Source organism: Alnus glutinosa, chromosome 10 (genome assembly GCF_958979055.1).
Source record: "Alnus glutinosa chromosome 10, dhAlnGlut1.1, whole genome shotgun sequence".
NCBI classification, from domain to species: domain Eukaryota; kingdom Viridiplantae; phylum Streptophyta; class Magnoliopsida; order Fagales; family Betulaceae; genus Alnus; species Alnus glutinosa.
The window spans coordinates 22530869-22674252 of NC_084895.1; the positions used below are offsets into that span (position 1 = coordinate 22530869).

General features: G+C 35.5%; 13 protein-coding genes, 1 long non-coding RNA gene, 1 other non-coding gene and 1 pseudogene across 24 annotated transcripts; 8 read left to right on the forward strand and 8 right to left on the reverse strand.

Annotated features, from left to right (window-relative positions):
- Positions 1-695: 695 nt before the first annotated feature.
- LOC133879538 (eukaryotic translation initiation factor 4G-like) lies at positions 696-21842 on the reverse strand. 2 transcript variants are annotated; one of them, XM_062318136.1, is made up of 9 exons: positions 21276-21842; positions 16639-16682; positions 14852-15848; positions 7952-8146; positions 7343-7867; positions 4821-5015; positions 3825-4736; positions 1331-1525; positions 696-1246 (listed from the first exon to the last, which is right to left on the reverse strand). In XM_062318136.1, the coding sequence occupies exons 2-9, from the start codon at positions 16658-16660 to the stop codon at positions 916-918; spliced, it is 3372 nt and encodes a 1123-aa protein (XP_062174120.1). In that variant the 5' UTR covers positions 16661-16682; positions 21276-21842; the 3' UTR covers positions 696-915. The 2 variants fall into 2 exon arrangements, with proteins under 2 accessions (XP_062174120.1, XP_062174119.1); XM_062318135.1 differs by lacking the exon at positions 21276-21842 and adding an exon at positions 16868-16994.
- On the forward strand, positions 17051-18868 carry LOC133879539 (uncharacterized). The gene is made up of 3 exons (XR_009902112.1): positions 17051-17191; positions 17507-18066; positions 18444-18868. It is a non-coding gene; the product is annotated as an uncharacterized LOC133879539 (long non-coding RNA).
- Positions 21843-30224: 8382 nt separating the features above from the next.
- Positions 30225-30297, forward strand: TRNAA-AGC (transfer RNA alanine (anticodon AGC)). Its single transcript has one exon. It is a non-coding gene; the product is annotated as a tRNA-Ala (tRNA).
- Positions 30298-32509: 2212 nt separating this feature from the next.
- LOC133879533 (eukaryotic translation initiation factor 4G) lies at positions 32510-42202 on the reverse strand. 2 transcript variants are annotated; one of them, XM_062318127.1, is made up of 10 exons: positions 41971-42202; positions 41659-41879; positions 41327-41475; positions 40964-41113; positions 40743-40816; positions 40558-40614; positions 38833-40263; positions 35531-38733; positions 33047-33241; positions 32510-32962 (listed from the first exon to the last, which is right to left on the reverse strand). In XM_062318127.1, exons 2-10 carry the CDS (start codon positions 41820-41822, stop codon positions 32632-32634), a joined length of 5754 nt encoding a protein of 1917 aa, XP_062174111.1. In that variant the 5' UTR covers positions 41823-41879; positions 41971-42202; the 3' UTR covers positions 32510-32631. The 2 variants fall into 2 exon arrangements, with proteins under 2 accessions (XP_062174111.1, XP_062174110.1); XM_062318126.1 differs by having other exon boundaries at positions 41989-42201.
- Positions 42203-56732: 14530 nt separating this feature from the next.
- Positions 56733-62451, forward strand: LOC133879599 (probable serine/threonine-protein kinase PBL19). 3 transcript variants are annotated; one of them, XM_062318226.1, is made up of 5 exons: positions 56733-57005; positions 57744-58162; positions 59606-59866; positions 60936-61058; positions 61708-62451. In XM_062318226.1, exons 2-5 carry the CDS (start codon positions 57812-57814, stop codon positions 62254-62256), a joined length of 1284 nt encoding a protein of 427 aa, XP_062174210.1. In that variant the 5' UTR covers positions 56733-57005; positions 57744-57811; the 3' UTR covers positions 62257-62451. The 3 variants fall into 3 exon arrangements, with proteins under 3 accessions (XP_062174210.1, XP_062174208.1, XP_062174209.1); XM_062318224.1 differs by having other exon boundaries at positions 56734-57005; positions 57727-58162; XM_062318225.1 differs by having other exon boundaries at positions 56734-57005; positions 57733-58162.
- A 93-nt stretch (positions 62452-62544) lies between these two features.
- Positions 62545-67337, reverse strand: LOC133879598 (pentatricopeptide repeat-containing protein At1g12620-like). Of its 5 annotated transcripts, none has more exons than XM_062318222.1 (3): positions 63936-67337; positions 63788-63855; positions 62545-63168 (listed from the first exon to the last, which is right to left on the reverse strand). In XM_062318222.1, the coding sequence occupies exon 1, from the start codon at positions 67238-67240 to the stop codon at positions 64607-64609; it is 2634 nt and encodes an 877-aa protein (XP_062174206.1). In that variant the 5' UTR covers positions 67241-67337; the 3' UTR covers positions 62545-63168; positions 63788-63855; positions 63936-64606. The 5 variants fall into 5 exon arrangements, with proteins under 5 accessions (XP_062174206.1, XP_062174205.1, XP_062174204.1 ...); XM_062318221.1 differs by having other exon boundaries at positions 62545-63211; XM_062318220.1 differs by having other exon boundaries at positions 62545-63211; positions 63688-63855.
- A 6236-nt stretch (positions 67338-73573) lies between these two features.
- Positions 73574-74847, reverse strand: LOC133879845 (FCS-Like Zinc finger 3). Its single transcript, XM_062318614.1, has 2 exons — positions 74561-74847; positions 73574-74030 (listed from the first exon to the last, which is right to left on the reverse strand). The coding sequence occupies exons 1-2, from the start codon at positions 74830-74832 to the stop codon at positions 73823-73825; spliced, it is 480 nt and encodes a 159-aa protein (XP_062174598.1). The 5' UTR covers positions 74833-74847; the 3' UTR covers positions 73574-73822.
- Positions 74848-80987: 6140 nt separating this feature from the next.
- LOC133880151 (ATP synthase subunit delta', mitochondrial-like) lies at positions 80988-86855 on the reverse strand. The gene is made up of 2 exons (XM_062319041.1): positions 86486-86855; positions 80988-81524 (listed from the first exon to the last, which is right to left on the reverse strand). The coding sequence occupies exons 1-2, from the start codon at positions 86750-86752 to the stop codon at positions 81180-81182; spliced, it is 612 nt and encodes a 203-aa protein (XP_062175025.1). The 5' UTR covers positions 86753-86855; the 3' UTR covers positions 80988-81179.
- Positions 86856-88600: 1745 nt separating this feature from the next.
- On the forward strand, positions 88601-91147 carry LOC133878816 (small ribosomal subunit protein uS17-like). The gene is made up of 6 exons (XM_062317360.1): positions 88601-88733; positions 89013-89053; positions 89174-89274; positions 90270-90414; positions 90628-90717; positions 90856-91147. The coding sequence occupies exons 1-6, from the start codon at positions 88722-88724 to the stop codon at positions 90947-90949; spliced, it is 483 nt and encodes a 160-aa protein (XP_062173344.1). The 5' UTR covers positions 88601-88721; the 3' UTR covers positions 90950-91147.
- A 5090-nt stretch (positions 91148-96237) lies between these two features.
- LOC133880016 (E3 ubiquitin-protein ligase ATL4) lies at positions 96238-98186 on the forward strand. Of its 2 annotated transcripts, XM_062318871.1 has the most exons (2): positions 96238-97735; positions 97859-98186. In XM_062318871.1, the coding sequence occupies exons 1-2, from the start codon at positions 96725-96727 to the stop codon at positions 97862-97864; spliced, it is 1017 nt and encodes a 338-aa protein (XP_062174855.1). In that variant the 5' UTR covers positions 96238-96724; the 3' UTR covers positions 97865-98186. The 2 variants fall into 2 exon arrangements, with proteins under 2 accessions (XP_062174855.1, XP_062174854.1); XM_062318870.1 differs by having other exon boundaries at positions 96240-98186.
- Positions 98187-101584: 3398 nt separating this feature from the next.
- LOC133880329 (uncharacterized) lies at positions 101585-104742 on the reverse strand. The gene is made up of 2 exons (XM_062319282.1): positions 104476-104742; positions 101585-102282 (listed from the first exon to the last, which is right to left on the reverse strand). The coding sequence occupies exons 1-2, from the start codon at positions 104555-104557 to the stop codon at positions 101699-101701; spliced, it is 666 nt and encodes a 221-aa protein (XP_062175266.1). The 5' UTR covers positions 104558-104742; the 3' UTR covers positions 101585-101698.
- A 3420-nt stretch (positions 104743-108162) lies between these two features.
- On the forward strand, positions 108163-112954 carry LOC133879783 (10 kDa chaperonin 1, chloroplastic-like). The gene is made up of 7 exons (XM_062318555.1): positions 108163-108320; positions 108436-108494; positions 108691-108741; positions 110073-110138; positions 110246-110293; positions 110657-110686; positions 112682-112954. The coding sequence occupies exons 1-7, from the start codon at positions 108239-108241 to the stop codon at positions 112748-112750; spliced, it is 405 nt and encodes a 134-aa protein (XP_062174539.1). The 5' UTR covers positions 108163-108238; the 3' UTR covers positions 112751-112954.
- Positions 112955-114126: 1172 nt separating this feature from the next.
- LOC133878819 (protein TRIGALACTOSYLDIACYLGLYCEROL 4, chloroplastic) lies at positions 114127-120706 on the reverse strand. Its single transcript, XM_062317362.1, has 5 exons — positions 120371-120706; positions 117628-117877; positions 116606-116987; positions 115133-115446; positions 114127-114722 (listed from the first exon to the last, which is right to left on the reverse strand). The coding sequence occupies exons 1-5, from the start codon at positions 120640-120642 to the stop codon at positions 114525-114527; spliced, it is 1416 nt and encodes a 471-aa protein (XP_062173346.1). The 5' UTR covers positions 120643-120706; the 3' UTR covers positions 114127-114524.
- Positions 120707-125139: 4433 nt separating this feature from the next.
- On the forward strand, positions 125140-126730 carry LOC133879211 (putative invertase inhibitor; annotated as a pseudogene).
- Positions 126731-128778: 2048 nt separating this feature from the next.
- LOC133880253 (putative invertase inhibitor) lies at positions 128779-129670 on the forward strand. The gene has a single exon (XM_062319171.1). The coding sequence runs from the start codon at positions 128807-128809 to the stop codon at positions 129383-129385; it is 579 nt and encodes a 192-aa protein (XP_062175155.1). The 5' UTR covers positions 128779-128806; the 3' UTR covers positions 129386-129670.
- Positions 129671-137284: 7614 nt separating this feature from the next.
- Positions 137285-140846, reverse strand: LOC133878878 (acyl carrier protein 1, mitochondrial). The gene is made up of 2 exons (XM_062317433.1): positions 140587-140846; positions 137285-137686 (listed from the first exon to the last, which is right to left on the reverse strand). Exons 1-2 carry the CDS (start codon positions 140791-140793, stop codon positions 137510-137512), a joined length of 384 nt encoding a protein of 127 aa, XP_062173417.1. The 5' UTR covers positions 140794-140846; the 3' UTR covers positions 137285-137509.
- Between the last annotated feature and the right edge of the window lie 2538 nt (positions 140847-143384).

The following is a 143384-nucleotide window of genomic DNA, read 5'->3' on the forward strand; positions in this document are numbered from 1 at the left end:
CTAGGATTATCATTCATGAATTCAAGCATTGAAATCAGTAGAGAAGTAGTTCTCCTTTTGTTACCTAGTGTTCTCTATCAGCAAAAGGAGCAGAAAAGGAAGGTTGCAGCTGATGCACAATTTCCAATGTCTTTCACTTATGAAAGTAAACTGCAATCTGTAGAAATCAAGGTCCATAAATGGCTTCATTGAAATGTCATTTAATTGCCTTTTCAATAGAAATCATTGAATGGCTCATGCTCGATGCCCCCAACAGCAACCTAATTTTTTGATGTCTCTTGTTATGATTCTCTTTTTGGAGGCCATTAGGAAGAAGAAGAAACCAAGTGAATACAGTATTAGGATAGCATTATATTAACTTGTACAAGGTTTGCTTAAAGATTTCCACCACCAACATTTCAGAGGCAGTGGCCAGACGGAAATGACCTCCATCGAGAAAGTGTTGGTGGTCATTCCAGCTTTCTGACGGTAGCGGAGGCTGAAAGCAAAAAGCCCCCATGGAAATGACATGAATTGTTAATAACATGTATATGTTCAGGTCGGGTTTGGAAGAGCTCTCAGATTTCAATCAGACTTACTGTCATCCCTAGCATGACAAATGAAGACAAGCATAATATAGGTAACATCATGCATAAAATAATGATATGACACTGAACTCAAATCTCATTCACCCAAGAAAACCAAGAAAATATAGGTTGGAGACCGAAAATTTCTGATGCTCAATTGAACCTTTCATAATTGCAGTTAACATTTGAAGAATAATATTTAAGACAAGGAGAAGGAAAAGCCAATATATAAATCCCCACCCACCCACAGAAAAATAATTCATTGCAAATTAATAAGTAGCCTAAAAGCACTAGCGAGTAATTTCTTTTCTTTCCTGCCTAACAAGATACAATGAGCACCAATACCCCTCTAAATAAATTTTTCTAATTTTCTTGATCTGTTAGGATCTAGAGGCCTAAAATCCTCCAAACGCAAATTGGAGCTTCTACGGATTTCACTCAAGACAGAATCACCTTTCTCTGATTTTATCATCTCCAAAATGCTTCCAAGAACATCTCCTGCAAGCCCCAAGTCTCGGAGACGACCTGCCTCCTCTCCTCCTTCACGTATTAACATCCCAATCTCTCTCAAAGGGATCACATTTTCTGTAACGACTTTGGCAAATATGCGACCAAGAAACTCCGGAGCTCTTGGGGCATCATTTACAGCATCCTCCAACGTAGTCAGAACAGATTCAAATCTGGCGAGACGGAGGAAAGCAGCAGAATGTAAATTTTAGCGTGCCAATACAACAATGGATAATATATTGTTAAATGTCTTTTACCCTTTGATGAGCTGGGCTTGACTCAAGACACCATCCTGAGACTTCGTAAGATTAACCAGAAGCTTCGCAAAAACATCCCGTTCCATGTCCTTCCTCTCAAAAGAGTCTGTGACCCATAGTGATACCATCAATGGATGGAAGCTTGGGGAATTCAAATCTTTAATGCACAATTCCACTTCTTTCTCATCTCTGGCACTGAAAATTAAATAACTTCCATTCAGTATGTTGATAAAAAAGTATGGAATCTATATTATTATTGACAGCCATATATCACAACCATCCCAACAACAAAAACTACACGTACCCAAGTCGATACCTAGAAACAAATATACAGACGAATTCAAGTCTATTCCTCAGCCAATAAATCAACACAATCAGAGTTCAATTGGATCAGGCAAGCACCTTAGGAACCATGGGCAAGGCCAGTTTACTAACTCACCGGCCTTCTGAGCTGTGCCTTGGATGAGGTGCAAGAGCTAATTCCCCACATCATTATCTCACATTACAGTTTAAATGACAAGAGTCCTATTATACAGCCAACATAAAGAGAGTTCTCAAAAATAACCTGAAAACGCCTAGCATCATGTTGGTTGGTTGTTGCCTAAGCATTATTAAATACACCCCCTCCTGAAAGACAGTTTATGCTGTTCACTCTTGTATATCAAATGTCTTCCTTGAAAGTAAAAAATGACCTTCACCTTTTGCCAACAACCTAATTCTTGAACAACTACTATTCATTATTTATTCATTCTTCCTAATTTGAACACAAACTATATATATATCAAATGCTTCAAAAATGACACACCGAAGGATTGAAAAAAGAGACAACACCATAATTTATGAATTAAGCACATTTGGTTTCTTCACGAGTATCTAAATCATTTCAAAAAAATCCAACAAGATGAAAAAGCTTCACCACAATACTATCAGAATAAAACCTTCATTGAGTCACTGAACTATGGCCACCACTAATTAAAGGGTGAAAATACTAAACACAATAATAGAAAAATATAGATTCATAAACAGGTTGATTCCCAAAACTTAAAGCATACCTAAAAAAATCAAATTCGGCTGTTCAAATTAGAGTTCTGCTGTAGCACTAATTAATTCGCCATTTCCTATCCACCCAAACTATTGGGATAAGTGATGATTTAATATGATATCAGAGCAAAGTTCTCAATTCTAACACTAATTCTACAATTTACCCCAATTTCAATTAAATATTTCACGTGTTGGGCCTTACTTGTTGATGAGTTTAAACCCACACGTAAAAGAGAATGTTATAGAATATTAATTAAATAATTAATGTAATCATTTTCTATCAGCTTAAACTTTTGAGACAATTAGTGATTTAACAAGTTTCACCAAATTCCCTCCACCCAAAGACACTGAAAGAAACTAAGGCCAGGTTCATTAAAAATTTGGTTTTTGTCTTTTATTTTCTATTCTCCAGAAAAATACATTAACAAACAATTCCAAACACAAAACACTTCCAAAAACACAAAAACAGTTTTAACTGTCATGTCAGCATACTTAAACCAAAAACATAAAATAGCCCCAAAATACATTGTCAAACATAACTTGAAAGTTACTTTCCCCTAAAAGCAGGCTAAGAGTTATCTCATTCTTCTAAAACTAATTAACAAAAAAATGGCGGTGAAACAAGCAGCAAAGTATGAATTCCACATTACAATTCACAGGGGAAGTAAATTATCCTAAATCATAGATTTCATAAGGCCCGTGTTCTGATTGAGTATTACATCCCATAATTTGATATGAAGCCGGAAAAAAACAACCCTCTTAAAATAACTAGTAGTACAAGTCAGCACAATTAGTTATTTCCACGTCTAAATAATCCAATGAAATGCACTATGTTCCAAAAACAATAAAACGGAAGACCGAAAAATGAGAAGCACACCTACAACTTCTTACAAAGCTATTATTCTGTTATTCCACACTCCTGAGGTCCAAATCTGACTAGCATGCACCAATACAGTACTAGATAAAGAAGCCATAAACACACTCGCCACCACCTTCATAGACAAATGTCTCAAAAAAAAAAAAAAACCTGGGCATAATTTAACATTTTAGCCCATCTTTGTCTAATTCCATTCCAAGAAATTGAATATTCAAAGCAAAGAAGCAAAAAGACAAAGATAGTCTTCTCGAGTATTTTATTAGACAACATGCATCAACATTAGGGACATCAGTTGCAAAGTCTAATAAGCAGATTACATGGTACTTGAATCAAGCAATCGAAGATTATGGAAGTTGAAAATCACAAATCAAATTTTATCGAAGAATCACTGCTCAGCATTACTTTCCATTTTGAGCTAATATATGCTTAAGTTCCCTCTTCGGATACTTCAGACTAGATAAATACATAAGAGGTTTTAATGCAAGCACCCATACACTAGCATGTAGATGATGCAAAATTTTCAAAACTTTAAAAATGACAAAAATAACAGGATGAAGAAACAAGACAAGATGATACCTGTAGAATTCTTTAATTGCTGACATGGACATAGCCTGAAGGCGTTCTTCAGGCAACACCTTTTCCGAAGGAATATTTAGAGGAAAAGCTGTTCCCTGTCCTTGTGCGGGCAATGAAGTTGCAAGAGATCTATCATAACTTCGATCTGGATTCTTTAAGTCTCTATTACCCAAAGTCACATTTCGCTCTTGAGGACTTAATTGCTCATAAGCAGCTGGAGCAGCAAATCTATCCAGAATATATCTTGGGATGAGATCCTCCCTTGCGCCATGAGTTGTCCTCTCTGATACAGTACCATAACCATTCAAACCAGCTGCTGTTCTTCTGAAGTCTGCAGCCAAGGAAGGTATATCAGCCACAGGAGCACTTGACATTGCCGGTGGTCTTCTAATTGACATACCTCTCCCAAGGCCACCTTGAGGTCCCAAAGCCATAGAATCATCACCAATAGATCTTTGCGGCAAGGGACCTGACAAGGTCCTGGACTCATAAGACAGTCTTTCCTCCGTCCGAACATCCTGAGCGCCGTGACCACGAACCTGAGTAGGCAGTCCACGGTAACCACCTATATGAGCATTTGGGGAAGACAACACCGTTGACCCTCTTGATCTGTTAGGATCTAGAGGCCTAAAATCCTCCAAACGCAAATTGGAGCCTGTAAGGACTTCACTCAAGACAGAATCACCTTTCTCTGATTTTATCATCTCCAAAATGCTTCCAAGAACATCTCCTGCAAGCCCCAAGTCTCGAAGACGACCTGACTCCTCTCCTCCTTCACGTATTAACATCCCAATCTCACTCAGAGGGATCACATTTTCTGTAACGACTTTGGCAAATATACGACCAAGGAACTCCGGAGCTCTTCGGGCATCATTTACAGCATCCTCCAACATAGTCAGAACATATTCAAACCTGGCCAGATGGAGGAAAGTAGCAGAATGTAAATTATAGTGTGCCAATACAACGATGGATAATATATTGTTAAATGTCTTTTACCCTTTGATGAGCTGGGCTTGACTCAAGACACCATCCTGAGACTTCGTAAGATTGACCAAAAGCTTCGCCAAAATATCCCGTTCCATGTCCTTCCGCTCAAAAGAGTCTATGACCCATAGGGATACCATCAATGGATGGAAGCTTGGGGAATTCAAATCTTTAATGCACAATTCCACTTCTTTCTCATCTCTGGCACTGAAAATTAAATAACTTCCATTCAGTATGTTGATAAACAAGTATGGAATCTATATTATTATTGACAGCCATATATCACAACCACCCCAACAGCTAAAACTACACGTACCCAAGTCGACACCAAGAAACAAATACACAGACGAATTCAAGTCTATTCCTCAGCCAATAAATCAACACAATCAGAGTTCAATTGGATCAGGCAAGCAACTTAGGAACCATGGACAAGGCCAGTTTACTGACACACTGGCCTTCTGAGCTGCTGTGCCTTGGCTGAGGTGCAAGAGGTACTACCCCATATCATTATCTCACATTACAGTTTTTTAAATGACAAGAGTCCTATTATACAACCAACAGAAAGAGAGTTCTCAAAATTAACTTGAAAAAGCCTAACATCATGTTGGTTGGTTGTTGCCTAAGCATTATTAAATATACCCCTTCATGAAAGACAGTTTATGCTGTTCACTCTTGTATATCAAATGTCTTCCTTGAAAGTAATAAATGACCTTCACCTTTTGCCAACAACCTAATTCTTGAACAACTACTATTCATTATTTATTTATTCATTCTTTCTTATCTGACCGCAAACTATATATATGTATATCAAATGCTTCAAAAATGACACACCGAAGGAATGAAAAAAGAGACAACACCATAGATATTATGAATTAAACACATTGGGTTTCTTCACGACTATCTAAATAATTTCAAAATAATCCAACAAGATGAAAAAGCTTTACCACACTACTATCTGAATAAAACCTTCATCGAGTCACTGAACTATGGCCGCCACTAATTAAAGGGTGAAAATACTAAACACAATAATAGAAAAATATAGACTCATAACCCGGTTGATTTCCAAAACTTAAAGCATACCTAAAAAAATCCAATTCGGCTCGTTCAAATTGGAGTTCTGCTGTAGCACTAATTAATTCACCATTTCTTATCCACCCAAACTATTGGGATAAATGATGATTTAATATGGTATCAAAGCAAAGTTCCAAAGTCCAACCCTAAATCTATAGTTTACCTTAATTTCAATCAAATATTTCACGTGTTAGACCTCGCTTGTTGAGCAATTTAAACCCACACGTAAGTGATAGTGTTATAGAATATTAATTAAATAATTAAAGTTGTCATTTTCTATCAGCTTAAGCTTTTGATACAATTAGTGATTTAACAAGTTTCACCAAATTCCCTCCACCCAGAGACATTGAAAGAAACTAATGCCATGTTTGTTAAAAATTTAATTTTTTGTCTTTTCTATTCTATTCTCAAGAAAAATACATTTACAAACAATTCAAACCACAAAAACACTTCTAAAATCACAAAAACAGTTTTAACTTTTATGTCATGTCATAACACTTAAACCAAAAACAAAAAATACCCCCAAAACACATTGTCTAACATAACTTGAGAGTTACTTTCCCCTGAAAGCAGGCTAAGAGTTCTCTCATTCTTCTAAAACTAATTAACAAAAAAATGCTGGTGAAACAAGCAGCAAAGTAAGAATTCCACATTACAATTCACAGGGGAAGTAAATTATCCTAAATCATAGATTTCATAAGGCCCGTGTTCTGATTGAGTATTACATCCCATAATTTGATATGAAGCCGGAAAAAAACCCTCTTAAAATAACTAGTAGTACAAGTCAGCACAGTTAGTTATTTCCACGTCTAAATAATCCAATGAAATGCACTATGTTCCAAAAACAATAAAACAGAAGACCGAAGACCGAAAAATGAGAAGCACACCTACAACTTCTTACAAAGCTATTATTCTGTTATTCCACACTCCTGAGGTCCAAATCTGACTAGCATGCACCAATACAGTACTAGATAAAGAAGCCATAACCACACTCGCCACCACCTTCATAGACAAATGTCTCAAAAAAAAAAAAAAACCTGGGCATAATTTAACATTTTAGCCCATCTTTGTCTAATTCCATTCCAAGAAATTGAATATTCAAAGCAAAGAAGCAAAAAGACAAAGATAGTCTTCTCGAGTATTTTATTAGACAACATGCATCAACATTAGGGACATCAGTTGCAAAGTCTAATAAGCAGATTACTTGGTACTTGAATCAAGCAATCGAAGATTATGGAAGTTGAAAATCACACATCAAATTTTATCGAAGAATCACTGCTCAGCATACTTACCATTTTGAGCTAATATATGCTTAAGTTCCCTCTTTGGATACTTCAGTACTAGATAAATACATAAGAGGTTTTAACGCAAGCACCCACACAATAGCATGTAGATGATACAAAATTTTCTAAACTTTAAAAATGACAAAAATAACAGGATGAATAAACAAGACAAGATGATACCTATAGAATTCTTTAATTGCTGCCATGGACATAGCCCGAAGGCGTTCTTCAGGCAACACCTTTTCCGAAGTAATATTTAGAGGAAAAGCTGTTCCCTGTCCTCGTGCAGGCGATGAAGTTGCAAGAGATCTATCATAACTTTGATCTGGATTCTTTAAGTCTCTGTTACCCAAAGTCACATTTCGCTCTTGAGGACTTAATTGATCATAAGCAGCTGGAGCAGCAAATCTATCTAGAGGCCTAAAATCCTCCAAACGCAAATTGGAGCTTGTAAGGATTTCACTCAAGACATAATCACCTTTCTCTGATTTTATCATCTCCAAAATGCTTCCAAGAACATCTCCTGCAAGCCCCAAGTCTCGAAGACGACCTGACTCCTCTCCTCCTTCACGTATTAACATCCCAATCTCACTCAGAGGGATTACATTTTCTGTGACGACTTTGGCAAATATACGACCAAGAAACTCCGGAGCTCTTGGGGCATCATTTACAGCATCCTCCAACGTAGTCAGAACAGATTCAAACCTGGCCAGATGGAGGAAAGCAGCAGAATGTAAATTATAGTGTGCCAATACAACAATGGATAATATATTGTTAAATGTCTTTTACCCTTTGATGAGCTGGGCTTGACTCAAGACACCATCCTGAGACTTCGTAAGATTGACCAAAAGCATCGCCAAAACATCCCGTTCCATGTCCTTCCTCTCAAAAGAGTCTGTGACCCATAGGGATACCATCAATGGATGGAAGCTTGGGGAATTCAAATCTTTAATGCACAACTCCACTTCTTTCTCATCTCTGGCACTGAAAATTAAATAACTTCCATTCAGTATGTTGAAACAAGTATGGAATCTATATTATTATTGACAGCCATATATCACAACCATCCCAACAGCAAAAACTACACGTACCCAAGTCGACACCTAGAAACAAATACACAGACGAATTCAAGTCTATTCCTCAGCCAATAAATCAACACAATCACAGTTCAATTGGATCAGGGAAGCAATTTAGGAACCATGGGCAAGGCCAGTTTACTGACACACCGGCCGTCTGAGCTGCTGTGCCTTGGCTGAGGTACAAAAGGTACTACCCCAAATCATTATCTCACATTACAGTTTAATTGACAAGAGTCCTATTATACAACCAACAGAAAGAGAGTTCTCAAAATTAACCTGAAAAAGCCTAGCATCATGTTGGTTGGTTGTTGCCCAAGCATTATTAAATATACCCCTTCATGAAAGACAGTTTATGCTGTTCACTCTTGTATATCAAATGTCTTCCTTGAAAGTAATAAATGACCTTCACCTTTTGCCAACAACCTAATTCTTAAACAACTACTATTCATTATTTATTCATTCTTTCTTATGACCACAAACTATATATATATCAAATGCTTCAAAAATGACACACCGAAGGAATGAAAAAAGGGACAACACCATAGATATTATGAATTAAACACATTGGGTTTCTTCACAACTATCTAAATAATTTCAAAATAATCCAACAAGATGAAAAAGCTTTACCACACTACTATCTGAATAAAACCTTCATCGAGTCACTGAACTATGGCCGCCACTAATTAAAGGGTGAAAATACTAAACACAATAATAGAAAAATATAGACTCATAACCAGGTTGATTCCCTAAACTTAAAGCATACCTAAAAAAAATCCAATTTGGCTCGTTCAAATTGGAGTTCTGCTGTAGCACTAATTAATTCACCCTTTCCTATCCACCCAAACTATTAGGATAAGTGATGATTTAATATGGTATCAAAGCAAAGTTCCAAAGTCTAACCCTAATTCTACAGTTTACCTTAATTTCAATTAAATATTTCACGTGTTAGGGCTCGCTTGTTGAGCAGTTTAAACCCACACGTAAGTGATAGTGTTATAGAATATTAATTAAATAATTAAAGTTGTCATTTTCTATCAGCTTAAGCTTTTGATACAATTAGTGATTTAACAAGTTTCACCAAATTCCCTCCACCCAAAGACACTGGAAGAAACTAATGCCATGTTTGTTAAAAATTTAGTTTTTTGTCTTTTCTTTTCTATTCTCAAGAAAAATACATTTACAAACAATTCAAAACACAAAACACTTCTTAAAACACAAAAACAGTTTTAACTTTTATGTCATGTCAGAACACTTAAATCAAAAACAGAAAATAACCCCAAAACACATTGTCAAACATAACTTGAGAGTTACTTTCCCCTAAAAGCAGGCTAAGAGTTCTCTCATTCTTCTAAAACTAATTAACAAAAAAATGCTGGTGAAACAAGCAGCAAAGTATGAATTCCACATTACAATTCACATGGGAAGTAAATTATCTTAAATCATAGATTTCATCCCATAATTTGATATGAAGCCGGAAAAAAAAACCCTCTTAAAATAACTAGTAGTACAATTCAGCACAATTAGTTATTTCCACGTCTAAATAATCCAATGAAATGCACTATGTTCCAAAAACAATAAAACAGAAGACCGAAGACCGAAAAATGAGAAGCACACCTACAACTTCTAACAAAGCTATTATTCGGTTATTCCACATTCTTGAGGTCCAAATCTGACCAGCATGCACCAATACAGTACAAGATGAAGAAGCCATAAACACACTCACCACCACCTTCATAGACAAATGTCTCAAAACAAATAACCTGGGCATAATTTAACATGTTAGCCCGTCTTTGTCTAATTCCACTCCAAGAAATTGAATTTTTTCTTTGATAAGTAAGAAAATTTTGAAAAGCGCAAAGTGCGATCAAGTACACATGTAGTATACAATAACGGCAACTAAGAAGAAGAAGAAAACAGTACAAGGAAATCATTAAAACTAATCACTAAAAGGACAAGGAACGCAGCCGTCCAAGAGTACAAAAAATAAAAGAAAAAAGAAATGAGCTCCTCAATGGTTCTTTTTTTGACCTCGAATTTTCTATCGTTGCGTTCCCTCCACAAGCACCATAAGAGGCAACAAGGAACCATTTTCTACACAACCGCACTCCGAGAGCAACCACCGTCCATCAGCAAGGGAATAGATCAACCACCCAACAAGGCATAACCCAAGACAGATTGAAGCGATTAAAGATGGCATTTCATATAACGCAAGCGACCTCACAATGGAGAAGAAGATGATCCACAGACTCCCCATTCTTTTTGTACATACAACATCTATCAATCACAAAAACATGCCTCTTTCTGAGATTGTTCAAAGTAAGGATCTTCCCTAGCGCTGCCGCCCAAGCGAAAAATGCCACTTTCAAGGGAACCTTGGTCCGCCAAATACTTTTCCAGAGGAATTGAATTCTCTCCTTGTTAGCAAGAGTCTTATAGAAAGATCTAACATTAAACTTCCCTTTGTGAGAAGGAGACCACCACAACTTGTCTTCCCCATCACGATCTATTCTGATGAATACAATAAGGTAAAGAAAGAAGCCAAGATGTCCACCTCCCAATCATGGGCCGCTTGAATGAGTCTAACATCCCACTGAAAAGATCCGCTCTCTAGAATCAAATGAGCTGCAACAAGTGTATTCTTGTCACAAGCTATGTCATACAAACCTGGGAAAGCTTCTTTGAGCGACATCTCTCCGCACCACACATCATCCCAAAATCTAATCCTGAATCCATTTCTCAAAATAAGTCTAGTAAGGGTACTAAATAAACTCCACGCCTTCCTAATGTTCTTCCAAAGCCCCACTTCGTGAGACCCATGGGGGTCTAAGGAACACCAACCAGCCCAAGGAGAACCGTATTTTGCATCCACAACTAATCTCCACAAAGCCTCTCTCTCATGCTCATAACGCCACAACCACTTCCCTAACAAAGCCTTATTGAAGATCCTCAAATTCCAGATACCCAAACGACCTTCTGAAATAGGGGAACAAACCGTGGACCAGCTAACCAAGTGATATTTGAATTTTTCACCTAAACCTCCCCACAAGAAATCTCAATGAAGCTTCTCTATACGACTAGCAACACTGGATGGAATAGGGAACAGAGAAAGGAAGTACGTGGTAAGATTAGATAAAGTACTCTTTATAAGGGTAACTCTACCACCCTTTGACAGATACATCCGCTGCCAACTAGCTAGCCGTCTTTCAATCTTACCAACTACATCATCCCAAATGGACTTAGCCTTAAAAGGGGCCCCCAACGGAAGACCAAGATACTTTAAAGGTAGAGAGGAAACACCACAACCCAAGATGCCAGCCAATTCATCCATATTATCCACATCACCCACAAGAACCAGAGCTGACTTGGCCAAATTGAGCTTTAAACTTGAAACAGCTTCAAAAGACAAAAATAAAACCCGAAGAAAACGAAGATGATCAATATTCGCCCCGCAAAAGACTAAAGTATCGTCTGCGAACAATATATGAGAAATATTAAACACCCCGTTGTTACCAAAACCCACTGAGAAACTTGAAGAAAGCCCCTGTGAATAGAAACAGTGAACAACTTACTTAGGGCCTCCATCACAATGACAAACAAGAGAGGCGGCAGAGGATCACTCTGTCTAAGTCCACATGAGCTGCTGAAAAAACCAGAAGGGGTGCCATTCACCAAGATAGAGAAGCGTGCCGAGGAAATACAATGCGCTATCCATGAACACCATCTCTCTCCAAAACCACATCCTCTCATCGTATACTGTAGGAAGTTCCAATTGACATGATCATAAGCCTTCTAAATATCCAACTTGCATAGCACCCTGGTTCACCTGATTTAATACGACTATCCAAACACTCATTAGCAATAAGAACCGAATCAAGAATTTGCCCACCTTTCACAAAAGCATTTTGAGGTTTCGAGATTATCTTTTCCACAACCTTTCTAAGTCTATTTGCAAGAACTTTTGCAATGATCTTGTAAACCACACTTACAAGACTAATAGGCTGAAAATCTTTAAGATCCATAGCCCCAAACTTCTTCAGAATTAGGGCAAGAAAAGTGGCGTTAATGCTTTTGACAAACTTGATATGAGTGTGAAAGTCCTGGAATACCCCCATGAGATCTGTCTTAATCACATCCCAACAATCTTGGAAGAACGCTATAGTGAACCCATCAAGACCTGGAGCCTTATCACGATTCATGCCTTTAACCACCTCTAAGACATCCTTTTCCTCAAAAGGAAGTTCCAAGGATGAGGCCTCAACTGTATCCAAAGTGTCAAAAGCAAGGTTGTCCAACCTAGGCCTCCAAGTGTAAGGTTTTGTAAAAATGGACTCATAAAAATGAGTAACATGATCCCTAATGACCTGCTAATCGAAAGAAATAGAGCCATTGGCTGAGAGAGACTCTATGGCATTGGACCTCCTATTCGAGTTAGCTATCCGATGAAAAAATTGAGTGCATTTATCACACTCTTTAAGCCAAAGAACCCTAAACTTCTGTCTCCAACTAATCTCCTCCTACAGAATAGAGTTCTACAAATCTTTGATGACCTCGCATTTCCTTATCTTTTCTTCGGGAGCTAAACCATGTTGTTCCTCCAACCTATCAAGAGCACATAAATCTTCCATAAGCATATTTTTGTGAACCTCTACATTGCCAAACTCCTTTTCATTCCATCTCTTAAGATCAATCTTTAAAGCCTTAAGCTTCTGAGAGAAGATGAAACTAGGAGAGCCTTGAAAATGGTAAGACGTCCACTAAAGTCGCACCCTTTCCACAAACCCTTCAGCCTTCAACCACATATTCTCAAACTTGAACGGTCTGGGACCCCAATGAATGCCTCCACAATCAAGAAGAATCGGAAAATGATCAGAACACAATCTAGGAAGCCTTTTCTGCAAAGTACCTGGAAACTTGACTTCTCAATCAAGAGATACAAGAAATCTATCAAGGCGAGACCAAGAGGGATTCTCCTGATTATTAGACCGCATGAATGACCCTTCTGCAAGTGGAAGATCCATAAGACCCTGCGCAGAAATAAAGTTCGAAAACTCCATCATGGCGGCGTTCAGGCAAACATCTCTCGATCTTTCGACAGGAAAGCGAGTGACATTGAAGTCGCCCCCAATACACCAAGGCAACTCCCACCAAGAAGAAAGGCCAGCCAACTCATCCCAGAAAGAACTTCTGAGGGCGTCAATGTTAGGACCATAGATCCCAGCAAAGGCCCAAGAAAAGTCATCATCAACACTTCTAAAGAAGAAGGCAAGAACTAACTCACCCACGAACACGTCTATCTTCTCTACAATCCTTTTATCCCACATAATCAACATACCACCAGAGGCACCACAAGAGGCTAAGTAACACCAATCAACAAAGGGACAACCCCAAAGACTTCTCACTAAGTTGTTAGAAATAAAATCCAATTTAGTTTCTTGCAAACAAATAATATCTGCCTTCCATTGCCTCAATAAGTTTCTGACTCTTAATTACTTATCACCCTCGTTTAACCCTCTAACATTCCAAGAAAGGATTTTGGGCTTTATAATAAATTGTCATGCACCCTCCCTTTGCGCCTACCACTAGAAGAGCTTCCACTATGAGCATCATAATTAATAGAACAGAATAACCTGTATAGTTCCCTCGTACCTTTGATACCCAATTTCGAACTAAAACCCGCTTCCTTTTTAACATGACTGGCGATCATATCCTCATACAAGGTCAAAATTTGACCTTCGGAGCCATCACACGTAATTCCCAACGGATGACGGTACTCTAGAGCCATCTTCAACAGCAACTCCAGAGACCCCTTGCCAGAAAATCCCCTGACCTTGTCACTTGGACAGCAGGACAGAGGAGAAGGCTCTACCTCAGGGATCAAATCTAGTTCCAACCCATTCCTAAACCCCAAACCAGAAATAAGGGTGTGGAAAATTGGATCAGACACCAATGAAGAGACAAATGGAGGAGGATCCGACACTACCAAAGAGCCCGAAGCACCCAAACCAGCCCAAACAACCAAAGCTTCTTCTGAGACCGTCGGAAATTCGGCCAAAACAACCAAGTCTGTGAGTGTGGCCTCCGGACCAGGGCCTGAAAACTCTAACCCAAAACTCAGTTCCGATTGGGAGACACTGCTGGCCATAGCAGGGGCTTCAAGGGAGGAAAACGACCCACCGGCAGCCTCTGGAATCACCAGAAGCGAACCCATCATCCACTCCAAGAAATTGAATATTCAAAGCAAAGAAGCAAAAAGACAAAGATAGTCTTCTCAAGTATTTTATTTGACAACATGCATCAACATTAGGGACATTAGTTGCAAAGTCTAATAAGCAGACTACTTGGTACTTGAATCAAACAATCTAAGCTTATGGAAGTTGAAAATCACACATCAAATTTTATCGAAGATTCACTGCTCAGCATTACTTTCCATTTTGAGCTAATATATGCTTAAGTTCCCTCTTTGGATACGTCAGTACTAGATAAATACATAAGAGGTTTTAATGCAAGCACCCATACACTAGCATGAAGATGATGCAAAATTTTCTAAACTAAACTTTAAAAATGACAAAAATAACAAGATGAATAATGCATGCACAAGACAAGATGATACCTGTAGAATTCTTTAATTGCTGCCATGGACATATGCCGAAGGCGTTCTTCAGGCAACACCTTTTCGGAAAGAATATTTTGAGGAAAAGCTGTCCCCTGTCCTCGTGCAGGCGATGAAGTTGCAAGAGATCTATCATAGCTTCTTGCTGGCTGGCTTATGCTTGAAGCATGACCCAACCCGCTAACTAGTGCCTGTTGTTCTTGAGCAGCATCTCTGTGCACTTCCACAATCTTTTTCGGCCCTTCAACTTTTCTCCTCTGCTGCCATTTATTCATTCTCAAATCAATTGCATCCTTCAACATGAACCTGACCCTAGAAGATAAATACATATTATTGGATAATGTCTTCATTTTATCAAAATATGCATCCATATGCTCCTTAGCTTTTTGATGGTCGATCATCTCCCCAATAGTACTCATCAATTTGCACAAAGCTTCAAGATCTTCTTCATCAGGATCCTGATACTGACCCAGTAATTTCTGTAAGCATGCGTGCATTATTCGCTCAGTCAACATTTTCTTCTTGTACAACTCCCCAATTACTCTAATGTTACCCAACCTTCGTCTTCTAGCCTTAACTCTCTTCTCTTCTCTTTCCTCTGCAGACTGTTTGATCTGACCCTCTTCATCAGCTTTATTAGCTTCTTCTTCTTGCTCTCTTTCCCCCCTCTCAAATTCCTCCTGGCACTTGTTCAGAAGCACTCTCTTAAAAGTTATCTTTTGATTGTCTTCATTGAAATCAGGCAACTCAATAGCCAGATGACAAGAGAAAGTTACATACATCTCACAGTAAGTAGGCTCCATTAAAGCTCTGTCAAATATCTGTGAGACAACACCAGTTAGAGTGGCAGCATTGTTAATGTTAACTACTTTCCCTTGCTCAAAAAGTTTCTCAAAGTTCGTTGGAGTAAGTTTGTTTAAAATAGCTCTTATTTGCCTTTGCTTTGCCTGTTCCTCATATTTCTTCTCAGCTTTGTGCATCATCAGTTTCTGATTACCTGTAATTGGATATTAAGCATGTCTAAGCAACGTTTACTATCCTTATTAAAAGATGGGTTTCATCAATCCACAAAATTCACAGATTGGAGTAGTATTCAAACTTAAAATGATCAATCCTAGAACAGTAAATCAAGTATAGCAACATTTATGATGACTCTTTCTCTACAATTTGAGTTTTCTGATACACAAGCCGGGTAGCTAAAACCACCATATATTGAAATTATTAGTCACTTCTCAAAATGGTTTGATATGCAGAAGACCTGTATCAAGGTCTAGTAAGAATAAATACTTAAGTGGCAATATGAGATCAAATACATGGTTCTCTAGTTTTGAAACGATCAAATTTATAAGATGCTCCTTAACTTTAAATTGTGGGGAGTACACTCTTCCAATAATCTTTAGAAAACATTACATAAAACATATCTAGTGTCAAAAATATGAGATTGTTTTCTATATCATATATATAAGATGTCAGGTTGAGGACCCAGAGTTATGATACTAAAAGATAGCCTGCAGTAAAATAGTAGCTTATCCAAAGTAAAGAACTCCAAAGGAAGGCAGAGAAGCTTTCTTTGGTCCTTATAATCCAAGAAAACAAGAGGGGGAGTACTTGCTCCATACACGCATATTTAGATTCCAAAAGGCATAAGAGGTAAAAAACAAACAACACTAAGATTGCTGTAATCAGTATGTAATTGATTCAACTATGAAATTCCCATCATTGAAATTTGATCATTAATTAATATAGCTAAATTTAAACGAGAGAGAGAGAGAGAGAGAGAGAGAGACCTGGCAATGCCATGGTGTACATGTTTACTGGTATAACTTGGGCCCTGCGAAGATAACCATTAAGAATCTAAGATTACATGAGAGAATGAGAGAGGCTTTAATCTAAGATAACACCAACTAAAAGTTTCTGTTCTTCCTTTTTCTTTTTCTTTTCTCTTCTTTCCTTAAAGCACATGGCATACTTCGTACAATAAAGGTTGGCAACAGTACAATAATTGCCAAGTGCTACCTTTACTTTATTTACTTTCGAAGTGCTACCAATTCCTCCAATTTCCCCTCTCCCCTCTCCCACCAAGCAGCGCCGGCCAACACCATCCAGTGCCGCCGCCGCCTCCGCCATCCGGCCGATCTCTCTCAACCTCACGCGGTTTGGTCGCCTCTGCCCACCGAACGACGCCCACCACCACGACACCACCGGCCGTTCTCCATCGACGTTCGCTCACAACCACCGCACGCTGTCGAGTGGGATAGTTGCTGAGGAACAACAACCTCAACGTAAGAAAATACCCGGTCTCCTACCTCACCTATATTTGCACGGGTATTAAGACCTCCGGTAAATGAGAGCTCTTTCCTTTTGATTTGTTTTTTTCTTTCTCCTCCTTTCCGTTTGATTGAATTCCGTACAATGATTGTTGCTTTGGATTTGTGGGTCTCTTTCTGGGAGATGTGATCCACGTTGTGTAGCCTATATGTTTGATGATTTTCCGCTGGGTTTTTTTTTCTTATCATTTAGGCCTGCTGTGTTTGGAATTGAATGGCGATGGCCAGGTTGCGTCTTTAGGAACCATGTGATTCAAATGACAAAATCGATGAAAAAAAAAAGTCTTTATCTTTTTTCTCATTCAGCTTCCTTTCTCTCTTGTTGCAGACCCAAATCTAGGAAGCTTGTCGTTTCGGCGAGGTAGCCAGTGGGTGTATTGACAGAGGGAGCGTTTTAACTTCAAGTTGGTTGTTTGAGTGGAATATGCTGTGTGGTGTTTCAGATTTTCGACTATTTGGGTTCTTTTTATTCTATTTTGGGCAGGATTTTGGAGTTTTGTTTATGGGTCCTTTTTATTTTTTATTTTTTTGTTTCCTTCCTATAAATTAAAGATGGATTTTTACTTTGTTCATAGCAACTAAAGACGTGTGGTTTCTCTGCATATGTCTGTCAAATGATTCAACCTCTATAATGGCCAATGGTTTTCCCTACTTTTCATATTTGGTTGATTTGTTCTATTTTGATATTGGTTTGAGGACTTTCAGTCTGACATATATGAGAACATGTGAATACAATCGTGCTAATTCATTTGCATATTCAGAATCTCAGATTTCCCAGAAACTATAAATGCAGTAGTAGTTTTCGTTCTCATTCTCCCCTTCAATTTCCCTCTTTCCTCTCATTCAGCAGGCAGCCCAGGCTGGGAGGAAAACCCAACACTCTGAAAGGTACCAAAGCTTTCAACTTTCAACTTTCAAGAGAGCTGTACAAAATATTGTATTTTTCTACTTTCTTATCTAACATCTCTACTTTGATTTTTCCTGTCACCAAATGTCTCCAATATTTAGAACGATTTCTGTAATATGTATTCTATTGATTGTAATATGCTAGTTAACAGCAAAAATACAAGAAATATATGCACATTTAAAAGAACAAGTTTACTGCCATAATCTTTACAACTGACTAAGTAACACTTGTCTAAAAAACATTGACAAGTAATATAAGCTGATTTGTCCTAAATGTTTTTTATTGGACAAGGATTGTTCTATAGATTTCGTTTGCATAAAGAATTAAGGGTAGTAAAACTATCTATATTTGTTTGCAGTGAGAGGCATGCTTATTTAATCAGATTGGTTAGATATGGAGGTTCGGAAGCGATTGAAGAAGAAATACATGTGCCTACAAGATGAAAAAGAAAGACTACATGCTGCAATTACGAAGAGCGACTCAATGAAAAAAGAGAATAGCAAGTGCAAGGAAACACATGGATATGGAAGTTGCTCAATGTCGAATGCAATTGGCGGTTGAAAAAGAAAAGTACCAATCGATGGAAAAACAATATCAAATTGCTTTAGCCTTTGCATTGGGTTTTTTTTTTTTAGCATTATATGTTACAATTCTTTTTAGTTGTATGGGCAGCCATATATTTTTGGGAAAATTATTTTAGTCGATTTTTGTGGTATAAATATTATCTTAAAGATCCTTTGGTATTATTTTGAATAAAATGGTCCCTAACTCGTCCACCCTCCATTAATTTTGATAGATATCTTGCTATATAGGCTAATTGTTGGGTTAACTTAAGAGGTTGAGAATTGAAACTCTCGTTGTTTAGAGCTGACAGGCTTAATTATAAAGTATTTTTTTAAAAAGAAAAAAGAAAATAAGATATTCTCATGTGCTTTCTACGACCATGGTTTAGCCTTGCACCTTAAAGAATAACAGAAATTTATTCCATGCCCTTGTCTGTACCGAACCTATGGAATGATGCCAAGAGAATGGAATTTTTGTTCAACACTCGAGCTGCATATGCAATGCTTTGGGATGCATGGTTTGACCAAGGCAATTTAGACTAATTTATGAATTTTCTACAGATACAATTTTTACTGCTACACAAGCAAGCTCTGTTTTTCAAGATAATGAGAGAAATCATGTCAACAACTTGAAGAGAAGTTGCATATAATGGAATTCAAATTGGGCATCAAAGAAAAAAATCCAATTAGAGTGACAATTTACACATCAAAATGGAATATATCTGTTTCCTATTTACACATTAAAATGGAATGTATGAGTTTACCACATATTCCAACTCAATGACACAAAATATACAAAACCAACAACATTGCAATATTGTATGCATAATTCAACAAGCAAGATTCGCTTTCGTCCCTCTTCCAACGTACAATACCAACTTCAAGCAAGAATATGACCCGAAATAACATGCAAGGACACTTTAGGCAATAGTAATAATGGAATATCAACTTTGCAAGTAATACATAAAAACCTAAAACTAACCGAAAGTAATAATTTTATCAGCAATATCAAAAGTATAATATCACTGAGTAAGAATCTGTTCTAGTGCTATCATTTAATATATCTGAAATTGCATTAGCAATATCCAGTTCATAAAATCAAAACAAAGACATATCATTGAGATCAAAAAAATGACAAATTGTAGGTTAAAGTGAGGCTAGTGAGCAATATAAAATCCAACCATAAAGACATGGTTTTTTTACTATTCTGTGCACTAAAAGAAAAAGGGTGCACAACAGGTAGGTTGACTCATAAATCTTCCTTATGTTCCCTTTGAACGACCGATTCAACATGGAAGTGAAATCTCTAGACATAAAAGACAACAAAACATGCCCCTGATTCTTCAATCATCACCACACAAACACAGTCACTTATTTTAGGCTATATATAACATGCTAATCGTCTTAACCGAGTAGAGCTCATGCCTAGTAATTCAAAGCCATTCTGAACATATCAAGAGCACTCTTCATCCAAATAATGTTACCCTCTTTTTGGTGTCCCCAAATTTCATCCATCCATTTGAGAAATGCACCCATTAAAAAGCAATCTAAACACATGTAGCATGTCAAAAATGCACTGGCAACATATAATAGCACAAACACCCCTCCCAACATATATATAATTGAAGCACTTCATACGTCACATATATCAAATCAACCCCACCAGCACGCACACTTCACATATATGGTACACTTTATAAGAAAATAGCATCATTATCAAATTTGACCTAATCTAAATGAGAGTTATCTTGACGCTCTTTTTTTTTTGGATGAATAATTTTTATTGACACAAACAAAGAATACAAAGAAACAACAAACCACTATACAATCAAGAACAACAAAACACGAAAACAAAGAAACAACAAATCTATACAACATCAACTCATTTCAACAACTAAAGCCCCAACAAAATTAAACCTCTGTCAACCATCTGAGGCAGAGTAAGAGCCAACACCAGCAATAGCATTGCAAAATCTCATCTACAAGCCACAGAAGCAAGAGGCAAGATTCTGCACTGCATTTTTACTTGTCCCTGCAAGTTTAACACCTATTAGCACTTACACAAATGACTAACAGCAGTGTCATTCTTATGTTCACATCAAAGTTGGCTCCTAAGAACACAATTTCGAGTCGAGCTCGGGCTTGCTAAGAACACAATTTCGAGTCAAGCCAGGTACTTGAATGGCTCGAGTCGACTCGAGCTTGAGCTACACTCAAAATTTCTGGAATGTTTGATCCAAGCCCGAGCTCAAGCTCTAGCTCATTTAAGAAGCCTTTCGAGCCCTAATTAGGCAGCTCGACCTAATTAGGGCTCGTTTAGTGTGATTTTAAATTGTTATAAAAAAATTAAAAAACACATAAACTTGATTCTAAATATATCAATTATCAAAAAAGTAATTTCAGACATTCACAAGCAAATTTGAAAAGAAAAAAAAAAGGATCAAATTTACATAAATGACTCAAATACAACATAAAACAATGTAATCTCAAAATTTAGATAGAAAAAGAAAAAGAAAAAAGCATCCACCCAGATTTAGATACAGTCAAATGAGGCCACGAAGACCAGCAAATCCCACAAGTTGATCCAAAATCAGAACACCAAATACGCTAAAAATACAAAAGAGTACCTTGTCCTTGGGCCTCAACGGATGTGATTTCCTGCCATTCACCTTGCCCTGCTGCTGATCGGTGGAAGTCTCTTGTTTCTTCGCTGCGATTATTTTCGTTTGTGGTTTGGTGGTCTCTTTACAAAACTTTACCATAAACAAAAAGTAGCAGTAGATTGCATAAATCTTTGAGAGAGAGGCCTGCTGGAGCAAATGATGATACCGAAACCGTGAATCATTGACAAGGTTTTGTCAATAGGAGACAGAGAGAGGAGCGCCTGGAGCGGAAGCTAAGAGAAGACTAAGAAGTAAAATGAGAGCATCCCTAACGAGCTCTCTAAATTTTCTCCAAATTTTAGCTAAACAATCTACTTTTGTTATTTTATCTATCACTTTTAAAAAGCTTCTTACTTCAAACTCTTTAAATATTTCTCTATTTTAATCAGATATTATTTTTTATTGCGTTTGGAGATTGTACTGATTGTCAGATCTTAGCTCCTGCACGGCATTTGGGTTCTGCAAAAAAGCGGCGAGGAGTGCAGCCGCCTCCTCCGGCGCCTTGAGCCTCCCCACCACCTCCGCCTTCCTCTCCACCATATCTATGCATATTGAAATCACACCCACAAACGAAAACCTATAAGAACCGCATGCCCATATATACATACAGACGGATACAAATAAGTATTAAAGAGAAAGACAGGAAGAGTGTAACAAGTATTCCAACGGCAGTGTGACGTGGAGGGTGTGGGATGTAAAATTGAATTCTGTTAGTTGGGTTTTGAGTCCCAAATTTCGTTAGGCATTTAGGCTTTTTGGACGGGTTTGGAGCTGCTCCTTTCTATCTGCGTTTCATCCCTTGTTTGATGCGTTTTATTTGTCAAGTGCCGTAGGCCATTATATAAGGCCAGCTTAGAATCATTTTAGGTTAGCTTCTGAATTGTGAAGATTGTTCTTGGAGGCTGGCAACCTCGAATTGTGTCATTTCTATGTTTTCCTTTCATCCTTATCAATATTATTACTGCAAATTCTCTCCAATTTCTCTCTAACTCTCCATTAAACTCCCTAAAAATCCAAAAACAATAATCTATGTAACAATTGGCATCAGAGCCTTAGATCCATGGCTTTTTTTTCTATCAAGCAGTGAGCAACAACTCAATGATTTCATGGCAAAATTTAAGCAATTCCAGAATGAAATCCTTAGGAAGTTTGACATTAGAACAACTACAATTCTATCAAAAATTCAGGAGAGGCAAGATCTTGGAATTGCATTCGCAAACATAGGCGGTGCCTCTATCCCTCCTAACATTTTGCCACATGCTAAAACTTACGCATGCTATGCATTCACTAAGTGCAACGATCTACATTACATACAGATTCTTCGACTAACCATTTCTTTGTTTCTCATCCATCTTACATTTATTTTGGATTATATTTTGGCAAGTCTTATTAGGTGTAAACCAAAGAGGGTAAAAATCAAACCTTGATACTGCAAGAATCAGAAGTATCTAAAACCACCCTTTACACAAAGATACAAGCATTTCTACTAACTAGTTTTTCTATTAAACTCACAAGTGGAAATCCCTAAACAAGTTCCATTGGGTGGTTTGTTTATATTTTCCAAGGGAGCGCCTCTTCCTCTCTACTCTAGCGTCGGCGCGCGAGAGCGCGTCTAGCTAGGGGTCGTTTCTCTTCCGATTCCTCTCGCCTTCTCTCTCTTTGCTAGCAGCTTTCTTGCATTTTTGGGGTCCGAGTTTCAGTTTGCAGGCTTTATAGGGTGTGTTTCTCGTAGGGAAATCAGTCGGTGCTACTCTGGTTGGGTGTATCTCTGTCTCAGCGATGTGAACATTCAGGTTTGGACATCTATTTTATGGGGGTGTAGCGAGATGGAGAAGAAATTTTCTGTGGAGGCGAAGTCTTTTGCAATCGTCGTTTTGGATGGAGCGTCGGTACTGAGGGTGGTGGAGAAGAGAAATAAATTTTTGGGTGAGGTCGTACTGAGTTCTTAGTGCTCTAATTGGTTAACGTCGACGTTGGAGGTGCTGATGGGTATTTCGAAAGATCAAGAATTTGTCAAGTCGAGAAGGTTCGAAAATTCTGATTGCTCGGTGGGGTGGGAACAGAACTAGGCGTTTCTTAGAGGCGACAATATTTGGTTTGGGCGGTCGGAAAGGTTTCATTATCATCCCTGAGGGCCGAGGAGGGTGGGGATGGCAGAAATTCTCCGGCGAGTTGTGTAAGGCTGTCGATTTCCTCTCTACTACGGTGGGTAACGGGCAAGGCTCCTCGTCTTCGTCGACCAAGAAGGATGCGAAGGTGCTAGGGCCGAGCTTGGGCTTGGCCTCAAAGTGGACGGGGCCATCCTTTGCGGAGGAGTTGTGCTCGGTTCCGACCTCTGCTGTGAATAAGTTGTCCTTGGTGGGGGAACTTCGTTCCGGGTTAAGGGCTTCGTCAAAGGAGCCGGGTGCTCTTGATCCCCTCCCAAAGCCGACTCATGTTGAGCAAGTCTTGAGCTTAGTGGTGGGTTGCCCACATGATCTGGTGGTTAAAGACCGGTTTCTTGATTTGCTGGGCAAGAACCCTCCCCCACGTTCAAATCCGAATTTTGAACGTTCTATGATGTGCACGTGGAGCAAGCTGGTCAACGGTTTGAAAGTGGTCTTGGGCCGGAATATTAGGAATTGTTTGGGCCGGCTTGTCGGGTCTGGCCCAATTCAGTCTTTTTCCAAAACTGAGATACCATATGTGATGCAAATTAAAACTCAGGTATCAAAAAATAAAGTTGCAAAAACTCAAGTACCAATAAGGTATTAAACCAAAAATCTATAGTCGCTTTTAAAAGTTGGGCCTATTTTGAGTGTTGGGCCTTGTTTTTTCGACTCACTTTATACCTTTTTTTTGCCCTTTTTTTGTGGTTTGGCCTTAAAATGTGCACTCTTTAACACTTATCAGGCCCACTAAGCTCATGCAATTTCTAGGCTCTTTTTTTTTTAATTCAAAAAGCTCATGTTACAAAAGAGCCTATGAAATAAAGTAATCCATAAATAAAAACCCAATAATGTAATAAAATCTAAAATAGCCGAAGGACCAAAATAATAATAGCCTGTATCCAGAAATTCAGAAAATTGCAAAAATGACCCTAAGAGAACAAATAATATAACTAAAGCTGACTAAATATCTCTGACTTCAATAGTTTGCCAGGAAGATTATAAATATCTTTACAACCAAAAGATGTTCATAGATAAGTATCTTACTTGAGTATATAAATGAAAATTCACAATCCAAGACAATTATTCCAGAGTCCATACATCCACATTCAACATATTAATGAAAATTCAATCAATCAAGCCCAACACAAACATAAACCTATCCACTTTCACTTCCATTTCTACTAAAGTGGATTCAAAGAAAGAAAGTCTACTAGAGAAATTCAACCAAACAACAATAAAGCAACTTTTAAAAAAAAAAAAAAAAATCACAAAATGATAACCCAACGTGTAATACTTGCTTTAGAACAAACCTAACACCAATCTCATTTGGTCTTCTAGCAAAATCCTGCAAAGATAACAACAAGAAAGCTCATAAACTTAACATAATAATATCAAGGCACGAGCATGTGCAAAACACAAATATGCCTGATACAATTGTATGGTAATTAAAATATCATGACCATTCAAAAAATGATAACCTTTATTACTAACAATCTAGGCAAAAGATGATTTAGTCCTTGAATTTGAAGGTTGAATGTGAGTCCCATTTACAAAGAAGTTTTAGTTAAATGAATTAATAAATAATGAAAAGTAAAATGAATTTATAAATAACTAATTTATAAACATTTACCTTACTCATCATAACTTTCCACAAACTCCTCTAGCTCCCGAAAGTTGATTGGGCGGTTCCTTAACCAGTTTTGTGTGCAAATCAAGGCTTCAACAGTAAGTGGAGACAATGAACTCATAAAGGGATCCAATATCCGTCCTCCAGTGCTAAAGGCAGACTCAGAAGTACCAGTGGAAATAGGGATGGCCAATACATCACGGGCTATCTCTGCGAGAATAGGATATTTGGGTGCATTAACCTTCCACCAAGCTAAAATATCAAAATCTTTTGTTGTTGCTACATATCCATCCAACAAATACCGATCCACCTCCGACCTACACTCTAAATCATTCTCTTCGACAAGGTGTTGGTAGAAAATCTTCATATATTGTGCCTCGCAATCTTCTAATTCATTACCAACAACATTCAAAGTAGCATGTGAACTTCCTACATCCGCATCAAAGTTAGACGACTCCCCCCCATGAAACTTACTATATTGCTCGATCAAATGATTCATGAGGTCTCTCACATTTGTCTCTATTTGATCTGCCCACACAGGCTCATTGCATTTTCTCAAAGAAAATACCAACCCCTTTATCTTGAACCTCGGGTCAAGAACAAAAGCAACATACAACATTAAGTTGATCTTATCCATAGTCCCCCAATACTTTTCACACTTGCTTTTCATATTAAAACTCACAGAACTCATGATAGGATCAGAACTAAGACACCCATCATTCAAAGTACGTTGAATAATACAAAGTTGCATCAAATATGAATTGGAGGTGGCATAAGTTGAACCAGAAAACTTCAATGTGGCATCATAAAAAGTTTTCAAAAACTTCACAAATGCCCTAGTATTTTCCCAGTCAATAATTCTAGGAACAACAAACTGATTATTCTCATCCTCACCCAGTAAGTCAAAGGCTTTTTGGTACTTCTCAGCGATGCTCAACATTAAGTATGTAGAATACCATCTAGTTGGAACATCTAAACACATCATCTTCGTGCATTGAATATTTTTACACTTTATACAATCTTTAAACTTTGACATCCTCGCCGGTGAAGACCTCACATATCTCACTGCATTCCTTATATTAGAAATACAGTCACTTAAATCTTTCAAGCCATCATTTACAATAAGATTTAAAATATGAGCAGCACACCGCATATAAAGAAATTCGCCTCCCAAAACAGTAGAACTCTTGTCTTTCATCCTCTTTTTCATATAATCAATCCCCACGTCATTGGTTGAGGCATCATCAACTGTAATAGTGAAAACATTATCAATCCCCCACTCTATCAATGTACTCTCCAACATTCTTCCAATAGTTTCATCACTATGATTGGAAATTAGGCCAAATTTGAGTATTTTCTTATGCATTATCCAATCACAATCTATGAAGTGAGCGGTAACACACATGTATTTCAAATTTTGAAGGGATGTCCATGTATTAATAGTGATGCAAACCCTTTGACCACTCAAAAAAGCCTTCAACCTAAGCTTCTCTTGCTCATATACTTTCATGCAATCTTTTTGCAAAGTAATACGACATGGTATTTTGAACCTAGGTTCAATGCCATTAATCAATTTTGTAAACCCTTCACTCTCCACATGCCTAAAAGGCAACTCACTTTTAATGAAATACTGAATAATCAAATTCCTTACATTGTCCGGGTCATACCTTATGAATCCCGTTTGGTTGCTACTAGTGTCTTCTACCATTTTCTCAAGTGACATTTGCAACAAAGATTGGCTTTTGGGTAGTTTCGATTTTTTAAGTTGAGAGTTTTGGACATTAGAGGTAAGGTTTACACAATACGTACGTCCAGTAGATGCATCGCTTTTTTCAGACATGGTTTTGTATGCTGGAGGAACCACTGAAAGAAAAGTTTATCCATCAAAAATCATTACTTATCCAATCATTGTTTAAAAGTTTATCCATAGCATATATAATACATGAACAAGAACTAGCTGTCATGAGCATAACCTAAAATTTAAGTTCCTTTCCCTTTTGAACATTTTCTAAGCATCCATATCGATCACAATGACTAATTAAAACATCTTAGAACTCCAATCCAGCATTGTTGTAACATACCCAGTTAATGAATAGGAATTTAAAAGTTTATCCATAGCATATATAATACATGAACAAGGACTGGCTGTCATGAGCATAAGCAGCAGCATCTTTATGAAGTCACAATAAGAGGAAAGAATGAAATATAAAAATAAAAACTCTATCCTCTCATGCCCCCCAAATAATGAAATATAAAAATTTAAGTTCCTTTCCCCTTTGAACATTTTGTAAGCATCCATATCGATCACAATGTCTAATTAAAACAACATATTAGAACTCCAATCTAGCATTGATGTAACGTATCCAGTTATTGAAAAGGAAACCTCACTAATCATAGGGGAAATAACATAGATCTAGGAAATGCATGCACAAATTTTATACCCATTCTTGTACATCAACAATACATAAATTTAACAACCTCATAACAACTAGTTGGTTTGCCAATTAATAAGAATCCAATTATGAGTATGCAGACAAACACCAACTTTATGTTATGAAAACCTCAGATGTTATAAGAACGAGCTCCTACCTACACAAACACAAGTAACGCCAAAGAACCCTTCAGGACAACAACAACAACAAAAAAGAAAAAAGAAAAAAGAGGGCCTTTGAGATTCTTGCTCTACTAAGATACATATAATGGCAACTTTAAGTTTTGGCACACACTGTTTACTGTAGTACTTTAGGAAATGAACCATAAAATAGTCATTTTCCATAGTCTCTCATTTCTCAGTATCTCAGATCACAATAAAAAGCACTATAGATAAACAGAGATAGCACACAAAGAATCTCAACAAACCCAAGATTCATATGAACTTTTAGTAGATTTTCAACTATCAATCAATCCTAATCAAGTCAGAAACCAGTGCTTAAGAAAATTTCATAAGAAAAATCAAAGCAAACCCAGAAAATTTTCACTGCCAAATAAGGCTTCTACGACCTTTGTTGCAAGGTTGAAAGAGAGAGGTTAGGAGAAATATGAGAAATCACACTTACAGAAGGGGGCGTATGGTACTGGTTGTGGATGTTGGCGTCGCCCGATTTGGAAGTAGATGTTTGCGGCGGCGTACGATGGTTGTGGGCGAGGGAGGCGTCGCACGATTTGGGAGAGTTCTTGACGTAACAAAATGAGGGGAAGATACGTATACTATTCACATTTCCCGATTTGGGGGAGAGGTTTTGGCGGAACAAAATGGCGGGAAGATGTTTTAGGACATCGCCTTTTTTTTTTTTGAAGCTGACTTGTATTAAGCAGAAGAAGATGTTTTAGGACATTGCCTGTTGGTTTATATACTTTTTTCTTTTTCTTTTTTTTCTTTTTTTAAATAGTTGACATTATAAACCATTTAATATATATATATATATATATATATATCATGTTATCCGATGTAATAAATATGAGTGTGAAGAGTAATATTTTTCTTTTAAAATTTTGTTTTTAAGTTGAGCAATGATGCATATATATTATACTCTCATTTCACTATACTAATATGACAATGTTATCAACTAATTAAAAAATCATGACCTAAGGGGCACTTTCTTATCAACCTAGTAAAGCAAGAGTGTAGTCTATCATTTCTCTTCTTAAGCTTTGTTGTTTTTCTTTTTTCTTTCAAATGCATACTACCACATCAACCCAATCTAACAGGTGAGTTACCACTTACCAGTGTGTCAAATGGTATTGAGAAAGCTAAAAATTATATTTTTATTTTATTTTATATTTTATAGCAAACATAAAAAATTTCAAAGAAAAGAAAAAGGAATTAACAAAAGGGGGACAAAGGGGTTTGAGCTCGAAAGGAGGCGATAGGAGAAATTGTCCACGAAGAACATTGTCATGTTCATCGTAATGCGTGATAGTTCAGTACCCTTTTGTGAAGTTATTCCTAACTAATTTATAAACATTTACCTTACTCATCATAACTTTCCACAAACTCTTTTAACTTCCAAAAGTTGATTGGGCAGTTCCTCAGCCAGTTTTGCGTGTAAATCAAGGCTTTAACAGTAAGTGGAGACAATGAACTCATAAAAGAATTCAATATACGTCATCAAGTACTAAAGGTGGACTCAAAAGCAACAGTGAAAATAGGGATGGCCAATACATCATGGGCTATCTCTACAAGAATAGAATATTTGGGCGCATTAACCTTCCACCAAGCTAAAACATCAAAATCTTTTGTTGTTGTTACATACAAATCCAACAAATACCTATCCACCTCAAACCTATACTTCAAATCATTCTCTTCGACAAGGTGCTGATAGAAAATCTTCATATATTGCGCCTCGCTATATTCCCATTCATTACCAACAACATTCAAAGCAGAATGTGAACATCCTACGTCCGCATCAAAGTTAGACGATTCACCCCCATGAAACTTACTATATTGCTCAATTAAACGATTCACGAGGTCTCTTACATTTGTCTCTATTTGATCCGCCCACACAAGCTCATTGCATTTTCTCAAAAAAAAAAATACCAACCCCTATATCTTCCACCTCGGGTCAAAAACAAAAGCAACATACAACATTAAGTTGATCTTATCCATAGTTCTCAAATACTAATTAAACTAATCAGCTCTTGTTTTAGGAGGAAAAACAAAAAAAAAAATCAAGAGCTGAGAGACACTACCACATCAGCTTAGTAAAATAAGGGTGTAGTCTATCATTTATCTTCTTAAGCTTCATTGTTTTTCTTTTCTTTTCTTTTTGAAAAAAAAAAAAAAGAAAGAAAAAGGCTAACATGGCTGAGCTAAATGCATCCTACCACATCAACCCGATTGAACAGGAAAGTTAAAAATTATATTTTTATCTTATAATTATCTCATAATATTAATATGATTGTATGAATCAATCTTTAAATTTTTTTTAATAATAAAAACTGATTTAAGAATTGGCTGTTTCAGCCTCACATGCATAGCAAACATAACAAAATTTCAGAGAAGAAAAGAAAAAGGAATCGACAAAGGGGGGGGTTTGAGCCCAGAAGCAGCACTCGTCCACCAAGACACCATTGTTATGCTCACCGTAAAGCACGTATGTCTATCTATTAATATTTGTACGCACAGTATTGTACAATGGGGATGTAGCTCAGATGGTAGAGCGCTCGCTTAGCATGCGAGAGGTACGGGGATCGATACCCCGCATCTCCATTTTAGCATATATTTGTCTCTATATTTTTTTAACTATTGTTTAAGAATTAAATAGTTCAGATATTACCATTTACCACAGCAGTTTTTTTACTATTTTTGTAACCTTTTTTTTTTTCTTTATTTATTATGTCTCACTTAGCTGTAAATACTGAGATAGCAAAATTTCAACTAGTTTTCATGTGTTATATGAGTTCATAAATTTGCTTGCTCTTTAGGTTTTGTTTTGAGGAAATATTTTTGTAATGGGTATTTTGGAAATTTTAACAGTATTTAACGAAAAATTCTAACGGATGGTTAAAATTAAAAAAAAAATTAAAAGATGAATACTTTAAATTGACACTTTTTAAAGTTTGGGTACCTTTTTACAAAAATGGTGAAAGATTGTTACAAGTGAAGTTTTCCCTGAATTTAATCATTTAATTTATATTCTAACATTCCCCCTTACGTGTGGGTTTAAACTCTCTTTTAATAAGTGAGACCTAATTTCTGAAATATTTAATTGAAATGGGAGGTGAAATAATATTGGAGACATGATTCGAACTCGTGACATTTGGCTCTGATACTATCTTAAATCATCACTTAGAGAAAGAGATAAGTATAATCATTTAATTTACTTATAGTCTGTTTGGGTGTTGAATTTTTTGAATAAGAATAATATTCTGAATTTGTTTATGGATTTCGATGTAATGAAAATGTGTTTGGATGTTGAATAGAATTCAGATTCTTTTTGAATTTGTGTTTGAATATTGAATTTTTTAGATTGGAAAAAAGTGTTTTTTAATGGTAGGAAATGATTGGATCGTCTAAAAAGTTGTGTATTGATTAGTGTTAAATTTATTAAAAAATAAATAAATAAACTTATTTTTTTAAAAAAACAAAAAAGGAAGGGGTGGCCCCCAATGATGGTGGCCACGCGCCACCCCCAATGGCTACCACACCACAGTGGCCCTGGACCTTCTAGGGGTGGCGATGGCCACCCCTGGCCACCTCTGGGGGGGTGGCCATTAAGCCACCCCTAGAAGGCCCGGGGGTGGCGCAGTCCAGGGGTGGCTGTGCTCCACCCCCGACCACTAGGGGTGGCCCAACCACCCCTACCCATTTTTCTTTTTTCTTTCTTTTTTTTTTTTAAAAAAAAAAATAAATTTATTTATTTTTTAATAAATTAATGACAAATAATCATGGCATTTGAATATTTAAATTCGAGTTTTATTCAGGTTGGATGTGGGTTTTTGGGTTTTTGAATAAAACTTGATTGGGATATTGAATAAAATTCGAACCAAACAGTCCATAATATATTCTAACAATAATACCGGTGTTTGTCTGTAGTTGTAACAAACGAGTGTAACATCCGGACCAAATATGATTGCATGCCCTTTTCTAGGATTATCATTCATGAATTCAAGCATTGAAATCAGTAGAGAAGTAGAGTTCTCCTTCTGTTACCTTGTGTTCTCTATCAGCAAAAGGAGCAGAAAAGGAAGGCTGCAGCTGATGTACAATTTCCAATGTCTTTCACTTATGAAAGTAAACTGCAATCTGTAAATGGTTTTATTTCAGGTATTCCAGCAAGTAGAAATCAAGGTCCATAAATGGCTTCATTGAAATATCATTTAATTGCCTTTTCAATAGAAATCATTGAATGGCTCATGCTCGATGCCCCCAACAGCAACCTAATTTTTTCATGTCTCTTGTTATTGTTCTCTTTTTGGAGGCTATTAGGCAGAAGAAGAAACCAACTGAATACAGTATTAGGATGGCATTATATTATTAACTTGTAAAAGGTTTGCTTAAAGATTTCCAACTTCTACCATATTCCACCACCAACATTTTCAGAGGCAGTTGCCAGACGGAAATGACCTCCGTCGAGAAAGTGTTGGTGGTCATTCCAGCTTTCCGACAGTAGCGGAGGCTGAAAGCAAAAAGCCCCCATGGAAATGACATGAATTGTAAATGACATGTATATGTTCAGGTCGGGTTTGGAAGAGCTCTCAGACCTACTGTCATCCCTAGCATGACAATGAAGACAAGCTTAATATAGGTAACATCATGCATAAAATAATGATACGACACTGAACTCACATCTCATTCACCCAACAAAAACCAAGAAAATATAGGTTGGAGACCTAAAATTTCTGATGCTCAATTGAACCTTTCATAATTGCAGTTAACATTTGAAGAATAATATTAAGACAAGGAGAAGGAAAACCCAATATATAAATCCCCACCCACCCACAGAAAAATAATTCATTGCAAATTAATAAGTAGCCTAAAAGCACTAGCGAGTAATTTCTTTTCTTTCCTGCCTAACAAGATACAATGAGCACCAATACCCCTCTAAATAAATTTTTCTAATTTTCTTGATCTGTTAGGATCTAGAGGCCTAAAATCCTCCAAACGCAATTTGGAGCTTGTACGGATTTCACTCAAGACAGAATCACCTTTCACTGATTTTATCATCTCCAAAATGCTTCCAAGAACATCTCCTGCAAGCCCCAATTCTCGAAGACGACCTGCCTCCTCTCCTCCTTCACGTATTAACATCCCAATCTCTCTCAAAGGGATCACATCTTCTGTAACGACTTCGGCAAATATGCGACCAAGAAACTCCGGAGCTCTTGGGGCATCATTTACAGCATCCTCCAACGTAGTCAGAACAGATTCAAACCTGGCCAGACGGAGGAAAGCAGCAGAAGGTAAATTTTAGTGTGCCAATAAAACAATGGATTATATATTATTAAATGTCTTTTACCCTTTGATGAGCTGGGCTTGACTCAAGACACCATCCTGAGACTTCGTAAGACTAACCAGAAGCTTCGCCAAAACATCCCGTTCCAAGTCCTTCCTCTCAAAAGAGTCTGTGACCCATAGTGATACCATCAATGGATGGAAGCTTGGGGAATTCAAATCTTTAATGCACAATTCCACTTCTTTCTCATCTCTGGCACTGAAAATTAAATAACTTCCATTCAGTATGTTGATAAACAAGTATGGAATCTATATTATTATTATTGACAGCCATATATCACAACCATCCCAACAGCAAAAACTACACGTACCCAAGTCAACACCTAGAAACACATACACAAACGAATTCAAGTCTATTCCTCAGCCAATAAATCAACACAATCACAGTTCAATTGGATCAGGCAAGCACCTTAGGAACCATGGGCAAGGCCAGTTTACTAACTCACCGGCCTTCTGAGCTGTGCCTTGGATGAGGTGCAAGAGCTAATACCCCACATCATTATCTCACATTACAGTTTAAATGACAAGAGTCCTATTATACAACCAACAGAAAGAGAGTTCTCAAAAATAACCTGAAAAAGCCTAGCATCATGTTGGTTGGTTGTTGCCTAAGCATTATTAAATACACCCCTTCATGAAAGACAGTTTATGCTGTTCACTCTTGTATATCAAATGTCTTCCTTGAAAGTAATAAATGACCTTCACCTTTTGCCAACAACCTAATTCTTGAACAACTACTATTCATTATTTATTCATTCTTCCTAATTTGATCGCAAACTAGATATATATCAAATGCTTCAAAAATGACACACCGAAGGATTGAAAAAAGAGACAACACCATAATTTATGAATTAAGCACATTGGGTTTCTTCACGAGTATCCAAATCATTTCAAAAAAATCCAACAACATGAAAAAGCTTTACAACACTACTATCAGAATAAAACCTTCGAGTCACTGAACTATGGCCACCAGTAATTAAAGAGTGAAAATACTAAACACAATAATTGAAAAATATAGACTCATAAACAGGACGATTCCCAAAACTTAAAGCATACCTAAAAAAATCGAATTCGGCTGTTCAAATTGGAGTTCTGCTAGAGCACTAATTAATTTGCCATTTCCTATCCACCCAAACTATTAGGATAAGTGATGATTTAATATGGTATTAGAGCAGAGTTCCCAAGTCTAACTCTAATTTTACAATTTACCCCAATTTCAATTAAATATTTCACGCGTTGGGCCTTGCTTGTTGAGGAGTTTAAACCCACACGTAAGAGAGAGTGTTATAGAATATTAATTAAATAATTAAAGTTATCATTTTCTATCAGCTTAAACTTTTGAGACAATTAATGATTTAACAAGTTTCACCAAATTCCCTCAACCAAAAGACACTGAAAGAAACTAAGGCCATGTTTGTTAAAAATTTGGTTTTTGTCTTTTATTTTCTATTCTCAAGAAAAATACATTAACAAACAATTCAAAACACAGAAATAGTTTTAACTTTTATGTCATGTCAGAACACTTAAACCAAAAACAAAAAATACCCCCAAAACACATTGTCAAACATAACTTGAACGTTACTTTCCCCTAAAAGCAGGCTAAGAGTTCTCTCATTCTTCTAAAACTAATTAACAAAAAAATGTTGGCGAAACAAGCAGCAAAGTATGAATTCCACATTACAATTCACAGGGGAAGTAAATTATCCTAAATCATAGATTTCATAAGGCCCGTGTTCTGATTGAGTATTACATCCCATAATTTGATATGAAGCCGGAAAAAAACAACCCTCTTAAAATAACTAGTAGTACAAGTCAGCACAATTAGTTATTTCCACGTCTAAATAATCCAATGAAATGCACTGTTCCAAAAACAATAAAACGGAAGACCAAAAAATGAGAAGCACACCTACAACTTCTAACAAAGCTATTATTCTGTTATTCCACACTCCTGAGGTCCAAATCTGACTAGCATGCACCAACACAGTACTAGATAAAAAAAAGAAGCCATAAACACACTCGCCACCACCTTCAACGACAAATGTCTCAAAACAAATAACCTGGGCATAATTTAACATTTTAGCCCATCTTTGTCTAATTCCACTCCAAGAAATTGAATATTCAAAGCAAAGAAGCAAAAAGACAAAGATAGTCTTCTCGAGTATTTTATTTGACAACATGCATCAACATTAGGGACATCAGTTGCAAAGTCTAATAAGCAGACTACTTGGTACTTGAATCAAGCATAAGATTATGGAAGTTGAAAATCACACATCAAATTTTATCAAAGATTCACTGCTCAGCATTACTTTCCATTTTGAGCTCATATATGCTTAAGTTCCCTCTTTGGATATGTCAGTACTAGATAAATACATAACAGGTTTTAATGCAAGCACCCATACACTAGCATGTAGATGATGCAAAATTTTCTAAACTTTAAAAATGACAAGAATAACAGGATGAATAACGCATGCACAAGACAAGATGATACCTGTAGAATTCTTTAATTGCTGCCATGGACATAGCCCGAAGGCGTTCTTCAGGCAACACCTTTTCCAAAGGAATATTTTGAGGAAAAGCTGTTCCCTGTCCTCGTGAAGGCGATGAAGTTGCAAGAGATCTATCATAACTTCGATCTGGATTCTTCAAGTCTCTGTTACCCAAAGTCACATTTCGCTCTTGAGGACTTAACTGATCATAAGCAGCTGGAGCTGCAAATCTATCCGAAATATTTCTTGGGATGAAATCCTCCCTTGCGCCATGAGTTGTCCTCTCTGATACAGTACCATAACCATTCAAACCAGTTGCTGTTCTTCTGGAGTCTGCAGCCACAGCAGGTATATCAGGCACAGGAGCACTTGAAATTGCCGGTGGTCCTCTAATTGACATTCCTCTCCCAAGGCTACCTTGAGGCCCCAGAGTAATAGAATCATCACCCATAGGTCTTTGCGGCAAGGGAACTGACAAGGTCCTCGACTCATAAGACGGTCTTTCCTCCGTCCGAACATCCTGAGCGCCATAACCACGAACCTGAGTAGGCGGTCCACGATAACCACTTGTATGAGCATTTGGGGAAGACAACATCGTTGACCCTCTTGGACCAAAATCCATCGGTGCCCTTCTTGTTGACTGGCTTATGCTCGAAGTACGACCCATCCTGCTAACTTGCGCCCGTTCTTGAGCAGCATCTCTGTGCACTTCATCAATCCTTCTTGGCCCTTCAACTTTCCTCCTCTGCTGCCATTTATTCTTTCTCAAATCAATTGCATCCTTCAACATGAACCTGACCCTAGAAGATAAATTCATATTATTGGATAATGCCTTCATTCTATCAAAATATGCATCTATATGCTCCTTAGCTTTTTGATGGTCGATCATCTCCCCAATGGTACTCATCAATTTGCACAAAGCTTCAAGATCTTCTTCATCAGGATCCTGATACTGACCCAGCAATTTCTGTAAGCATGCGTGCATTATTCGCTCAGTCAACATTTTCTTCTTGTACAACTCCCCAATTAATCTAATGTTACCCAACATTCTTCTTCTAGCCTTAACTCTCTTCTCTTCTCTTTGCTCTGCAGACTGTTTGATCTCACCCTCTTCCTCGGCTTTATTAGCTTCTTCTTGCTCTCTTTCCCCCCTCTCAAATTCCTCCTGACACTTGTTCAGAAGAACTCTCTTGAAAGTTACCTTTTCATTAGCTTCATTGAAATCAGGCAACTCCCCAGCCAGATGACTACAGAAATCAGCATACATCTCACAGAAAGTAGGCTCCATTAAAGCTTTATCAAAGATCTGTGAGATGACACCAGTTAGTGTGGCAGCATTGTCAATGTTAACTGCTTTCACTTGCTCAAAAAGTTTCTCAAAGTTCTGTGGAGTAAGCTTATTTAGAATGGCTTTCAATTGCCTTTGCTTTGCCTGTTCCTCATCTGTCACTTTACCCACTTCATATTTCTTCTCAGCTTTGTGCATCACCAGTAATGGAGTCTGAGGAGAAGGAATTAAACCCTTCTGACTATTGGTACCACGCAGCCACCTTTCAGAATCAGGGCTATTTCTAGCCATTCCTCCCTGAGAACTCATGGATGGTCCCACCAGGATTCCTCCAGGATATTGCATGGGTGGTTGTCCACGTGGGTTCCTGAGAACACCATAATTACCTCCTGGGCCAGGTCGAAAACCTGCTGCATTACCTCCATAAACAAGATCCGGCCGTGGATCCCTCCCCGAACTGAAATTACCAGATAGTTTACTCCACCTGTCTTCTTCTACCACACCACTACCACGACGTTCAATTCGAGATCCCCCACTTGGCCTGTCTATTATTCTCCCAGGACTAGGGTATGAATCACGTTCAACATGATGAGAGATATTGAAATTAGCACTCATCAAGGTCTCTGTTTCAGATGTAACCTCAAAACCTTTTGGAAGGACGAGATATTGCTCCGCGAATTTCAAGAGGAAATCTCTGGAATATTTTTTGGCTGTAACTACTTCTTCATCTTCGTCATGATTATCCAGTCTCCCAATAACCTGTTGTCCATTATCTGAAACTTCTAATTTTGGTGTAGATATGTCAGCTGCATCTTCCCAATCATCAAGCTCAGCTTTGCTTGTCCCACCCATTTCACTTGCTATAGAATCTACTTCGACAGCATCAGCAGGTGCCTGCTTCACATCCACAATATTAGAAGTGCTCTCAGTACTTTCCATAGACACAGCAGTTTCTTTCTTTTCATCCGGGCCCTTATATGCATTATAAAGATCAGAAGTAGTCCCAGCAGCATCGGCTTTCTGAAGTATTTCTTTCATCTTCTTCTTTCCTCCTTTAGCACTGTTCTTTGCCTTACTCAGATCAAGGCTTGGCTTATCCTTGGAAACTGATGCTGCAAATGAGACCAAACCACCGCCAAAATTCTCTGCAATTTCCCCTTCATGTTTTGAAGTTGCTTCCAGAAGATCAGGGGTCAGAATAGCAGGCTGCTGATCTGATATACAAGACATTGTAACAACTTCTTTACTGCCTATGCTATCACTCCTTGAAAGAACATCCAAAGTTGAGGCCTTCTCACCATTAGAACTTCCAGCATCTGAGAAATCAGTTGTCCCATCCATCTCTGCATGACATTCCACAGGTTCAGCGAGCCCTCTCTGTGAAGTCCCCAAAGTTGGGACCTCATCACTTGTAGTTATTGCCTTCAGATCAGAATCCTGTCCAGATTGTTTGCCCTCAGTATCTTTAATAAGTTCCGAGGATTTTAACGAAACAGGCTCCAATGATATCTCACAACTCTGAACATCTTGTTTGAACTCGAATTCTGGCAATCTGCTTTCTCCTTGTTCATCCTTTAACACAGTTTCATGTAGTAATTCTTCATTCTGCAAAGATGATTCATCTAGATTACCATGGTGAGCAGTCTCAAAGGTATCAACAATGATTCTGGAACCAGAAATTTCAGATGAGACACTGGTGGAGCCTTCTCCAACACTTTCAACCTTTAATTCAGAAGCATCAGTAGCACCACCAACCGTTAACAGTGATGGCCGGGATAATGAAACACTTTCACTAGACGTAGGTGTAGCAAGAGCTGGTTTAGCTTCTACAGCTCCAGAAAGTCCACTGTTAGAAGATATAACATGCTCTAGATCCCGAGAATGCAAATTTGAGGATGAAGTAGATTGGCTGCTAACCTGTAGAAAGGTGTAAATTTTTGCATAAAGATTAACGAAAAAAGGGCTTAACTAAATTGGAAAATAATTAAAGGAAAGGGTCATACAGCATAAAAGTACCTGACGCTGTGATTGGACGTATCCTTTCTTGCCTGTCTTCTTTTGATGATCTTTGATAGAGTTTGATCTACCAAGTGTTTCCCTTCTTCTGCCCTCATTATTAGGCACAACTACTGTAGATTCCTCGAATGGAGAAACCAAAGCAGAAGATAATGGATTGGAAACCAGGCCCTCAGAAGAAATAACAGCAGACACTGCTGACAGGTTAGTTGCCACCGGCAACGACTTGGACACCAATGATTCAGTGTCATGTTTAGACTGCTGCAAAGAGCTTTCTGAACAAATCTCAGAATCCCTTTCAGGATGTGATGAGCTAGCTTCACCAGATGGTCTCACATGTTTAGGAGATTCACCCTTTTCAGCACCATGTGAGCTATTTGGCCGCATCGAGTCTGCAACCTTTTCTCCAATAGAACCAGCACTTGGCTTAACTGTAACTGGAATCGTTGTTGACGGAGCAGAGGAGATTATAGTATGTAGATCACGGGAATGTTCCAAGTTTGGTAGATCTGCCACACCATGCATTTGGCTCCCAGTCTTATTAACAGGTAGGGAACTAAGTGCAGGATTCATGAACGTCATGTTTTGGGGACTCTGTCCAACTTGATAATTAAATCTTGGCGCTTGGGAACTGGGTGCCATCTGGCTACTTGTTAATGGAACAGAACTCTGAGGTGGATAGTACATAGGACTGGCATTGAAAGAATTGGGAGTATAAAAGCTCATAGTATGAGAAGGTGCATATGATGGAATAGGCTGGGATTGAGGAGGCACATTAGGGTGAGACCGTGGACCAGATGACCCACCATCTGAATAAGAATCTGCCCGTTTATCAAGCCTCAATTCTTCATGTGTGTCTGGATGAGTAATCTTGACAGTAGTTTTACGCGGAACACCAAATTTTCCTCCCTGCTGCTGGGAGTACTGTGGGGACATGGTGATTCCCATACTGCTTAACTGAGGGGGCAACTGAGGACCCATTTGAGTGGTGAAACTCAAGCCCTGGCTTTGATGAATAATTCCTTGAGTCTGCATAGGATGGGGTTGGAGACCTTGAACAAACACAGGCGGTTGCACTTGGGGAGGATTTCCCATCGCTAAAGGCATATGCAACGGCATTTGAAGCGAAGCGGCAGCTGTCATACCCTGAGATTGAAGCTGCTGGTTCGGGCCACCATATTGCACAGAAACCTGTGACTGGTGAAACGGCATTGGCATGGACATCCCAGTCATAGGAAGACCAGGAGGCTTCTGTTGTTGGCTTGCTGGTGGTGCAGGTGAGACTTGTGCATCCTTTTTGGCTTTGGACACTGGATATGCCTCCCCAGTATTAGGTTGATTAACAGCACCTGCATCCTTCCTAGGTAACTGCTGCTTGGGTGCAGAAGGAGTTGGCAGTGGAGCGGCAGATCTAAAAGAATCGTGGCGTGCCTGCAGATTAAAAATCACAAAAAGATTTCTTAAATTATTAAATATAAATGCCAAGCGTGATAAATTTCCAACATCCCAAACTGAGTACTTGAATTATCCTAACACCATATGCCCAAGCACAAAGGAAATGGTACACCAAAATTAAACCAAGTTTGAATAGTACATCGTGCAAAGTTCCATTCTACTTGAAACAATAGACGAAAAGGAAGGGAGGACAGAGGATGCTACCATCAAGTCTCAGACTTTTAATAGACAAGCAGACCAGAAGATGACTCAAAAAAAATAAGTACAAACCTGGTCCCGTTTCTGCTCATCCAAATTTGGCGGGGCTGAGCTAGTTCGAGCAGGAACCTACAAACATGAAAATCAACACAATCATTTGAATCTATTAAATAAGGTTAAGAAAAATGTCTAGCACCATTCTATAGAGAAAAAAACTAAACAAATTGCATTTAGTGGATGTGAGAGCATAAGCATACCTGCATCCCATTCATGAAACCAGGACTTATGGACCCAAACTGGAAGGAGAATGCCTTAGACGCATCTCCAGGGGCTGATCCATAGAAACCATTAAAAGCATATCATTAGTTATATTATTCTACTACTGCAAGTCAATGTCAAGATAAATAGTCTCCCACATTATAACAAAATTCTTATAATTCATACATAGTGGAACTATATCCAAAGCTTCTAGTCATACCCTTTATAGGTGTTCTGGAAGCTGTCGAGTCAGAGCTCATGGAGGCAGGTTGAGAAGTTGGAACCTTCGGAACAGTTCGGTTGCTTCTCTGAGGAGCCGACAACTCAGCTGGCTTGGCAGCTGGGCTTGTAACCGGCATATCAGATGCTCCTACCACACACCATTAAAAAAATAAAAATAAAAAACCATGTGAAAAAACAAACAAAAAATGAAAAAACTCCATCCCAATCAAACAGGCAGTATCCATCAACGCTTCCTTGAATTTCAATAAAAACCCATCAACATTCTCCAACAAAATTCACAAAGCAATAAACCATAACTCTAAAAGACAATTTTTTTTCTCTTTTAGAAAAACAATCTTACCATGAAATTGAGGCTGCACATGGGAACCATTCTGTACAGCAGCACTACGCGGCGTCGACACATTACTAGACTCCAACGAAGAGGAATTCACAGTGGGCACGCTTGCCCTAGACTGCCCTCCTTGTGCATTATTGTTATTCCTCTTCAAACTGAAACACCCAAAAACACCCAAATCACAAACCAGCAAAACAAACAAAAAAACCAAACCTTGAATCAAAAAAAACCAAACCTTAATTCCCTCATCCACCACAAAACAACCATCAAAACCCTAACTTCTAACAAACCCTCAAAATCCAAAAAGATTGGAAATCCGAAACCCTAGAAATCCTTACTTGCGGCCGGAGGATAACACGTATGACGGAGAAGGGGCGGGCCCGCCGCCCTTAACGTAAGCACCTGAGGAGCCCCGCTGCTGATTGGAGCTCGCGGATCGCCTATCGGATTTCCGGAACTGTGTCGTATCGTTCTTGTCCGACCTTGATTGATTGTAGGACATATATCCTAGCCCTTAGATTCCCTTGCCTTGGCTTTCTCTTTCCCTTACCAACTTTCTCTGCAGCCAAACAAGATCCAACCACATCAAAACCCCCCACAACAAACCAAACCAAAACACAATCTACACACGCACACGCACACACACATACAGAGAGAGAGTGAAGCACCTGCGGAGTGAGAGTGTAGCGTAAGTTAGGGTTTATTGGACGCTCATCATAGACGGTGACAAACAAAAACAGAGAGAAAGAGAAAAAGAGAAAGAGAGATGAGGAGTAAAGAGGGGAATAGAGAGAAAATAAGGGAAATTGGTGAGGGTGATTTCGTAAAAATAAAGAAATAACGAAAATTAAATGGAATTTTGTTTTTACACAGAGAGAGAGAGAGAGAAAGAGAGAGAGTTTTGTGGGGGTGTGGTAACAAACTGGCCAGGTTTTCTAGGAGATCACAGAGCTCTTCTCGCTCTTTCATATATGCCTTTGGATTTTTTCTTTTTCCTTTTCCTTTTTCTTTTTCCTTTTCTTTTTCTTTTTCTCAAGGTAGGATTATTCTTAACAGTAACATTTGTGTAATGTAAATTGAGTAATGATTCAATGCCACCCAAAAATATAATTTTTTACCATTTTGCCTATGTGGCAAGGTGGTTCCCCACTACTTTCTGAATTTTTTTATTTTTTAAAAATAAATTAAGGTGGTGAAAAGTTGTATATTTAGGTGGTAGTGAATCATTACTCATGTAAATGATGGTTTTTTACTATAAGAGTTTGATTTGAATAGGAGAGTTAAATCACCCACTTGGCTTAGATGCTGTGAACGGTTGAGATTTAATTTTATTGTCTCTCTTTTTTATGAAAGCTTAAAATTAGATCTTAGCATACCATATATGTTGTACTTTTTTTACCGCACCTAGGCCAAATCCTCAAATCACATGTTTTTATTATGGAAATAAAAACATGCATTAAATAGAATAGGGTTAATAACTTTTTTAATATTTGTAGTGATGCTCAAATGGACCTTTCGGTTTTAAAAAGTATCACAGGTGGTACATGTATGCATTCAACGAATATAATAGCATTTTCGTTTATGTTTCGTCCAATATGATCCGTCTTGGATCAAATGACCAAATGAAGATGACAGAAAGTAAAAACTACCTCTATCCATTTAAAGGTGGCTCGACCACTCCCATTTGGAGAATGGGTGGTTTCGATCGCCCCTTATAACCAATTTATGAGTGGCTTGCGCCCACCCTCGAAAGGGACACCCCACCGCTAAGCCCTAATAGTGAGGTGTCATATTTTAAAAGGCATTGACGTGAATTACTGTTAATTTTATATATAGAACTACCGCCTATGTTTATATATAAAAAAAAAAAAAAAAAAATAGATACCATCGGTAATACTTGTTAAAACCAATGTGATCGAATGATAATAGATCTTACCACGGGTGCCAAAAACACATTTAACCCAACAAGAATAAGATAAAACCATAATTATGGTTAGGCAAAGGTCAAGGTACAAATCGAAAGAGGAAAATAAGAATTACATTCGCATAGCACATGGACCAAATTCCAAGGATGGCACACTTGGTTATCATCCAACCAAAAGAATAGCTTTTAAAAAGTTAGTTTGTCCACCTTGATAAGCAATTAAAGTTGTACGGGCAGTTACATCCATAAAGTTCTAATACTATTTTTATTTTTATTTTTCCTTTTTCTAGGTGTTTTTAATACTTATTAATATTTAGGGTTCGTTTGGATTTGTAATTTAAAAAAATGCGATTTGAAAAAATGTTGTTAAGCATTTGACAAAATCGCAATTCGGCCTTTAAAATCGCAAGTTAGTCTTTAAGATTTTACGTCTAAAAAAATACCACATTGTCTGCGATTTGAAAATTTAGTTTTCTACATTTTCAAATTACAAATTTTTTAAAACTCAATTCCCAAACGATTTATTTTTTGTGCTTTGGTTTTAAATCGTATTTTTTATATACGAAATTGCAATCCCAAACGCACCTTATTATAAACTGATTTCTCTTACCATAAAGCAACTTCAAAGAATAAAGTTTTCTTCGTAATTAAGTTGGAAGACAATTATTTTAACTCAATCTATTAAATACATATATCAGTTTAATATACTGAATTTAAAGAATTTCTTTAACCTAATTTGAAATAAAATAAAATAAACTTTGGATTTGTTTGGTAAAATTTTTATAAGATGTTTTTTGCTTTTTGATTATGATCTGCGAAATAAAGTTGAAAGATGTTTTGAGAATTTTGTGTGTAAAGTTATTTATTAATGCTTTTATTTATTTATTTATAAATAGCAAAAAGATGTCCTTAAAGTATTGTCAAAGGAACCATTTTTCTTTATGGAAAACACGTGTCGCTATTACAAAGTTTACAACTTATATTAGGTTGAAATTCTTTTTTGGGTTATTAATATGAAATGAGAGAGAGTTCTTATCATGGAAGCAAACGAAAATTGTCTTGTGTTACAATTACAAAAAAAAAAAAAAAAAAAAAAAAAAAAAAAAGGTGAAAAAAGAAGAAGCACTCATTATTATTTATTACCTGTGATTCCACTTTTATCAAGCTCATTAATATTTAATTTTAGATTAACATAAAATAATCCAATTAAACTAGCTACCTGTATTCTCATGTTGTTTTTATTTTTAAGTAAAATGATTAAGTCCACTATAGATGCTCATAATTTAATCATAATTCTCTTCATTTTATCATTAGAATAGAGGAGTGAGAGTCAAACCAGTATTAAATTATGGAGACGATTCCGTGGCGTGGCTTTGTTTGTTTACTTTATTTAGGTAGAAATAAGTCTAAAGTTCATATCACAATAATAATAATAATAATAAATAAATAAATAAAGCATATATAGAATAAAATAAAATAAAACCTTGGCCTAAAGTTTAGGCAAAAGTCAAGCCTACCTTTACAAAAAGAAGTAGAAGAACTGCTTTCTTCGCCACAAGGAGAGTGATTTTATGTGTTTTTAAATAAAATTGTAAAAAAGCTTTTTGTTCGAGGGTCCGCCCTTTTTTTTTTCTTTTTCTTTTTCTATAAAAGATTTGTAATTTAAAAATGTAAAAAAATTTACGGTTTTAAATTGCAAGTAAGGGGTGCGTTTTTAAAGAATAAATTGTGATTTTGAATGTAGAATCTCAACTTTACCAAACGTTTAACTATATACGTTTTTTAATCGGATGTTTTAAAATGCTATATTTTGAATTACATGTTTTGAAATCGCAAAACGAAACATACTCTATGTATGCTTGGTAACGTTTTTTAGATTTTTAAAATTTTGATTTGAGGTAAAAAAAAAAAAAAAAAAAAAAAAAAAAAAAAAAAAAAAAAAAAAAAAAAAAAAATTGATATGCGATAAAGGTGGAGACTGTATTTTGATGGGACTGTTTTGTGTTTTGAATTGTTCGTTAATGATTTCGAGATACAAACAAAAAAAAAAAAGATTTCAAATTCATTACAAAAAAATTAGTAAAATAACACTTCCTTTCATAAGATGCATTTTAGAATTTGGGATCGACTATAATAGCAACTCGTATATCTTGTCATAGTGTTTTTGATATTTTATTGTATTTAGAGAAATTGGTTTCTCATTAAAAAAAAAGGGAAAAAATAAAATTTAATCCTTAAGTTTTCAAGCAGTTTCAATTTAAAATTTAGGTTTTTAATTTCAACAATAATGTCCTTAAGTTTTTATTTGATTTCAAAAAGGTTTATTCATCAACTTCCTATAAATAAATAAATAAATATAGCCTAGCTGCTAAGGGGTTCTCATTCTTGCTAGTTGTTTGCTTTTCGTCCCGGTTGGTTCGTCTAGTCTTGGGCTGCTTTATTTTCTTCTCACTCGGTGTCGTTCTGTGAAACCAAGAGATGAAAGTATAATTTCTCTAATCCTTCTGAGGATTTGGAGTTTGTGGTGTTTCAATCTATTGGTGCTTCCTCATCAATCTTTGAAGCTAGATTTATGCTTCCCATCAATCTCTACATGACACACACCTCTCCATGATGTTCGCTGTCGTCCTCCGCCTCTGTCGCCACCAAGCGATGCTCGGTAAAGGCCAGCAAGTGCTCCTCACTTGCCAACGCGTGATGGCCCCACTATCTTTTCCAGTTGGCGGTTCACAGTGGTTTCAATGGTTCTCTGTTGGAGAGAGGTCTTCTAGTGAGGACGTGTGGTCTACACATGCCGTCACCGGCGATTCTTTGTGCTCATCTCATATGATAATGAATGGTTTATTTGTTCAATATATATATATATATAGATAGAGAGAGAGAGAGAGAGAGAGAGAGAGAGAGAGAGAGAGTATATTTATAATTTAAAGTAATTGTGTTTCGTGGCATGTAGAGGCTAACATAACGTGTCAAATGAGAGTCATGTAGCATTAATTAATTAGTGTTAAAACAGTTTTCGGTAGGTGACGTGTCGATTAGATATTTGTCTTGTATGCTCCTGGTCCACCTGAAAAAGAAGGCTACGTCGGGGGAGTTTCCGACAACCCCGCTCTGATGCTTAAGTGAGTGTATGGTTCTGAGAATAAATGCGCAGAATAATGCTAGAAAGATTGATTAGCATGTACCTTAACATATGAGAAGGTTCTAGTATTTATAGAGGTTGAAGAGCAGTCCAATTAGCCTCTCAATTCGTGCACGAGGCGGTTGGAGGAGACGTGGCCCCGGATGAACGGATATTTCGGGTTCCGCTTACTTCGGAAGCATCATTAAGTTTCATGACGTGCATCGTGTCCCTTAGATTCCGGGTATTGCCGAGATATACGCAGATGTGGATATCAACTAGTATTTGGGTCGACAATTCGGGCCAGTTGTAAAAGATTGGGCCCAAGTTGTCTTAACGGGTTCGGGTGGACCAGAGTGGGCCTAGTTCTCGGGTTGGGCCCAACGCCCGAGAAGGTCAATATTCTTCCCAACAATTAGTTTGACGTGGCATGCCATTAATTAATTAGGTGCTATGTTAAAAGATTGACATATTTAAAACCATATGAAAAATTAAAGAACTAATAATCAAAATTGAAAATTTAAGAATAAATTGAAATTGCATGAAAAACCTTGGACCAAATTTGATTTTTCCCTAAAAAGAACGTTGTAAAAATTATCACGTAAACAATCAGAGAATAGATCGTTTTTATCGTATAAATAATTAGAGAGGATCCCAATCTAATAATTAGAGCTGTTAAAATTGTCTTATCGGGTGATTTAATGTTGGTGACTCCCAACCTAACAAGACTTAATTTTAAAAAATGCCATTAAACCCGCTCCCAAGAAAAAAAAAAAAAAAAAAAAAAAAAAAAAAAAAAAAAAAAAAAAGAAAAGGAAAAGAAAGTACAAAGTAAAAGTAAAAGAAAAAACGTCATTATTGGTAAGTCGGTAACACTTTCACCGCCGCCGGCGACAGCTGTGCACAACTTTTTAAATTATTTGTTTATTTTATTCTATAAAAATATTTCTCAATTTTTAATTTTTATAAAACTCTTCCAAAATTTAACCAAAATTAATTTTAACGTGCTCCCACCAAACCAATCTTAAATCTTATTCTAATTTTCAAAATCTACCGGCAAGCTTCCTGCGTTTATTAATAGATGTGAGGTTGTAGATTATTAATCGCAAAAAATAAAATAAAATAAAAAATAAAAATTCTGAGAGGGTAGGTGATGAACCAATGTCGTCCGTCGGATTAGACCCACTCGTTTTAACTTTTGCATTGATCTAGTTAAGCCCTCTCAAAGATATTAAATAAACGGCGAGGAATAAACAATAAAGGAGGAACAGAATACCCCTATTCTTATGCTCCGTTTGTTTCGACGTAAAATGGTTTTCGTCGTAAAATGGTTTCAGAAAAGTCATTTTTCTGAAAAATATTTTTCGGCGAAAGCATTTTTCGGTGTTTGGCGTGTACGGAAAATCATAAATATTTTTAATATTTTTATTCAATCATATTAACCTATAAAAATTAATTTTTATTCAAAACATATAAATATTAATGTAAAATAATATAAAAATTACCGAATGTGAGATTCCGTTATTGACAGACAGAATTCCGATCACTTTTATCGAATTCCGCCATTCCGGCTACTATAGCCCGAATCCAAGATATAGGCCGGAATCATAACAGTTTCGTCGGAATATAGGATGGCCGGATTCCGGCATACTAGCCAGAATTTGCCATAACAGCCGGAATATGGTCGCCAGAATATGGGTTGGCCGGATTCCTGCGAAGATGGCCGGATTCCATCGCCGGATTCCGGCGACAGTGACCGGATGCTATCGGATTTCAGTACCAGCAAGATTTCGATGATAGTCGACTGCTTGAAGTGAAGGTTGACTGTGTTGTTTAATAGGGGTCGAATGCGTCTAGCGTCTTCGGAAAATGATTTACGTTTTTTAAAAGTGTAAATCATTTTCCTAAATTTACTAAGCATTTTTTGTCAAACAGAAATCATTTTCCGATTGACTATTATTTTTGCCCCTACTAAACACCGGAAAATGTCGAAATCATTTTACATCGAAACAAACAGAGCATTAGTGGTAATTACAATAATCCAGCAAAATTTAACTAAAACAATACCGAAAAATCATATTTAGCCTCTAAGTTTATATATAATTTGAACTGCGTTACTATTTTTAGAATATGGTTCTTATGTTTTGTCCAAATTTTAAATAGGCCCCTCTATTACTTTTTTGTTAAAATGAATGGTTTGTCATATGTCATATGTGACTCAATTAATACGCTCAATTAATATGCTAGCGTTCATATTAACACTTAATCTCAATGTAATCATATCATTAAGCGCTAAATCATCCATAAAAACAAAAAAGACCCTAACTTCAAAAGCAAAAAACCGTATTATTTGTCATCTTAATATTTTAATTTGTAGCTTTAGAGAAAAGCTGTAAACTTTGACGTTGAGATAGACCTTGGTATGTCAAATGAGACACACGTGACAAATAGAAAATTGTTAACTTTAACGGAAAAGTGATAGAGGGATCAATTTAAAACTTGAGTAAAATTTACAGACCTTATTCTTAAAATTTAAAACTCAATGACTAAATTCAAATAAGATGAAAACTTATTGGTTAAATATGATTTTTCAAAAAACAATATTTAACAATCCTAAAATTTATGGATCAAGTTAAGCCCCTAACAACTTATTTATCATTGTCATAATTAAATAGCTGTGAATTATCAATTTAACCTTTACTTCTATTATAGTTATTAATTTTTTTTTTTTTTGTTCATTATAGTTATCAGACTTAAAGAAAGACACTCCTTCCTGCTCAAATACCATCCTTCGACCAAGAAAAATTTGTTATAAGAAACATTTATTACATTTGATATTTTATGAAAATAGGGCCTTTTTACAATTAATTATCTGAAATTAGCTTTTTACTGCCACATTATTTCAATTATATGACAATTATATAATAATCTATTAAACATCATTACTCTTTTATTTTATTAAGCTTATTTCACCTCATAATTATGGATCAAATGGAGTACAAATTCTTTGATTAAAAAATAAATAAATGCATCAAAGAAAAAAAAGAAAAGAAAAAAAAAATTCCAAAACAATGTGGTTGGGCCGGTTAATGCCTTGGCAGGCTCATGTTCTATTGTGTATTTGCTCTGCGCTTGAGTCGAGTCTGAGTTTGGGCTGAAAATTGAAGACCCAGTTGGACAGAAAGGTTTTTGAATTATCTCAAACAAATAATGCTACTTACTATACAAACATCTAATAAATATTTCACAAAACTGACGTGATAAGGTTTAATAATCCCTAAATCCTCATTATTTTTTTAAAAAAATAAATATAATGGCTACCAAACATTACCACATTAATTTTGTAAAATATTTGTGGGATGCTTGTGTTGTATTTTGATCAAGATCTCATACAATTTCAAAGAAACTGTAGATTTTTAAAGACAATTATTATTAAAAAGAAAAAAAGAAGAAGAGGAAGCTATGAATTTGAACCATTATAATTGGAGAAAATATGTGGGTCTATAAATCCCATAATTTGATTAGCAGATAGAGAGAAGATACAAAAAGGGGTCAAAAATTACTTTGGATACTCGCCCTAATGACACGAGGATACATAAGGGTAAAATATGTGTTTTTTTTTAAAAAAAATATATATATTTTGATGTGACGTAAAAGTAAAAGTAACTTTCAAAAGAAATTATATTTTGAATTGTTTACTGATATTTTTATTTTTAAAAAAATAAAACAAATAAGAAAAAAAGGAGAAAGTGTTATCAGCAATTCACTTACATCTACTGTTTATAGTGGTTTATATGCCAATGAAAAGAGCAAATGTCCAATTAGTCTCATTTTCCACCCTGTTATGGGTGATGGCAATCATGGATTTAAATACATCCTATCTAGGGATGTCCAATCCATTAAATTGAAAATTAAATAGCAAAAGTAAAGTAAAATATAAGTGGAATGGTCAAAAGGTACAAGTGCTGGTTAATCATAAGCCCCAAATTATATTTAGGGCTTTATTTGATCTTTAATTGCAAATCAGTAAAGCCTTTTTCTTTCTATTTTTCTTTTTGTGCAGAAATATCAGTTTCCTATAGGCTATATTGCTGATAATTAACATGACAAATGCCTAACTCGTTCTTGATCAAAGACAGAAACAGGCAGAGACGGAATCTGAATTTTTCATTCGGAATGACCAAAATATGAATGGAGTCAAAATCATTTTTTGTAAGGGTCAAACCTAATTTTTAAGCCTAAAAATACATATATATTTAATTTTTAATTTTTTTTAAAAAAAAACAACGAAGGAGTGCCATGTCAACATTGCTCCCTTTGGTCTATACATGGGTTCGTCCTATATCAAAGGGTCTGAAAGCTACCCTAAAAAAAAGGGTGGGGTTTCTACATAAAAAAATTTATGAAGTTGAATTGTCAACTCATGCCATTAGGAAGATAAGATTGAAAAGTGAAGAATACGTTGTTTTCTTTGTTATTAAGACAAGAGGCACTTATTTAATTAAGAACTAATCTGGCCTATGCAGCTGTTTAAACAAGTATATATTGCCAATTAAGTATATCTTTGCATATGGAAATCCAAAAAGCTTGAACAAGTATATATTTAATTATAAATTAGACAAAATCACCTCTTTCTTGATATAATTATTCGCAACTCCAACTAGATGGCGTATATGTATGTATATGCTTATTTATTTACTCAAGCGGGGAAAAAAAAAAGGAATTAAAGGACAAAAATTTCCTGGTTAATAGAAACATTTTTTAATCTCTCCTATACTTTAGTTAAGAGAGAGAGAGAAAAAAAAAATAGAGTTATTGTTAAAAATTAAAAAAAAAAGAGTTATTTATCACATCAATTTCATATTAATTGACATGACGTATTTTAAGAGATTTTTTTTTTAAAATAAAATAAAATTAAGTGACCGATATAAAAACCACTTTAAATATGTCACGTTAAATAATATTATGAAATTATTGTGATAAATAAATATAAAAAATAGCGTTATTTTAAAAGTCCTTCTAATATAACTCCTATGTGATAACTAATATAATACCACTTGATCTACTATATGTTTACATTATATATATATAAAAAGGAGAGAAGAGGAAAAAAAGTATAAAGAAGTATTATGTGCAGCAGAGAGTGTAATTTCTTGTTACATATTGCTTATATTATCAATTTACTTTTGATTAGTGTTTCTTAATTGGCTCTTAAGATTCTTTTTCAATCACATGTCTCTTCAACAACTTCCACATGGTAACGGGAGCTGCTAATCTTGTGTGCTTATTATCCCTTACGTGTGACTCATTGTCATGTACACCCACCAAAAAAATAATAATAATAATAATAAAATACCGTTTTAGGCTATATAAATGACATTAAACACTCAGAGCCGTTTAATTAATATCGCTTCTTAAACGGCATTAATTTATGCAATTTTTTGAAAAGCGGCATTAAATGAAACGACATTAAATGTAGTTTTTATTTATTTTTTTTAGGTACCTACTGTTTATATTAACATTTTTTAATTACGGAAAACCCCTATAGCAGTCGGCAGGATGGGGAGGAGCTACATAGGGGCTTCGAACCTTCTGCCCCCAAGCCATCATGTTTTTTTCAATTTTTTTAAAAAATATTATTTTAATCATTTGAAAATTAAAATTTTACCCCCCAATTTTTGTTTTTAATATTTCTTTTTAGTTTTACCCTCCAAATTCCAAACGCTAATTCTGTCATTGCCGGTACATAGTGCCATTTCATGTACTCACCCTTAAATGACAAACTCCGGACCTGTGCAAGTTGTTCCCCCTCACAGATCAGGTTAGACTTAGCTTCACCGAATGCATGACCTTAAAGATTTGTTTACACTTAATGAGGATTCGAACCTTAAACTTGATAGGGATGCCACCAAAGTCCAACGATTTCACCACTTAAGCCAAATCATTAGGGTTTATATCAACAATTTTTACTACAACTTTTTATAAAGTAACAATCCACATAATATTTATCATGTCAATCACTAAAATATAAATTGCCACAAAACATTTCACATGACATTTATTTTCATAAAATGTGAATTGTCACGTAAATTTATAAAGAGATTGTATAGGAGTGTGTTTTTTTGGCTTTAGTCTGATTTTTGTCTATTGTTCCGGTCCCTTTTTTTTTTTTTTTTTTTTTTTTTTGGTGTGTGTAAACTTTTATGTGGAATGAAAAATATTATTCATATATATATATATATATATATATATATATATATATATATATATAAGGATTAGTGTGCAAAACTGGATTCCCTTGTTGATAATGATAGAGAGGATTGGGATTGAGTGATATGGTCAAAGAAATGAGGATTGGGTTAGAAAAGGAATAACTTTGATCACAAGTCTTCAAAGTTCAAACCATATTATCGTTACGTGAAAATGTAGGTGGGGACTTGTCTTTGGCCACAAGCAAACAAAAAAAAAAATGAGAGAGTTTCTATTTGATGATGATAATTAAATCATTCTACAACGAAGGAAATCTTTGATAGATATGGTCAATTTAAAGAATACAACTTGACCTCAGCAATAGAGACTTCTTTACAAGAAATAATTAAAATTAGGGAGTGAATCTCACCGCAACATGTATTTCACGTGCTTTTTTAATAGCATTAATACAAAAAAGTTATGTATTTTTCACATGTTCAAAAAACACATGATATTTTTAGAAAAATAATGCTTGAGAGTATTATTTTTTCCGGAGTTCACGAGGAACTACAAAAAAGTAATATAAATGAGTAAATGTTAAATGTAAAATTACCTTTTTGCCATCCGATGTCACTTTTTCCAAATGAATTATGGAAAAAATATGGCCTCAAGTATTACGTTTTTTAGAGACTAAGGGTCCATTTGGGTTTGCGATTTCAAAAAGTGCGATTTTAAATAACGATTTTAAAATGTGCGATTTGAAAAAAGTGATTTTTAAAAACGCAGTTAAGCGTTTGGCAAAATCATAGTTTAGCCTTTAAAATCGCGAATTTACCTTTAAAATTCTGCGTTTTAAAAAAAACACCATCTTATTTGCGATTTGAAAAAGCAGATTTTTTGCGTTTTCAAATCGCAATTTTTAAAAATGCAGTTCCCAAACAATCTATATTCTGCGATTTGATTTAAAATCGCACTTATTGTCTACGAAATCGCAATCTCAAACGCACCTTAAATTGGATGAATCTTTATAACTCAGTTTGTAGAACATTTATGTCCACGTCAATATTGCTGATTTTGAGTTCATTTTTTTTTTTGTAATGCTTGTTTTGTTGTGTTCTTATAACCTCAATCACAGTAAAGGAAGGATGTATGACAAAGAAAACATGTTCTTCCCTTGTTTTAGCATGAGAAGGGGGGTTGCTCCAAAAAAAAAAAAAAAACATATGAGAAGGGGGTCGTTTCTGGACCAATTTTCATGAAGTGATCCACAAATAAATACAAGGGAAAATACAAATTTACTTCCCGACCAATTATGCAAATTCAATTTAATCCATGAGTTTTTAAATTCGAATTTTAAGGCGACGGCATGATAAATAGAGAAATAATTGATTTTCTCACTCATATAGGCTTCACAAATTTAATGGTAATTTTAAAAAGTACGAGAATGAGAGAAAGGTCAGGGAAAAAAAAATTGTATAACTAGGGGTGAGCATGGGGCCGAGGGGAGGCGGTTTTCCCCAATTTTTGGCTCCGCCCCGCACCCCTGTGAGTGCAGGAAATTATACTCGTGGCCCGCACAAAATGTGTTATATCCATGCGGAGCAGTTTGTGATGGTTTATGGAGAAGAAAAAAATCTTGAAAGAAAGTTGGAAAAAGAAGTAGTTCAACATGGTCAGTTGGAAAATGCTATATCCAATTTCCCAAAAGTATATGATTGAAGATTACCAAACCCCCCATACTAACACAAAGTCCAAACCAAAAGGCTTAATTTAGTTTAATATTCAAATTGAGCCTAAAAATTTCAAAATTAAAAAAAGAAAACCTCGCCCGCAGCTGCCGGGACTCCTCGAGACCTTGTCGTCTTCGTCATCATCCTCACTAATGTGGGCGTCTTCGTCCATCAACTGAGACCTACCCCTAGCCGTCCTCTGCGTGTTCCTCTGGCGAAACTCCATCCAGACGAGCGCCACATGCACCGTGCACTGCAACGCGTATTTGCAGATCCAAATGCGAATGGATGTATCATCATCGCCACTTTTCCTTCCCATTCTTCCCCCCATGAAATCCAACCCAAAGCCTCCTCCATTAATGATGTCCCAGCCCAATTCTGAGAGTTGTACCTCAAGAATACCAACACTTTCTTCTTGAACAAAAGAAGACCTCAGTAACAGCAAGAAGAAGATGACTAAAAAGAAAATGATGAGGAGAAAGAACAATAACACCTTTGGTGTTGTGCGGCGCTAGGGTTAGAAAAGATGAAAACGACTCTATAAAATATGAAAATGAGGTGTGTGAGGGTTTTTTTTTTTTTTATTACTTTTTTTTTGTTTTTTGTTTTTTTTTCTTGCCAGGGGCGGGTCCCTGGGGTTTTATAAAACCCCAATCCGTGCCCCACCCCGTCTTGTGCCCGCCAAAAAAAATCTAAAAACCGTGTTTTGGAGGGTGAGGGGTGCGAGTTTTTGCTCACTAGTATGTATATAACACGTCTCAGATATAGTGATATATATCATTTCTCATTTGTTATATATAAATATATAATGTATATACTTTTTAATATATTAGGTGAGTCCCATCGAATCTTTCTTGTGTATTAATGTTGACATGAGTAAGATGACTTCAATTTTCATGTATGGGTGAGGCTTGTCTGTATAGTTAATGCCAATTGTCAAACTTCCATGAAAATGAAGGGTCAAAATACTGACACTTCCTTTGTCTTTTTTAGCAGGTTCCTTGCCTTTCATCTGTTTCTTTTCAAATTTATCACGGGTCAAGTCAATGCCCTTTGAACTCTTTCTTTTGTTTTATTTTGAAAGTAGCATCTATTATTTTTTTGGTTTGACATTTACCTATAAATTTCTGTTTTTTCTATTCCTATTATTCTAGATAATTAATCTTTTTCAAAGTTTCTAATTCATTCATTGATTTGGGGAATAATTATATTTTCACACCATGAATTACTCGGCCATTGTCAATATGCTCTCATAAACTGACTCACCCTCATCAGAAGAGAGCATCGAATTATCATTTATATACCAAAACCTCCATTTCTTTCGGTCAGATTCATTTTTTTAAATATATATATATATATATATATATATATATATATATATATATATATATATATATATATATATATATATATATATATATATATTAGGTTTGATATTTTTTATTAAATTATTGTTTGAGGGTATTTCTATCTTTAAACGAAATTTAACGGCTAGAAATAAAATATTTCATCTGATTTAATGAGAATCCCTAACAAATGTGAGTTTTGGTATATAAACGGCAGTTTAAAGCTCTTTTTTGACGAAAGTGTTAGTTTCATGGCAGTAAATTAACACTGACTAATAGTTTATGGGAAAAAAGTAACTACCCCTTATTTTTATATACACGTACCATATATATATATATGTGTGTGTGTGTGTGTGTGTGTGTGTGTATATAATAATGGAGGTTAGGTTTCATGCCTTAAATGCATAAGACAAGATTGGGTGGAAGTTGGAACATAAATATCAGTAGAAGGTTCTTACTTATAAATGTATTTCTGAGGAGTGTTTTTAATTTTTAATTAATTCTAATTACATAGTCCAAAGTTAAATTTTTGAGTAATGCTATTTTTCGCACCGATTGATGTGACGTATTTTAATATGCTTATTATATTAACTATTTAAAATACAACACATCAATTGGTGTGAAATTAATGTAAAAATATAGTGTGAAGAACAACATTACTCAAAAGCATGAACACGAGTCCTACATATATATGTCTATTTATTTTCATGCGAGTAGAAAACACAATATTATCTATCTATATGGAATGAATAATGTTACTCTTCACGTATGTTTTACACCAGTTGACTTAACATATTTTAAGTGACTAATATGATAAACAACTTAAAATATATAACATCAATTAATATAAAATAAATGTAAAAAATAATATTATTTATAAAATAATGTTATATACTACACTACCGGTGTACTATCTTCACCATACGGTATAGCATGACTTTTACTCGGAACAAGTCACTTTTTTTTTTTATTATTTTTTGGCAAATGTGCTTGCCATTCTCCACCTGGGATAGAGAGAGAGATATATCTTATTCAGGGAATAAGAAATGAATAAATAAATAAATAATAAAAAAAGAAGTCCAATTTTCTAAGGACTTCTCCAGCAGAATTGAGTTTCCTCTGAAACATTGGCACGTTGAGCTGAAAGAACTAACTTGTGTTGAATTCTTCGATAAAAGAGGGAAGAAAAAAGGGTCTGAATAAATCTCTCTACAGTAGTTTCTGGTCCACCGTCCCAACCAATCCAATACAAGACCGAACAGAACCCAGAGAGAGCATTAATTCAGTTTTCAGACAGAGAGAGAGAGAGAGAAGCAAAGCAAGAAAAGAAATATACGGAACTCTACTCCGACACCATAGGGAATGGAATACATAGGTAAACTATATGATCACCATCTCTCTCTATTTGCCTTTGTTGCGTGCTTTCCTTTCATTCATCTCATACAAAAATCCAGAGTTTCTAGAGTTTTTGTCTCTGTTATTTCTCATGTTTTGCTTGTGTTTCTTTTGCTTACTTGATTTTGCTTATGTTTTCTCATCTGGGCCACCTTTGACTTTGTTGAACTTCAATTTACATTTGCATCTTCTATCGTAATCTTTGTAAAGTTTATAGTTTTACTGAATTCCCCATCTGGGTTTTCTCAGTTTTGGTATCATTCTTCTCTCAGGCAACTTCTGCTCTCCTTTTTTTATTTATTTATTTAATCATTTGCCTATCTGGCTGTTCTTTGTCCTCCTTGATTGCTTCATTTTTTGTACCATTTAGTCTTCATTTGGCATTTACTTCTGGTTTGCTTCCATTTAACAGTTCCCTTATACCGTTCTTTTGTCCATATAATTTCGCTTCCTTTCTTTGTAGTGTGCTTTTCTTTGGATTTGGTTTTCCCTCTTTGATTCCTTTGCTCTTCACCCCCCCCCCCCCCCCCCCCCCGGTCTTTCTCTTTCTAGATTATTCACCAAATCTCCCAACTTCTCCTGGTTTTTCATTTATTTGTTATATTTTTCCTTGTTCTAGTTCTCTCTCTCTCTCTCTCTCTCTCTCTCTCTCTCTTGTGATGTTTAAATTAGCACAGGATGCTAATATTCTGTAATTTCAGTTGCAGTCCTTTTTCAGGGTTGATCCAATGGCAGTGAAAAAAGACAACATTTAAATTTAGGAACTTGGCTGTTAAATTCCATACAATGAAGTGTTTCTACTACTTTAAGGACAAATCCAGAAGCAGGGAACGAAGATCAGCACCACAGTTGAAAGAGCAAGGAAAATCTGATACTTCTGGAGCTGATAGGGTCACTAAGTCTTCATGCTCTGTCTCTTCCATTCGTAGTATACCGGAACTGTATGAAGAGAAGGCTCATAATTTGCGTGTCTTCTCGTACTCGGAGCTCAGACAGGCGACAAATAATTTCAACAGGCTGCTTAAGATTGGTGAAGGTGGATTTGGGAATGTGTATAAAGGTTCAATCAATCCTGCTGAGGGGAAGGGTGATCCAATTATGGTTGCCATTAAAAAGCTCAATACGGATGGCTTACAGGTATGAGACTTGACTTTGTTTGAATGTTTTCTAAGAATGTTTGTGTTTTTGTTAGAGTAGATGATGTGGTATATTCTTTTAATGCGTGAGAATAGTGCTGACTGTTGAGTTCATGCTCAATATAAATGATTAAATGCTCTATATAATAATGTTGAAATATTGTTGACTTGGTTTTACTCATATCCTATAGGGTGTGTTTTGATTCCAGTAAAAGCTATACAAACCAAAACAACAACAACAACAACTAAATCAACCTAACCACATTCTATCTTCCCCAGCAACAAACCCAACCTAACTTCCCTATCAATAGAAAACATTATGTACCATACCTCCATTTACTACAAATCTCTACATTCAAAACATTTTTCCTAAACTTCCCCTTACCTCTAATTCGGCTTCTCACATCCCAGACAGTCCCCTGCATCAGCTTTTCCTCTGTTTTTGGTTGATTGCCATGCCCGATGTCATTTCTTTTTCTCCATAAGTGATACACAGCAGCACTCCATGAACACGAACTTCAATATCGAACCATATCTAAATAACATCCATCGCTGCTATTTGCCTGTTGTCCTTACCACTGATACACTCTTTGCAAGTTGTCCAAATGATTTGTCAGCATTGTTGCCACTGTAAATGTTTCTCTATTGATCCTACAACTGTGTAACTTAGCAGGCTTATTGCTTTCTTTTTTTCCCTACCTTAAGGCCCCCCCAAACCACACACACACACATTAATTTCGATTACTTACTAAAAAAAAATCTTATAAAACCGGTTCAATTTGAGGCCCAGAGGCTCACCTCATTATCAATTAGTGCTTCTATTCTATTAAGGCCTGTAGGATTCCTTTTCAGGCAATAATGCTGTTTCTTTATCTACTGAACTGAAGCCTGAATTATTTTCCAAGAGGAGGTTTCCTGAAACATATACAGGTTTCAAAATTTGATTGGTGTAAAGAATGAAGGATTTGGAATTAGGATTCTGTATGTATTTGAGTAGCTCTAATTACTGGTAAAGCAGATTATTTAAGATTTTATCATTTTGTGCATCTTCTGAATCACAGTATTCAATTAGTAGAAAAGCTTTTACATCCATGGACTGTTGTGTTTACTTACTAATTCTACTAAAGGGTGAAAAAAATTATGTGATAAGATGAATGGGATGTGCATAACGAGCCTCTTTCCTTAATTTTCTACCTCAATACCCCATACCTAAAAAATTTAAAATAAAAGAAAAAGGAAAAAGAACCATCTATTTGGCCGCACATAAACACACTTCAAAAGAGCCTATTTGTGCTTGAACTTGATGAAAGATCTTACTTCCTCTCTTATTCTTCTTGTTTCTTTCTATAATTGCGGTTATTTTTTCCTTGATTTTAACTGTGATTTATAAGGATTTTGATTTCCTGAATGGATACTGTTCTATAATTCTCTCTTTCCAATATAGGGCCACAAGCAATGGGTGGCAGAAGTTCAATTTCTTGGTGTTGTGGAGCACCCAAATCTCGTTAAACTCATAGGATACTGTGCTGTTGATGGAGAAAGAGGGATTCAGCGATTGCTTGTATATGAATATATGCTGAACAAAAGCTTAGACGATCATCTCTTCAACAAGGTATATCCAGCTCTTTCTTGGAAAACGAGATTGCAGATAGTACTGGAAGCAGCTCAAGGACTAGCTTATCTGCATGAAGGATTGGAAGTTCAGGTTCTGCTCTGAAAAATTTTCGCTTAATATTTTAGTTATTCCACACAAATGTCTACAGTTATACAATTGTTTTTCTCTGAAACATAACCTTAGTTCTTTGAACTCCCCAACCTTTTAGCCTGATGTTATAGGTACTGCTTGGCATTTTGATGGTTTTAGTATCACCTTATTTTACCATTCTTGTCAACTGTATGCTTTTGTCTTAATGCACTTTTCATTTATTTATTTATTTTTTAAAAATAATTGAAATATCATTAAAAATGAAAAGCGCAACCCAGATACATAGGAAATATACAAGAGAAACACATAGCTAGAAGGAGAGAACAGAACAAAAAAAAATCATGAAACCTAAGTACCAAAGGAGTTACAAACGCATTTGTTCAAATATAAAGAGTATTAAAGAAAAATGACTTCAGCTCCACCAACATCCTCTTGCGTCCTCGAAATTTCTATCATTGTAGGCACAAGATGTGGTCATTGCACAACATAGAAAAGGGGGGGGGGGGGGGGGGGGGGGGGGGGTGTGGAGGTGAATATCACTTGCAGTATGGTGCAGCTGGTGCTCCCTTGCTGGTTGATTGTACCTCCTTTATTAGCTTCTTATCCTTTTGATTTTTTGGAAATACATGCCATTTAATAGAATGTAGTTTGCTTTCTCAAAAGAAAATGGATTATCAGATGATAATGTATAACCACTGGAACTTATAAAATGATCTCGAAGCTCATAATATGTAAGAGAAGATCTTGACCAATTAGTTTCTAGATCTCTGAACCCATATGTATAGAAGATCTCTTATAAGTACCCTTGGTATCCATGTGAGTGAAACATTCACTGCCTTTTGATGATGTTATAATTAATTGCTATAGATAATTTAGTATATTAAATTTTTTTTAAATATTTAATAAAGAGCTCAGTCATGAAGGAGCATCCAAAGATGATATGTAGCAGGCATTGTTGCCCAATCAGTTCTACTTCATGTTTTCTATTACACCTTCTACAACATGTGTTCAAGAGTCAACTTTGCTCTTCATCATTGTCAGCCTAACATGCATTATGCTCATGCTGAAGGTAATATTTCGAGATTTCAAGGCCTCCAATGTGTTGTTGGATGAGAATTTCAAACCAAAGCTTTCGGACTTTGGGCTTGCTAGGGAGGGACCAGTGGCTGGGAGAACTCATGTTTCAACAGCTGTAAGTGTTATGTGCACTCGTTTTTGTTAGCATTTTTTAGGTAGCATCACAGAAATGGATGGCTTAGCTGCTGTAAAAAAAACTACATTAGATTTTTTATAGCTTTTTTAATGGTCCAGATTTAATTCTAAATTTTCCATAAGAGATAGAGAGTGAAATTAAATATGGATCGTTAAAATATAGAAGATCTGCTGTAGTTTTTTTTTTTTTTTTTAAAAAATTTTTTATAGCACCTAAGCCAAATCCAGCTCAGACAAACAGGAAAAAAAACCCCCTCGTGGATAATGCTACAAAATCATATTATATATCCTTTTTATACAGGAATGGTTAAAATTTCTGTAATGGAAGTGGAAATAATTCTGTAAAATTCAAGAATGAATATGTGTGAGACCAGCAAGGTGTGTCTGAGAGAATACATTAATACAAACCTATCTTGTAATGTTGGATTTATTCCAATTTACAAAATTTTAATGTATTTTGAAGATACTAATGGTTTTCTGCATGTTCATGAACAACTTGCAAATTGTTTCATATTGGTTGTTGAAGTCTGTAATGCATGCTTATAAGAAAAGTCAGGTTCCATTGGAACAACTGGACTAAAAATTTGGGAGATTGTTGTGGTGCTCATTACGAAATTTTTGGTGATCAGGTGGTAGGAACGTATGGGTATGCTGCTCCAGATTACATCGAGACCGGTCATCTGACCAGTAAGAGTGATGTGTGGAGTTTTGGTGTGGTATTGTATGAGGTTCTTACAGGCAGGAGATCATTAGAAAGAAACCGCCCAAAGGGAGAACAGAATCTTTTGGAATGGGTGAAACAGTACCCTGCTGAGGGTAAAAAGTTCAACTTGATGATGGACCCCCGACTGGAAAACCAGTATTCTAGCAGTGCAGCTCGAAAAATTGCCCTGTTAGCTGAGAATTGTTTACTAAAGAGCGCAAAAGAGCGGCCGACGATGAGTCAGGTGGTAGAGAGATTGAAGCAGATAATCCAACCATTTGATGAAGATAACCATTCCGAGAAAAGTCCAGAGTCCTTCGAGAATGAGACGGTTGACTCGGATAAGACAACGAAGAAAATGAAGCCTGCAGAGTCGTGGAAAAGGCGAATGACCCAACTGGAAAAACTGGGTGAAAATGTGGAGGGTGCAAATAGAAGAAGATTTATGATCATGCAGAGGGCCGAAGTGAATTAATAGCTTTACGCCCTGCGAAGTTTCATTTTATGAAGCGTGCAAAGTCAGAGAGATAACTGCGAGTAAGGTAGAAAGATGGGTTGTTTTAATTTTTTTTTTTGTACAGGCTTTGGAATGAGACATTTTTATGACAGGCTTATGTTTGCTTTTCTTCTTTCATAGCTTCTTCAACATATAATATGCTTTTCTGAATCATTGTCATTTAATTGTTTTGCGAGAGTTTATATAAAAAAGAACAAACTAATATGAATGAAAATTGTGCCTGATGATCCAATTATTAATGTGAAAGAACATTGCCTTTGCCCTACATTTGTTCTTTTATTAGAAAAAAAGAAAAAGAAAAAAAAGAAAAAAGAATTAGTACACAAGATGATTGAAGAAATACATCCTCTTAACAAATTACAATAAAATTCGAAAGAGAATTGAAATGTAAGAAAGAATGGCACTCTGTGCTGTCCAAAGCGCATAGCCAGTCAAATAATGAACATAAGAAAATGGTATTGCTGGAGCCTCCATTCAGCTCTGCGTCCGTTGAAAGTAGGAAGCTTCTCTTTCATCAAACACGTCAATCGCAATCTTGAGGCATCGCCCAATCTACTCCAAATAAAGATAAATCCCTTGACCATAACTCTCTACTACCACACGGAAGGAGATGGTCCAGAGTGCAATTCTTAACGTTCAGAAGCTCCCGTAAGTCCTCCCAATTATCATTTCAAATAAATGTTGAGGGCATTGGGCATCAGAGTTCTTGATACTGTTAAGAGCTAGGGACTTCTTCAGCATGTGTAATATTATTTGGTTTCAACATAGGCAGACAACTGGTTGCAGCTGAGATAAGAGACCCTCGGCTGAAATAAGCGACCATCTACTTATCAAATAAGTCCTGTCAGAGAGTGGCAAAGTTCCACACCACTGGAAATGGAAATGACAATTGGAATCATGGTCGCTTTCATTCCTGGGGTTAGAAGAAAGTAGGAAGTTCTCAAGCCATTGAACGAAAGAAAATGGGTGGTTCCCAATTCAAAATTCGAGTTCAATCATGATCTGAACCTTGTAAGCTTATAGCTAGTGCACTTCAGGGAAAGGTATTCATTACGAATTTGGCTTAGGTGCTATAAAAAAAGCTACAGCGCATCTCTTGTAGTTCTTTCAACGGTCCATATTTACTTCTAGGTTTCCATGAGAAAGATATAGTAGAATTAGATTTGAACCGTTTAAAAAAACTACAGGAAATGTGTTGTAGTTTTTTTTTTCAGCACCTAAGCCAAATCTGTTCAATACTCAGATTCCTATTCAAATTCCTATACAAAATCATTTGACGATGAAGGGTGTCAAACACTTATTTTCCAAGCAATTTGAACTATGAAACACAATATTCAAAAGAAGAAGAAAAGAAAAAATCAATGCCACAAACTATAAAGTGTATCATACTCTGCCAAGTCAAAATGTTGGTAATATGTCAGCTTCTTTTGGCTGGACAAAAGGTCATGTTGAACTGCATCCCCTACAAAAGGTAATGTATGCTACTTACCATGCAACACCTCGGCACCATTTTGACAACAAACTTCTCATAACAACCCCCTCCAAGCCCCAAAACAACTGCAGTAAACCAGGCAAAGAAATGTAAGTGCAGTGTTAATTGACTGTTTGCTAGTACCAAAAATATACCACCATGTTACCTCGAGGAATAATTCAGCAGCAATGTTCATTGCTGTAAAGTCGGCCACTTGCCAAAAAATAAACTCGAACCCATTGTTCTCTATCAGCTCCGAGGACCTAGCTAAGACTTCGTAATTCATTTGTGGTTCCATACTGATTGAACTTTCTTACTTCCCATTCAAACTATACTAGTGAACTCTGTTTTGCATTCAACCATAAGAAATTCATACTGGGAAACCGGCCAAAAAGCACACTGCAGAGGGTAACAACCAAAAGGCCAATACCAAAACAGGAAAAGGTAAGCACCAGCTAGTACTTCAATAGACCAACACAACTCAACTGAACAAGAGGTTATCCTTAAATATTTTTGTTGGTCAGATAAATTATTTTCAATTGCTCTACTCTATGTAGGGCCAATTTATCTGTAAATCACCAGCCACTGTCTTTTTCAATGTCTTTACCCCATCTTTCGTAACAATTCCTTTCTCCCTGTAGTGCAACCAGTTCTACCGGAGTTACTCTCCACTGAAACCATCTAAACCCAATGTTTTTCCCTAATTGACGCTGCTTCTAACTTCTCATCACCACTCAATTCATTAAAATCCCAAGTACCTTGACAATGCATGTACCACACTCATGATTGCATAAGATTCTGATCACAATAATTGAACTGCTATCTTTAAGCCAACTTTCAGGACCCACCAAAACCACTTTCAAATAGTTTAAGAGGATTCTGGATTGTTTCTTTGTGAGGTTTATTTCTATGCAAATAATCATATGTAATGTACATGAGGAAATCCAGAAACAGGCACTTTGTAGAAGTTCCTCTAAAAAGTTCAGCATCTTCTTGTTGTATATTATGGTAGGCTCTGTCCATTATTCTATAGGTAATTTCATCAAAATCAGAGGAGATCTCACTCAACTTCTGACACCACATTAAGGTCTTCTCAGGCATCCCCTGCTTGCAAAAGTGTGACAACAACACATTGGTTGTAACCACATTCGGAATAAAAGCTATCTTCAGCAGTTTTGCAGTTAAAATCATAGCACGATCCAGCATATCACTACAAACAGCATTAATCATAGTGTTGTATGTTACTGTATTTGGAACAATACCCGCTGAAACAAGCTCATTTAACATCATCACAGCTTGATTCATTTTTCGACTGCAGCAGAAACCATGAATGCAGATATTGTATGTTGTAATATCTGGGTCCCAACCACTGGCATACATTTTATTCACAAACTCATCTGCACTAACCAAGTCAAATGCTTTACAGAAACCACCAATCAAAGTGTTATATGTGACAATATCCGGGTTCAACCCAGTCCGCTGCATATCTATAAAGGCATCAATCGCTGACTTCATTCTACCCTGTCTACATAACCCATTAATGATCATATTGGCGGAAAATATATCTGGAAGAAGTCCCTTCTGCCTCATCTCTCTCTCCAATTTCAATGCTTCATTCACCCTCCCTTGGTTACAAAAGCCATAAATCAAAGAATTATATGCAAAATTATTTGGCACACACCCTCTCCTTGACATTTCTATAAACATATCATACGCCTCCTCCACCAGACCTGCCTTAGAAAGTCCATCTATAAAGGCTGAAAAGGCAACAGCATCTGGAGAAATCCCTTTTTGTGCCATCTCATTCCACAGACTTTGAGCCCCTTCCAGATCCCCTATCTTGAAATATCCATCCATAAGGACCGTGTATGCCACTTTATTGATGGGAAAACCCTTTTCTATCATCTTACACAAAAGCTCTCTGGCTTCTTGCAGGCCCCCCTTCTGGGACAAACCCATAAGCAAAGAATTACATGTTGAAGATGACGGACTTAAATTAAATCTAACCATAATTTTATAGGTCTCATAGGCCTTTTCTTCTAACCCTGCCCTGCTGTAAGCTGCAATAATCGAGTTAAAAGCAACCACACTTGGAGTTATTCCTTTTTCAAGCATATCCTCTAAAAGCTCCATGCCTTCATCCAACCGACCTGCCCAGCACAGCCCTGCAACCGAAATATCATACAGTGAATGATCTGGGAGCAATCCCGATAGAGATATATCCCTCAATAACCTGTCACCATCCTCTTCCCTTCCATACTTGTAATGCCCAGCGACCAAAATATTAAAGGTTACCCCATCAACAGGTATACTCTTTTTCCTCATTTCTTCATAAAGGATGTTTGCCTGAACAATGTCCCTTGCCTTAACATACCCATCCATCAAAGTGTTATAAATTATGGTATTAGGAGAAACGCCCACATCTTGAATTCCATCGAAGAGCTTCCTGGCTTCCACCACATTTCCCTCCTTACACAAGGCATTTAACACTGTATTAAATGTTACAGCACTCGGTTTACAACCCCTTTCACTCATCAAGTGCACCCAACTAAGTGCATCAGATGTCCATCCCCTAACGCAGTATGCCTTGATCACAATGTTATATGTAAAGACATCCGGTTCACACTGAAATTTCCACATAACATGTAACAAACTCTCTCCAATTCTAACCAAGCCTTTTCTACAAAACCCAAGAATCATAATGTTAAATGTACAATTAGAAGGGCGAGGCCCTTTACGAACCATATCCCTAAACAACTTCCACACACTACCATAATCACCAACTCTAAGCAACAACTTGAAAAGAACCGTAAACGCCGACAAACTTGGCCTCAATCCAACCTCACTCATCCTACCCAAAACCCCCAATGCCTCCTTCCCCATTTCCACATTCACAAAACCACGCATCAACGTATCGAGAACCGAGTAATCAGACTCGTATTCATGGTGACCCCTCCACATAAATTCTACCAAGCCCTCACTCCTACCCGCCCCAATCCTCCCAATTACCCTCGAAACCACGTCTTGTGCGAGGTACCGAAGCTCCTCCGCCGCTAAAAGATGCGCGGCGATACAACACGACCGGACGGTCCCCTCGGAAACGTCCCGAAACGCGAGTTTAAAGAACGCAAACGCGGTTTCTCGGGTTCCAAACAGTTTCATTATCTGTCCTAAGAAAAATGGGCAAAAATTCCGAGAAAAGCCCTTCAATACATAGCCTTTTCGCTCTTTGATCATCTTCGACAACCCGACGACGATTCTTCGCCGCTCATTTGAATTAATTCTGCTAAAACTACTGGAAATCGAAGTGCTAAGAGGCAAAAATTGTTCGAGAAAATCAAATTTCTGGGAATTATAGGGATTAGAAGAAGAAGCAAAGGGGGCAGAGAGTGAGGGTTTAGGGTTTAGGGTTTGAGAGGGACAATGTACCTGTAGAGTGTAGCGCACCACGCGGCGCAATTTAGCAGGCATCCCAACTTGCCGGAGTGTGGTCGCCGAGGTTTTTTTTTATGTTTTTTCAGGGCAATGGTTTCAGTGGACTCGGCTGCGCATTGTAGCAATGTGTATAGTTGGGGAGATTTGCAGGAATATTTTTTGAAAATGTTGGCCGGGAGGGAGTTGGGCACTGGGCAGTGAAATGGGCTCGAATTGGGCCTCTTCAGACCGCTGCCTTGCTTAATGTGGACTAATTCTGATTCGGATAATATTTTTATTTTTTTATTTTTTATTTAAATACTACTATTTATACCCATTTATTACGGACAAATATGATTTGTTTTAAGTAATTTTTTATATCAACCACTAAAACAAATAAAAAGAAAAACTCCTTAAAACAGGTCGAATAGTCGATCGGTGTAAAATAAATAGATATGAAAAGTAACGTTATTTTTTTTTTTACTTTTTTTTTTATCGGATTAATTCTTCAAAATATGTTAAAAACATTTTACACTGTAATACACAAATTAATCTAGGCCGGTGTTTAATTACTCGAGCTTCATTTTGAGCCTCATGAATTAAAAAAAAAAAAAAAAAAGCTTGAAGGTGGGTTTGAGAAACTTCATGCCTTCATGGTCCCTTTAGAATATTTATATATAGCTAAATATATATATATTCAACCTAAATATTAGACTTAGGTTATGTTTGATACGCAAAATGATTATTCCATTAGAAAAAATAAATAGTTCTATTATGAATAAAAGAATGTAGAATATAATAGCATTGGAGTTATAATATATGATAAGGATCTAACACTTGGAATAATCATTCCTATTACCAATAGAGAATGACTATTTCTTAAATTGAGGAATAATCATTCATATCAAGTAATAGCCATTCCACTTACCAAACGTAATCTTTATTAAAATTAAGACATAACTTTTTATAAAAACAGGGTTATAAGAAAATTCTTCAAACTCGGTCTTTGAAAGTGTCGTGTGTCCCTTGACATGCGATAAACACATGTTTTTTTTTTTTTTTAATTACATGTACTTCTCACATGCTCAAAGAACATGATACTTTTAGATACTAAATTGAAAAAATTCCTATAGGCCTAATTTGTAAAAAAAAATTGTACCCTTCAAATTATTCTTAACCCTTCATTTGTGTCTGACTTCTCCAAAAAATAAAAAAAGAAGAAGTAAATGTATTATAAATCTCTGAGTAAACGCGTAATTTCAATTCACTCCCTCGCTTTTTAATTTTGAAAATTAGATGCCTGAGTTTTTAATCATTCACAATAGATCCTTCCGTGAAATTGCGTCCAAATTTACTGGATATCGTTAATGAAAGGTCAACATTTTTGCCAAATCACTTTAAAATATATATTTTTTCACTTTATATCAAAACATAAGACATAAAAAAATAGAACTTAAAACAAAAAATCTAAAAAAGAAGTCACCCCAGCAGTCGGGTGCCCCCTCTGGGTGGCCTGCGAGCATCCATCGCGTGTCAACAATGCCTTTTGTTTCTAATTTCTAAAACAAGAAAAAAAATGAAAGAAAAAAGCATTGTGTATTAATTGCAGGGGCGGAGGGAGGGGGTCGAGAGGGGTCACGTGCCTTCCCTCAGCCCCAAAAACAATCCGGTCGAAATCTTCCTCCGCCTTTGGTTGCCCACCCTCATATTTACCAAATCGTTGCGTCTTATTTAATACAAACGCTACGTTTTACATTATCAAATTGCACATAATTTAAGCATTATATGACACTAGGACACACTTACTCATACCGTCATACACGTAACAAGCTCAAAGTTTGACGCCGTAGCATAAGTCATTAGAGAGAGATAAATAAAAATAATTAAATAATTAAATTTATTCCTGGTCTAAAATTCTGGCTCTGCCACCGGGTATTTGGTAGATGAATTTTTATTGTTTTGCTTAGCTGGGTTGTTAAATTTATCTGAAAAGTTCATCCATTTAGAGTTGATTTGAGTTGTTAATTGGCTTCTTGTTAATTTGCTGTGGCTGTGACTGTGAGTCTTCAAGAAGAGATTTGCGATGGCCATGATCCAAAGCCATCTGCGGTTCTTCTTCAGTTGCCTCTGGAAAGAGCAGCGAGTGGAACATCTGGCCGCAGTGTTTTTGAGGTGGATCATGTGCCTCTTTGGGGATTTACATCCATGTGTAGCATGATTTTTTTTTTTTTTTTTTTTTTTTTGTGATTGAGAACTCGTATTGAATTTTGATTCAATGGTAATTTTAAGAGCCACATCAATTTTGAAGGGACAAAAGAGAAACACAAAGGTGATATGTAGCATTACTCCATATGAAATCAACTTTATAATTCAAAACCCAGTGGCAAAGATAAAGGGGGGCGGGCAGGGGCGCCCATTCCCCCTAAATGTTTGAAAAAAAAAATGTAATTTTTTAATTCAAACTCTATTCTATCCCTACAATAATGCCCATACAAGGCTACAAACCCCTACAAATTAAATCAAAACATGCATTCCCCTGTATTTGCTCAAAAGAAAAGAAAAGAAAAGGAAAAAAAAAAATACAAGACAGCTTAGTACAGCCCCAATCTAGCGGCAGCAGCACCTTTAAAAAATGGAAGTTACCCTCAAATTTGGGCTGATATTGAACTAAGAAAACCCAACCCAAAATTAAGAAAACCCAACCCAAAACCAAAATTAGAAATCATGAATGATTGACGTGTCTCAAATCTTCCTCTACATGCTACTACGGTACTAGCAAATCTTCCTCTACACGCAAATCTCCTCGAATCTTCTTCTTCAGTTCTTCAGTCCCCTGTTGCCGAGGCCAAGCTGCTACGCTTCTCCAACGCTGTAAGCCTGTAACTTAATTGTAAGTATTTCTGTATTTGAGTCTCTGTCTTTAATTTTTGTTTTAAACTATGAATTTTTGAGTATCATCACAAAAAGAGTTAAAGAGACAATTAGACGAAAAAGAGAGAAAAAAGAAAAAAGAAGAAGATAGAGATGAGAAAGAGACGAAGAAGAGTAGGCTGTGAGTGAAAAGTGATAAGAAAAGGCTGAAGACAGCTGTGAGTGAGATAGTGAGCTATGAGGACATGTGTCTTTTTTTTTCTTTTCTTTTTTTGTGGTTCTTTGTTGATATTTTGAATTTTTGATAGTTTAATAGAAAACATGATAAAAAAAAAAATTAAAAGTAAAACATCCATGATATATTGATATCTGATGCCTGATGGGCCAACTTAATGAATAATGCGTTGGTGAATGGTTGGTGCCTTGATGGTTGATGATTTTGTTTCTATAAGGACACGTAGAATGCAATTTTAGACATCTTGTATTTTATTTTTTTATTTTGTATTAGTGCCTACATGTTAACTGATATATCAATATGGCATATATTTATGAAGTTTAATAGATACGTTTTTTGTTATACATATATTATGTTATAATTTATATTTTGAATTATATTTACCATACTTTTATATATTATAATAAAAATATAGTATATAAAAAGAACAAAAAAAAAATTATTTATCATTATATTTTATTATTTTAATTCTACCCCTAATTACTAAGACAGATTCGTGGCTCCGTCATTGTCAAAACCCTATACCTTGTTTGGCCGTCGATAAAGTACTGGAAAAGTTTAAGAAATCAGGTTTTTTGCTTTTAACCTTTGTTTTTGACTTTTGTTGCTGTTATTGTCTTTGATTAAGACGATTCAGCCTAGCTATCTTAGCCAAGTGGTTGTATTAGGCACAGTTGAGTTGGACATTTGTTTTTTGAATATGATATATAACGAATTATTGAAGGGTCATAATCCTTGTTGGGGAGATTATCATTCCTGAAGCCAAGAAGGTCTTGTAAGTTAGACGGACTCGGCATAGCTCAGCTCAGTCACCATCAAATCAGGTACATATTACAGGGTTACGTAATAGAAGCACCTCGGACTATAAAGACTTCGGACTGAAAGCGTCTCATGGTAAAAAATATCTCGGGACCCCACGCCTCGGAGTATAGGCGTCTCGAGATGATCTTCCCTCGAATGTACTATCAAAACATATCAAATCGACCCGGATATATCTCATCGGACTTTACAGGAAGATGTTTGAAGGCACTCATGGAACTATATTTGGGATTTACGGGTTAATTTCTCCATATAGAGCTCTCCATTATCATTAAAAGATTCCTATCCCGAATATCTCAGGATAGACTCTTATCCCATAAATCATGGGATAAGACGCCTATTAACATGGAATTGGATGAAGAGTTGGTGTCCTACCCCAATAGGACTCTATAAAGATAAGTTTAAAGTTTAAGCAATTTAGGACTTAGACTCCTAATCCAACTACACTCAATCACTCCAATAATTTCAGAATTGTGTGCCTATAAATAGGTTGCTACCCAATGTAAAAATTTATACTCTAATCTCTGAGTTTACGCTCTCATTATTCTCAAAATTGTCTATTAAAACTGACTTAGGCATCGGAGTGGGCGAGATCAACACCCTCGACAAGTTGTTTATCATTGGCGAATTACAAGGCGACAACGAATTACAAGGCGATAACGAATTACTAGGCGACATGTTACCATACCGAAAATTATACCAACGATCCTAATGTATTTCTAGTTTCCTACATTTTCTCACTATCCAAACGAGAGGCTTGAGGAGGTTGAAGAAGAACATGAAGGAGTGTAGACCGTCTAACACAGTGACATTTATTTTCCTTTTTAAAAAAAAAAATTAGAAATTAAAATTTTAGATTTTAAACAAAAAAAAATTGTTAACGTATCATTAACGGTTTATAATAAATTTGGACGGCAAACCTATCAAGCGATTTATTATGAATAATAAAAAATTAAGAAATTTAATTTTCAAAATTAAAAGGAATTAATTCAAATCGCATATTTACATAAAGATTTATAGTACAGTTTCTCTTTTTTTTTAAAAAAAAAAAAATAAAAAAAATAAAAAAAAATTATATGGTTCTTTCAAATGGATACATAATTAAAGACCTATTTTCTGATCTTTAAAAAAAGAAAAAAGAAAAAAAGAAAAGAAAAGAAAAGAAAAAGTACCCAACAGGCAATCATAGTCATCTATCGTCCTATGATTTGGATGCAGGCAAGGATCCAAAGGTTGTGCCGCCCCCTGACAGAACGAAACGTGACGTTGAGAAGTACGGCAGGTTGTATCATATCATTGGTTACCGACATCGTATCATGGCTGAACAAAGCACGTAAATACGTCCAAAATAGGGTATTCTGTAAGCTAGTACAACAAGCCTCAGATCGCTTTAAGAACCCGACCTTTATTCCCCCCAATCACATTCCTACATCTGTCCACTGCAAAGGGGATAATTTTTTTTTTTTTTTTTCTAGCCCCTTTTCCGTTTCCACTCGTTTTATATTTACCGTCGATTTTCTAGTGATCTATATAAAAATGTGATTTTAACGATTCAGATTGACCCTAAGTTAAGTTCCTTTGGGAACTACTCTTTTTTTTTTTTTTTTTAACCAACAATTGTTTTTAATTAAGACGAACAATTTTTTACACGATTTGTAAATCAACATGAATCAAATGCTAAATTAATAAGTTATAATTAAGGAGTTTAACCCATTTAATTAAATGGGCCGAATTAAATTTATATAAAAATGTGATTTTAATGATTCATATTGACCCTAAGTTCCTTTGTGAGCTAGAGTTAGCTTATTCTTCTTCTTCTTTTTTTATTTTTTGTTTTTTTAGTTTTAGTTTTAGTTTTAGTTTTCACAACAAACCTCGTTTCTAATTAAAACGTGCAATTTTTGACATGATTTATTAATCGACGTGAATCAAATACGAAATTAACAGGTTATAGTTGAGAAGTTTAATCCGATTAATTAAATAGTTCAAATTAAAGTTGATTTATATAGTCTTATACTCATGTCTCAACATGATCCGAACTCGACACTAAGCTTGCAATTTTTTACACAAAATTAGTGAGTTAAGTTGAAGAATCTAACCTGTTAAATTAAATTAATCGAATTATGATTAAATGATTAATCTTATATAAATACCTAAGCATATATGATCCGAAAATGACATAGAAACATGAATTGAAACCTTTAGATTCCCTGTCTAAAAGTTTCAATCTGTCTAAACACCAGCTTTTCACTGGCTGGTTGGCAGGCTGCTGTCTGAATTCCAGCTAATCCCAATCATAGCCACCCTCTGAATCCATAGAGTTCTCTTCTATATTCTTAAGCTCTGATGGCCTCATAGCATTGAATACTTGGATTAAAAACAAAAAACAGAGGAAGATGGGGAAACCAGAAATAATTAAAAGAAGTAAAAATTAAGAAACCCAGAATCACAGATTAAGATTCAGATTAATAATCATGCAAAATCTCTTTGATGATACGTCATTAATTGGCCAAAAAATATATGGAAAAGGGGAAAAAAAGTGAAGAAAGATCTCTCAATATTACACAAACCAGCCTACAAAACTCTCTGGTGGGCTTCTTTACAAGATCCATCCAATTTTTGACGTGAAAGTTCTTTCTTTTCTTTCTTTCTTTTCAAAAATGGAAAGATCATCACTAATAATTAATTCTATCTCTGCTATGCCTCGTAGAAAACTAGACCACTACAACCGTGCCCGTCCGTACAGTCTTGTTGGGTGTGGAATCCTTGGCGTCTGATTTTCTGATGCCTCTACTGGAAGAAGAAGAAGCAGAAGAAGAAGCAGAAGAAGAAAGTTTCAGTTTCCAGCCTTTCTTCTCCTTTGCCTCATCAATCTCTATCTGTTCTTGCCTACACTCTTTGCTACAGAAAGGTGTGTTCCCTCTGCAAGATTTTCCATAAAAACCACCCATCAGAATCCAAGTAATCACAGAAGATGAATCTATATACTTTGGATTCCCGTTTTCTAGATCTTCATAATTCTATAATAGATTTCTTAAAATGACAAATATTACTTATAATAAAGAAACTTGGTCGATCCAGTTAACTCATAAAATGGATCCGAAAATATTGTTTCTCATCAAAAACTGCATGAAAATCTTAATATAACGAAAGTAATGCTATTTAGTAAACCGTTATACAACTCTCGTAAAGGGAAAACGGTAATATAACAGCGAAAATCAGTCTTTAGATTAAGGAAAGCTCGGAGGATCGGATCCAATACTATTGTTTCTCATCAAGAACTGCATGAAAATCTGTTATTCGACTGTCATATCGTTACAATTATGATATGGTAGAAAAAATTAGTCTGTAGATTACTTTTTTTTTTGGTAAAAAAAAGTAGTCAACCGCCGTGTATAGCAATCTACTAAATATCACTTACGGTAAAAGGAATAAGAAAAAGGCAAGCTAACCTGTACATGAAGATGTCACTGTTTAAACCAAGAGGTTTCCGGCAAAGAAAGCAAGCTTCAAGGAAGTGGGGCTCGTTGTAATGATCTTCACAGTGGAACATGCCTGATCTCATGGTGATCAACAGACTACAAGGAAGAAGAAAAGGCTTTCCAAGAGATGCTTTGAATGTGAAAATGTGAGGGGGAGGAGAGTGAAGAAGGAAGAGTGGGCATATATAAGGACTGGCCGGCACTCTTGACTTGGCAGAATCATGTGCTTCATGGCTCACCATGGGCTTGTGGTCTGCTCCAATTAGATGCAAGCATTTGCCTTTGATATTATATTTTCATTGGTTGAATCTGTGGTTGATGGAGTTCCTTGAAAAGCTCCTACTAACAATTATGAGCATAAAAAATAATTTTTTAAGCCCACTAGCGGTTTTAGTAACCAATGGGATTGAAACTATTGGCTGCAGTACATGCATCTCTTTTTTGAAAAAGCTTTGTTGTCTGTCTTTTTCCTTCTTTCTGCAGTGATTTTTCAATACTTGGTCCCTTTGTGTTGGGTATTTGTACTGCATCCATTAACTTTGATATTTACTTTTGCAGTCACCATATTAATTGGGTTCTCTTCATCTAAGGCTCTTTTAGTTTAGATTCCGAATCTCAACAATTTCCTGTTTGGATTGTTAGAAAATTTTTGTAGGGTTCACTTGTTTAAACAGGTGAACAAACAACTCAAAAGTATTTCCTTTGACAATTTTTATGTTAAATGAGTTCTCTTCATTTAGGCTCTTCTAGTTTAGATTCGAAATCTCAATAATTTATTGTTCGGATTATTAGAAATTTTTTATAGGGTTCATCTATTCAAACAAGTGGACGAACAACTCAAAAGTATTTCATTTGACAGTCTCCATGTTAATTGGGCTCTCTTCATCCAAACTCTTTTAATTTAGATTTAGAATCTCAGTAATTTACTACTCGGATTATTAGAAAATTTTTGTAGGATTCACCTGTTCAAACAGGTAGAGGAATAACTCAAAAGTATTTCCTTTGACAAACTGCATGTACTTAATTGGGTTCTCTTCATTTGGACTCTTTTAGTGTAGATTCAGAATCTCATTAATTTACTGCTCGAATTGTTAGAGAATTTTTGTAGGGTCCATCTGTTCAAACAAGTGGACGAACAACTCAAAAGTATTTCTTTTGACAATCTCTGTGTTAATTGGGTTCTCTTCATCCAAACTCTTATAGTTTAGATTCGGAATCTCAGCAATTTGCTGCTCGGATTGTTAGAAAATTCTTGTAGGGTTCACCTGTGTCAATAGGTATATGAACAACTTAAAATTTATTTAAAGAAATAGACTTATATTAATTCTCTCATATTATTTGTTCAAATTGTTAACATTCCAAACAACAAAATTTCTAAAATCTCTCTGCAGTTCAGCTGACTGCATAATTATGTGCAATGTCTAGGAATTAGGAAAGGTTTCATTTCCTTGTTCGAGGAGTATGATTTTGTAACAACTAGAATGCCTTAAAAGATGGTTAAACCTTTTTCCTTCACAAGATTCCTTTGTTTCTCCTAGCCTCTTTTACAAGATTTAATCTAGATTAAAGGACTCAGCATTCTTTAATTTCAAAGGAGAAAAGAATAATAGTGGGGAATCTTTCCCTTTTCCTAGGCATGTTTACCCTAAACCTAGTTAGCATGTGCCTATAGTATAGAGATGGTAGTTTAATGTATTAGAAACTTCATTGAAGCTTCTCCTATTCACCTTTTATCTCCACTCTACTAATTAATAATTTCCTTGTCAATGTGTTTGTAGTGAGTGATCTTTTTGAGTTGTTTTAGCGGCCATTCCGGTCAAATGCGTGTTTTTAAATAAAATTGTTTAAAAGTGCATTTGAAAAATATTGAGGTTTAAAAATATGATAATAAATTTACATTTTTACGTAACGTGTAAGGATGAGTGTTTTTAAAACACAATTTTAAAAATTGAACAACATTTTTATCAAAAGCTTAAATTCATTTTTAAAAAACTCGTTTTCATTATTTGCATTTTACAATCACTAAACTAAATAGACATTTAATAAGAAAATAGACGTATTTTCTTATCGTTGACTGAATTTTAAATTTTCCTCGTTATACATATATAAACTCAATATTAGATCTCCAATATTAGGTGGCTTGGCTATCAACTAAAACTTTCCTTGTTTCTTATATTATATAGTTTAAACATTTAAGTTAATATGCATGGTATACATTTATATGTGTCTCATGCTTGATGCTACATTTGTTGAAATTAAAAAGAGTGATAATAGAAAGGTATAAAACAAAAACAAAAAATAATAATAATAAAATTGTATAAAAGTTTTTCTTTTTTTTTTAATAAAATCAACCACCCAGGGGCATTGAGCGCCCTATAAATAATACCACATATATAAATTGAGGTTTCTTTAACCTAAATTATATCGATGACACATAAAATAATCACTTTGACTATGGTATGAACGGCTAGATTCGCATCCCGCTTTACATGTTCAATCCTTCAAGACCTCAACCGGTTCAAACCAAGTTTGATGTCATCTACGATCTGTCTAAATACGCTCCACTTGCTCCATAGTATAAAAGTATTTATATTAATTTGTCAAAAATGTTAAACAAATGGATAATTTATTGTTATATATTTTACAAATAAAATATGAGGCAACAAACGCAAGTCCCAATTAATATACTTTTAAAGTAACACGAGTGGAGAATCGAATCCAAAGGAGAAGACACGAACTTCCATAACATCTTCGGTTACTTTAAGAAGAGAAGAAGATGTAAAACATGAAAACACATGTCAATAACTGAAATATGAAAAACATTGTGGGCAAGAAATGAATTTTATCAAATCCTCCGGGATACGTGTGAAAAGAAGAAAAACCACAATAATATCAACAACAAAACGAAAAAATAAAAAATAAAAAAATGGATAAAGTTTATTACAATATCAATTATTATTTTATTTCATATTTATTATCTGAAAAGATTTGTTTTATTTTTCTTCACTCATTATATCTAATAAATTTATACTAATCTGATACAATTTCAATTAAAATAATAACTAAAATTTATAATACTCCTATCGTACAATAATCTAGGATATTTTAAAATTTTGAAGATATTTTACCTTATCTTCATATTAAACGATTATTTAAATATCTTACCCCTTATCAAAATTTCTAATACTTTTAGTAATATAGTATTTATCATTTAAATATTTATTATATCTTATCACTTATTAAAAATAATAAATTTGATATAACAAAAATTTAGGGAAAAATTTTACTTACAACTCATGATCTTTTATTATTTTTGCAATTACAATATGAAATTTTAAAAAATATCAATTTAGGGTATTCATCTTTCAATTTATTTTAATTTTCAACAATTCCATCAAAATTCAACGTTAAATCCTAACAGAATAAAGTGAAATTTCTAAAATATCCCTTTCTTCTTTAAAAAAATAGACCCAATTTTTTTAAACAACTTAGGGGTATAAATGACATTTTACTCTCCAACAGTTTGATTTAAAGTTGAATTTGGACGGAATGATTAAAATTGAAAAAATTAAAAAATTAGAACTCTAAATTAAATTTTTTTAAATTTTAAAATTATTGAAGAGTTTTTTTTTTTTTTTTTAAATTTAATTAATAAATTTTCAGCTCAACCACTCACGTACATCTCACTTCCTGATCTCCCTCCACAACTCAACGGCCCGGACCACCTGTAGCCGTTACTTTCCACCAAACCATAGGCCCCACGGCCGCAATAAAAAACAAAAGAAAAACAAACTAAAATTCCAAACACAACCTTGGAGCTGAGTAGGTTCGGGGCCCACAACACTCAGAAACCACCAAAGTAGGGCCCACCTGACGCATGGTCGTGCTGGCTCTAACTTTCCCGGTTGGCCCCATTAGGTCCTTGTCTCGCGGACCCACGGCCAATGCCCTTGTCGCCCGGTCAGCTTCCTAACGTGTCTCTTCCTCAGTGCCCGTCACACGTGCGTCCTGTCCGTGTTGTTGCACCAGCGCAGCACACACAATTATTGCACGTGCAACGTGGCAACTGTTTGATAAAGATGACGAAATTCCTTGACCTAATGTTGCTGGCGCTGGCACATCCTACGAGGTAGGTGGCATCTACGGTTGAGATTTCACAGCTCATGTGAGCTTGGAATTGGGAAATGTTTCAATAATATTGCAAATGGGAAAATTATTATTTCTAATTTATATTATTATTATTATTACTTGTTGAGATGGTTCCCCTAATTGTTTTTCTAAAAAGAAGTCAATGGTTTTCTAAAGTGAGTGGTTTTCCTTTCCTCTCTTTAATCAAAGGAATTCAATTTAGACATGTGCATAAGATTTCTTCAATCCTTTTTAGGATTCTGGCATATTACATGTCATCATGATTTCATTGTTAAATATTTTAACCTATATCTTACTTTTAATTGATTTTTTTTTTTCTTTTAATAGATACTTGAAAAGGGAATACAAACTACAGTCAAAGCGAAGCTTTAGGCTTAAAAAAAGTAAATTATAGTAGACTAGAGTTGGGCTAAGCTGAGCTGTCTAACAATAAATATCTAAAAAAGTAAGTACGTGAAGTTAATATATCAAATGAATGATGCGAGCCTATTGATTCTTGGCTCGGATGTCAAGAATCCAAACCATCAATGAAGGTGGTTAAAGGGGTATATAGAATCAAGATGATCTAAACACCGGTTGCGTAACCATTACATGCGAATCTGATATGAAATTTGTTGATTAAGGTTGAAAGGTTTGACTCGTTTAATTAAATGGTTCGGGTTATGATTGACATATATAGTTTTATACTTATACTTCAACATGGATTCGAATCCGACGCGCGAACATAAATTGTCGCCTTTAATTCTAGGAACAAATGTCACATGCTCTGTTAATCGTATTAAAATGCATGTAAGTATCACATGTTCTATAAACATGTGTAAGCTTAATAAATCTTCAACTCAATTTGAGGGATAACTCTATTCTTTGTAAAATTAGATTTTGGTGGGGAAGGGAGGGGTCTTTGATAGTTATAATCTCCTCGTGCTTTTATTTGTTTTTATTTAGGATATCTCATTCTTTATTCTTTTCGGATCAAGAATAAGAAGAATTTTTTCTTATAACTCTTTTCCCAAATCAATTAGCAAAAAAAAAAAAAAAAAAATCTCATGTTTAATTTTTGATATATATAAATATATTTTTATTTCTTGTGATATTTAATTAATCTTTAACTATCAATTCCATTGTATGGAACCCCTAATGATGGTAACAGCTACAGCTCAGAGTTATGTGATGATGTAAACGCCTTTTACCTTATTTTTTTATTTACATGAACATAATTTAGAATTAGAAAGCAACTTGTCATGTTGTCTCCTGTGACTCTAAACGTGTTAATTGATACTTAATAGTTGGCAACAGGGAACTCAACCTTGGACGGTTGGGCCAAAAAGAGGAAAAATAAAATAATAATAATAATAATAATAAAAAAAAAAACATAACCACCTAAAAAGTGACGGATTTGGGAATCAATTGATCAGGTTTTACACGAGCTACTGTTGAATATATATTAAATCCAAACTACACTTAAACTCCAATTGATACTCGAATCATTCCACCAAATTTTAAAAAAGTTATAGTCAGCCCATTCAAATTACTAAGCACTTATGCTTCTTCTTTTTTTTTTTTTTTTTTTTTTTTCCCTCCGTTAGCTTGGACGGAAAATGTATCACGTGTGAGTCACTTGACATGATGCATTATTTCTTCAAATTAACAAAAAATGAGAATGGATGGGACAAATTAAAAAAGTTGGGTAGTTTAAAAGGATTGATTGTCACTTTTTAAAGTATGACGAAGTAATTGCAAACTGAGTGTGGGAAAGGGGGGTAAGTATAATTTCCCTCCTATATTATATCTTAATCGGGTATTAGGTTTTGGTATGGGATGGAGTGAACGAGGAATATGCAAGAACATCAACACATTTGAAAAACAAACAAATAAGGCTCATTTGTCTGTGCACAAAGAGAAATGTTACATGCACTTTCAAATGCTTACTTTCAAGTACACTTTTTGATGCGGTAGTGAAAATTACCATTGAATCCAACATTCAGTGATGAACTATCCAAAATCCAATACTGATTTTTATTTGGGTGTATGTAGCATTTCTTGTGTGCCAAAATAACTTCAAGACAATTTTCCTGGCTCATTTAGTGCTAAGTTTTGAATTACTGCTTTATCTTCCAACACCTTCTAAAGGATAAAACAAAAGCAAGGAAGAAAAAGATAAGGATGGTACTTTTCTACAGGTTAATTAATCTATGACTTGCCCACAAAATGATGAAAAAGAGAACAAAACAAAAGAATAGAGGCTCTCTTGTTCCTTGGAAGTTCTGCTTCAACTTTCTGAATGCCAGAATAAAATATTTCAGAGATTATTTCCACAAATTTCACAACCAACACAGAAATGCAAGAAGTTTTGAGTAACATTGGCTCCAGGAGACAAATCAAAGTGTCACTGGGCATCCTTAAAGAAGAAAAAAGTGAGAAAATGGCTAGATCAACAAGACTAGCCTGTGAGAGCAAAGTTGAGGGCACTATGCAGTTCAACTCCAATTTGAGCTTCAGCTTTCTCCAAGTCAGTTGAGGCAGAGCTCAGCTTCTGAGTGAACTCTGCAAGCCCCTTCTGGACAAGGCTTGGGTCAATTCGGTCAATAGGCACAGCCTCAATGGCAATAATATCTGCATATGAGTTTGCATGGATGAAAGCAAAACCACTGCTGATGAAATACTTTGACACGTCATTCCCTTCATGCACTGACAGGACACCAGGTTTCAACTCTGCAATTGTTGCTACATGTCCAGGAAGAACACCCAGTTGACCAGTTGTTGCTGGTATTATCACCATGTCGACCTGTAAAGACACAAACATCACGAGAAGTTATAATGAGGGGCAAGAAAGCTTCCTTCAGGTGCATTATACAAGCATTTATGCTCTCCAAGGAAGTGTTAATATATACTTCATCCACTTAAACATGTGGAAATGCAAGTATTCCGGTCAGAGTTTCATGGCATTTGAAATCAGTCGTGTTGTTGTTCAAAGCATTTAACATGATTCTACACCATGAACAATATAATTCTACCGGCCAATCATCCAGCTTTGGTTATTGAACTATTCATTATTGAAAGCCCCACAAATTTATTTCACTTTCAAGCAACCACTTGAATCCCAAGTAAAAATCCAAAACGCTAGTTTGAAATTCTTGACTTATATGATAGGTGATAAAGATGGACACAATCTTTGCTCTCCAAAGAACAAAACAATAAGTGTAATCAATAGGCCTGCATCATATGCAACTTAGCCAGAAGAGCTTCAAGAGGAAAAATTAAAATAGATATAATTTAGCAAGTTACAAAGCGAAACAAGTTCGATACAAGTTCCTTTCAATTAGAAGAAAACAAACAATGGGAGACACAACATCCTAGTGAACTATTTCAGAAATGCATGTATGAATAAAGTACAATTTGTGGTCACTCATACTAAAAGAAAATATGTTTGTTCTTCTAAGAGCTTGTAGAAAAACATTGCTGGAAGCCTGTACGAGAGAGAGAGAGATTCTTCAAAGGAAAAAGAAAAAAGGAAGGTTGATGCCAACATAACTCTTTCATAATATGATCCTTCCCTCGTTAAATCCTACATCTTCCAAGTAAACTTTTTCCCTGATTGGTAAGTTAGACACGCATGGATTTGAAACTCATGACACACTCTCCACTCCACTCTTATGGGGGAAAAGGAGCCATTTGAGTTGGAGGTCATTGACTTACATCTTTCAAGCAAACTTCTTCCTTCACCTCCATGGTTTGCTAAAAACTACTGAAATTAATGCACAAGGGAAGTAAATTGCACTACAAGTATCATGAACGTCCCTTTCATAAAAAGGGTAGAAGATAAGCAACATAGGAGTGGAAAGACCACATTTTTCTATATGTAAATAAGGTATAGATATAAAATTCAGGGGGACCAAGAAATTAATGTGAAAATCCTAAGCTTAAATAATATGCTAGGAACTTACACAAAATAATAATAATAATAATGTGCTAGGACTACTTCTACCAAGACTCATGTTCTGATTTTTTTTTCTTCTTTTTAAGTGATAATACGAACAAGGATTTGAATAACATTATAGTTACAACATACTTTAGCAATTTACCTATTAAGAAAAATTAATAGAGGAAATATTGTATCAAAATATCTTTAACACATAGCTGTGGATTATTTAACCTTCAACAAGGAAAGCAGAAAACATGCGGAATGTTTTGTCTCATGGGGAAAATTTGTAGAATCACGACTTGCATGGAAGACAAAGGACTTCCAATACATCCAACAGAACCAACAAGAAAGCTACTCCCCATCCCACTTTCTGAATACCATTATGAAAGGAAATTACTAGGAATATGCAGTTCGCCGTTGATAACTATATAAAGGACTCTCCTAAGATGGAAAGAAGTGGTAGAATTACGATGGAAAAAATTGTAGACAATCTTTGCAATGATAGGTGACTATGGACTTGTGGGCAACAACTCTATTGCCACAAAATTTTTTAAATCTTTCCCGCCTATCTAATGCCCACTCATCCAATTCCACCTGCCTGTAGTGGCTGGCAGCCACCTGATCATGACTGCCAACAGAGGCTTAAACCTTGGTTCTCACCAAGGTACAATCTACACGAACCAAAAGTAGATCCTTTTCACCAGAATCAACAATAAATAAGGAGAAAAAAAACCTGAAATTTGATTCTTCTTGCAGAAGATGCCTCACAAATACTAATATCTGTAGCCCAATCTCACTAAGATAAACTGAGAGCAAATTAAACCCATATTCACTAGGCAAATCAAAGAGGCTAAGGTAGCTTTTCATCTCATTTCATTTTCTAAGGAACCCACCAAAACCAATACGTGTTAAGCTTGTATTCAAAACCATGTTTTCAATAAACTTTAGTGTTATGTGCTATAATAGAAAAAAGCAATCACATTCTCATGTTACAAAGGTCACCCAAAACCCAGTTTATTTTGTATTCTGCATTTGTCTAGTACATAGTTCAACAGGATTGGGAGGTGGAGTGGACTCTTCTTCTTTGAGATGTTGTATTCTCTCATAGTAAGGCAATGAGATGTGGATAGAATGTGTTAGAACCCTTCCAAAATGCGCAAGTTTGAAGTGAAGTCATATTATCAAGTGTTAACCATACCTTTGGATCCCCTTTTCCTTGGGAGAATATTTGGAGAGTTAAGACTCCTTCGAGAGTTGTTTTCATAATTTTCTTGTTCTTTATTCTCTTTCTAGCTAGGCGTTTCTCTTGTATAATCCTTGTGTACCTGAGCAGCACTTTTCGCTTTTAATGATATTTTGATTACTCATAAAAAAAAATGTCATGGTGGTGGATTGGTGTTGTATGTGCAAGAAGAGTGATAATCCATTTATCACATTCTTCTTCATTGTAAAGTAGCAAGAGATTTATGGAGCTCACTTTTCAAAGTGTTTGGTGTTGATTGAGTTATGCCAAGAAGGGTGAGGGAGTTGTTGGTAAGTTGGGGAGGTTGGCTCCGTTGTGTTTAATGTGGTGTATTTTGAGAGAGCGGAATGCACGGAGCTTTGAAGATAGTCTTCAATGGTAGAGCTGAAAAAGATTATATTCAACGCTTTATACACAGATAGTAGTACATCATAATTTGCCTTTTTTTTTTTAGTTTTTCTGATTTTTTGAACTTTTGTTCATCTTTTTCTCCCGAGTAGGAGTTTATCTTGTATATTTCCTTTGTGTTAGAGTTGCGCCCCTCTCTCCTTTTCTAATGAGATTGAATTACTTATATATAAAAATAAAAATAAAAACTGCTTATTCCATGTACTTTGGTATGATGTGCATATGTACCAACACACATATAATTTGGGGATCACGAGCCTTATCAGATAAAATACCATAATAACATGCTGACATTAGTATCAGAAGACAATAATCTAGAGTGTAGATACTTAGCAAGTTCTAATTTACAGGCGCATCAAGGATGAAAACATCACGATAATCAAGGATGAATTTCCTCTTCCTTTGTGTGCGTGTGGCTAGATAGTACATTTTTTGTTTAGTTTACTATAATTACCAGCATAAATTGCTAGCCTGAGATCACTTTTAATATTGACTAATAATGAACTTCTTTGTGATTGGTGGGAGAAGTTTACGGTTGGCTTTTCTTGGTATCCAGATTGAGAAAGCATGACAACTAGGGGTGAGAGAACTTGATTTATGTTCTAAGGGAAATCTAGCCAGTAACATCGTAATGTCTAAGCAATACAAAAGTTTAACAAAGAAAAACAGATGACTTCATATTCAGCCTAGCCTTCTTCTACCAGATTTTACTGGAGTAATGATTCTGCACCAAGTATAAGAAATTAAAACGTCATCTATCCTCTTTCCACTAGATGTTTGTCAATGTGTTTTGAAGGGTGTTTTTTGTTTTTTATGTTTGTGTTTTATGAGTGTTTTGTGTTTTGGTTTGTTTGTTAATGTTTTTGTTTTGAAAACAGAAAACAAAAAGTTTAACAAACATAGCTTAACCTAGACAGCCACCAGCCATAGCAGCATAAAAACTCCAGACATCATTTGGGTACTTCAGTCTCTAAATGATAGTTTTCTCTCGGACTTTTGCCTGAATAAGAACTGACACATTCTTGATCATTCAAAATCTTCTCCTCAATGCAACACCCTTTGAAGCACTATGGTAAGCAGGACTGTATTATACAAGAGCTCTATACCAACCAAGTTGTGGCTGCAGCAAGTAATGGTGCCAAATGGATAAACCTTTTTCAGGTCAATGACTTGCCTATAGAATCACCATATTGTAACCATTTTGTTTCTATAATTAAGGACTTTAAAATTATCAAACTTGGTTGTATGCTTAGGCAACTCTACTGACTCGTACAGATTGCCATCATCATAAAGGACAACTGATTTTATTATAACAGCTATGTCTTTTTTTATCCCAAATATCTCAACCAAGAAGATTCCTGAAAAGAGCATTAATAGAGAAAAACAAATGTTATTCATCCAAAAAACAAAAACAAATGGTTGATAATACAATAACCACTAAAATCCATACTTGAGAAACAATTTAGTTCTTCAGCTAAAGGACGGCCGACAAAAATATATTTCCAGATAATTCTATATAAGTATTGAACCCCAATGACCCAAATGCCAAACAGGTCTATAAAACGTTATGGCATGCAGTAATGCAGGTGGTCACTCCAAAGCTACTACCTTCTTTTCTTTATCTTATATCTTTCATTATTTGGCTTGGATCAGTCCCAACCTACTACTATTTTCTCTCGGGATAAGCCCTAAGAGAATGGAAATGCGTAATCCAACCTCAAAATAAAACAAGGCACAGGTCAATTTTTCAACATTGTCACTTTCTTAAAAGCGAGAAATTGACCGTGTATCATATAGAACACAATGACTTATCTAACTCAAAGTCAAAACTAGCAGAAACCCATATTCCCACAATGATCGCTTGATTGTATTAAGTGAATGAGCTTGCATCTTATAGACAAACAAAAGTGAGATCCTAAACCTTTAAATCAAAATTATCGCAAACCCATCTGAAATCTCACAAAAACAAATCAAACCACAAAAGACAATCCCTCACATTGACACAAAAAGCGTACTATCGACGTCAGAATCAAAATTAAAACAAAACCCACTTAAATTCAAATCAAAATAAACCCAACCCACATAAATTTACACTATATTAAACCAAACCCAGGAAATAGAATCGAGCATAAAAATAAACCAAACCCAGGAAGCAGAATCGGGCGAGACTGACCTCCTTGGTTGATAGCTCAGAAGCATAGGGGAGCACGAAGTTGACAGTGAGCTTGGTAGGGATGGAAGAGGGAGTGGGAGGGCGATGCTTCATAAAGGAGAGAGGGGTCTTGGGGGGGTCCAAGTTGGGGACCACTTTCTTCCAGGCCTCCACGAAGGACTCGTCCGCGTTTGGAGCCACCGGGAGATCGGTGGAGAAGGGCCGAGCCCTGGCCCTTGCGGAGGAGAGAAGGGGTCGGGCCAGGAGGCCGGTAGCTCGGCGGAACATGGTGGGCTAGGGGGCTCGCTCGGGTCTCGCAGTGTCGGAGAGAAGGGTTTTGGGTGCTGCTATGGCGTGCCTTGTGCCTCGTGGAAATGGGGAAGGGGATGGCTTGGTTGGTTAGGCTTTGTAGCGGTGGGCTCTTGGGCTGTTTGGCAGCTGCAGATCAGCAGATTTTGGCCTTTTGTTTTAGCCATACAATTTATTAGATAGTAATTCGAAATGGCTAATAAAAGCCCAAACAAAGAAAATGCCAGCACTAGCTATCCACAAAATGCAAAATAGGTTTTAGCTAGAGTACATCTCCAATTCTATAGCTATGATTAGGACTAGGCATACGGGCAGTTATTAGCCGTTAATAACGGTTAACTGTTAATCGTCTAGGCAGTGCAGGTAGCGATGGTAAGATAGGCGAAGGCAGTTAATAATATATATATATATATATAAAATATAGCAAAACATCGTCGTTTTGATATAGAGTTTCATTTCAAAACATTAAAACAGTCAAAAACAATTTAAAAATCGTCTATAACATACCTTAAAAAGAGGTCCAAAACACTATAATAAGCCTATACTTGACATGCGATTACCGATGTGCAATTTGAGCATAAATATCTGCTAATCGGTGGTTATTTAACTGTCATGTTGCCCAATATAATGCGTTATATTTATTATTCTTCAATATGATTTTACATGTGTATGTATGATATATTTATTATTCTTCAGAATTATGTTTCCTAGCCCATACAAATAATCGAGACAATAATGCATATTTACATTCAAATCATAGGTACATACAATTTGAAGGTTGCTTCACTCACGTGTGAGCCACGAGACTTCCATCTCCAAATATGGAAAGGCATTGTTGCTCTATGCAAATGTTTTTAATATTATAAAATTCTATCTCTCACCCTCTTTCTATTTCTCTCTTTTATTCCATATCTCTTGTAATACCCAACAAAAACAAAAACAAAAAACATTTATAGAACACGTGGCTTTAGCTCATAGGTGTATTAATTTTATAATGGGGAATTTTCTATAATATTCTTGATTTAATAAAAAGTGTTTTGAAAAGTGTAAAAACAAGCCCTTAAAAGCCTTGGTTGGTTCCTAAACCCTAATCACACAATCACAATAACATAGACATTTTTTTGTTTCTCCCTCTCTTTTTCTTTGAGTAATTCTATTAGTACATTAAGTGTCTATATAAAAATAATGTGGCTTTTAAAATCACCATTGAGCGTGTGATTGATCAAATTGTAGTATTAAAAGCCACCTCATTTTTAAGATTTTTTTTATTATTATTTTATTTTTATAATGAACTTCACAATAAAATTCTTAAAATTCTAGTTATTATTTTTATGTAAATGATACGCATTCATCTTTTTGCATGTAAAGGCTCAAGAATAAATAAAAATAGTTATTATGTTATTTGGTTGCGCTATCATTATTAGGATACTATTCCTATGTTAATTTTTTTAAATAATAATTTTTTTTGTTAAAATTTAATTTCATTCCAATTAAAAATTGATGTCATTCATGTAACGTCACAAAACATGAATATAAATTATTATTACATTCCAGCTTCTTGTATATTCATTCAAGTAATCGTCATTCCAGTATACAACATGTATCCTATAAGTTTTGTAATTCATTTTTTTCAAAAAAAAATAAAAAATTTTGTAATTCATTAGATATTATTTTATTATATTTAAAAATGTAAAATTTAAATTATTTAATTAAAGATATTAATTAAGATTTTAAGAACCATAAATTAACTAGAAAATCTACACCCATGGATCAAACAACCCGCCATCCCCCATTTATGACCCCAATCACAGCCCAACTCATTTGGTCCATTAAGAGCCCATAGATAAAACACTAAAGAAGCAGCTGCCTCTTCCTTTCGGGTTCCAATATTAGGGTTTCTGCTTCTGGAGTCCTCTCTTCCTCACACTTTCTCCCAGTCGTCTCAACCATGGCTGAACAGGTTCAGATCTCAATATACATATAGATGTTTGCGTGTTTGTATTGCTGTTCTTATGGCATGTTAGGTTTTGCAGCGTTTGTTCTTGTACTGTTTGCAATATACTGAATATTGGGTTTTTATGCTCTGTTTGGTTGGCTAGAAAATGTAATTTTTTTTTTTTTTGGAGTCTTGGTATCTAACTGAGAAAATATTTATAGGCCAAGGCTAAGATCTTATAATTTCCCAAGCTTTTAAGTGAAAGTGTTGCTTCGATGCTTATTTTATGTGTTACTGGTGCAGACTGAGAAGGCATTTCTGAAGCAGCCCAAGGTGTTTTTATGGTACTGAAAAAATTGATTTGGGTTTCTTTACCATGCAATTATTTGGTGAAATGTTTGTTTATTTTGTCTTATTTTTTGTGGGGTGGTTTTTGATTTTGTTGGGAATGTGTTTGGTTTTAGCTCAAAGAAATCTGGGAAGGGGAAGAGGCCTGGAAAGGGTGGGAACCGCTTTTGGAAGAGCGTGGGGTTGGGTTTCAAGACACCCAGAGATGCAATTGAAGGTTTGCTTGCTTTGCCAGATTTGGTTTTTGTGTTTTTCCTATAAGTTTCTGTTTGTGGGCAAACTAGTTTCTGTTTGTTGGCAAACTAATTCCAAATGTGAAAGAACTTGATTAAAGTTTTTTAGATTGCCTTTTCCAATGCTTGCTTTTAGATAGATCGAACTCTATTATCTGCTTGTGTGCACACCTGCACATGCATAGGCCAAAGTCCACACTCGTTGGTATCTAAGGTTTAAGCTTGAGCATTTGATGGTAAGATATTTACAGTGCCAGAACCTAAAATGTAAATCCACATCCTAAAATTGTTCCTGTTAAACTAATTGGTTGATTAGTTAAGCTATCTTAAAGTGCACCCCGTATATGTGTTCAATGATATAAGGCCATAAGGGTCATAAACTAATATAAGATACTAAACTACTTAATCAACTTGCAAAGGTATTTGTTTCCAGGCGTTAAAGTTCTTCATTGTTGTTTTGGTGCCCATAGCCTTGGGCTTCAAAAATGGATGTTCTCATCATATCTAATTTAAGTTCTCAGCATCATATGCAAATAATGACTTAATTTAAGCAGAAGCACAGTATGACTTTGGAGAACTACTGATGGGCCTAGCCTAATGGCCTTTTCTATGAGATCAAATGTGAGCTGAGATTGTTACAGATTGATGGCTTCATCCTGTTCTTCAATCATAATCTGTAAATTGTAAACTTGAGCTGAACTTTTCTCATTATAGCTCATTTACATACATGGCCATTGATCGCAAAAGGCACTAATATATATATATATATATATATATATATATATATATATATATATATATATATATTTTGCAATATTTAAATGTCTGTAATTTGCTCATTACTCATTAGCATCCAATACACATGCATGTATTTCTATATCCGTATACACCAGTTTGCTACTCTCTAAGAACTAATGATTTTTCTCAAAGTCCCATTTGAAGAATGATTTTGGCAACTGTTGGCATCGCTTGTTTACAGGAACATATATAGACAAGAAGTGCCCGTTCACTGGCAATGTTTCTATCAGAGGTCGTATTCTTTCTGGCACTTGCCACAGTGCCAAGATGGTGAGGACCATCATTGTTCGAAGGAACTACCTTCACTTTGTCAAGAAATATCAAAGGCATGAACATAACTTCTTATATACTATGGTCTCTCATCTTCAAAATCCAGTTCTTCAAATCTGTTCTAACAGACTAGCAATAAATCTGTACTTGCAAACGAAAGTTTTCTTAATGCATGATCTTAAATTAACTTATTGGATTTGTGGCCCTCTCTTCCATTCCCAATTTCTTTATATAAATTACATCATCCATCTTTCTGGTTTGCTTTTCAGATATGAAAAAAGGCACTCAAACATTCCAGCACATATTTCCCCATGCTTCCGTGTGAAAGAAGGAGATTATGTTACTGTCGGCCAGTGCAGGTTAAAACTATTAACCGCTGATCCTATTCTTTCACCCTTTAAAATGATTCCACTGGTTTCTTGTGTTCCAATTTTTCAGTTTTCCGGTCAGCTGTACTTATTATAATTTATATTTTAAATTGTTCATTCATTTTACAGGCCATTATCAAAGACAGTGAGGTTCAATGTCTTGAAAGTCATTCCAGCTGGCTCTTCTTCTGGTGGTGGGAAGAAGGCATTTACGGGATTGTGAAGAGAGTGGTCTTTATATTGTGTGCTATGCTATAGAGAATGCTAGGAATTTTTTTTTTTTTTTTTCTTTGATCAATTTCTATATCTTTTGGTAGTTCTCAGTACTTTTGATGGATGGCAGACTACACAATTGGAAATCTATCTTATGGTACTTTTATTTTATTTCGAAATGATTATTTGATTAGCAAGTTTGCCTTAACGTTTCTGGAATGTGGAACAAAATAAATTTATGCCTGCTATTCTCTTCTGATATAACATGAACCAACTTCATTTTCCAAAGTTCAGAGTTCTCAAACTGAAACCAAACCAGTACCTCCTATTGGACTGTCTCTGAGTAGTTGTAAATTTGTCCGGGCAATGCCCCTCTGTAGTGTTATTTTTCACAGGAGATCTTCAGTGATATTCTCACTGGAGCTAAAAGCCAAAGAGCCTCTTTGGAGAAGTCTTTTGCTTTAAAAATAAATAAAAATATGAAAGCTTCAGACACAACATTAACAAAAACACTTCAAACTACTTTTTTTTCATATGAAAAAGTAAATAGCATTCTTTATCAAACGAACTGTATATATATTAATGTTTTTGACTGGTGAGACCTTAGAATTGGAAGGTGCTAACCCCTCAAAAGACAACTCATCCAGATGACGAAACCAACCAGACTGGAGATTTAATTCTTGTTTATTTTTTTTTCGAAGGTTTTCAGTTCGCTTTAGTTTAATAATTTTGATGAGAAAAAAAAAAAAAAAAAAAAACTCTTAGTTTTGGTTTGGAGCTTCGGCTTACAAGATGAAGTAAACTCGTAACTGCGGAAATAAGATGATTGGGGAAAAACTCTATTTATTTATTTATTTTATTGCAAACAATCTCTACCGTTCATTTTTTCACAGGAATATAATAGTCAGTCATTTTTCAGTGGAGTGAAGCCAAACTCAAAATTTTAGTCCCATGATTGCATTGGCATGCCTCTTTTGTAATTGAGCAAACTATAATAAACTTTTTATATAGACTGCAACCATGACTTTGCAGGGAAGTCAACCAACGGGCACAAAAGAGAGCTCTATTCAGGAAATGTATATATATATATATATATATATATAAAAAGACACAGAAAAGAGTGCTTCTGTTACCACTTGTGTCTGGGGATATTTGTCCTGCTTGTTGGGTATGTGATCTGAGAGTAGCATAAGCATGTTGTACTGAAAGAAACAAAGGTAGAGAAGAGCTTTTTCAGGTTTCATTCACAAAAACAAGACCAACATTCATAGCTTTGGGAAGCATGCCAGGAGTCCAAAGGAAGCAAAGACAGAGAAGGCAGTTATTTTAAAATCATGGAGTGTTTCATATTTTTTTATTACATGGGTATTGGGTTCTGAATTACCTTTTTAATAATTTACTTCAACAAGCTGGAAAAAAGGTGCATGCATGACTTGCATTCAATACCATCTCATGTCTTTCCTTTTCTTTTCTTTTTTCTTCTTGAAACCATTGTCATTTGTCAGGTGGCCCATCATTCCTCACCTGTGATGTAGTATGTCTTCTTCTTTTTTTTGATAATGTGATGTAGTATTGTAGTATGTCAATCCCAAAGTTTAATGCTTTGTTGGGTCAGTGGGTGCAGCTCACCTGATTCAAATTTATTTTCACCCATCACCCACCTCTCTTCCTCTGCTTTATTTTTTTTTTAAAGATCAAATCTGACTTTTCTATGCTAGCTAGCAGTAGCATTTATTTGTTGGAACCTCAATATGAAGGGTCTAGACAATGTGCAAAGTTTCAATTGCAGCTATCACCCACCATTTTTTTTTTTTTTTTTTTTTAGCGAAATGGATAGATTGGGGCGATCGGATGTGACTTTTCTATATCAGTGAGACTATAGTAACATTTACTTGCTAAAACCTCAACATGAGGGGTTTAGATGATCTGCAAACCAAGACATTAGTCAGTTAGACCCAAGCCGATATATATTAATCAGACAAAAGAATTTTCCATTACGAGAGTCGATCGAACTCATATTTTAGTGTTCACTAAACTACTTGAAGATTAATCTATAACCATCGAACCACCACCCTAGATGGTCATCACTAACCCCCCTCTCTCTCTCTCTAAAATGATCTTACCATTGAAGTTATTCGCTATTTATATATATATATATATAAATGTTAGAGCTCCTTTTAGCTTCCTTCTAAGAAATGTTAGAGTTCTTTCTATCTTCTTTCTGATGTCATTTTCGATGACATGTATTTAATTTTTTTGTATGTATATATATATATATTTGTTAGATTTTTTTGTTTGTTCTTAAAATAAAAATATTAGAATAATTTTTTTTTTAGAAAAAAACAAAAAATTGACAAACGAAGGCATTATCTTCCATTCATTGCCCTCATCATGTGTTTAGTTGTTATATTTATAAGTCTTTGAATATTTAAGCAGTTGAGAATGACGTCGTACGACCCCTGTATCACACGTGCTATTTTGAAACTCAAACAATCTGACGTGGAATAAAAACAGGATAGTGACAGGTCAATATTATTGGATAATTACAATATAAAAAATATAATATTTTTGCGTTACTCTTCGGATAATACCACGATCTTTACACGTTGATTAATTCTTGCTAATCAAGTCATTGCTTTCCCTCTTGGAAAGGGTTGGTCGGTGTTTTTTCTGCCCCCATCTCTTTCCAACAAGGATATAAGACGTATTTTCTTGATTACGTGTTTAGGGGACTAAAAATATTAAGATTTTTATTACACCAGTTGACATACCTTGTTTTAAGTGGTTGGAATGTTGAAACGGGCGTGAAGAGTGGATTACGATATTTTTCTTAAATTACTCGTTTGAATTTGAGAGAATTCGGACAGATGATTGTAGAATCTATCTGATCAAATAAAAATAGATAATTTATGGAACCTGACTAAATAAAAATTGGGCTATCAAATTACTTAATTTATTCGGTCAGGTAGGCCTCATAAGTGATCTTCCAATTATTTGTCCGAATTTTCTCAAATTCGAACAAATAATTTGAGAGGATCTTGATTCGTGAAGAGTAGCGTTATTATTATTATTTTAACAAGGGTTGATTGGCATTGGTATATCGACAGAGTGAAATAAAAACGTGATTTTAGCGTTACTCTAGGTAATATATAATATCATACCACATAAAGAACTGTGTGCATAATGGACAAATATCATTTAGTAGACTGTCATATAACTGAGATGACTCGACAGTAAAAATCAGCCATTCATTAAAATGCTAATTTTTATCGTCAGATCATCCTAATTATACAACAGACGTATAACAGTCTACCAAATAGCATTACTCGTATAAAATGACATGAAGAACATCACTTGTCGACCCAACAAGGATTGCTATTTTTTTTGGGCACAAAATGATTCTTTGTCTCTGGAGCATACCAAGATTGGACACACATGCATGAGATGAGATGAGAGAGATGATCATATGATATGGAGTATTTATGATAAGAATGATAATAACATTAACATAATGGAAGAGAATAATTAGTGACATTGTCATGCTCCTTTGTGGTACCCTTAATTAATAGGGGGATAATGAGAGTTACATGCTTATATTATATTATTATATTAATGTGGAATTATTAATGGACCGCCGCACTTGTTGGTTTGCATAATTCCAAACTATTCGATCCAATTCTACTTTATATATTAATGTTCCAATGTTTATGTGTCCTTTGGTGGCTTAGAAAGATATAATTTAGTAGGTCAACTAATAATAACAGCTAGATTAACGTCTGAGTTTATCAAAAAAACTCAATTTAATGGTAGCGATTAATATACTGCAGATCTACTATAATAATAGAACCAATTATGTTGACTTTCAATTTGAGAGCTTATGATTATCGAATTTCTTTGACTTTTTAATTTTAATGGTTTTTTTTATAGATAATTTTAATTAATGGGTTTCAGTTTCACACGTCTAGGTCAAATGTTTCGTTTTTTCCTTTTAAAACAAGATAAAAGAAAAATGCTTAAAATATTACAATTTTTTACTATAATTTTCTTATAAATTCATTTTAACGGCGAAAAAAATATAATAACAAAAGTTAACAAGTAAAGGTCCTTTTGAGATTGTGATTTCGTAGATAATAAGTCCGATTTTAAACCAAATCGCAGAACATAAATCGTTTGGAAACTGCGTTTTTAAAAATTGTGGTTTGAAAACGCATAATTTTGAAAATGGAAGTAAATAATACTTTTTTGAAAACGCATAATTTTAAAGGTTAAACTATGATTTTGCTAAACGCTTAATTGCGTTTTTAAAAATTATTTTTTCAAATAGCAAATTTTAAAATCGTTATTTTAAATCGCACTTTTTAAAATTACAAATCCAAACGAATTTTAAAATTAATTATTTAGTGGCTAGCCTAATAAGTATCATATGAATTTGAACAGTCAATTTAGTAAAATCAGTTTATGATTTATAGAAAAATCATATACATTAGTTTTTAAAATCGACATGTGTGGTTTAAGCTATATTTAAAAAAAAAAAAAAAAAAAAGACATGTCGAAAATATAGTCATTATTAGAAATTAATTTGTAAAAAATTAAAAGTTTACAGAAAATTTATACACCGTCAGATTCGTACTATCCAAAATAAATGGCACTGACATTATTCACCAACTAGCTATAGGCTCGACTCCATCTTGCACTTGTTTTAGCAAGCTGGGTTAGCTTGCCTTATTTAAAGCTTCTGGGTAAAGGATAACTTCTTTTTTTTTTAACAAAAAACTAATTTATAGAAAAATTCCTACAAAATAAGGAATTTAGTCTACAGAATATCAGGTTGTAGTGCTGTACTATTTTTTCTTTTTCTTTTTTTGAAAATAGTGCCTGCTTCCTTTATAAGAGTTTTTGAAAATGTTTTTTTTTTTTTTTTTTTCAAAATTATTTATAAACAACTCAAAGCATTAAATATTTTTTAAAACACAATAAATGCGAGACCAAATAATTTTTTTTTATGGCATATCAAAACATTTTTTTTTTTACTCAAAATCAAAAAGCATTTTCCAAAACCAAAAAGGGAGGAAAAAAAAAACGTCCTTGATTCATGCCAAATAATTCATTTTAATTCACTATTTACGGTTCAGTAAGACCGAGTCACTTATTTAATCAATTTTTTAACTTTTATTTTATATTTTTGTATTATTGTATTTCGTTTTGGGTTTGGTATCGAGAAACCCGGCCCTTTTACGTTTATAAGATTACTCACTCTCTTTTTCTTTTAGATCAAGAACGAGAAATATCCTCCGTGGTGGACACTACTCCATGCTTTTCTAAGAACATGCACATTGCACATTGCACAGAGCAACCTCTTTCAGTTTTTCCATGCAGAGAAAGAAAGAAAAAACACCAACAGTTAGAAAGTTACCTTGTCCTCCAATCCAACCAAATCCCGGTGCCAGTGGGCCACACCCAATTACCAACCTACACCTACGCACCTAAAGCGCTCCCAAACCGGTGCGCAGCGGCTAAAGCAACCGCGGCAGCAGCATTTAACTCTCTCTATTCATTCCATTCATTCACCGTAGCCAGTCCACCCAGGACTGACCCAACCCACCCACATTCAATGAGTTTCTGTTCACCCACCCCGACCCAGCCTCCACCTCCTCCATCCGTACACCCCCCCCTCACGTGACCCTTCACGTGACTCAACCCCTCCACATTTATATACTCTCCTCGCCTCCTCGGCGCCATTTCTCTCTCTCGCTCGATCTCTCTGAAATCCTCTCCAGTCTCCACCATGTCGTTCTCTTCTTATTCTTCTCCACCGCCTCCATTCCTGAGCGATCCCACAAGCTACATCCCCTCCGACTCCTCTACTCCACCTCATGCATCGTCTTCATCATCCATGAACCCTAGCGTCCTCATCATCGCGCTTATCCTCTTCATCACCGTAGTAGCCTGTATCTCTCTCTGCCTCCTCCTCCGCCACCTCAACCGCCGATGCCTCCGCCACGTGTCCTCCTCCTCCACCAACACCACCACTGCTACCACTACCGCTGACTCTCACCCTCTCTCCGCTCGCCGCGTGTCTCCCGAAATCCATAGAAGCTCCATCGCCGACTCTCTCCCTCTCTTCACCTTCTCCTCTATCACTCGCCGCTCGTCGTCCAGTACTACATCCTCTGCGGACTGTGCGGTTTGTTTGTCCAAGTTCGAGCCGACCGATCAGCTCCGATTCCTCCCTCTCTGCTGCCATGCCTTCCACGCGCAGTGCATCGACGCCTGGCTCGAGTCCAACCAGAGCTGTCCGCTCTGCCGGTCGGCCATTTTTGCGTCGGAGTCCGACCTCATGAAGGCCTCGCTCGCTTACGCCAACGGAGCCTCCGGTGGAGAGAGTTTCCGCCTTGAGATCGGAAATGTAAGCCGGCGAAGAGCGGAAGGAGAGTCTGGCGAGGCGCGGAGGTCCTATTCCATTGGATCGTTTGAGTACCTTGTAGACGAAGACTCGGAGATCAGTATGAGCCACGCGCACCAGTGGAGCGTATCGGATAAGGAGGAGAGCGGAGCTTTTCCGGAGACGACGGAGGCGAGTCTGGCTTCTGAAGTAGGCGCCGGAAGGAGCTGGCTCAAGGAGTACGTCGATAGGCTCTCATTCTCTCTCTCGTCGCGCGCGATGTCATTTCGCAGCTCCGGCAGGTTCTTCTCCGGAAGCAGTCGCCGGAGCAATATCACTGGAGCCGGAGAATTGGACCTCGAAGCCAATCGAGTCGGCGAAGAGATCAGCGAGATGTTTCGATGGCTGTCAGGGGTATGAACTGTAAATACTGCGTTTTCTTAGGACATTTTTTTTTCCCCTTATTCATCTAAAAAACAATTTTTGATTTTTTAAACCGTTAATTCCACCCTATTTTTTGCTATATCCGCTCCGTAGTTATGACGACGTAATACAAAATTTGGAGTGGATGTAGCAAAAATATTGAGTGGAAATAAGGCGAACGGGATTTGTCAGGATGCCATTTTTGTCACAGAATATTGAGTGGAAATTACGCTTCAGAAAATCTGACGGTCTTCGTTTCTGTTCTTGGTAAGGTCCACCGTCGACGGTTGTGATTGGATGTACGAAATTCTAGGAAAATATTAATTAGTACTGTGATTTTAGCATTAGTGGCAAATAAAGGTTCTTAAACCACATTTTGTGAGTGATTTTGTTGGTGCTCTCTTGGTACTGTTATGTGGGTTTTATGATCTGGTAGTTGATGGCGTACGGTATTTCGTGCACTCATTAATGATACATCACCAACCATCTTAATGATAACGCTATTTTGGCGCTTTACCAATTGTGGTTTGACTTGATTTGATCGCTTAGATTCCTTCCTAAACCTTGAAAGACTTCTACAAACCTGAATTAGCACTTAAAATGTTAAGTCTGGTTTAGGTGTACAATTTTTTTTTATTATATTTAAAATTGTAAATATTTATAGAATTTATTTTTTAAAATTATATCTGACAGGTTTAGAGGACCTGAGACGAAATAAAAAAAAAATTAAATAAAATTTAAGTAGAATTTTAATTCAAAAAAACAGTCTAAGCATGTTTTTGAAAAATAATAAAAATAATAATTGTTACCCACACACATGGCCCTTATTTATTGTTTTTATAGATAATTTAGATTTAAAAACTCGGTCATAAAATTCTCTTTAAAAAAATCTAAACAATTGATGCTGTTGACTTTGATCACTTTTTTGCTGATTATTCATCCTGACACAAAACAAATTTATGGGTACGGATCGTTTCTTTTGCTGTTTCTTTTGAGATTCCTAGCTTGCTGAAGTTGTTAGCTGAGAAAGAGAAAGTAAATTCCTGGAATTAAAGCTTTCAAAGATTCTAATATTGGTTAGGGATACTTTCACAAACTTTGTTCTTGGTTTCCTTCCTTTTTTGCGCCTGATGTTTGTTAAGGCAATTCCCTTTCGGCATCCTATCTGAATCGGTTTTCATCTCACATTTGCATGTGAGTTTGAAGCATGTTTTCAGGTGTTGCACAAAATCTTCTTATCTTTGCAAAGTGGCAGTTTCAAAGGGAATCTTGGCTCAGCTTTAGTGTGTTAATTGTGAATTATAAAGACGGTTAGAATTTAAGATTATGTTTTAATATCATATTTATCACTTATTTCAAAAGTTTAACTCAGATGAATTTAATCATTTCACTGTAATATGTTACATTGTTAGGATAACAATACTTAGGGATGTAAATAAGCCAGTCCGTTCGACAGCCCGCTCGATACCCGCTCGGTTTAGCCCGATCCGAACTCGAGCTCGATACTGTAGAAACTCGATCATTACTGTTGAAACCCGCTCGATTAGTAAGTGATACATACCCGACTCGCTCGACAAAACTCGATAGGGGCTCGCGAGCTCAACTCGTTTAAAGCTTGACGGGATCGCTCGCCCGACTCGTTAGTTCGACTCGTTAGCTCGTTCATATCTTACATATATATTAGTAAATAGTAAACATAGTATAATATATATAGTATTACATATTAATTATAATACTTTGATAACAATATTTAGTATGTTAAATTAACATATTAAGTTATTAATAGTTAGTATATAACAATATAACAATATTAAATAGTTAGCATATATATATAAATACATATATCACATCACACATGGTTAACAATAGTTATATATTATACTTATATTATAGTTACTTAGTTATATAGAATATATTAGACTTACTATTTGTTCACATTATACATATACCATTGTTTATACTCTGTAGTTATATATAATAACATATTATTAATTTGTTACTTATAAACTATAGTTATGTAATATATTTTATAATATGCCTTATATACTTACATATTATATATTTATGTTATTAATAAATGCATAGATGTTGTTTATAAACTTGGGCTTGAATTCTGCTTTGATCACTCATTGAAAAATTTAATAGTTTACATCGACCTCTAGTTGAGCCGAGCTTGTCCAATAACCCGGCTCGGCTCGAATGTCATTTTCAACGAACTCGAGCTTGAGCTCGAGCTCGCCCGAGTTTTAAACGAGCCGAGCTTGAACATGTAATTTATAGCTCGGCTCGAATTCGAGCTCGACTATTTAGGCTCGACTCATAAACGAGCCAGTCTTGAAATCTTCGAACTCGACTCGGCTCGGCTCGATTACATCCCTAACAATACTAGTACTCTAGTAGGGTAATATGTAAAGATCTAGGTTAGAAATTACATTTTTATTTCACAATTATCAAACAATGTTAAGGTGTCGGTCTCAATTAACTTTTCAATAAGTCATCGTAAAAAAAAAAAAAAAAAGTATTGGTGAAGATTGACACATCAACATTATGAGATAATCGTTAGATAAAAATGTGATTTTTACTATTTCTGACATAAGTAACTTTAGAGGTTTGAAAAATTGGGCTCGGATTCTCAAGCCCTGCTAGTGTGCTTAGGACCAAGACAACCCAGCGTTTTTCATACCAGTCATAAACTCCCAAAGATAAAAATATAATTTGCCAAGGTCAGATATTTTTTAGTGAAATTTATACTAAAAATTAACTTTGCTACCTTCTTAAAGATACCAAAATTAGGTTTTCAACCTCCCCTCACCTTCCTCTCACTCCTAAACGTTTTCCTCCCTGCCTTTCTTTCTTTCCTTCGTTTCTTCCTTTAGAAAGAGATTAATTAAAAAGTGAGAACTCCTTCGAAAAAAGAATGATAGAATTGACAAAAGATGTTCTGATCAGAACATTAGTTTCCCAGGAGTATTTTACATTTCCTTTAACTTTGTTAGTGTATGATGTTGCCATATCATACCCTCCAACTTTTTCGTTAATATTCCACATGATTTAGACTCGAGAAATGCTAGGTTTTTCAAAAATTTGGTTTTCAAATGTTGTCACTATTCCATGTAATTTAATGTTTTAGTAAATAGATGCACAAGGTAATAGGATGATGACACATTATTTGATAACCAAATTTTTTAATTTTTTTTTGAAAAAAACCTAACATTTCTCGAAAGACTCAACTTGCTCAAATATTTGTGGGTGTTCAATCTGCTCATTTGTGATTGTGGGGGGTGTTTGGGAGTGAAATAATTAGACTGCAAATCCTATATACATAATTTTTCAATATGTATTTATACTTATAAGTGTTTCATAATTCCAGTTTTGCCTTGGCCTTCTCTCTTACCTAATGACGAATTCCCAGATTTCTTGCTTGAATTTACAGTGAATACAATTGTTCAACCTTAACAAGGCATGTGATCCAATCAAAATGTTATAAATTTATTCTTTATTTCTATGACTGAAAAAAGATCAAAACCAAATTAGCTTTTGATATACAATACAAGGTTTATTCCTATGTATGCAGACTATATGCCAAATAAACTCGAAAAGGTTTCCTTTTTTAAATTGGGTTGAAACAATTTCCTTCAATCTGGTCTATTAAACTGACATGTGTTTTAAGTGTATGTAATTCTCACATGCATTTTAAATATATATCAGTTTAATAGACTGAATTAGAGAAAATAACCGTAAATATCAGCTGGGACCGAATGTGCTGTCTATTGTAATTATTCTTTGTATAAACTCAAACTCAACAGAGAGAAATTATATCTGATTAATGTGAGAAAGAAATTGCGGCTTGGATGATGAATTTTTTTTACTACTTCTCTTAAATGAAATGAAATCAATGTGACAAAATTTCCGATCATTGTCTGATGAAGATTTTCAGGGTCACAAAGCAAATTATTAACAATGTTGTAACAGGAAAAGAAATAGAAAGCCCATGGATATGATGTTCAAAAACACAGAACTGATCTTGTGTCCCCCATTGCAAGGAATGCTGCTTCCACTGTAGCACCCTTTCTTTTGCTTGATCCCTAAGCCATGATTCTCAAGAACAAATGTAGAATTTGTCTGCCCACTGCTGAACAAAACACACCAAAAGAAGGGCCCTTTATGGACCCCAACCATGCCTACACCCACTTCAGTGTGTGATTTATTCCTCACAAGAGATAACGATTTCTTGTCTTTGGCAAGAACATCAGAAAAGGCTAACAATGGTTCAAGATACTTTGATCGACAACCCAAAATGTGGCCGGTTAGGATGTCGAAAGTAGGTAGCTCTACCCCGCAATTGGGAGCAAAAACTTCGGTGAAGTCGTCTTCTGAGGGTTTGCAGTTTACAGTGTTGTTGCTGGTGCAGTTATCCTTGCAAAATTCAACATATTGCAAGGCCATGCACCCAAGACCAGGGCTGTCGTTTAGGTGTGAAAGTTTTTGTGCAGTTCGGTTGTTGTTGATGATGTCGACGAGATCGTTTGCAGGATTTCCTGTGCGACAAACAGCAAGTAATAATGTAAGTAAGAAAAATCTTTGTATGAATATAAGCATATGCATATTTGATATTAGCATTTAAAAGTTCCTAACAGATGAGTTACCAGCTTTTTCCTTCATGGATTAGAATCAAAATTGATCATTTAACATAATCCCCAAGACCAAAGCTGTATAATTCCTTCTATTTATTCATAAAGTTCAAATGACCCACAAACTTAGTATTATTTGCCTTCTTAAAGTATCAAATTTCCTTCTTTCTAGTTCTATATCTTAACATTAGCAATTGCTCATCAAACAAACAGAAAATGGTTCAAGTAGGTTTGAATTATTAGTACATAAAATTTAAAGATAGTAACATTGTAGCATTGTGTACAAGGTAGTTGCCATGCTGTACATAAATGTGATAAGAAATCATGATTTCTAGTTTTTCTTTTTCCCCTTTTTTTGCCCTCTGATGATTGACTGATGTACTTTTCACTTTCCTGGCATGGTGTGGAGAAGAGGGTCATAGACGATTAGTGTAAGAAACATAGTCGAGATCAAACAGTGCCCCCCAAACAAGAGATTCAAGAGTGAAGTTACATGTCCTGAAACAGCTTGTGAAGCATGGTTGGAAATAAGTTGGAGATGTGAAGTTGTATTTGATTGCCATTATGGAGAAATCCTTCACGAATGAGATACGTTAGTAACATTTATATATGAAAAGTCGGGATCTGGAGATATAATGTAAGGTATTCCAAAAGTGGAACAAGTGTTAGAAGTTTGGTCGATTGATTCAATATCGATGAACGTTGCAGTGACATCGACACTGACGAGTCCTGGGCCTCCACTGCTGCCACAGAAAGGGGTCACTTATCATAGCCCTAACTCTGCATAAACTTTGAATCAGGGGAATGACTTGCCTATCGCTATACAAAATGTGGATGGTTCGACTTCGATCTTTAAAGTAAATGCAAACAGTACGTATGATGATCCCCATATAAATGTTCTGACCCCACAAAAATGACAACCATGTCTCTGGTCCAAATTTAAAGAAGTTGTAGGTGAAGTAAATAAGGATCAAATCTCCATTTAATGTAAGGTATTCCAAAAGTGGAACAAGTGTTAGAAGTTTGGTCGATTGATTCAATATCGATGAATGTTGCAGTGACATCGACACTGACGAGTCCTGGGCCTCCACTGCTGCCACAGAAAGGGGTCACTTATCATAGCCCTAACTCTGCATAAACTTTGAATCAGGGGAATGACTTGCCTATCGCTATACAAAATGTGGATGGTTCGACTTCGATCTTTAAAGTAAATGCAAACAGTACGTATGATGATCCCCATATAAATGTTCTGACCCCACAAAAATGACAACCATGTCTCTGGTCCAAATTTAAAGAAGTTGTAGGTGAAGTAAATAAGGATCAAATCTCCATTTATTTATCATGTCAGGCAGTGTAATGAGGTAGAAGAGCCTATTAAAGAGGTATCCGATGCTAATTTGGAGAAATGTAGGGGAGGGGACAATACATCCGAATGTCATGTGGTCTCTCTAGAGCCATTTAACTCTCCCATTGAACTTACCTCTTGGGATAAAAGATCCCCGACAATTACCTGCTCGAATTGCTAGCAATTTGGACAGGTAATGAGAAACCCTATATGGGACCTGCCCAGATAGGTAGCCGGACAGTCCAAATTCGGGCAGGATCCCGAACCTACCTCAGTACACCTCTTGCCTCCTGGAACTTTCATGATGGCCCTTACTATAAGTAGCCATATCCATTGCAACATCTAACTGAGGCCTTACAGCTCTCTAATTTGTAGAACCCCTGAAGGATCCAAGTCACTTTCTCCAAAAGGAATATTAATCTTATCTTGTTATCGAATCTGGAAAATTCAGTATGTTCCTCTGTGTCAACTGACTCTAGGGGCTTTCCTTCTATCAGGTCTCATATAACTGAAAACTAGGGGACAAAAGTATAAATGTCTAACCTTTCCATACACATTTTTGACAACTAAACAGTGCATAAAGACCCTCAAATGGAGTAAAATCTACTGGAAAAGTAACTCAATCTATGCAAATATCAGAACAGAGGCTCCAGTTACATAATACACAGGCACAAAGAGAAAAAACAACAGCCAGAAAATGCTTTAACATCATAGTTTTTCAAACACCAAACAAAGAAACAGGGTGATTACAGTACCATGGTTCTTGGCGGCCACAGCAGCTGCAAGCAGCAGATGGCAGAGAACTATCCACTCACAGTAAAAGAGCTTCTTCCCCATTGTCACTACTAAACGTGAACTAAAGTGGGTTTGGCTTTACAAGGTATCTGAGAAAGAATGGAAAGGAAAAGAAAAAGGGGTATGCTTTTCTATAAGAGGTGTTTGCTTGGTGGGAATGGAAAATGGGGTGAAATTTTTTTCCCAGGAAAAAAAAAAAAAAGTGTAGGGACGAAAGTGAGTGACCACTGATTAAGTGTTGCAGAGGCTAAGGAATATGGACAAAAGATGGCCAGTGGTGGACCCAGGTAGCCGTTTGTGTGTACTGTTGTTGGGTTTCTTTTTCTTAGGAAATGGAGCGGATTTCAAAACATAGAACACTGCTGGGCCCAGCTTTTTGACAGAAATTTGGGAGGGCTCAGGGCAAGATGAGCGTGCTTCGGGGAAGATCTTTTGGTCTATTATGATTGATGAGGCAAAACAATGGATACCATTACCAACGTGACCCACATCTACATCTTTTGCTTAAGTCGAGGTTTAAAAACAAATTAAATATTTGAGGCTTAATTCTCTTCACTTTTATAGCTTAAGCAATCATTTTTAAAGTTTTAAAACTTAAATTTAATCTATTAACCTTTAAAAAATTTGTAATGTTACCCTTACCGGTAAGTTTTGAGGTTAAAGCATATGGAATACCGGTGAAATATCCTTTATATTCTTATATTTAATTTTTAAAGAATTAGAAATTCTAAAAAAAAATAGTAGTGTGTCGCATCATTTTTTTTTTTTTAAAACAAGGATGTTTCTCGTTTGAGTGTACGATTTTTTTTTTAATTATTTTTTATTGTTTTCAAAATTACGAATACTGATTTTTTTTAAAAAATAATTATGTTTTGATTATTTAGAAAATATATTAAGAAAATTAGAATATGTATTTTGACTTCCCCGGCTAAGATTTAATAGAAAATTCTAATGGATGATATTACAAATTTTTTAAAATTGAATACATTATGTTGAAAGTTCTTAAATTTTTGAGAGTAATCGTGAAAACGACAAAAGTTCATGAGAATTAAGTGAAGTTTTTTATGAAGATTTTGAGCAGGTCTCTCAAAAGATGAGGGGTTTAAGACAAATTTCATACACAAGATTGTTCCGAAGATCTTCTCAAAATTGATGCAAAAATCTGATGAGTTTGGGGAGAGGTTATGAATGCAATTGCACTTATTAGAATTTTTAAAAAATGCATTTAAGATTTTATAAATTCCTGAAATATTGTTTATGATGAATCAAATTTGATGTTTGTTTTCTTTCCTAGTGTAATTTTTTCATGTATCTAAAAAATAAATAAATAAATAGAAAAAAAAAAAAAAAAAGAAAAAAAAAAAAAAAAAGAAAGAAGAGAAGGGACTACAGAATAGGAAGGGGGGGAGATACTTACCCAAAAGGGCCTATTTCGATTCAGCCCAAGCGGGAAGCCGGAGCTCCCATCACTCCGGAGGGATAACGGTGACTCCTCGGTGAGAAACCGATGGATATAGACAATAGGCATTAGTCTTGTGACCCTACACTAGGACTCCGACTCATGACTTTCAATCTACAAAATCACATATTCGCAGCAATTTGTTAACCGAATTGCAGACAATTCGATAAAGTGCATGGCCTACCTCTCTTGGCAGTAGATCTCTTGGTCACTTCATGCTGTTCTTGATTGACTAGGATGCCTTTAAATTATTTGTCAGAGTTTGGAGAGAATTTAGATATGTGATTGTAAAAAATCTTTGAAGAAAATCATGTGATTAAATAAAAATTGAGTTGTTTAATAACTTATCTGGTCAATAAGTTTCATAAGTGGTTTCTCACAATCATATGTCCGAAATCTCTCAAATTCAGACAAATAATTTTAGAGGATCTTGCCGTTCGAGACAGATAAATCTCGCACTTTTCTTCTTTATCGAACTGTCCAAATTAACTACAATTCGGCCAATAAATTGCAGCTAATCTTTATATTCAAATCACATGGGAGTAAGCTTTATCAAGAGAAATGCTATCAATTACTTTTTATCCCAAGATGCTTATGCAGCAGTTTCAATCAATCATTGATTTTTTCTTCTTTTTTTTTTAACGAAGACTAATGTATTGGTTGTTTGGAACTGTTACGTGCATTATGGATAGTTATGGAATAAAAATGTAGTTTTCTAGCATTATTCCTTTATCAATATGAAATATATTTTAAAAAAATGTTATATACTACATCATTATCTCATTATTATTCAAGTGTGCTGATGTAGTATTGCCAACCCATCGTTGAATTTTTTTTTTCTTTAACAATAATTAATCTAAGGATAAATTGGCAATTTCATGTCAATATAGTTAAATAATCATGTGGTATATAACATTACTCTTTACGGTTTACTTGCAAAAAAAATATAAAAAAGAAAAGAAAAGAAAAAGGTGTTCTCATTATAAATTGAGAATAACTTCTATTCAGTGGTGGCAAAAACTAACACCTTTCTGCCCACCAATAAGAAGTTGACATATTAGCATGGAACAAAAAAAAAAAAAAAAAAGTGTTGACAAAACACTGAATCATCCTCCTTCCTTCACTCTTTTAGTCTTTAGAAACAAAAAAAAAAAAAAAAAAAAAAAAAACCAAAAATCCTCCTCCCAACCACTGCCCCATGTAGCCACGCTGGACTCTGAGATCGGCAACTCCACGGCGTTGGAACTCGAAGGAGAAGACGACAACGCAACGGAGTCGAACGAGGTGGGTAGTCCCTAGACAGGAAGGATCGACTCTTCTTGGACCCAAAGTTGGCCGGGGGTGGCCACGCGGCTACCCTCGGTCCATAGGGCAGCCGCGCAGTCATCCCCGGGGTCTGGGGGTGGCCTTCAGGCCAACCCTAGATCCATCTAAGGCTAGCCCGATGGCCACCCCAGGCCCTGCGCGGCCACCCCTGGCCACTGGGGGGTGGCCGCGCGGCTACCCCTGGTCCATGGCGGCCACCCCCTGGGTCTGGGGTTGGCCCGAACTTGGGGGTGGCCTTCGGGCCAACCCTTTTGTCCGTCAGAGATGATCTAGAGGTGGCCGTTGATCCGTAGGAGAGCAGCGTTCGGTGGCATGTTTCGACTCGGGAGTTGGCGGCGTGTTCCGGCCTGGGCGGTGCCGGCAGCATCTAGACCACGTTCGGTGTCGTTAGGTTTGGTTTAGCTGTGACGGCGTCTTCCTAATCCGACAGTGGTGGTTTCCGACTTAGGCAGTGTGGTCCAATAAGGGAGTTGGCAGCGTGGTCTGGCCTGGGCGGTGCCGGCGGCGTCCGGCCTGGCTGTGGTGGTGCGGATTTGGGCAGGGGCGGTCTCTTTGTTCTGAGATCCGGTGTTTCAACAACACTTGAGTTTTTTTGTTATGAGATAACGTGTCAATATGTTATTGGTGGGCAGAAAACCCTTGTTTTATGTCATGATCTGATAGAAGGGGCTCTCTTATAAATTATGATCTTATAACATTTTAGTAAATTTAAATTTGAATTTAAACATTTAATTCTTCAAATTAATAAGACAAATGACCTCTCGAAGACTCGAACTCTCCGGAGCTCGGCAATTAGTTTACTGTCAGACGCACGTGTGGGGTACGTCGAGCCCACACGTGCGTAGTAAGGCTTTAAAGGTTTAGTAGTTGCGCCCTCTAAAGTTCCAAACCAACACTTCAGAACTGCCTGCCTCCATTTCTCTGTGCGTTTCTTATCCATGGCTTCCACTTTCGTCACTGTACCAAAACCCTTTGTGTACAAAACCAACGCTCCCTCTTTCTCTAACCAGAGACTACTAGGTACTGCGTTAAATCCGTTTTAGATATTAAATTTCACCCTTTTTGTTCTCATTTTTCTTGGGAATTTTCCTTTCTAGAATTCTTTTGAATGTTTTTCTATCTGGGTCATGAACAGGTCTGCGGAGAAACTCTCTGAGAGTCAACGCAATTTCCAAGAAATGGGAGCCCACCAAGGTTTCTTATTTCCCCTATTAAATTTTTATAGTTTATTTTTGGTTTTGCTTATTTTTTCTACACAAACAGGCTTCTATATTCTATGCTAAATTTAAAGTTAGTATTTTTGTGTTATAAATTATCTTGGTTTTGTTTATTGCTGCTAAAAATTATATGGGTTTTCAATTTGATACTTAGTGGTAACTTTGTGTTGCAGGTGGTTCCACAAGCTGATCGAGTTCTCATTCGTCTTGAGGAGCTGCCTGAGGTGTGCCTTCTCTTTCACTGCTTATGTTTTAGTGTGATTTCTGTTGGGATTTTCGCTGCGAAAGATTTTAGTATAATTGTACTGATTCCACACAAGAAGAGAGTATTTGATACTGATATGGAAAAGAACTAAAGCATCACTAAGATAACACCTCTATATTTTACATATAAAATAAAATAAAATAAAATAAATAACACCTCTATATGAGAAGACAGATGAGACAAGACTACTAAAAATCTATCACCTAAAGTCCACAAATATACTATTGAAACAACTAAACTTGCTACCCCTTACATACATTATCCTCTATCTATTATGTCTAGTAGGCTTTTGACTAACAAAAGATAAAAACAAATAAACTTTTTCTACCACATGTAAATTAGTTGGAAACCAGAACCTAGTGTTGCATCAGCCTATCCCTGCAGTGTTTGTAGTAGAGTTGGTGATGACTCTCAACACTTCCCCTAACCAAGCTGTTTAAGATCAGACATCAAATGCATATACCACATTCCTGTCACTGTGGCTGTTGCCCTAGACTCTGCTCTGGTAGTTGACAGAGACACGGTGGCTTTTTGCTATACTCTGCTTTATTGAAAAATCCCATAACCACACTGGTGTTGTGTTGTGTTGACAAAGATATGATGGCAAAATTGGAGATAGTGGGCAATGTGGGATTTAATAGATAGTTCTAGTAATTGTGGCAGCCTGTTTTGATGCCGAAGAACTTTCCTGTGTTTTGCAAGTGCACAAAAAAGGTGCTTTGGGTGCTGACAGAAGCTTCTCAAAATGGCCCCCTAAGTTCTTACACTTGAAACTGATTGATTTAACTTAAAGTAGTGTGCAATAACCTCTGTATGTCATCATTTTATGGCTGGAGGTGCATGGGTTGATTTCCTATCTAATCTCCCCAGTGAAACTGAACTCTCAATCATGGATCGGGCTAGGTTTGCTTGTATGGATAAATTCCAATGTCTGATATGTAGAGCATCTCTTGCAAAATTTGATCTGGACCTGATCTCTTGGCCATTAGCCTAGTATGAGCTGGTATTATTTCAGTAGAGAAAGGGAAGAATTGAAAAACAGCAGATTTTTGGGCATTGATCATTCAGTGACTTCAGTCCATGATATTTATTTTTTCGAGCATGTATACGAAAAAAAAAAAAAAATTCAAACAGTGACCGTACTACTTGTACAGGGTTGCGAGTTGATTGGTTGTTATTTGGTACTTTATAAGTAGTGGTTGCCAAGAGTCCTGCATTGCATAAATAAGTCACTCATGTATGATCTGTTGTAAGCTGTCATGTTGATGGATGAAATCTCTTATGCTACAGAAATCATCTGGTGGAGTTTTATTGCCCAAATCAGCTGTTAAGTTTGAGCGGTATCTTATGGGAGAAGTACGCAAAATGCCAGCCCTTGCTGTCTTGTGAAAACTTGTTCTTTTTGTTTTTAAAAGAAGTTGTTTCTCTGGATGTTTTGACGAGCAATATAATATATGTTTCAGATTCTCTCTGTTGGTGCTGAGGTTAAGGAAGTGGAGGCTGGGAAGAAGGTAAGCAATCAAAATGTGTTCAGTTTTGGTAATGATTATGCAGTGAGCAGCTGTAGCTAGAAGCAACATTGATGCTTCTGGCGCCCTAAACTTTTTGAAGAATGAGAGTAATCTTACAAGTCTCTCTTGTGTCCCTCTAAAAATGATGTGGTTTTTAAAATTACCATTTGATCAAAATCTAATAATGATTTATCAAAAATAAATAGTGATTTTAAAAGCCACATAATTTTTAGAAAGACACAAGGGGGATTTCCAGCATTACTCGATGAATGAACTTTTTCCCGTGCTTAATGGTATCATTTCCAAGAAATGTTTGGTCTATTGCCTTGTCATCTAAATGGGCTAATGCTTATTTTGTTGCAGGTTCTTTTCTCAGACATCAATGCCTATGAGGTGAGTATTAATTTAATGTGAAGTTATCACATGGCCCTTGGTAGTTTTAAGAGCCTTTGCAAATGATGTGCTTAGGAAGTTATTCTCATCGAGTATACTATTTCAGTATTTCTCATGATTGTGATCTGAACAAAAATTGGATTCATTATTTTTTGTCATTGATTTTCAGTTGAAAGTTTGTTGTGCTGTCTAATTTTAGGTTTACTTGTTTACCCATTTTGAGGATGGTGAAATGTAAGGACATAGAAAAAAGCGCTAGCCACATTTGTACTATCGCCCCAAAAAGGCTAATCAATTTGAAGCTTTTCTAGAATCCATTATAAAGCCCCATTTTACCCAGTAATTAGATAATGTGAGATTTAGCACTCATAATTATCTTTATAAACCACTCATGGGCTAGTCCTAATCTTTCCAATATGGAATATGAGTGTTACAAACACTCCCCTTCAACTCCTAACGTCCTCACTAGGGCTACGTTATGCGGTACTCTAGTACCACATAACCTGATATTACTAGGTGGCTCTGATACTATTTGTAAAAACCGAAGGAAAAACGCTAGTTACATCTTCACTATCTCCCCAAAAGGACTAATTAATTTGGAGATTCCCTAAAATTCCTTATAAAGTCTAATTTTACCTAGCAACTAGGCAATGTGAGATTTAGCACTCATGACTATCTTTATAAACCACCCACTCTATGTGGGCTAGTCCTAATTTTTCAATATAGGATATGGGCGTATCAAACTCAAGGATGTTACAAACTCCCCCTCCCCCCCTTTAAACTCCTGACGTATTCGTTAGGGTCACGTCATGTGGTGCTCTAGTACCCTATGACCTGGCGTTACTAGGTAACTCTAATACCATTTGTAAAGATCAAGGAAAAAGCGTTAGCCACACCTACATTATCACCCCAAAAAAATACTAGTCAATTTGGATCTTCCCTAGAATCCTTATAAAGCCCAGTTTCATATAGTAATTAGGCAATGCGGGACTTAACACTCATGACTATCTTTATAAACCACCTACTCTATATGGGCTAGTCTTAATCTTCCCAATGTGGGACATGGGTGTTATATGAAATGTGGGGAGTGTTGATGTTGTAGAGACTGGTCGTATTGTGCTGATTCTGCTTTATAAAATGGTGCTTTGCAATGAATTGTCATGACATTTGCTGATGACATTCTTAATCCTTTTTTTAAGCACTTTATTACTTCTACACTACTTGGAGCTTAAAAACGGAGAATAACAATTATATGGATTTTAAGGAAAAGCAAAAAAGGGTTGTGATTATTAGAGAGTTTTAGATCATATTTTGTGAGACAGTAAATATTTATTAATACCAATCCAGGAAGCCTTTTGGTCTAGCCTGATTTTTTTTTGAGAATCTAATACATGTGACTTGCTGTGGTTGCCTTTTGCTACCTTTTGGTGAAATCATCTGTTTACCCTTCATCTCCATGATTTGGAGTAAATTTGAGTATCAACTATCACAGCGTCTCTTAATCCTTTGGCTTTGATATTTGGATAACCTGTCTAATTTTGATTGCTCATGATCATTTAGTCACAATAGTGTTTTTTGGTCAGATGATTACGTGCTCTGTTTTATTTCATTAATGATAATGTGGTAAGCTATGTCATGAATATTCTAGTGCTGCAATGATTCTTTTACATAAGTTCATGGATTTTGAGTGCCACAATTCTAAAATTAGGTTGACTGATGGTGTGGGCATGAGAGAGTTGCTGACATTGCAGTTTATCTATTAACGATGTCATATGTAGGCATAGGCAAGCTTGCCTACATATACTAACAGCCCGTTTTCCTTTATCGTTGTAGTTGTTGATATTTTTGTTATTAGATGATATTTGTATTATTACCAAATGCTCTTCGCGCTAAACATCACGTTTATCGTTATCATGTGATGACTGGTTATTTACCAATAAAAAAAAATTAGTGATATCATCATCAATTGAAAAAAATTACCTGGTGCTATTTCAGGTGGATTTAGGATCGGATGCTAAGCACTGCTTTTGTAAATCAAGTGAGTTGTTGGCTGTGGTTGAGTAGCGTTCGGCACTTGGCAATCTCCAAGATTTAGATGAGACTGCTTCTCTATGATTCTTGACCTCTTTTGTGCACTTTCTATTAAGTTTAAAGCTTTCTTCTTGCATATCAATCTCTCTGACACCCTGTAGTAGAGAAACATCCAGCATGTTGAATTTTGTACTACAATTTATTCAGGGTGGAAATCAGAATTTGGCCTCGTGAAAATTTAACCTTGCCGTGGAAAGTAATTGTGCCATGAAAGGCAATCATGATTGGAACCAAACTTTTAGGCATTTATAGGGGAGTAATGTTGACGGATAAATGAATATTAAAGGCACATTTAAGTGTTGTGGTTATGCATGATTATGGAAAATGAAAATTGCTGTGGTTTGTCATGGATTATGGAACAAAGAAAATCTTTCTAAGAGACATGGATGTGAAAAATCATGACACTTGGTGGTGTTAGGACTTGAAGCTACCACAACATTGGGAACTTCTTTATTGCATATTAGTCTGTGCAGGAATCCATGAATCCTAAACAAGGAGATTTGATTACGATACCTAAAAAAGCTTTAAAAGCTCGGAATGAGCACCTGAACAAGTTGACGGGACATTGGGTACACCGTTAGATGTAACAAAAGAAAATATGGGCCGTTCTCGGGATGGGTTTGAGGTTTATGTTTAATGGGTTTTGTATGTTCCTTTTTCTTCTAATTAATTAGTAAAGAATTGAGAAAAAGGTAACCTAAACCGTATATGAAATGGTGGAAGTTTAGTTTTGGATGGAGAAATGTGGTGGTTTTTCTTAAGCTGCAGCCTACATGAGAACATGGAACATGTGGGTCTAGGCTTCATCTATCGCCCATGCATTAGGCGAATGCTGTTGAGAAAAATATTTTAATTTTATTTAGGAAGCTAAATTCAAGTATACTATTATAAGGTAATTAAAGGAGTAAATGAAAACGAAAAAAAAAAAAAACATCTCTATAAATCTAAATTGTGCTCCAAATAATTCTTTTGGTGCTATAAATTGTCAATTATTTGATGACTAAAAAATAAAAAATATGTTACATATGGATCAAGCCCCTCCACAATTCTTTAAATCGCAACCATTGTTTTCTAATTCAATTATTAAAAATATTCTCACACCAGCATTTATCCATTTTTAAAAGAAGACTTAATTTAAAAATAATGATTAAAATTTTAGAAATTGTACATGGATAAATGCCTTAAGAAATTATAATCCCTTTTATACATATAAACTAAAAGAAGTCAAATAAATTATAACATGAATAAATGCATGATGCTTCATTAAACTAAGATAAATATTAAAGGTACTAAATCTTTTACTAAGAGATGAGTATTAATATGATGTATAGCTTATTCATTAGAGATGATTAAAACAATTAATAAAAAGAAATGTTACGAGTATCAATGAATAAGCTCCAAGACAATCCAAATGGCAACAAAGCATACAAATTTAATAAATAAATAAATAAAAATACTAAACTCTCTTTTCCCTCCACAAGGCCAAGAATCAAACATAGCATATTATTCCCTCTTCTCCCCATCAACCTCCCCAATTAAGCCTCAATCTTAAAAGATATATGATAAATAAATAAAATTAAAAATATCACTACAAGCAGAGCCAATATTAAATAGATGGCCCTTCAAAAAAAAAATTAAATAGATGGAAGAAAATCTGCTTGTGCATTCTGCAGTCAATTTCCGGATGAAAAATGCTAGTTCCTCAGGCCAAGCAGCCAGAGCCGAAGCAAAGAGGCAAAAATACATGTTAAAACTCAAATAGGCGCAACTCAATCATCCCTTCTTTTCTTTTTGGAGAATACCAAGCAACAACTTTTCCCGATTCTAGAAGCCTCAATGAGTAGCTTAAGCTGCATATGAAATCCTCTACATGTGGACCACGCCTCCCAGATGAATAATCCAGCAAAACCCTAGAATCTACTCGAAAGAGAATTGGCCCGACAACCTGCAAAAACATGGTGTCGATGAGAATTGTCTGATTGACTTCAATCTGTTCAACCAAAAATTAGTATAGAAAACTGGCTTCAAGCTGAACTACTTATTGAGAATGGAGAGAATGGCTTCAATGTTTTACCATGAATCATGTGGCAGTAGGAATTTGCTAAAGTACATCTTAAGTCTCTGTATCTACCAAAAGTTTACCACCCCTCTGATTCCATCCATTCTCTCAGATAAAACCTTTTTTTTTTTCAAACCATCCAATAAGGACATGAGCCTAATTCTCTAAAATTTGCAATTAGATGTTGGTTCTATAGAAACACAAAAGGTTAAAGTCTGCCTCGTGGTACTACTCCCCATTCAAAAGGTGGATGCCTTGTGTTTAATCAATTAAGGGATTTGGTATTATTGGCATACCTGCTGTTGAAAGATCAAATTGAGCCTCGGGGAAGCGGCTGGATTTTCTACACTAACTGAAGACCTCTTTAAGCCATTGAGAACCCTTGTGGCAAAAGCTGATGCTGAACAAATATCCAAGCGAGCATCTATCCTTGTCAGGTCACCGTGTAGCTTTCTGAAATTTCCATGCTGGAAAGTATAGGAAACCGAACCAAATAAATCAGCACTCAATGGACTTCTCTTCTTAGCATTCATAGAAATGTCATTATCTCCCCTTGATGCAGCAACCACTGAGCTTTCTCTGCCCCCAAACCAGGCCGCACAGGCGCCACCTAAGTTGTATTAATAGTAGATAGAAAACAAGTAAAAGGTTACATAGAAAGCTTTTCTCGAAACAATAAAAGAAAAGCAAATGGTAATCTGAGCGCTACGGCTTAATACTTACTATTAATTACTTGCACTTTATTGTTTACTTTATTCTGTCATATTCTGCATCGTGCTTAATTAAAAAAAGAAAAGAAAAGACTAATTATATAATGGTTCATTCAGATTTTAAGCGATATCACGAGGCCATGATTATCCCAATCAGTATTATATTTACTTAAGTCCCTATTTGACAGTTACGGGAAAGAATAAATATAAAAACCTAAGCAAAGGGGCAAAATTTTCTTTTTCCTATTTAATCAATGGTTTAGTGGTATAAAAGTTCATTAATCGGAAACTGGCTTTCTTAAGTAAAATGTTCTGCCTGATTTGAGTTATGTGGGATTAAGTTAGACAACAACACATACAATCTAAATGACTGCGTTTATATCAACCAGCCATAGACCATTAGTTACTGAATCTAATCCTCCAACAAAAGCATGAAACTCCAAGTATTTTGATCAAATAAGGGTGAAAAAGAAGGCATGCTTGGAAATTGATTGATTGGTAAGAAAGTGGCTACTTTTGTTTCTTTTCTAAGATAGTTTTCCTGATCTGACATGTTATTCATAATCTCCAACACTGAATTGACAACATAGTTTATCATGTCCAAAAGCATTTCAGAACCATTGAAAGGTGTTCCGTGTATGTGGGGTTTTAGGACACTTGATGGTTGTTAATGATGAGTACATATTTCAAATTACATGCATTACATTAGTTGTATCTTAAGCAACAGACACACAAGCACACGTATCTACATGGATTAACTAAGTAACCAAACAGCTCTTGCAGTTCTCACCCTATCATTGAATAGTGCGTTCTATCTTTTCTGTTTATGACAATTCCGTTATCAATAACATTTAGTAATTCTTTCTCATTTATAATGTTTACTAAGCCACTTTCTTAGGAAACAAATAAAGATAAAAAAGATAACTAGAATGTATATTTGGTAATAAAAAGTATCATAAAGACAAAAGGTTGCACCTGATTTTATATCGCAATACAAGTAAAACCAGTTATAAACTTATCGCTACCCAAAAAACAGAAACATCTTAGGGCAGAAAATACCAATAATTCCAGATATAGCTGAATGTGGCTCTCTGAGACGCACATCATATGAAGGTCGCCAGAACAAACCCTTGTCTGTCTCTAACATGACATCTTCCCGTTTCTCCTTCTCTCTCCAAAAGTCCCGGCTCTTCTCATATGAAAGTGCAGCCTTTGCACATAATCCAGGCATTAGAGATAAAGGTGCCTCACCATCTGTGGCATTAAGTGCCTGAGGATGGCCACTATTTTTGTGTAAACCAAAGCGGTAACGCAATCCAGGTTCAGAAACAAGTGATGACAGATCTAACGATATGGACTCGGGCACATCCCAATATCGTCCTTTATGGTCAATGAACAACTCAGGCCATGCAGCCTCCAAGGTAAGATCATGAAGAGGAAGCTGCAAATGTACATTAAAGGATGAGAAAAAAAATGGTCTTTTGCTCATCTACCATAACTGGAACCACAGAAGAATTGAAACATGAAGGGGGGAAAATTATACAATAAAACTTCCTCAGGACCATTGGCTACGAGTCATTGGTAACACTTAGTTGTTATGCAGCTCAATATTTTCAAGTAAAATAAAGACAGAATGTTAGATATTTAAAGAGAAATTGTAAGTTGAGATGTCTAAAGCAATTTCCTACACAGATTACAAGTTTTTTAAGCATGTTTAAAGCAGGTTCCATACAGAGGCCATACATGTCCAAATACTCAATAACTCCTGTGTATATATATATATGGCCTATGTATAGAGACCTGCTTTAAACATGCTTAATATATTTTTGATAAGTATTAATATATATATATATATATATATATATAGGGAAACCTATTTTAGAAAGAAGAGAAGCATGGTACAGGAATAACTCAGACTCTAGCCAAGAGCAAAGAACAAAATTGCAGCCAAAAACAATAATCTGCAAAACATAGATTCCGGCTACATAGAATTATTATACTGAAAGATAAAACTCAGTGATTCTGTATGATTGTTTATAAAATTTAAGAAATAAATATAAAAAGATGGCTGCTATGCGTGCCTTTTGAAAGAGCATCATTTTGTGCCGGCGTCCATTTTTCTCACCATGTCCTTCTGTGCTCAACAATATCGATGATGAGGGAGTCAAGGATAGCTGTGAGCATAATCCAAATGAATAGAGTGATTTGTCAATGAAATGCTTTGCCACATCCTTGAATCCAGGGAACTCCAAATCATCAACATCAGAAAATTCAGCTTTAATAGAAGAAATTAATTTCTTTGGACGGAACTGCCCAATTAATCCCAGCCACCTGTACTCACATATATTATGTAGGGCGCCTATTAGTAACGCAAGAAATGTAGGAATTCAAGGAGCAATGAAATATCCTTAGTTGACAAAATTGATAGATAATATATATATATATATATATATATATTTTTTTTTTTTTTTTGAACAAGTTTGGATTGCCATTTCTAACTCATGATGCATCCCAAGGTTTGGAGAAATGATCAAGGAAAGAGGATGTCAATTTCCAAAATTTTACATCATTGACAAAGAAATTCTAAAAACCAATGCAGACAAATGTGTCAAGGTGAACAAACGAAATTATGAGCGAAGACTGAATTAAAAAAGTGGAAAAGATCAAGGCAAGATCATGAGATAATTCGATCATTTTCAATAAGTACATTTTTCAAACATCAATATACTGTAACTAAGACAATTATTTGCAGTGAACATAATGATTAGGACCAATTGAAAGCATTCATAGGTGAAAATAATTTTCAATTTTAATGGCAGCAGAAGTAACACTATTGCGGAATTTAATTATAAGGGAGATTAGATATCGAAATAGACTGCAATATGAACAAAAGTAATTGAAAATTTAACATCCAGGCATTCATTAGTGAAAATAATTTTCAATTTTAATGGAAACAAAAGTAACACTATTGCAGAATTTAATTATAAGAGAGATCCAAATAGACTGCAATATGAACAAAAGTAATTGAAAGTAATTGAAAATTTTAACACCCCCCCCCCTCCCCCGGCCTTTTCACTCCCAAGCAACAACTACTTCCAATGAAGAAATGTGTGCTGCAAACATTGCATAGAAACACTAAGGATCACAACTTGGGACTCATGGACTAGACCTGAACATAAATGGAAGACCATGTTTGGCCAAAACAACAAATCTACTAAGCAGCACTTGTTGAGCCCATATCCCAGAGAATAACTTTTGAGATTGATTACAGACCACTCTACCCGAAGTTCTGAGAACTAAAAGATACAACATTATCATTCACCCCTTGAACTAAAATCCAATTAGCTTACGTTTGGTGTTTTCGTGAAACATTCTGATGGAAAGGGCTATTTACCTCTTCTTGATAGTTCCACTACTAAATTGACTAAAATATTAGTTCAGGTGGGTTAATGCAACTGAGTGAAAGTTGCCAGGGACCAAGCCTCTGAGTACCCAAGCTGTATACACAGGGAGCTCCCACAAGCCCAGAACCTAAGAAACAGCAAAAACGCCCACAACCCAACCAACCCAAAAGGCCCACAACCCCAAAAATCATTCAACAATAACTGTCGTTAAAAAATTAGAATGGCAACTGATTCTAGCTCCAAAAAGGTTGGAAGATTTAGTGTTGATTCAATGCAACCTCCATGAAGTGCAGATAAGACAAGATGATGCAGTTATTTGGAGTCCCTTTGATTACAGGGAAGCATAATTGCACTAAGACTTGGTAGGCAATTTCAGCTCAATTGCCTATTGTCAACCTATTAAACTTCTTTGGTTTGAAAAAAAAAAATTCCCTAAGCATACATTTTATTAGATGGCTAGCTTCTTAAAACAGACTTACAACAAGGGATATTTTAGCAAACAGCGACTATACTGGAGACATTTTATGCACTTTATGAAGAAGCAGGTTGGAAAGTCATGACCATCTGTATTATGCACTTTATGGAATTTCTCGTCTTATGTTCTGCTTTCTCTCCTTAATTGGGGTCACTCTTGTATACCTCCTGTGTATTTGGGTTCCACCTCTTCGTGCTTTCAATGAGACTGTTTTACTTATCAAAAATAAAAAAGAGAGCTTGGAAGGAGGCCTTGAGGAAATATTTAATCATCAGAAATATTGGAATATGGGATGACAAACTTAATTAGGCAGTTTAAAATACAAGGGTTTTAAGAGTACAATGTTTAAGCTACTTTTGGTTAGATAGAAATGCAAGACTTTAGCGTGGGAAAGTTAAGAGTGAAAGCGATTAGTTGCAAGGAATGATGATAGATTGTCTAATAGCAAAAGGGTTAAAAACTCTAATCAAAACAGAGTACTTTGTGATATCTGGAGGACCCTTTTTTTTTTTTCTGTATTTGATGTTTCTTAGATAGTTTAATTCTTTTAGTTGAAGTGTTTATGATTTGCACGCATTAAGCAGCTTTCATGTACTTTTTCAGTTTGATTGAATGAAACCATCCAATGCCAAAATTGTGAGAATTGTGTTTTCTTTCCCCCCTAAAACAACCAATTCAACTAAGCCACGTTAAGCCAAAATATCAAAACAAATTCCAAATAAAGCAGAGAGATAATGTTTTTACTGAGTAAACAGCAGAAAATAATACAATTTTCCACTTCTTATATTTTCACTCTTTTCTTTCTCAATATTTATATCACATGTAAAAAGGAACCCCACCCAAATAAAAATGGAAACTTTAATACCTTTTCTCAATCCCACATTTTCCCAGAAACCAAACAAAACCCAAGAGGCCAAGAGAGAAGAAGTTCATCAGACCGCTTACCACCTCGAAGTTGCGTGTTTGAGCAAGAGAGTCTGGAGAGAAAACGAGCCCAACTCCTTGTGAGCAGCGGGGCCATAGGAGGGAATAATCCCAAGAGGAAACCCATTTCCCAGTAGCGAGAGCTGCTGAATCCGGAGGGCTCGGCTGGCTCGAGCCCCATCCAGCGGGAACGGCTCGCCCGGAATGGCCCGGGCCGAGCCCTCCAGGGTGCGCGGCGAGGACACGTTCAGGTCCCAGAATGTTGAGTCCATTGCCGTCCTTAGGTTCGCCATTTTGAGACTCTCTCTCTCTCTCTCTCTCTCTCTCACTGTAGTGTTGGGTTTGGTTGGTTGAGTTGCGAGGTTTTTGGTGTTTAATGGGTTTCCTTATCTGTGTTGCATTTTCCAAACGACCTGTGTTGTTTCCTTTTATCATGATGTTTTGGGTTTTTGGCAGGGTTTTTGTTTTTTGGTTTTGAAAAATAGACAAATAGTAGAAAGACTAGAGGAAGATGTATCGTATAGATAATAAAATGAGAGCGGATAATAACTGTCTGCATCTATTATTTATATTTATTCGCGATTCACTATCTGTATATATAGATTTGTATAGCAATTTTAAGATATGCGGATGCTGTTATTAATCATATCTGCATATCATTTATATATATATATATATTTAATAAACGACGCAGTTTTGGTGTTAGATATCTCATATGCGAATAATAGTTTTCAATTTTTTTTTCCTTTGCCAACTATAAATAGATGATGCAAGAAGCTAAATAATGTATGAGATTAAAATTTCATGGCAAAATGATTAGCAAAAGTGATATGAATAATAGTGTTCAACTATAGACAATGCATTTTTATTTTATTTTATTTACTAAAAGCATAAATTACAATTTTAACACCCAAAACACACATTATCTCATATGCGAATAACATGTAATAACCACAATAATTGCATGGATGCGAATACCTAAAAGTAATAACTGCATCTGCATTTTCACCCCTTAATTATATAGCACATTCCTTGGAGTTTGGTGCTTTTGTAGTATTTTTAATGGTTAAGATCTAATTTTATTATTTATCTTTTTAATAAAAAAAAAAAAATTAGATTTGAACCGTTAAAATAACTTCTTCTTCCCATTTTTGAAATGTGAGCAGGTTTTTGCCTTTTGGTGTTGTGAGGGGCTTTTGTTGTTTCGTGGCTTTATGCCTTTCTTGTTGCTTTTTAGGGGTATATTAGATTTGGCATTTTGCTTTGGTGGTATTTTGATTTTTGGGAATGGGAAGAAGAAGATTCTATGGGGTATTATTGATATTATTGCAACAAAGGTAAATAAAAGTTAAATGGACTTTTTACACAACTTATTAATTGAATACAAAAATTAACGGTTTAAGGTTTAATAAAATAAAATTTGTATCAAATTAGGTTGATCCTATTAGACACTTGTAATAGTAAAATGAGAAATACTATATACCTCACAAAATTGATGTGACAAGGTTTAGTAAGTCACTGGATAGGCTCTTATGAAGAAAAAAAGAAAAAAAGAAAATCACTCACCAATTTTGATTTTTTATCACTTTTGCAATCATACCCTTAAATTTTAAAAAGTTTCAATTTAGAGTCACTATTTTTCAATTTTTTGTAATGTCAACTCTCCCATCTAAATTCAACATTAAATCCTAACAGAAAATGCAAAATTCTCAAAATACGCTTCCCTTCTAATTTTTATTTATTTATTTATTTTGTAACAATGTGACCCACGGCGGGTCAGACTTGATTTTTATTTTTTTTAAAAAAAAAAAAATAAATTTTAATTATTAAATCAATGTATTTTTGTAATTTTGTAACATCTTAGGACATAAGAGACATTTTACTCGTCAACCATTTGATTTAACCTCGAATTTGGATGAAATGGTAGACATTGCAAAAAATAGAAAGATTGTGACTCTAAATTTGATATTTTTTAAAGTTTGAGAGTATGATTGCAAAAGTGATGAAATATCAGAGGTGGTAAGCGAAGTTTTTCAAAAATAAAAAAAATAATAGCTACTAGACTTCGTCCCATCAACTTTAAAATATATTTGCGATGTAAAATATCCTAATTTTGAAGGAAAAATCATATTTAGCCCATAAGTTTTCATCTGATTTGGATTTAGTCCTTAGGTTTTCAATTTCAAAAATAAAGGCCTTAGGTTTTGCCTAAATTTCAATTTGATCACTCTATTACTTTACTATCAAAGTTAACAATTTTTCATTTTTTCACATGTGTTTCATTTGACATGCTAGGGTTCATGTCAGCACCGTACCCAATACAATGTCAATGTCCATGTGAGCATCAAAGTTAATGGTTTTTTTCTCTAATGTTACAAATCTAGAAGATTAGGATGATGAAAAATATGATTTTTGTTTCTAGAGTTGAGTCTTCTTCTTTTCTTTTTCTTTTTATTTTTTAAAATTTTTTTATTTTTTTTTATGAATGACTTGTCACTTAATGACATAAAATTTGTATTAGGTGATGATATGGATATTAATGTGTCAATTGAGACACACGTACATAAAATATGTCAAATTATTAATGTTGAGGAAAAAAGTGACAGAGACCTATTTAAAATTTATGCAAAATCTAAAGACCATATTCTTGAAACTAAAAATATAAAGACTAAATTTAAATAAAATAAAAACTTAAAGGCTAAATATGAATTTTTCCCTAATTTTTATTTTAAAAGGTTTACAATCGGACACGCAACAAAGCGACAAAGGCCTTGGGTGGAGTCATTCAAATTACAATTACAAAGAATCATGCATGTTCTTCAAATTCATGGGAATGATGGGGATAATAAATATTCATTGTCCCTAGTTTTTTCCCTACACAAGTTCAATGAGGTGGGAAATGATGGAGTTGTACTGCCGTGGCCCTTTTGAGGTATGGCTGTATTCCATGTCCTTTTGTTTGTTTTCTCCCAAACTTCTGCATTTCTTGTTTTAAATTATTATTATGTTTCGTGTATGTTTTCTCCTAAATTCTACCCATCATTTGGTCTTATGGCTATCCATTCTATGAACATACTTTGTTACGTACCAAACATGGGAGCAGAGAAAAGAAAGAAGAGTCCCACAAAAGTTATCTTTTTTATTTATTTAATTATGGAAAAAATGCAAAATTAGTATGTGCGGTTCACCTAATTTATAAATCGCTTTTTGCGGTATAATAAATAATTCAAAGGTCCTCAGGGTAGGTCAAAATAACAATTTAGTTATTCCAGTCAAATTCCGTCAAAACACTTAACGGATTCCGTTAGTTTGTCACATCAACACCAATAAAATGACGGCATATGTCACTCTTAATAAAAATTTATAAATATATTAAACTTAAATATTAAAAAAAAATTATTTTTTTTTAAAAAAAGAAAAGAAAAGAAAATAAAATAAAATAAAAGGGGGTGGCCCAGATGAGGCGTCGGCCACCTTTAGGGTGGCTCGCTACCACCCCCGGCTGATGGGGGTGGCCGTGCGCCATCCCCGACCCCAGAGCAGGCTGGGGTAGCTCAAAGGCCACTTCCCTTTCTTTTCTTTTTTTAAATAATAATTTTTTAAGTTTTTTAATATTTAGGTTTAATATATTAATTTTTTTATTAAGAGTGATACGTGTCATCATTCTATTGGTGCTGACATAGCACACTATCGGAATCCGTCAAGTATTCTGACGGAATTTGACTGAAATGAAAATTATTATTTTGTCATACCATAAAGATCGACCTCTGAATTATTTTTTATACCACAAAAAGTGATTTGTAAACTCGACCAACAACAGTAACTAATTTTACATTTTTCTCTTTTTTATTAGAGTTTATCAAGTAGTAAGGATAGCAAGGAATAAAGAATAGTGTGTATCCTTAGTATCAACATGTCAGTAGATCCAAGTCTATAAATTAAAGGATACCTTACACGTATCTATGTAGTAATTATCTTTAGATAGGCTTATCGTTGGGATTGTATGCATGGCTATATATGGTTGGTTGCTTGTTGAATAAAGAATCAAAGAAGTCTAGTAATTATTTTGGAATGTTTAAAATTATTCGAACTAACCTATTACGTGCTTGAGAAATTATTGTCCTCGTCTAGACTTGATCTTTACAATATATTGCACGTACGTAGTTGATAATTAATGTTGGCAACTATGCATGTTCTTTGTAGTATCCGCAGCAGGCCGGCCATCAAACCTTGTAATTAATTTTGTTGTCTGGTGCCTACAATTCGTACTAATGGATATTGATCACTTTATTGTTAATGGTTATGGGGAATTAGAATTTACCATCTTTGGAGGCAATTAAGGGAGTTAGTGAAAATGCAGAAGATTTGAAAATTAAGTATAATTATTTCATAGAAATTTCAATGGAATTTCTATCCATACATAAATGCATCTAGATGGTGATTTAGCTAATTAAGTAGTCTCTATTTCTAAGATCCATGTATGAGTGGATACTTGCAACATTTACAAATAATATTCTTGCTTTCTCGATACTGGTCTTTCATGAGAAATACTATTCTTCGATCACATTACAATCACATTATGCTGACATGACAAGCGCTAATAGCCATTGGATCAACGTAGCGTAATTGATGGACTATTACCAGCGTCGATTCTGAATTGTCGACGCCGATAATCAACTATTATAACCACATGCATTAATCAACTATTAACATCCTCTGCATTGAGTCACGTTTACAATTGACAGGCTTTTAATTTGTTAATTAATTTGTTTGGTTTTTTGGGGTTGTAAATGGATGGTTATAGGTTTGATTGGTTTTAATTGTTGGGTTTTTTTTTTTTTTTTTTTGGGGTTTATAAGCTGATTCTGCTAGACTGTGTTTGTAAAAATACTTTTTATTGTGTTCAATGAAAAATTAATTCATCCAAAAAAGAAAAAGAAATGAGGCCAAGCCTCCCTTCTCTTGCTCTTCTCTCCCAATTCTCCTCTTCTTCTTCTTGACCACCTTCCATGCCATAAACGGCAAGAATATCATCCATGAAACCTGCAAGACAATCGTTCATGGCGATCCAAACAACATCAACTACAACTTCTGCGTAACGTCTTCCGAAGCGGTTAATTTCCGAGAGCCACTGCGCCGATCTCCGTCAACTCCGTAATATCACGATCAAGTTAACTAAACGCTACGTCGATCACGAGGATGACGCACCACATTGGAGATGAAAAATTTAGACCCAGCTCTTAAAGGACGCCTGGATACCTATTATAGTGTTATTCACACGCTTATCTTGAACTTGAAGAAGCCTTGAAAGGTTACAACGCTGAGCGCTATAACGACGCTAACACTGCCATGAGTTCCGTCAGCGCTTGCACCACAACTTGTGAAGATGGATTCAAGGAAGGGAAAGGTGTGGTTTCGCCATTAACAATTAAAGAGAAATAACGAAATCTATCAGCTGTCTTGTATGGCGCTTTCGATTATGTGGATGCTAAACCCTATCCCATTCCTGGTGGGCAACGAAAATGATTATTTCAAGTATATATATATATATATATATATAAACTATTCTATTCCATGTTTTTAATTCGTTTCTTAATAAAATCTATTCATTTTCCTAACGAAATAGTCCATCCCCGTACCTAATCTATATTTTCTTCTCTTTTGTTATACTCCCAGTAGCAAACTAAAGAAGGGCATAATATGAAAGTAATTTTGTTCAATTTGCTCGTGAGAACTAGTAAAAATTAATGCATATGAGTGTTAGAGCTCATTGCTATTTAGTTGTAGTTAGGTTATAGTCTTCAATTATAAACGCGTAGATGATAATCTTCAACTGTAACTTAAATTTTTAATTTTATGATAGACTCGAACAATGAGATTGAATAAAAAATACATATGAAAATTACATTTATTTTAAATGCATGTTAGTTTAATATATTAGAGTTAAAAGAAATTTATCAAAAAAAAAAAAAAAAAAAAACTTTGTCCTCTTCCAAATATACTTTTCAAGTGCCAAACCGTAGGACAAACTTCTTCAATTATGTGATGTATGTTGTCGGTAAAGATGATATTAAAGAAATTGACAGTTTCGTGCCAAACTTCGTGCAAATCACATGTTCAATACTTTCAGTTGTAAAGTTTTTTTGGCCATCATGCATGTGTTTACACTTGGGTTTGGTAATTAAGGTATCACTTAAACCGTATAAGCCGAGCAACATATGATATGATGTTAAGTGTTCTACGTGATTTAAGTACGATTTTAATTATATGTGTACATAAGTTTTTATACACTTTTTATTTGGAAGCCGATTTTCAACGGCGAGTTATACCTAAAATTTATATCATTTGCTATTAGAGCTTAGCATTACGTCTCAGGTTTGAGTCACGGAGGTAGCAACTTATAAAATAGAGCAGTCCGCCGTGGACGCTAGATTCGAAAGTGTTGTGATATGTTATAATCTTAAGTGTTTCACATGACTTAAATATTTGTATATAAGCACTTGACTACCCTTTCCTTGAAAGCCAATTTTCAGGATGAATTATACTAGAGGTATGCTAACACATGATGTAACGTGTCAATAATATTCCATATCAAATATATGAAAATATAATTACGCCTTTATATTAATATTTAAAAAAAAAAAAAAAAAACCTTACCGGGCTATGGAGCTTAGCCGTAGGTTTCAAAGACCGTGAATCTTTGGCCATGGAGACCATCTAATCTTTTAAAATTAAGATATGATACATTGCCACCACAAGACACGATTCCTAACCATCTTACCTACGTATTAATTTTTATTTAATTTATTTAATTTTTAATTTTTAAAAAAATAAAATTAAAGCTAACTGAGAAAAAAGTTTTCACATGGATAAAATAGTCAAAAAAAATTATATCTTAAAATAAGAAAAGATCATATCTCTTTAAAATATAGCTTCAATAATTTGTAAGGCGTGGTGGCAGAAACTTGTCACAAATTTTGATTTATAATTAATTAAGGATAATTTTTATTTTCTTTTAAAAGCCTTATTTAAACGGGAATCTCCAAAAGTCTTTCTTAAACTGACTATACACAATCCCTTGTGTTTTCCGCTTCCAAACTCATTCCCAGAAAAAGCTATTAATTAACGTGAATCATGACGTGGGTTTCCATACATGGGACCCATCTTTATACGTGTCGTAACGTCTTCTTCATTTCATCACTTAGATGACGACGATATATATATATTCAAAAGAACAGAAATTTTTTACAAATTATTTCGTAAAAAATTTGTAAATTCACTTATAAAAAAGATATGTGTCATTTAAACATGTGAAAAAGTAATTTTTTTTTTTTATTAATACTATTAAAAAAGCATGTAAAAAGCAAATATTATTTAAATAATAAGTGCTTCACACATGCAAATAGATACATGTCAATTTTATATGTAAGTTGTAAGAAATTTCCTACAAACCGATTTGTAAAAAATTTCCTACAAACTCTATCCATACCCAAATCTCCCTCAAACTATTAACTAATTATTAATATTTTCTCAATTCTTAATTGTGTTAAAAAAGGACTCCCTAAAGGCTAAAACTATTAATCAATTGTTAATATTTTCTCAAATTATTAATTGTCTTAATATCTTTTTTTAACAATCAGAAAATGTCAATTTCCCTGAAGATTAATAAAAAGACAAAAATGACCTCAATTTTTTTTTTTTTTATATATATATATATATATATATAATTTTAAGAATTTTATAATTTTATAAATGATATTTTTGTTATTGAGAGACATGAGATTTGATTCCTGCACTACATTATCACAACAAGTGCACAACAACCCTTCACTTGGGATTTGCCCACGTGGCAACTTTTACTTTGACACTTTTTTTTTTGAAAAAAAAATCCTAAAGCTAACTAAGGACAACCTTGCCAAGTCAATAGTTGTGTCTTAGAATGACAAAATATCATATCTCATTGGCCAATTGAGTGATAATTTGAGAAGGAGTAGTGATATATTACATCTCCAAGACACAATTTCTGACCATCTTGTGGTAACTTTTACTTTTGTTTTTAGAAAAAAATCCTGAAGCTAGTTAAGGAATCACCTTGCCACATAGACAATGTGGTTAAAAGTTATGTCTTGAGGTGACAAAAGATCATATCTCTTTGAGGAGTATGTGTATTTTTTCAACCGTAAACACACTTCTGTTCAATTTTATCTACGTGGCAATTTTTTTTAGCTTTTAGAAAAAAAAAAAAAACAATAAAACCACTTTAAGGTAAATGCTTTGTCATTATCTTAAAAAATAAAAATAAACTACCACTTACATAAAGTTAAACAGAAGGTTATGTCTACGACTGTACAACACAATAATTTCTTTCCCACGTGTTTCGAAAGCTTTATCCAAACTGCCATCAACTACCCATCCCTCCGCAATTATAAATCATTCAAGACGAAGAAGATCCCCCATATGCATAACAGGAAAATGAGGCGTCCCTTCTCTTTCTTCTGTCTCCGCCCTATTGTCCTCCTATTCTTCTTCATGATCACCGCCTTGATCCGTGCCACAAACGGCAACAATCTCATCCACAAAACCTGCAAGACCTGCGCTCAGTCCGACCCAAACCTCAGCTACGCCTTCTGCGTAACCTCTCTCGAAGCGGTTCCGAGTAGCTGCCGCGCCGATCTCCGGCAGCTCGGCAACATCTCGATCAAGTTAACCAGACACAACGTTACGAAGACGAGGCACCGCATCACGAAGCTCTTGGAGAAGAAAAAGTTGGAGCCGTTTGTCAGAGGATGTTTGAACGACTGCTTCGAACTTTATTCTGACGTCATGCCTTCTCTTAAACAGGCCTTGAAAGCTTACAAGGCTAAGCGCTATAAAGACGCTAACATTGCCGTGGGCTCCGTCATCGACGCCTCCTCAACTTGTGAAGATGGGTTCACGGAAAAGGAAGGCGTGGTTTCGCCGTTAACAAAGACAAATAACGATACCTTTCAGCTGGCTGCCATGGCGCTTTCGATTATCAATTTACTAAGTCGTTGATTCCTATATATATATATATATATATATATATTTCCATATTCTTGTCTGTTGTTCATAGATGATCGAATGACAGATACTGTCTTCGTGTTGATTTTAATTAAGTTTATTTTGTTAGAAAAAATAAATAAATAAATTGGGTCAAACACAAATAGAATATCCTCTTCTGGGTCAGAAGGAGGATTATGATTAATTATATCTATATAATTTCCTTTGAAATGGATAATTGGTAAGGTTGTGAGATTTTTCTTTGATAATATAAAATTAAGGGATTTTTGTTATGATCTATGTTGTTTCTTTGCTATGAGCCTATGTTGTTCTTGGTGTTCTCCCTTTCCCTTAATTTGAAGGGTGGTGGGGGCTTTCTTGTGATATGGCCCTAGCTTGTGTTCTGTTAATGTCTTTTTATATTCTTCTTTTAATAAAGCTTATTCATGTTAGAAAAGAAAAATGGTATTATGTTGTGTTTTGAAGCTACTTCAAGAAAGAGTGACTTCTAATTAATCTTGTAATTATATGGAAACCCCTTTTTCTTGTCATTGCCAAGAAAAGAAAAGCAAATTCCTTTAGCAGATTTTTCTGTCAAAATTAAAGTAGGTCCCTGTTTCTTTGTCCCTAAGTTCACCTAATAAGTCTGCTAAGGAAAATATATACTTGGAGTACTAGTTACAACTACAACATTCGGATCTTATATTAAGAAGATCTATAATTCATATAGTGTGAATGATTTAGAAAGACACTCACAAAGGTTAAGTTTCATATTGCTTATTGTCTAAGTGAAACTAAATTTTATAAGTGATTTTAAAGAAGTTTTAAATCGACTATTTATTTTGAAGTGATAATACAAATATGATTAATTCGACGTTTTGCATGGTGGATGGGTTAATTTGTACTCTGAGTCCTTTTCCTTCTAGCAATTGTTCATATCACTTTTGTTGATCTCTTATTTTTTTTCTTCCTCTATAAGTAATGTAATGCATTTTAAAAAGGACATAGGGACGAACCTTAGTACACAAGAAATATACAAGAAAACGTCTTAAAAAATAAATACAAAAAAAAAATCATTACAACAGTTGATCTCTTATTATTATTATTATTATTATTATTATTATTGTATTTTCACCGGTAATTAACATGTTAATATGGTTTACATTGGCCTGTTCAGCAATTCCCTCCCCCTCCCCCTCCCCCAGTGGCGGAGCCGGGATTTTAACTTAGAGGGGTCAAGATTAAAATATAAAATTAAAAAATAAAAATTTGAAACATTAAAGAATATAACTTACGAAATTATATATTTCATACTTAATTAAAATATATAAAAAATAATTATATATATTCACAAATAATTAATTTAAAATAGCAATCTTTGTTTGAGTTGTCCACCCATTTTGTGTTCTTTGAAATTTCTCCCTTCCCCCCTCTCCCACAGGGAATAGAAAAAATAATAATTTAAAAAGCAATTGAAATATACAAGCTTACATTTTTATTATTTAAATACAAATTAAAACATAAATCAATGTAAAAATTTTTATTACATACCTAAAACTTTTCAAGAAAGAGAAATTGTCAACAAAAAATGACTAAGTTTTTTTTTTTTTTTTTTTAGGCAGTCTTTGCACTGTACACATTTTTTTTTTAAAAAAAAAAGAAAAAAAAATGAAGCTCTTGATTTGAATTGTTGTCGACAAGTGTGTTTGGGAATAGAGAAGAATAGAGATTCTTTCTCCATTCTTCTCTACTTTTTTGAAAAATAAATTATATTTTATTCAACTTTTTCAAATTTTATCTCACAAAGTCAAACTTCGAAATTCGTGCAGTGAATTAGAATTCAATTCTAATTTCTAAAAATTCAATTCCCAAACGCTTTGAATCGAGGCATATTATTGAAATTGTTTCAAATTTTGCAAATCTGAAATTTTTTCAACTTAAATAAATAATAATAATAAAAAATTGAAATCACAAGTTTGTAAGAGCATTACTAGCAGTTTCCCTACAAGGGATCTATTCCCTAAATTTTAGGAAAAATTTTAAGAAAGTCAAAAAAACCATCCCACAGCAGCTTCCCTACAATTATCTGTTTCCTAGGAAGTGAATAGTGTTTCCCAATGCACTGGGAAGCACTGTTCACCTCATATTCAATTGTTTATTCTGAAAATATAATCCCTCTCTTACTTTATCTCTTTCTTTTCTTACTTTTAATTAAAGTAAAAGTAACAAAAAAAATATTTTAATAATATAGGAAAAAATGAAGGGAAACTGTTGTGGGGTGTTTTTTGATAGAGAAGTAAAAAGTAATTTTAATCCCTACATTTAAGAAAAATTAAGGAAAATAAAAAGGAAGCCGCTAGGAATGCTCTAAGAATCGAATCTCAACACAACATTTTATATTGAAAATTTGAAACTTGTTGCGTCATATGGCATTAAAAGTTAAAACCTTTGTTTCTTTTTCCTACTAGCGTTAACCTTATACTAAACGCACGTTTTGACTTGGACAGCTCATGTTTTTTTAACTTGAAGACACGACACGCAACAGGAAATAAAGATGACCGTTTTGGACCTTTTGGTCAACTCAGCTTTTTTTAGTAAAACGGTGTGTTGTGTCGACGTACTAAAGTTGAAGCATCTAAACACAGCGTTTTGGTTTTCTTCTTCGTTAAGACGTCGCATGTTAACCTAAAAATCTCTGAAACTTCAGATTTGAAATCAAAGACTGAATTGAATCCCGATCCTCTACTCCTCCTAGTCTTGGAAAGTTTTTTTTCCGGTGTATGTTGATGCCCTTGATGAGTGTCTGAGGGGGGGCAACCATAATATCCGGAAATTTTTTACCGGGGGTAAGGGAAATTTTTGGGAGTTGAGAGGGGGCATGTGCCCCCTCTCGACCCCCCCTCCCTCCGCCCCTGCCCTCCCCCTCCTCAGTCACTTTTTGTCAAGACATGACCGTGCCATTAATCTCCAACATTCGAAGCACGTGTTGGAGAAACATTTCATGTTAGCAAAAATTTCTATTTTACCTCTGCTTTTTCACAACTTGGAAGACTGCACTTTTCATGGTAAAGGTAAAATGAGAAGAAAAATAAAAAATATTAGGTGAGCAAAAAGTCTACGTCTGCCAAAAGCCTTGGGGAGGGGACACAGTCAGGTGGGCGTCAGGAAAAAAAAAAAAAAATAGGGGAAGAGAGAGGGAGGGAAGGGAATTAAGGCCATTATTGCATCCAAAAGTCTGACATTATTATAAATGGTGTCATAGATGTGATGTTCGACCTTTTGATGTTTCACTTCATGACGAAGGCACAGAACTTCTCTTAAAACCTAGGTCGACAAAGGTGATTGTGGATAAGTCTTCTATGCAGTCTATTTATCTCCCTCCACCAGTAAAATAAAAATGTTTGAGATAGATGCATGGCTTGTATCAAATGAAATCAATATTTACATGGAATTCCCGCTACAAATTTTTTCAATAAGATTAGTTTATTGATTCAAATTCAGTGCAACGAGACTACCCATTACTCTGTGCAATAGATAATCTAATATGAGAGAGCATTCGGGTAACTCAAACATGTAGAGCCCAAACTATCCGAACACCTATATGAACAAGGAGTAAAACTCAAGAAATGGCATTGGGGGAGCTTAAACATATAGAGCCTATCCGAACACCTATATGAACAAGGTGTAAAACTCAAGAAATGGCATTGGGGTAGCTCAAACATATAGAGCTCAGACTATCCGAACACCTATATAAACTACAACGTCTTAAACTCAAAAAATGTTGCCGTAAAAGAATGCCCACACCCAAGAACAAGCTTGGCCATTCTGTGACTTGAAGAGCTTAAGCCATTAGGTGACCCAGGTACCTGACAATCCGAAAATCACTCATTTAGACTTGATTTGTCCACTGGCCTCGCATAACAAGACTCTCCATCGCCCCACTAGCCTTCGTAATGGCTTGGAGAGACAAGAGACACCAAGACCCCTCCGAAAAACCTTAGAAGATTCTAGAAGGTTATATATACATGTATATGAAGCCCAAGGTACGTACGCACGTTCTACTACGTCATTCTATACATTCTATTAATAATACTCTCTTTACTGGAAAGAGCCATTCCTTTCACCTCTTATTTTTATAGTTTTAACCCCCTCAATTAATTTTTTTTAATTTGACTCTTTAAATTCTAAATCTTAAATCTTAACTCCGCTCCGGCCTATGAGGTTGGCAGGCTTCTGACGTCTTCTACCTCTTTTACAGACAAAACCTGAAAGATGGCTTGAGGCAATTTTTGATTTCGTACATCAACATAAGATAAAACTCCAAAGCCTTCTCACATAAAACTGTCCATTACAATTATTGGGCATGATCCCATCCTAAATTACTGACCATTTGGGGCCACAGAATTGAAAGTGCCTACATGTGTCCGAATCACACTTAATATGATTGATTGATTGATTGATTTGGCTTTGTTCTTTGTTCAAATCCAAGGACTAAGGATATTGAAATGGCCGGCTCAACCTTAACGGCGGTTCTAAGCAGTACAAGTCCTTCATCTTCATCAATGCCATATATTTCAGGACAAAATAATGGCAGATGACGTAAGGACTTAATTATTCTTGCTTCGTTTTTTTAGGAGACAAAATTATATATAAACAGTAGTGTGCATGGCATGATGTGGTTACACAATAGCCATTTCCATGATGATTATGGGTTATGGCCATGTACAAGCAGAGAACAAACAATTTGTGTTAACACAAATAGCACACTATCTTTATATATATATATATATATATATTGAATTACCTTGCTCTGTCAAAAATAAATAAATCAATCAATTAATTAATAAATAAATTGACAATTTTTTTTTTACAAATACAACTAAACCTCTAAAAAGTAATATGTGTCATTTAAGCATGTAAGAAATACATATTTTTTCTTAAAAGATACATGTAACTTTTTTAAAGACCGGATTGTAGAAGTTTTTACAACCCAATTTCTTTGTTTTCTCAATAAATATGTACTCTTTTATTTTATTTTATTTTATGAATTAGATCAATTTTTATAAACCAACTACTATACATCTTTACACTTTTGCACTAAACAAGCTAGAAGAACTCATCTATAACAAATGTCAACATTTCCTTTAGACTTTCTAAGTTTACCCATCAGAATATTAGGGTCAATAAAATATGTACTTTCATAGCTTAACCAACGTATTTTTGGTGATTTTTACTGTCACACAAGAAAGTGAATACTTGAACACCTAAGAATGTATGTAGCACTCATCCAATGTGATTGTTATGTAGCTAACGAGAGAAAATATAATATAAAAAATATTAAAGCGGAATAATAAAATAGAGTCGAGAAAGCCAAGACCATCTCCTCTTTTCCTGCAGTTTCAGCCAACGGATTTGAAAAACTATTATGCTGGATTGCTCAATACATAGCCCTCCTACTAATTGGGATGAGATTGCTCATGGTGCTACTGTTTATTATTTGTGGTTGCAGAGAAACTCCTTGATGCATGGTAAAACTCCATTGATCGAAGAGAATATAGTATCTAGAATCAGATGGGAAGTAAAAACTAGGATCTTTGCTAAGTTTACTATGAGATTCTCCTTATAATGTCTGGGTTGTTATATTTCAGTTGAGAACTATTGGGTTTTTTTCTTCTTCTTCTGTTTGGTTGTAGTGATTTTGCAACCTAGTTGTTTTAGTTGGAACACCTATATCCAGTTTCACCGGAGAGTTTGTACTGATGTGTTTGGTTTATAAAGATTTTAATTTATCCAAAAAGAAAAAAAAAAAATAGAGACGAGTTTTTACGTGGTTCGGTCTATATATGAAATACGTCTACAAGATAAAGTCCAACGGGCTACATTATACTCTTATTTTTCTTGATGAATTCACAATACGTGAGGCTCCTATTTATAGGAGAATTGGGGAGAGTTTGGGTAGATAAGTATGGTACCATCAAATCAACCAGATTTGATTACCTTCCAATCTGATTTATAGGAGATAACAATAACTACAATAAATCTCTTAAATCGCATCCCCTAATATACTCTATCAGCTAATAGACTTATAAATGGACAAAACGAAAATCCACACACTAACACAGACCATGACAAAATTGGGAGAAAAGTCTAATCGGGTATCTAAATAATAGACTGCCAATTAATGTGCTGCACAGATTAGATTAAGATGGGATAATGAAAGAATGCCATAAAAACAATTGGGAGGAAGTCTTAATCGCTTAGATTAAGATGGGATAACGAATGAAATGAAACCACATCATCGGGGATGCTTTGAATGATGGGTTTGATTCTTGTTTGGATGTCGCCTCCCTAAGTTCTAACTTCCCGTGTAGGTTAGTCTAGAGACACAATCAAGATTTATTCATGAAAAAGAAAGGTGTTATAGTTTCTTTATATTATTCTTTTTAATAGTTTTTTTTTTTTTTTTCAACCCTTATTATTTATTGAAGAATAGAGATAATAATTCGATATCTTAGATGCCAATATGCTTTATTTATATGCAGTGGTGTACCGTATACCTTTGAGAGTTGGCCTTCCCTGGTTATTAACCCGGCCCACCTTCAATACGACCTTGTGCTCGGCCTATTGGCAACAAAACATACATGCCAGCCTGACGTCATCTATGTTAGGCCGACCAAGCTTAAACGAATCTAAGCTGTCCGAACTTAACTCGATTAGGTTAGCCAGATCGAATTTATCATGAGTAAGCAGGTGCAGGAAGCATCAGGAGAAACTACGTCCACAATATCTTGGCCTTTATCACTTGAATTGTTGGCATTTCATTACAACCAAAAAATAACAGAAGCATGAGCTAAGAGAGTGGAGGCCACAAAATTTGATTTTGTTAGCCCCAAACCTCTCCTTCAATTGACTATACACGGAAAACGCCTTACAAAAAGAAAGGGGCTGGATCATTTAGATGTACGCTCATTCTTTTTGCCAAACACTCATATTTTCTCTGCTCACTTTCCTTCTCAAAGACTTTCGCTGATTTAAGCATCAGAGCTCTGTTGGACCATCGGCGGGTCACTTTTACCCTTCTTTCGATGCTCTTCATATAGTATAGTTTTTTCTGACTTTTTTGTGATGATCAAGAATTTTTTTCCCCTTTTTAATGTTTTCAAATTTTCCTACTGATATATTTACCTTGGTAATAGGTCATTTGTTCTTCCGTTAGAAATCTTGTCTTAGTGTTACAAGTCTTACCAAAAGGGGAAAAATTACTACTGTACAGAAGACATCTTACTCTTTGATCCAATAAATTTTGGAAGTCAAACAAATATGTAATGAAATTGGTGCTATTTGGAGTTACTTCAAAAGGAAGAGGCACTCGGGATTGATGCTTTGTTAGCCTCTTGGGCTTGAATGCTACACATAACTAAAACTATCTAGAATGTATTAAGATTTATACCCAAAACAAGAAATAATCTTGATTATGATAGACTTAAAATTCAGACCTTCCATCCTAGTACAAATAAACAGGTTGAATGACAATATGCTTTATAAATCTTTATAGTCAAGCTGTAATGGATGCGACCAGTACTTGGTATAAATCATAATACTGAAATATCCAATATTTTTGTTAACTTAGATTAGGAATTTGACTAACAGATGGTAAACGAAAAGCGGGTTCAGGGAGTGATGTAATTATAGTTTACCACAATAATCCTTTATAAACTTTTTGTATCACAGAGAGTGATTTATAATTTCGGCTAACCCTAAAGACCAAAGGTACAATTATCCCATAATGAAACATGTAAACACATCAAATGTGCTGAGATATGCACTTGAACCAATGACATGAAAAAGGGCAAAGAAGAAAAGAAAGAAAGAAAGAAGACTAGGCATCTCGTGAAGAACACAACCATACAGATATTTGCTAGAAATGAAAGAAACCCTTACTATTTAAAGTCGAAGGATCACAAAGCCAAGTCCTGAAAAGGCTACTCTTTTTCAAAAAGATTCGAATTATTTTCCGCCACAATTTGGGGATCAAATTTCTACAAGCACTCAAAGAGCAGACAAAAGAAAAGCTGAACAGATTACTGTTCTACATGTAGAGTTCAATGAGAAAAAACAGAACGCACTGCTTATGTCAAATTAACTAGCCATTGGATGGTTATAGATGTATTCAATCGCAAGAAGACATGAGTCAATCTTATCGGCTTCCAAGTCTGGAATCTGCAGCTTAAACTCTTCTTCCAGAGCCATTACAATTTCCACATTGTCCAAGCTATCCAAGCCCAAATCCTTCTGGAAATGTACATCAGGACTCACCTGCAATTGTAATCCCAGTAATACATTAGCCAAGATATTGTGACTGTCATTAATTAGGAGAAATAGTAATGCTGATCTCAGAAAAAATAAACCAGTTGAGGGTGAAATAAACCCCCAGAAAATTATTTGGTATACATTAAAAAAAAAAAAAAAAAGGAAAAAAAAAAAAAAAGAAAGAAAAAAAGAAAGGCTAATTTTTTTGATAAGTAAAAAATATGAAAATGTTTCAAAATCAAGAAAGGAAATAACAATGAGTAATAGTCTAGAGATTCATCTAGGAGTACACATAACCACGATTCAGTGCCAAGTGACTGACAAAAACAAGTAGAGAAGGCAAAAGTTCAAATAAAGAGAGAAGAATTGTTTTTGGAGGTGGTCAAGGTGTGAGACAAGACAATGCTGCAGTGAGACATCTCTCTAAATTTAATCCACGCTCAATTGTAGCTACAACAGTGACGCATTGCTCATTCAGGGATAGAATACAATGAAGTCTGTGCTTAAAGCAACACAACCTTCAAAACCATATTTGTGCGAAAATTAGGTTTCACAAGATTCAAGATATGACACCCAAGAAAGTTAGTCGCACATTTGATGAATGGATTGTTGAGGTGTTTCATGGGTGCTAAATCATACATTGGCTCCTTCCTAGGTCAGAATGAGCTTTATTAAGTGATTTCATAAAGCTTCAATTGTAATTTTGACTAATCATTTTGGAGTAATAGTGCAAAATGGTTAGCGCTTTTCCCGAGTTATGATAAATGATATTAAAGCAACCTAATAACACTATATCACACTGGGACACTACAACATTATGTGGACCTTGACGAGGATGTTAAGAATTTGTGTAAGAAAGACTGTGACACCCTAGAAAAATAGTTCTGTTGGGGAATAATCCCGATTTTGTCCAATGGGCCAGAATTTCGGCCCATTCGGACCAGCGACAAATTACCGAAACCGTCGTGCCCAGAGTCGGTAAATTACCGACTTTGCGTACAAATCAAGGACGGTTAAAAACCGACCTTATGGTGACCATGAAGGACATACCACGATCCGCACGATAGCTATTATTACGGAAGGTGCTCCCACGATCTAGAGCCAGTTGAGAACCGACTCCGTGATGATCGTGGAGCACGAACTACGACCCTACGATTTCAAGCCGGTTAAAGACCAACTCTCAACGATCGTGGAGCATGTACCTCAATCCCACGATCCGGGTAGTCGACAAGCGCTCCAAATCCGACGTGGTCCAATGAAAAACCGGACCACTCTCAACATTCCAAATATAAATACCTCACAACTAGACAGGTATGGGTTAGATTGCTTGCTGTGATAAAAAGAGATATACACTTGAGATAGTACTGATAAAAGCATCGGAGCGGGATTGTCGGGTCCTCCCCCGACGCAGCTTTTTGTTTTGCAGGATAGTAGAGATAGGCCCTTCAGGTTCAACAACTACCATACCGGAATCTGTTCTAACAAGTTCCACATAGGGTGGGTGGATTGTAATAAAGTGTTGTATGATGCAAAGTCCTACATTGGTTCCTTAGTAGGTAAGACTAAAAGGATTTCAGAGAGCTCAAATTGTAACTTCGATTAGTCCTTTTAAAGTAATAATGCAGATATAGCTAGCGCTTTCTCTGAAACGTAACACAAATGTTTTCTCAAAATTGGATGAGGTGGACAAAGAGAACAATGACATAAACAAATGAATTCTAATCAGAAATGTCAATCAAATAGGAAGGAAAAAATGACAAGTAAATAGAAAGTGGTACATCTATCTACTTTTTGCTTAAACATTTGACAAGGCCTAGAACCGATGTTGATCCAATAACATAGTTGTGAACTAACAATAATTGCATAATGGGTCATGATTGTTTGTTCGGAATAATATGTCTAAACAGGAATAAAAACCTCTTTTATATTCTGCCGAGAGTTCGGATTACTCCACCGAAGTAGAACGAAAAAGAGGAATTGGAAATTCAAAGGGAGAGCCAGAAGCTTCGCTTCCAGTAGCTTGTTGGCTCTCCTAGTTAGAAGAAGCACAGCAATCAAACAAAACAATGCCACGCACTTATGTTTGGTCACTGAGAAAGAAAATTTTCCATAATATCTGTAAATCCACCTCAGTCAAGCTGTAATTTCACTGTAAAGGATTCAATATTTTACTTTCATTTACTTTTTCCCACATTTTCTCAGCAATCAGACAAGACACTTTTTCTTTTTCATGACGAGGAACCCCTCCAACACTTTCAATTTTTTGTTGTCAAGAAAGTGTCTGATTGCTGAGAAAATGTGATAGATTAGCAATTTCACTTGCTACTTTTCCCTACATTTTCTCGGCAACCAGAGAAACAATTTCTCCACAAAAATACCAAAAAGCTTAATTGAGAGATTTCAGCTTGCATTATGCAACCGAACAAAAGGATTACGAATTGATGATAAAATTAGAAACTATGATCGACTAGCAATTTCACTTACTACTTTTCCCCCCATTTGATCAGCAACCAAACAACAACTTTCTCCACAAAAATTGCGAATGATTAGCAAACAAAATGAGCTTAATCGAGAGAGATTTAAGCTTGCTCTACCTCAATCGAAAGAAAATATCACGAATTGATAAGCAAATTAGAGAATACGATCCATTAGCAATTTCACTTTCTACTTTTTCCCACATTTTCTCAGCAACCAGACATACACTTTCATCACAAAATATTATCGATTAGCAAAAAAATAAAAAATAACCTTCATCAAGAGAAATTTCAGCTTACGCAGCCGAACGAAAACATCGCGAATTGATGAGCAAATTTAGACCGGGTTTTTCTCAACTAATCATATTTTCTCAGGAACCAAACAGGCATTTTCTCGGGAAAATGGAAAAGGAAGTGGGAATCGGAGCAGACCTTGGAGGGATCGACCTTGGGGAAGCTCTTGACCACGGAGAGGACTCTGTCGATGACATCGTCTTTCGTCATATGATCGTCGCCGTGCGATGAAAGGAAGCGGAGGGATCCACCGTTCGGACCCCGTACCTGCCGTTTCGGTCCGGTTAGGGTTAGGGTTTGGATCGGCACTCGGACGTGGCGAAGTATGGCTGCCCTCAATGCCATCTCTCTCTCTCTCTCTCTCTCTCAGGCACGCTCACTCTCTTGGTAATGAAACAGAACAGTAAAAAGAGACTAGGGAAGCAGGTGATTTGCACGTGCTGATTAACCCCCCAACTCATTCTTTCTCTCTCTCTTCTTTCTTTCTTTTTTAATTATTATTTTTATTTTGTGATTTCAAAACTTGAATTTAAAAAGAATTAACAAGAACATAATTTTTTAAAACGTAGTTAATTATTTGATAAAATTACAATTTAACTTTTAAAATTATAATTTTACCTTTAAAATAATGTTTTTTTCAACTCCATACTTATGATTTGCACCATTTTTTTTTAAACATGATATTTTTTGCGATTTTGTTTCAAAACGCACTTTCGACATAGCTTTTTATCAAATAGTTACATAAGGTTAAAAAGTTATTAATTTACTTGCTAAGGTTAGAACTATTATCATATAAATACTTCCATCCACCTTTCATTAGATTTCTAATGTGTGATTCATTAGAAATTGGACAGGTAAGGAACTTTCTCGTTGAACTGAGGTTGTTCAAACAGGTGCAGTAGTAGACTAAATGGTATTCCCATAGCAATTGAGATTATGAATTTCAATTATGGGAAGTAGTATGGGATCTGTAGTTGGTGAGAAAATCATCCATCAATCCTAAGTAACTCAATGGTAGAGCGGTCGAATGTTAACTGACTGGTCGTAGGTTCAAATCCTACTTTAAGAGATTTGATTCATTCTGAATTATGTTGCCACGTCACACCTAATCGGAATGAGACACATATCCCTTCTAATAAACAAAACTTTTTTTTTTAAAAAAAAAAAGAGGAAAAAAATAATTATAATAATAAATGTAAACAGTTTTTCTGGACCACTCCCATATTGGCTATAGAGGGTGGTTGATCCAACCCTTTTGGTTGGCTTGAAAGTGGTTCCGTCACTCTCTATTTAGCCAAAGAAAGCCTGAAACCACCCCTCTAATTGAGTATGACATGATAGCACCATTAGTAATTTAATAGAAAAGCAGAAGCAATGATATATTTGATAACAGTTCTAACCTTATGGAATATTGATAACTTTAAAATTTTAAGGAGCAAATTGTTAAAAAAAAAAAATACATTACTCATGCACCATTAAAAGCATTTTTTTCATAAATATAAATAGACTTCTCACCAAAAGAATTTTAGTTGAATTTTGATGAAGTATAGCTCGATCATGTATGTTGTAGGCTTAAACATTAGGTTCAGTCTAGACCCTCTTGTTTGGTATCCCATCAGATAGATTGCTATTATGGTAACACCTACCATATATAGGAGTGTCAACCTCTGATCATCCCCTCCTACCATTTTATTACCTTTCAAAAAAAAATAAAAATAAAAGATATAAACTTTAGGATTGCAAGTATGTAAGTTTTTTTTTTTTAAAAAAAATGTATATAAGGTTTTAATTCGTTGTGGAGTGTTAGGAATTTTTGGATGGAGACAAATCTATATATATATATATATATTGACAGGGACCAATTTAGAGGGGTCATGGCCCTCAATTTCAAAAAATAAAAATATATAGGTAAAAATAAAAATTATAGGGTAAAAAATAAAAGTCTCAGCTTAATTTTAATAAAGACTAAACCTAATGTTCTTGTAGGCTTAGTACCTATTAATTATTTTATTTATATTTTATACTAAAACACAAGACATTATGTTGTTTGAAGGAGAAATATTTTTGAGAAATGATAGGGGTACCAAATTTTTTTACCAAATGATGTAGAGCTTATTCATTGGTACTTGTAGCATTTCTTTTTATTAATTGTTTTGATCATCTCCAATGAATAAGTTCCACATCATTTGGTACCCATCTTTTGGTAAAAAAATTTGGTACACCTAGCATTTCTCAATATTTTTTGGGAGGCTCTTTCTTGCAAGAGCCTTTGGGGAACAACTCCTCCTATGCTTGGCAAAGTATTTTTCAGGCCAGGGGAGTTCTGGAAAGGGGTTTGATTTGGGGTGTTGGAGACGGTGAAAGTATCTAGGTGTGGGGCGATCGATGGCTAAGGGGAACAACCTCGCTCAAGGTGCAGACCTCGATTCTGGAGAGAGACCCGGATATAAAGGTGTGTGACTTAATTGACTGTGTTTTAGGTTGGTGGAAAGTTGGGATGATTCGGGACCTATTTCTCAGTGCAGACGCAGAAGCAATTTGCAACTTGGCGCTTAGCCCTCTACGAAACCCTGACAAACTAATATGGTTGGGCACCTCCGATGGCTGTTTTTCAATCCATAGTGCAAATCACCAAGAAATGGCGCTTAGAGAGCAGGGTCAAGGGGAGAACTCCAATGCTGGGGTGGCCACGGAGGTATGGAACCATATTTGGAAGATTCTTGCTCTTGGGGTGGTCAGAAACTTCATGTGGAAACTTTGTTTCGATATTCTTCCAACTAAGGACCATCTGTTCCGTCGGCATGTGGTACAAGACCCGGTGTGTCCTATGTGCTCGGGAGATATTGAAACAACATGGCATATGGTCTGGGCTTGCCCTGCTTCGGTGGCAGTATGGCAGGAGTGTCACAGCGAATTCAGAGCTTTCGCTTCAGGAG

Coding starts and splice junctions, on each gene's coding strand:
- LOC133879533 (XM_062318127.1), bottom strand. CDS start 41,822: ATGTCCTACAATCAATCAAGGTCGGACAAGAACGATACGACACAGTTC. Junction 40,264..40,557: donor ATGAGCAGAAACGGGACCAG/GTTTGTACTTAT, acceptor TTTAATCTGCAG/GCACGCCACGATTCTTTTAG. Junction 38,734..38,832: donor ACGTCCAATCACAGCGTCAG/GTACTTTTATGC, acceptor ACCTTTCTACAG/GTTAGCAGCCAATCTACTTC.
- LOC133880329 (XM_062319282.1), bottom strand. CDS start 104,557: ATGGGGAAGAAGCTCTTTTACTGTGAGTGGATAGTTCTCTGCCATCTG. Junction 102,283..104,475: donor TGTGGCCGCCAAGAACCATG/GTACTGTAATCA, acceptor TTTGTCGCACAG/GAAATCCTGCAAACGATCTC.
- LOC133879783 (XM_062318555.1), top strand. CDS start 108,239: ATGGCTTCCACTTTCGTCACTGTACCAAAACCCTTTGTGTACAAAACC. Junction 108,742..110,072: donor GTCTTGAGGAGCTGCCTGAG/GTGTGCCTTCTC, acceptor CTTATGCTACAG/AAATCATCTGGTGGAGTTTT. Junction 110,294..110,656: donor AAGTGGAGGCTGGGAAGAAG/GTAAGCAATCAA, acceptor ATTTTGTTGCAG/GTTCTTTTCTCAGACATCAA.
- LOC133880253 (XM_062319171.1), top strand. CDS start 128,807: ATGCATAACAGGAAAATGAGGCGTCCCTTCTCTTTCTTCTGTCTCCGC.
- LOC133879538 (XM_062318136.1), bottom strand. CDS start 16,660: ATGTACACCATGGCATTGCCAG. Junction 8,147..14,851: donor GCAATTAAAGAATTCTACAG/GTATCATCTTGT, acceptor TTTAATTTTCAG/TGCCAGAGATGAGAAAGAAG. Junction 1,526..3,824: donor GCAATTAAAGAATTCTACAG/GTATCATCTTGT, acceptor TTTAATTTTCAG/TGCCAGAGATGAGAAAGAAG.
- LOC133878878 (XM_062317433.1), bottom strand. CDS start 140,793: ATGGCATTGAGGGCAGCCATACTTCGCCACGTCCGAGTGCCGATCCAA. Junction 137,687..140,586: donor CCAAGGTCGATCCCTCCAAG/GTCTGCTCCGAT, acceptor TTACAATTGCAG/GTGAGTCCTGATGTACATTT.
- LOC133879598 (XM_062318222.1), bottom strand. CDS start 67,240: ATGCCTGCTAAATTGCGCCGCGTGGTGCGCTACACTCTACAGGTACAT.
- LOC133880016 (XM_062318871.1), top strand. CDS start 96,725: ATGTCGTTCTCTTCTTATTCTTCTCCACCGCCTCCATTCCTGAGCGAT.
- LOC133878819 (XM_062317362.1), bottom strand. CDS start 120,642: ATGGCGAACCTAAGGACGGCAATGGACTCAACATTCTGGGACCTGAAC. Junction 116,988..117,627: donor AAATGATGCTCTTTCAAAAG/GCACGCATAGCA, acceptor GTACATTTGCAG/CTTCCTCTTCATGATCTTAC. Junction 114,723..115,132: donor ATTTGATCTTTCAACAGCAG/GTATGCCAATAA, acceptor ATGTTTTTGCAG/GTTGTCGGGCCAATTCTCTT.
- LOC133879845 (XM_062318614.1), bottom strand. CDS start 74,832: ATGGTGAGCCATGAAGCACATGATTCTGCCAAGTCAAGAGTGCCGGCC. Junction 74,031..74,560: donor AGTGACATCTTCATGTACAG/GTTAGCTTGCCT, acceptor AAAATCTTGCAG/AGGGAACACACCTTTCTGTA.
- LOC133878816 (XM_062317360.1), top strand. Junction 89,054..89,173: donor CAGCCCAAGGTGTTTTTATG/GTACTGAAAAAA, acceptor GTTTGGTTTTAG/CTCAAAGAAATCTGGGAAGG. Junction 90,718..90,855: donor GTTACTGTCGGCCAGTGCAG/GTTAAAACTATT, acceptor TTCATTTTACAG/GCCATTATCAAAGACAGTGA.
- LOC133880151 (XM_062319041.1), bottom strand. CDS start 86,752: ATGTTCCGCCGAGCTACCGGCCTCCTGGCCCGACCCCTTCTCTCCTCC. Junction 81,525..86,485: donor CTGAGCTATCAACCAAGGAG/GTCAGTCTCGCC, acceptor GTGTCTTTACAG/GTCGACATGGTGATAATACC.
- LOC133879599 (XM_062318226.1), top strand. CDS start 57,812: ATGAAGTGTTTCTACTACTTTAAGGACAAATCCAGAAGCAGGGAACGA. Junction 58,163..59,605: donor TCAATACGGATGGCTTACAG/GTATGAGACTTG, acceptor TTTCCAATATAG/GGCCACAAGCAATGGGTGGC. Junction 59,867..60,935: donor ATGAAGGATTGGAAGTTCAG/GTTCTGCTCTGA, acceptor CTCATGCTGAAG/GTAATATTTCGAGATTTCAA.